This window comes from Bos indicus, chromosome 28 (genome assembly GCF_029378745.1).
Source record: "Bos indicus isolate NIAB-ARS_2022 breed Sahiwal x Tharparkar chromosome 28, NIAB-ARS_B.indTharparkar_mat_pri_1.0, whole genome shotgun sequence".
Taxonomy (NCBI): Eukaryota; Metazoa; Chordata; class Mammalia; order Artiodactyla; family Bovidae; genus Bos; species Bos indicus.
The window spans coordinates 29,125,104-29,261,292 of record NC_091787.1 but is presented as its reverse complement, the minus strand read 5'-3'; the positions used below and the strand labels follow the sequence as shown (position 1 = coordinate 29,261,292).

At 37.6% G+C, this 136,189-nt stretch overlaps 1 protein-coding gene and 2 pseudogenes across 5 annotated transcripts; 2 read left to right on the top strand and 1 right to left on the bottom strand.

The window, feature by feature from the left end:
- The first annotated feature begins 17,900 nt into the window (after positions 1-17,900).
- On the top strand, positions 17,901-118,224 carry P4HA1 (prolyl 4-hydroxylase subunit alpha 1). Of its 5 annotated transcripts, none has more exons than XM_070781817.1 (16): positions 17,901-18,091; positions 39,933-40,052; positions 43,485-43,592; positions 44,872-44,968; positions 46,832-46,983; positions 50,383-50,520; positions 74,037-74,276; positions 76,645-76,841; positions 79,078-79,254; positions 91,083-91,153; positions 101,366-101,469; positions 109,055-109,104; positions 111,525-111,590; positions 115,005-115,073; positions 115,566-115,662; positions 117,127-118,224. In XM_070781817.1, exons 3-16 carry the CDS (start codon positions 43,517-43,519, stop codon positions 117,195-117,197), a joined length of 1,605 nt encoding a protein of 534 aa, XP_070637918.1. In that variant the 5' UTR covers positions 17,901-18,091; positions 39,933-40,052; positions 43,485-43,516; the 3' UTR covers positions 117,198-118,224. The 5 variants fall into 5 exon arrangements, with proteins under 5 accessions (XP_070637918.1, XP_070637917.1, XP_070637919.1 ...); XM_070781816.1 differs by having other exon boundaries at positions 39,933-40,078; XM_070781818.1 differs by lacking the exon at positions 39,933-40,052 and adding an exon at positions 35,327-35,412.
- Positions 89,458-114,966, bottom strand: LOC109553860 (large ribosomal subunit protein eL21-like; annotated as a pseudogene).
- A 199-nt stretch (positions 118,225-118,423) lies between the features above and the next one.
- Positions 118,424-134,702, top strand: LOC139180342 (transcription factor BTF3 pseudogene; annotated as a pseudogene).
- Positions 134,703-136,189: the final 1,487 nt, after the last annotated feature.

Sequence of the window (136,189 nt, the reverse complement as noted above, 5' to 3'; positions counted from 1 at the left end):
AAGTTTCATATTAATTAAAAGGTCTGGGAAGTCTTCCAATAATTGGTTATAACTGTAGTTAACTTTCACTTCTGTATTGTCTTGTATAGTATTATCTTTACCCCGATATCCAAAGGGGTTCTAAGTATTAGACAAAGTGTATACTGTGTGTGGTTGTATTCCCAAGTAAGTATAATTTTTCTGTGATTATTTCATTTCTCAGTTATAGATATCCATAAATATCTAATATTTTATAGCATAAGGAATATCCAAATAGGTGGTCATTAAATGTTCAGTGTTGGATGAGAAGAATTTGGAGGTTTCTCCTGATTTACAGTATCTGTATGTCTGTATTCCTATATCACAGTGGAAGCTTAACAAGTAGTTGTTATCAGTCATCTATTGTCAAAATAATACTTTGTAGCAAGCAACCTTGAAATCACAATACTACTCACATACATGGAGTGACTGGCTAGGTGCTTCTGCAGATCCTGGTCAGGGTTGTTTATGTGTTTAGGGGTGTAGTGCTGTTGAGTAAGCTAAAACGTTCTTGGCTGGGACGATGAGGTGAGTTGGCTGTGCTCCATGTATCTCTCATTTTCTAGCAAGCCAACACGGGCACATTCTTTTGAGGATGAAAGAGGGTAAAAGTGCAGAGGGTAAAAGCACAAGTGGAAACGTGCAAGTCTCTGCCTGCACGACAGTCAAAGCATATTTCATGGTCAGGCCCACAGTTACAATAGGAGGGTTTTACAAGGTCTCATGTGGTGAGGGCTTTAGGTCAGCTACATAGTTATAGGGCACAGTCCCCAAGAGATCACATCCCCCAGCTGCTCCAGGAGATCATTCTTACTTCCAATACCAACGGCATCTTCAAGGGGTTTCCAAAACCATTCTCAGCTTTTTGTTTTAGTATTTACTTATTTGACTGTGCTGGGTCTTAGTTGCAGCATGCGAACACTACTGGTTTCAGCATGTAAGCTGTTAGTCGAGGCATATGGGATCTTGTTCCCTGACCAGGGATATAACCCAGGCCCCCTGCATTGGGAGCATGAAGTCTTAGCCACTGGAACACTAGCAAAGTCCCTACACTCAGTTTTGATAGAAGGACTCATAAAACTCACTGAGAAGTAATTATACTCATGGCTATAGCTTATTATCCATCAGAGAGCAGACAGAATGAAAACCACAAACACAGCATACTAACCAAACTGATCACATGGATCACAGCCTTGTCTAACTACAGAAAAGTATGAGCCATGCTGTGTAGGGTCGCCCAAGATGGATGGGTCATGGTGGAGAGTTCTGACAAAACGTGGTCTACTGGAGAAGGGAACGGCAAACCACCTCGGCATTCTTGCCTTGAGAACCCCATGAACAGTATGAAAAAGCAAAGATATGACACCGAAAGATGAACTCCCAGGTTGGTAGGTGCCCAATATGCTGCTGGAGAAGAATGGACAAATAGCTCCAGAAGGAATGAAGAGGCTGAGCCAAAGCAGAAATAAAGCCCAGTTTTGGTCGTGTCTGGTGTAAAGAACAATATTGCATAGAAACTTAGAATGTTAGGTCCACGAATCAAGGTAACTTGGAAGTGGTCAAACAGGAGTTGGCAAGAGTGAACATCAACTTAGGAATCAGTGAACTAAAATGGACCAGAATGGGCAAATTTAATTCAGATGACCCTTGTATCTACTACTGTGGGCAAGAATCCCTTAGAAGAAATGGAGTAGCCCTCATAGTCAACAAAAGAGTCTGAAATACAGTACTTGGGTGCAATCTCATAAATGACAGAATGATTTCCGTTCATTTCCAAGGCAAACCATTCACTATCACGGTAATCCAAGTCTATGCCCCAACAAGTAATGCTGAAGAAACTAAACTTCAACAGTTCTATGAAGACCTACAAGACCTTCTAGAACTAACACCAAAAGAGATGTCATTTTCATCATAGGGGACTGGAATGCAAAAGTAGGAAGTCAAGAGATATTTGAAGTAACAGGCAAGTTTAGCTCTGGAATACAAAATGAAGAAGGGCAAAGGCTAACAGAGTTTTGCCAAGAGAATGCACTGGTCATAGCAAACACCCTCTTCCAACAACACAAGAGATGACTCTATGCTGGGAGCCGGTGAGGCATTCCACTCGTGACAAAGGTCATGAGGAAGGAGGCTCGGCATACGCAAAGGCGGGATCGAGCCTCAGGAGTCCCCCTGGATATTCTCGAGCATCTACCCCCTCAAAAAAACCAGAGTCTGCCTACTTTATTGCTTTGTGCTCTCACCTCTGACTTTACTGGGGGCTGTCCCCCACCACCATCTCGCTCTCTCTGTCAAAGAGTTAACTTACAGCTCCAATTAATAAAGTTCCTGGGCAACTAGGAGTGTTTAAATCCAAACCCCTCAGATGGCTAACTCACCTGACAAGTTTACCCAGACTCCTACAGCTACGCATTCGATTGTTTACAGTCTCCCAGCCTCTAGAGGCACGGGAAGCTTAAGATATTCAAATAGCTTAGAGCCTCTCAGAGAGTTAGAAACTGTCAGAATAAAACTAGTAAAAGATTTTATTGATGAGCCAATGCTTGTTGCCAAGTTTCCACATCCCCTGAATTGTATCCTTGAATGTGTATTAATTAATATAGTTGGTATGTAGAAAAAATAAGTAGTGGCCTTGGTGTTAGTAACTTTAGACCCTTAAGGTAATAAATTCTTTCCTTTGTTGTAAATCCATTACACATCCGCCCTATAGGAATGCAATTTTATCTTCGGAAGATGGCGCCAAACCTTAAAATAATTACTCCTAGAGAAAATAAGTCTTTGTTGATAAGTCCTTGTCAAGAGTCATAAAATGTTAATAGGCCTTCTGGCCAGAAGATGATGTAAATCACCTAAACTATTTGTATATGATAAATTTGCAGGAAAGAAACCCTGGTTTTTGATAAGGATCAAAAACTGCTGACTTTGCATCCCCTATTATCCTCTATGTGTAACTTAGGGTATAAAAGCCCCTGTTAAAAATAAAGCTATGGGCCTTGCTCACCAACGCTTGGTCTCCCCATGTCATTCTTCCCTTCAACTTCCAGCTGAGTCTCCATCTGGAGCGTGGATATCCTCTGCGACCATTTATTTGCCTGGGCTTCTAAGACCCACTCGAGAAGGTGTCTAAGGTGGGGCACCTTCCGCTATTCGAGAGGGTGCCTGTGGCCTCCGTGGTCAGAGCTAACCTGGTATCACGGGTTATATTGATTTTCCATGTAAACCAAGTTACTCAGCTTCTTTTCTCCACTGAATTTTCCAATGAGCTATCCTCATTCTATTATTCTTTATATCTTTGATGAATAAATAAATAAATAGTCGCCTAGGCCGTCTCTCCTTCGAATACCCTGGATCAGCCAGGGCTGGACCCCAGCAACTCTACACATGGATGTCACCAGATGGTCAATCCCAAAATCAGATTGATTATATTCTTTGCAGTCAAAGATGGAGAAGCTCTACAGACAGCAAAAACAAGCTGACTGTGTCTCAGATCATGAACTCCTTATTACTAAAATGGTTGTCTGAGGAGGTCTTACAAATAGCTAAGAAAAGAAGAGAAGCAAAAGGCAAAGGATAAAGGGAAAGATATACCCATCTGAATGCAGAGTTCCAAAGAACAGCAAGGAGAGATAAGAAAGCCTTCCTAAGTGATCAGTGCAAAGAAATAGAGGAAGACAATAGAATGGGAAAGACTAGAGATCTCTTCAAGAAAATTAGAGATGCCAAGGGAATATTTCATGCAAAAATGGGCACAATAAAGGACAGAAATTGTATGGACATAACAGAAACAGAAGACATTAAGAAGAGGTGGCAAGAATACACAGAAGAACTGTACAAAAAAGATCTTCATGACCCAGATAACCACGATGGTATGATCATTCACCTAGAGCCAGACCTCCTGGAACGCAAAGTCAAGTGGGCCTTAGTAAGCGTCACTACGAACAAAGCTAGTGGAGGTGATGGAATTCCAGCTGAACTATTTCCAATCCTAAAAGATGATGCTGTGAAAGTGCTGCTGTCAGGATGTCAGCAAATCTGGAAAACTCAGCAGTGGCCTTAGGACTGGAAAAGGTCTGCTTTCACCCAATCCCCAAAAAAGGTAATACCAAAGAAGGTTCGAACTACCACAGAATTGCTCTTATCTCTGTTGCTAAGCTACTAAGTCACTTCAGTCGTGTCCAACTCTGTGTGACCCAATAGATGGCAGCCCACCAGGCTCCCCCATCCCTGGGATTCTCAAGGCAAGAACACTGGAGTGGGTTGCCATTTCCTTCTCCAATGCATGAAAGTGAAAAGTCAAAGTGGAGTCACTTAGTTGTGCCCTACTCTTAGTGACCCCACGGACTGCAGCCTACCAGGCTCCTCCGTCCATGGGATTTTTCAGGCAAGAGTACTGGAGTGGGGTGCCATTGCTCTCATCTCACACACTAGCAAAGAAATGCTCAGAATTCTCCAAGCTAGGCTTCAACAGTACATGAGCCAAGAACTTCCCGATGTTCAAGCTGGCTTTAGAAAAGGCAGAGGAGCCAGAGATCAAATAGCCAACAGCTGCTGGGTCATCGAAAAAGCAAGAGAGTTCCAGAAAAACATCTGCTGCTGCTGCTGCTTCTAAGTTGCTTCAGTCATGTCCGACTCTGTGTGACCCCAGAGACAGCGGCTACCAGGCTCCCCCAATCCCTGGGATTCTCCAGGCAAGAACACTGCAGTGGGTTGCCATTTCCTTCTCCAATGCATGAAAGTGAAAAGTGAAAGTGAAGTCACTCAGTCGTGTCCTACTCCTAGCGACCCCGTGGATTGCAGCCCACCAGGCTCCTCCGTCCATGGGGTTTTCCAGGCAAGAGTACTGGAGTGGGTTGCCATTGCCTTCTCCGAGAAAAACATCTACTTCTGCTTTATTGATTACGCCAAAGCCTTTGACTGTGTGGGTCACACAAACTGTGGAAAATACTTAAAGAGATGGGAATACCAGACTACCCTACCTGACTCGTGAGAAACCTGTATGCAGGTCAAGAAGCAACAGTTAGAACTGTACATGGAACAATAGACTGGTTCCAATTGGGAAAGGAGTACGTCAAGGCTGTATATTGTCACACTGCTTATTTAACTTCCATGCAGAATACATCATGCAAAATGCTGGGCTGGATGACCCTTAAGCTGGAATCAAGATTGCTGGGAGAAATATCAATAACCTCAGATATGCAGATGAGATCACTCTTATGGTAGAAAGCGAAGAAAAACTAAAGAACATCTTGATGAAGGTGAAAGAGGAGAGTGAAAAGCTGGCTTTAAAGTGAACATTCAAAAAATGAAGATCACGGCATCCAGTCCCATCACTTCATGGCAAATAGATGGGGAAACAATGGAAACAGTGACAGACTTTATCTTCTTGGCCTTCAAAATCACTGCAGGTGGTGACTGCAGCCTTGAGATGAAAAGACACTAGACAGCATATTAAAAAGCAGAGATGTTACTTTGCTAACAAAAATCCATATAGTCAAAGCTATGGTTTTTCCAGTAATCATGTATGGATGTGAGAGTTGGACCATGAAGAAGGCTGTGCACTGAAGAATTGATGCTTTTGAACTGCAGTGTTGGAGAAGACTCTTGAGAGTCCCTTGGACAGCAAGGAGGTCAAACCAGTCAGTCCTAAAGGGAATCAATCTTGAATATTCATTGGAAGGACTGATGCTGAAGCTCCAATACTTCGGCCAAATGATGAGAAGAACTGACTCATTGGAAAAGACACTGATGCTCTGAAAGACTGAATGCAGGAGAAGGGGATTACAGAGGATGAGATGGTTGGAAGGCTTCACTGACTCATGGACATGAGCCTGAGCAATGGGAGATGGTGAAGGACAAGGAAGCCTGGCGTGCTGCAGTCCACGGGGTCGCAAAATGTCAGACACGGCTGAGCAACTGAATGAACGACAACGATGGCTTATTACAGGATAAGAATACAGATTACAATCAGCTGAGGGGAGAAGCACATTAAGGTGAAGTCTGGGAAAATACTGACTATGGAACTGCCATTTTTCTCTTCTCATAGATTCAGTTCAATTCACTTCAGTTGCTTAGTCATGTCCAACTCTTTGCGACCCCATAAACAGCAGCACGCCAGGCCTCCGTGTCCATCACCAACTCCCGGAGCCCACCCAAACTCATGTCCATTGAGTCAGTGATGCCATCCAACCATCTCATCCTCTGTCGTCCCCTTCTCCTCCTGCCCTCAATCTTTCCCACCATCAGGGTCTTTTCAAATGAGTCAGCTCTTCATATCAGGTGGCCAAAGTTTTGGAATTTCAGTTTCAACATCAGTGCTTCCAATGAACACCCAGGACTGATCTCCTTTAGGATGGAATGGTTGGATCTCCTTGCAGTCCAGGGGACTCTCAAGAGTCTTCTCTTACAGCACAGTTCAAAAGCATCAATTCTTTGGTGCTCAGCTATTTTTATAGTCCAACTCTCACATCCATACATGACTACTGGAAAAACCATAGCCTTGACTAGATGGACCTTTGTTGACAAAGTAATGTCTCTGCTTTTTAATATTCTGTCTAGGTTGGTCATAACTTTCCTTTCAAGGAGTAAGTGTCTTTTAATTTCATGGCTGCAATCACCATCTGCAGTGATTTTGGAGCCCCCCAAAATAAAGTCAGCCACTGTTTCCACTATTTCCCCATCTATTTGCCATCAAGTGATGAAACCCAATGCCATGATCTTCGTTTTCTGAATGTTGAGCTTTAAGCCAACTTTTTCATTCTCCTCTTTCACGTTCATCAAGAGGCTCTTTAGTTCTTCTTCACTTTCTGCCGTAAGGATAGTGTCATCTACATATCTGAGGTTATTGATATTTCTCATAGACTCAGAATGCATTATTTTCCCAGCATCAGTGCATGACAACAAATATAGCATGTTGCCAACCAGGGAGACTCCCTGGAGTGTTGGTGTCCTGAATTTTCTGAGGGCTCCCTCACCTAAAGCCCCCACCCTAAATCACATTGTTGGTCTTTGTGGTGTGGCCATCCTGTACTCTAAGACTACTGGGTATGGCTAATCCCTACTCTAAATCACATTGGTAGGCTAGCCACTATGACCTAAGCATCCTTGTATTTACTGCTTGCATTTCTTAAAATTAATTGTTCATAATTATTTTCAAAGTCATCAAAACAGATATAAAATTCACCAAATTGGTTCTATGACTAAAAAAAACACACGAGAAAACAAAACCTCACACAATTTTATACAGCATGCAATGATGATTACTCATATTAATATAGTATTTCATACTTTCCCAAGAACTTTCAAAACAGCCATCTCAGTTGATTCTCATATGTCTTTGAGTAGTTGATAGGGGAAATATCATTATGTTCATTTGCTGGATGAAGAAATTCCAGCATAAAAGTTAAAGGGATTCACTCAGGGACACATTGCTGTACTGTTAATGAGGCACAAGAACTTGGGTTCATTGAATCTACTAGAGCTCCTTCCAGAACAAAAGTTTTTCTTCCTGACAAATACTATAATTCTGTGACTGAATGAATTTCAAGTCCTAAACTCTTGAATCTCACTTCACTAAATAAAGTTAGAATTTCTGGCATTCTTCTCTGGTTTGTTTGAGTTCCTGACAAGCTCAATCGGGTCAAAGAAATACTTGGACTGGTCAAAGCTCTACAAATCTTTCTGACAGCCAAGGCAGATGCTATTTGTTTATACATAGAAGCATTCTTCTGAAATGGAACTTATTGTTTTCAGTAAAATATTTTAAAATTTTGTATACATTTTCCATGCTTGACAGAATAGCTGTTGGATATTCTCCTGAAAACTATAGCACTTGAAAATATTTAATATTTAGGACTCAAGCTATTTATATTCAATGAGTTATATACATTGCTAAGGAAAGATAACAGAACATGGAAAAGGAAGTGCAAATGAAGGCTGAAACAGCTTTCATGCTATCCATAAATTGTTCACAGAGAAAATTGAGAAACAACCCTGTCTTATTTCTAATACCTGATAAAATTCCTGAAATAGTAGATCCTCAGTAAATATTTGTTGAATGAATGAATAAGTGTTAACTAACATAGGTTTTCAGTTTTACCAGTTACTTGGTAACAGGCAGTATTCTCTTGACATCATTGTTTTCCTCTTGGAAAATGAGTACATATCCCTTGGGAATTAGAAATTTGGTTCAAAACCAGAGAACAGTTAAGAGATGAGTTGGAGCCTTCTCTACAATGAATCATACTCATATAGGGTACTGCATGAGTTAAGATGTGCTTGGTTACTTGCAACTGAAATTTGATAAAATGCAAATTTAATTTGCTTAAACAGTAAAGGAACTCATTAGCTTGCATAGCTAAAACATCCAACTGAAATTCAGGGCTCAGATACCACTGGATTGAGGTTTTTATCTGTTTCTCTCACCTCTTACCTATTTCATGAGCTGTCTTTGTCCTCAAGTTGGCTTCCTTCATGGTCAAAGAATGGCTAACAGATCTTGGGGGCTATTTACTTTCTTGTTACTATCCAGGCAGTATGTCCACTCAACCTCGAAGCAGAAGTATTGGTCTTCACTCTATTTGGGTCAGTTTAGGTTATAATCCCCTAACCAAACAATTCCTGCAGTCAAAGGAATGTCATGAATTGACATGAATTGGCCTGAGTTAAGTGCCCGTCCCTAAACCAATCACTGTGGCAAGACAGATTGTGATATTACTGATATGAATCAGGTTTATCAGGATGAGGGGCCACCCCTGATTTTGGAGAACAGTTTCTTTGATCTGCATTTAATATATTTGATTGCTTTGGGAGTGTTTTCTGCCATCATCTCTGCAAATATTTCTAAAGCCCCATTTTGTCTCTCTTCTTCTGAGACTCCAGCTACATATATGTTGGATTATTTGATCCAACAGCTTTGGATGTTCTATTTGTTTTTCACTTTTTTCCCACTTGATTTATTGGTTTGGATGACTTGATCTTTTTTTCAGCTGTGTTGAATAACCAGTGACTTCATCAAGAGAATTTTCTCTAAATATCATGGGATTTTCCTCCCTAGCGTTTCATTTGACTATTTCTGTTTTTATTTATTTAAAAATTTGGGGAAGATTAAAATAATACTAGTTATTGAAGAAATGAATAAATGAGTAAGCAAAATTCAAGTTAGCCAATTTGCTTAATATTGAGAAACTCTTTGTTAATTGGCCTCAATTCATCTATTTGTTGTAATTTTCATCTCTCTACTGAAATTCCCCATTTGTTCATGCATGCTGTTAACTTTTTTTTTTTTAGCTAGTTAGTTGGAAGTCCTTATCTGATAGTTTGAACATCTGGCTTATCTCTGAATCCATGCCTGTTGAGAGCCTTATCTCCTGACAGTGGATTTTTTAACTGTTTTATGTATCTAATGGTTTTTAATGAATGCTGGACATTGTGTGTAGCACAGTATTATTTTTTGATAAATTGTGCCCACACCTTGCAATGAACATATCTCTTCTTCTGTCAAGTTGTCAGTCTGATTAGGAGTTGAGCTGAGCTGAGGCTTTGTTGTTGCTATAGTTACTTTTGTTATATAGCACAACCTTCAAATTCCTTCAGGAGGAAGAAGCTGTGTCCTTGTGCTTACATAATGTGGGGGCTGGGGTGCCAGAGAGTTTTTCTGCATTCCTGCTTCCCCCTTGACTTTCAGTTGTCCCTGCATTCTTATGCCACAGAGGAGCTCTCTCTCTACACCCTCAGCACAGTCTCTACCTCTCTCCTCTCTGAGTTTGTGTGGAGATTCTCTGTCCTCTGGTCCAGTCTCAGTCTTAGGCAGGCCCTGTGTGCCTGGGCCTCAGGAGATAGGACTTTTTCAGTCTCTTGAAAGGCAGCCACCTCAGCCTTTCATGGTTGGTCTTGGACAAGAGTTTCCTGCCTCTCCCTCAGCAATAGTAGACCTCAGCTTGTTATCAGTGAAGGATCCAGGGTCCAAGAGAGTTTCCTGCCTCTCCCCTAAGAATAGAGGGCTGTTCTACAGTTTTTCCATCCACAAGGAATCTTTACCTGTGCCCTGGGGAGCAAATGGTTTCCTGCCACTTATCCTGGGGAAAAAGGTTTGCGCCATTCAGTGCAGCTCTGTGCTCTTCTGCCCTACTCCCAGTCTTTCATTTGAGCACCACTAAGCTTGTGGGAAGAACAGGTAGTACAGTCTCCCCTTGTGCTTGAGGCTCCAAACTGATAACACTGGGACTTCAACAATTTGTTAAAATTTTTGCTGGGTTTTTTCTTAACTCTGCAAAGATCTAAACTTGTGTCCCGTCACTCTTTGGAACTCAGGTTACTTGATTGCCTTGCAACCTGCGCTCTTTAATATGCTGAAGAACATTTACGATTTTGTAGATTATCTGATTTTTTTTCCACTGTAAAGGTGGAAGCAGAATTCCTTGCAGTTTTTTACATCCTAAGCAGAAGTACAATCACACCTAAACTGAAAGGCTGGATAATTTGGAAAGTCTTAATACAGTTGGTGAAGGGAAGAATGAATACTAGGTAGGCAACCCACAGTGTCCATTCCAGGTAAAAATATAATTAATAAGTACAATTCTAGTCATAAGTTTTGTAAAGGAAAAATTTCGCTTGCCTTGTTTAAGCAGCAAGTAGGTTAAAAGAGTAATGCTATGATTATAAACAACTCTAACTTAACATTCTATAACGTTTATTTTTCAGACAAGTTATACATTCAGTGTAACTTTGGGGCTCTGTTCATTGTAGGAACTCAGAGACCCAGACTGATGAAGATTTCATCTTGATACAGCTTCCGTGGTAACTTCAACAGAGGGAAGGGAACATGGTGAAACACATTCTGACTTTCAAATATGTTGCCTTCATTGACCAAAGCAAATTAGTTGGCCACAACTAACTTCAGAGAATGTGAAGAGCAGATCTTTCTGTCTGGGAAGAGAAAAGCCCTAGAACCAGTTGGTGAACAACATGAATGAACTCCATGGTGAGGTAACCCTGCCTTCTCAGCCAACAGCAGAGAGATATGAACAGTTAAAATGTGCTTGATTCAAGTTGAGCAGAATTAAATCTAAAGAAACCAGATTACTTTTAAATTAGAACTGCAGCTAGATAAAAAGTCAGAATTTTAGCCCTTGTATCAGTTCCTGTTGTGTTGTGGAAATCTGCTTAATACTGACAAACTGGTTATTAATTAGCAGAGTAAGTGTGTAGCCTACGATGGTCCCTGTCATTTCAAATCCATTAAGATTCAGAATCAAATTCTTCGTTTTTTCTACAAATTCAGCTCACTTTCCCAACTTCCTTATTTTGTTTGTTGATAACGACTATTTGGCCAGTTTTCCAAACTAAAGACCATGGCACAGTTTTTACGTAATTCACATGTCTTGCTTCTTGAGAGAAAAATATGAGTAGGTCATATGCCTCTTCATATTAAAATTAGAGGTCTTAATACTCCTATTGTGCTTTTTGAGAGAAGATCGTTCTTATTTTCTGGAGTCCTCTTCCTCAGACGATTTCCGTGATTTCAAGAATGTTTGTCTGGTGTAAAGGGTCAGTCCTAATAACTGCATTCACCGCTAGGAGAAAACACTGGGAAATTTACTCTGACCCTTGAGAAATGTCATAATCTTCAGACATTGTTTCAGTTGTGATCATATATGTAGGTAAATCAGTTTCTTATTGCTGCTATGACAAATTACCACAAATTTGATGGCTTAAACAACACAAATTTATTATCCTATGGTTCTATAGGTTATAACTCTGACAGTGCTCTCATTGGGCTAAAATAAAAAAAAGTATTGTCAGGGCTGTGTCCCTTTTTGGAGGCTTTAGAGAAGAATCCAATTCTTTTCTACTTTCTAGAGGTAATTCTTTGCTACTTTCCTACATTCCTGACTCCTGGTACTCCTCTCTCTATCTTCAAATCAGCAACATATCAAATATCTCACTTTGCTTCCACCCTCATGTCCTTCTCTGATCAGGGCAAGGAAACATTCTCAGCCTTAAAGAATTTATTTAATCAGATTGGGCCCAACTGGATAATCTGGGCTAGTTTCTGCATATAAGGGTCCTTCATTTACTTACACCTGCAAAGTTCTTTTGCTGTGTAAAATAGCATATTCATAGGTTCTAAGGATTAAGATGTGGGCATCTTTGTGGGGCCACTATTCTGCCTGCCACAGTGAGTGTCCCTGTTGAGGCCACATGGTGGAGGTGGTCTGGCTGCCCTACTGTAGCCACTCTCCTCGGTGCCACAGCGACAGGATGTTGGTGACTGGAGTGGTTTCTAGTTTCAGCTGCATTCTAGAATAACTCATCTCTTGACTTTCATGTTCTTACTCAAGATTAAGGAGGAAATCCCTATCACTCCTTGTTCCAAGGCTCATCCCACCCCCAGTGACATAGAGAACTCATATGTTTTTACACTGTGTTTTTACTTTGTTCATGGTAAATAACATAATGTTACTGCACTGTTTGAATACTTCAATGCTTTCCCACTGTACTTGTTCCAGTACTAAGCAGGCCCCGCTGACTGAGCTTTGCATACCGATCATACCAGTTTCGCCCTTGCTTATTGCTCTACAATCACACTGAATTTCTTTTCTCTTCTCAAATGCACGGAGCTTTTTCCTGCCACAGGATTCTCACACAACCTGTCCTCTCTCTTACGTGAATAAGAACAAAAAGATTGTTCTTACATACTTTGGCTGGCTAACTCAGGTCTCCAGTTTATGTCACTTCTTCAGAGACACTTTCCCTGTGCTATGAATCTAAATTATGTCTTTCCTATTACTGTTTTCCATTATTCTTCTTCTTAGCATCTGGTCATTTTCCTTGTCACTTTTGTTTATTCCCTTATTTATTTAAGTGTACTGTTCATTTCCTTAAAAGGACCCCAAGTTCTATGAGAGCAGGAAACATATTCCCAGCACTTAGCATTATTTGGCTCATATAGGGAAACCTTGGAGAAGGCAATGGCACCCCACTCCAGTACTCTTGCCTGGAAAATCCCATGGATGGAGGAGCCTGGTAGGCTGCAGTCCGTGGGGTCGCTAAGAGTCAGACACGACTGAGTGTCTTCACTTTCATTTTTCACTTTAATGCATTGGAGAAGGAAATGGCAACCCACTCCAGTGTTCTTGCCTGGAGAATCCCAGGGACAGGGGAGCCTGGTGGGCTGCCGTCTATGGGGTCACACAGAGTCGGACACGACTGAAGCGACGCAGCAGCAGGGAAATCTTTATTGGATGAATGAATTCCCACTGCCACAAGTGCAGGTTTTAACTCTATCCAATAAGTTTATAAACTCTTTAAAAGCAGAGACTGTCTTAATTAAAGTTTGATCTTCCACAGTGCAGTAGACAGTGTCTTGGACACAATGGTAGGCCTTCCCCAAATATTTACTCAGTGAATCTTGGATTACTAAATCTAGATACCACTTTCTTCTAATTCACATAGCACAATATTGCTAAAATATTGCTTCCATCATCTTAACCCCTGCTAAAGAACCTACCCACCATTATCTATTTTATCAAATTTAACTTTATTCAGTCTCCTAACTCTCAAGGTTATTTTATTTTTTTTATTTTCCAGAGAAGGAAAGACTTATTACTTGCAGCAAGTGAGGAGAGCACATGCTTTTCAAAGCAGTGTCTCCAAGTATGTAGTATCTTATCCTCACAATACATTCAACATTTATTCACTCTATCAAATAATTTCTAATTGTTTCAAATGTATGAATGCCTTCAATAACAGGGTCGGTGTCTTCTGTTATGGCTGCCTTTTTTGTTGGGCACACTAGTGCTCAGTGTCAAGGGAAGAAACCATCATTCAAAATGTGAAGTAAAAACTTGACTTATTACTTTCTATGTTAGAAAAACACTATACTTGTTTGACACGTTCCCTCTGCTGATCTTATCTAGGTTTTGTGAAAGATGGAGTTCAGGGATTGGCTGACTTTCAGAGGTTAAAGTGGGTTGACGTCAGCCGTGGAAGCATGATTACTCTGCTGGAGAGACTGTTGACAATTCAGAGATGTGTTCATGAGAGTAAAGCTGTTCCTGTCTGGCTAACTTTAAAAGTGGGAGGCTGTCAATGACTGGGTGATTTTTCAGAAGCTTGTTCACAGGGTTGAGTGTCCATTTATCTATTAACTGAGTTTAAAATCACTTCTGCTCATTAGCTGTTACAGTGGCTACATAATAGGCTTTTCCTAAGAATATAGGACTTTAAGTATTTTTAAAATAAATATTTGATTGATGAAATTTTCAGAAGTAAAAGAAGAGATTTAATGGAGGCTTACGTACGTGTGTGCTCAGTTGTGTCTGACTCTTTTGACCTAGGTAGCCCACCAAACTCCTCAGTCCATGGGACTCTCCAGGCAAGAATACTGGCATGGGTTGCCATGCCCACTGCCAGGGCATCTTCCCCACCCAGGGATCGAACCTGCATCTCCTATGTGTCTGCATTGCAGCCAGATTCTTTACCGCTGAGCTACTGGGGAAGCCAATGGAGGTTTACCTCCATGTTTGACCATTCAGAGGGGATTCATGTCTTTTCTACCCCCTAAAGTATTTGCCTCTTCATTTTAACTAAGCAAGGATGATGATGTGGGTGGTCATATGTAGATTTGATATGAAGTGTCCTTTTTGGGCAATCAAATGATATTGATAGGGATAAGTAAGAAGTTTCAGCTTCATAGTTCTGATAATGTCATGTAAATTTTTAGGATTGTTGTCACATTTGGGAAAAACCCAATAAGGTTATTTGAATGACTTTAAAGAGTTCAGGGCACATCAGTTTTCTTTAAACTGATGACATTCTAACCAGTTTGTTATGGATATCCTAATTAAATTCTGCCAAAAAAAAAAAAAAACCCACTTACTTACTTTTATTGGTTAAGCATTGATAAGCACTAAATCTTTAATTAAAAATTTATACATCCAATAATTGGAAGAATTTCTCAGCATTTAGTGTCTGACCCTTTACCTTTGTTTTACAGTGCTGGGCGGGTCAGAACAATGGGTGGTAGGAGTATTCTTGGATGCCGCTCCTACACTGGGACAGCTGAAAATAGCTTAACTATACATGGGAGTGACTGTGAATTACAGAAATAAATCCCACTAAACTCAAACCAAATGTATTCTAAATGAAGTTCCCTTCAGTTATTATAAAAATGCCTTCTAGCCATTCCAACACTAGACAAGGGGACGTGTGACGGAGGGAAATCAGTGAGAAAAGAATTAGCAGTCTAAAGATTGCAGGTAAAATGTTTACTTTCACAAATTTTACAAAAGCATAAGACTGTGTGAGTGTATTGCTAAGTCCCTTCCAGGGTCTTGGACAGGGCTACTGCAAATGAAGTCCCCCTAAAGCTGAGACTTTCTTAGCTTCACTAAATCTGTCTCAAGGTCTGGAGCCATTTTATTTACAGGGTAAATTGCAGTTTTCAGGATTTTCGGCTCTATATAGGGCCAGTGGATACCACTGATTATAGTTTTACTTGAGACCAAGATTTAAGGAAAAGATCTTTGCCTTGCCCTTTAGGTCAAAGGCTCCCTGCTTTTTGTTTAGACTAGTGGTTCTCAAACTCTTTGATCTCATAACCACTTCATGCTCCTAAAAAGTATTGAGAACTCCAAAATGCTTTTACGTGGATATCTATCAAAATTGACTGTATCAGCAGTTAAAACAAACATGCAAAATATTTAATTCATTTAAAAACAACAATAATAAAGTAACCACTTTATTACATGTTACATGTTAATGGGAGACCTGGGTTGGATCCTTGGGTTGGGAAGATCCCCTGGAGAAGGGAAAGGCTACCCACTCCAGTATTCTGGTCTGGAGAATTCCATGGACTGTATAGTCCATGGGATCGCAAAGAGTTGGACACGACTGAGTGACTTTCACTTTGACTATACGTTAACAGGGTTTACAGGTGGCGCTATTGGTAAAGAACCCGCCTGCCAATGCAGGAGACAGGGGTTGGATCCCTGGGTCAGTAAGATCCCCTGGTGGAGGGCATGGCATCCCACTCCAGTATTCTTGCCTGGAGAATCCTATGGACAGAGAAGCCTGGCAGGCTACAGTCCATATAGGTTCAGAGTCAGACATGACTCAAGCAACTTAGCACGTACATGTTAAAATACTTTTTAACAAAAAATAACTTTTCCAGAGCAAAAAGAATTAGTGAGAAGAGTGGCATTATTTTACATTTCTGCAGATCTCTTTAAATATCTGACCTAATAGAAGATTCTCATTCTTCTGTGTGCACTCTGTTGCAATATCCCAGGACCTGTAGTCTCTGCAAAACCCCACTGTACTTTCATTAGCATGAAAAAGGCAAATAAACTTTTAGTATGAAGTAATTTTTTTTCCTGTGAATTCCCTGACCACACTCTGAGAACCGCTGATTAGTGGTTCACTATATTTTTCACTGTATTTCCTTTGAGTTGCCTAATGTTCCCTAAGTACCCTCTCTATGATTATTTCTTTATCTGTATAATCAACCCCACCTCCTAGATAAGAGTTAAATCTTAATTATTGCTGTGCCGTTTATCATTCATGGAAAACTTTAGAAACAATGTTTAATGACTAACAAGTCTTAGAGAAGTCTTTTTTCCTTCATTGTCTGCTTCCAGATAGTTAAGACTTCTTTTAGGAATATAACGGCAAGGGAAATGTTAAACGAAGACCAGACACAAGACTGGGTTTCTTATATGCTCAGTTCAGTCAGTCAGTTCAGTCGCTCATTCGTGTCCGACTCTTTGCGACCCCATGAACTGCAGCACGCAAGGCCTCCCTGTCCATCACCATCTCCCAGAGTTCATTGAGACTCACGTCCATCGAGTCAGTGATACCATCCAGCCATCTCATCCTCTGTCGTCCCCTTCTCCTCCTGCCCCCAATCCCTCCCAGCATCAGAGTCTTTTCCAATGAGTCAACTCTTCGCATGAGGTGGCCAAAGTACTGGAGTTTCAGCTTTAGCATCATTCCTTCCAAAGAAATCCCAGGGCTGATCTCCTTTAGAATGGACTGGTTGGATTTCCTTGCAGTCCAAGGGACTCTCAAGAGTCTTCTCCAACACCACAGTTTAAAAGCATCAATTCTTCGGCGCTGAGCTTTCTTCACAGTCCAACTCTCGCATCCATACATGACCACTACAGCACCATCTAATAATTACCAAATCCTTTCTGTGTGCTAAGCATGTTCTAAGTGCTTTACATACATCATCTCATTTAATCCTCACAACGAGGAAGGTACTATGAGGTACCTATTTGTCATTCTCATTTTGCAGGAAACTGAGATACAGAGAGATCAATCCCCATAGTTTTATGGGACTGAGCCAGAAATTGAACCCAGAAATCTCCGGAGCGCGTAGTCCGTTATCTACTGATTAAGTATAAAGATGTGAGATGGAACAAGATACACATAAAATGAGTGTAGGTGACAGAGGGAGGTAGGTAAAGCAAAAAGCCTCAGGGCCGAGACAGCAAGACAGAATATACTGTGTTGTTTTCCACCCAATACTTATTCTTTTCTGCTCTATTTTCTACGCTTCTATGTTCCTCTTCTCACATTTAAGACATTTCCTCGCTGGTGCTTTCGTCACTCAGGCCTGATTGAGGTGCTGATCCCAAAATTCAGGCTCTAAACAACCTGTTGAAAGAAGCAGCGCAAATCCCAAGTAACCATGGAGACGGTGGCGTGGTGAGAGCCCCGCGCAGGCGCGTTACATCCCAGGCCCGCCCGCCGGTCCCTCCTCTCGGCCTCAGACTCCACGGGCTGGTGAGGAGTCCGGGGCGTGGGCCGTGGGCCACGGGTAGGGGCGGAGAGGGCCGGGGTTGGGCGCCTGCGCAGACGCCGGGCCGCTGGTGTGATCGAGCTCACGTAGCGAGGGTTGCAGTCGCCTCCTCCTCAGCGCAGCCGTCGCAGTCTGGAGGTTATAAAAGGGCTAACTGGCTCCCTCTGCTGCCCAGTCGCGCCGCCAGCGGGCTGAGGGAAAGGAGTAGGTAGCCGGCCGGGTGCAGGCGACCGGGTACTGAAGAACGCGCAGCTCTCGCGTGCCACTTCCCAGGTGAGACATTCGCCCGACCTTGGGGACTGAGGCTGCAGTCCTTGGGCAGCCGTGGCCTTTCTCGATGGCTCTGCTGGTCTGGTCCCTGCCCCCTCTCGTGGTATGGCTCGGGGGCGGGGGGTGTGCTCCCCAGTTTACTACTGTTGCCTCAGTACTTTCTCCTTTGGAGACTCGCCCTGAGCCCCGTTTCCCCTGGGAGCCCCAGAGGCCCTTTAGCTGTCCTCCGTGCTCCCCTTTCCACCGCCTCGCAGGTTGGCGCCCCGGACCGCTAGGGCTGCGGCAGCCTCAGTCTCCGCCCCGGGGACCAGCACTTTCTTGAATATTCCTTCCTGGGGAGGAATCACCCTGTTGAGTTTTCCAAGCGCCTCGCCTACGTGGGTCCCTCCCTTCAAAGCTGAGGGGTATGCAAGGGTTTTCGGCCTCCACAGCCGCAGATGGTTAGCATGTGGCAATAGAGAGCGGTTTTTAAAGCTTAGACCAGAGGCTGAAGCGCTCGGGCATTTTTATTCTGCCGGAGTCGTGGGGTCTGGGAAGCAGACCTACCCGGGAAAGTTCAGGTTTAACTCATCTGTTGCGCGCCGCGGGCTGATTGAGCAGCTGGAGGTAGCCCCGGGCAGCGAGTTTCCGGCAGCTAGGTTGAGGAAGTCGGCTGTCAGAACTTCCAGTGATCAGGGAAGCTAGTCTTCTTCCTTCCTTCTTCTGCTACAAAAATTTTTTAAAGGCACATGAGCTTCTCCCCTCCCCCTCTCTTTCTCTCAGCCGAATTTGCAGCTTTTAAAAGTCCACATCAGTAAATCAAATTCCGTGGCTGTGTGAGAAGTCTGAGTTGAGTTACATGGATGGCCCGCAGCTGCATGTTTTTAAGGGGGCGAGGGGAATGGTTTCATAAGACCATTTCTCCTAAATAATCGAATGTATTAAATGCAGTCAGGTCGTAGACACTAACAACATAGACGTTCCGGATAGAATGGACAGGACTTGGAATTTTGCACTGTTTGCTTTAAGAAAGGGATGAAGTAGAAGCTGGATCTCCTTTTAGGAAATTGATCTAAAAGGCCAAAGAGGCTTGCCAGTTTCAACTTAACTGTTTCTGGTTTCTCTTGAGAGCTGTGGCTCTTGGACTTTCCCTTGGAATGCACTCTGAAGGAATGGAATAGCCACTACTGAGTGGGGGAAGGGAAAAGACGTGGCAGCAGTGTTCTTTCATCAACTTTTGCCTCTTCTTTTTTTTTTTAATAGGTTCTGGCAAGAAACGTATTTCCCCTTTTAGATTTATATGTAGCTTATGAATGAGGCTAGTCTTTTCCTAAAAATCTGATGAAATATTCATAGCGGGAATACTGGAATTTAATTTATGAAACACTTAAAAGGGATTTTTCTGATCAAATATCTGTGGGAAAAATGGATATAATAAGCAAGAAATATTTAAGAAGCTGAAAGTGAACAACCTTGAATAAGGGTTTTTCCCTTGATTTAAAATTTAAGTAGACATTCAGTGATTTTTTTTTTAAACTTTGACTTTTCGCCTGTGAATGTAATTCCTAATCTTAACGATGAACTTCATATTTACCTTCCTCCCCCCCAATCGTGGGAAGTGTAAGTTTTATTACTTACCTTAAAACTTTTTTATTTATTTATTTTTGGCTGTGCTGGCTCTCCCTTTCTGCCCATGGGCTTTCTTTAATTGTGGTGAGCAGGGACTACTCTCTAGTTGCCCTGCACAGGCTTTTTATAGCGGTGGCTTCTCTTTTAGAGCTCTGCAGGGGTTTGAGTAGTTGGGCACATGGGCTTAGTTACTCCTTCACATGTGAGATATTTCCAGACCAGGCAGGGATCAAATCCAGGTCCTCGGATTTTTAACTACTGGACCACCGGGGAAGTCCTGTTACTTAGTTTTGAAAGTCCTGTCAGTTTTGGTTTTAGTACATTATGCCTTAAGTCCTGTGATATTTTAGATGTCTGATGGCAAAGGATTCTTATAGATTTAACATAGTTACTACGAAAAGGATTACTTTGTGTCTTTAGGTGAAGAATGCTATTTCCTTTGATATCCTACAATGAGTTTTATTTTGAAGTACTGAAAATCAAGGATTTTTGTAAGCGGATAATTGTATTTGCCATTTTGGTAATTAAAATAGTGAAAAAAATGAAAATATACTTTTAATTATTGCAGAAAAAATTAGTGTAAAAGACTAATGAAAAAAAAAAAAAAGGCTGTGTATTACCAGAGTACTGCAGGTTGTTGCAGGTGAATCTTTGCTTTTTGGTAAGGAGATGTTAACCTTTTCTGTTACCTCAGAGTGGGTTGTATACTGACAAGCAGTATCTTTTATAGGGCAGATAGGTTTGAGCTCCTGCTTTTATTCCATGGATGCAGCCTAAAGCTTGTGAGCCTTCACTTCTGTGAATAGAATGCCTTATTTTACTTAGCAGTTATCAACTGGGAGAAATATAATTACATCACTTAGATTTGAAAAGTATCCCTGTGGGATTCATAGTAGTACTTCTCAACCTATTTTGTGGTCGTGAAGTCCATTGGAAATCTGATAGAAGGTGTGGACTCTGGGTCTGAAAATGCAAGTACACATATCAGTGTGGAATTTTAATCACCATTTACAGAAATTCTCTCCCTCCATAAGTGCATCTGTAAATTCTAAAAACCCTAACCCTGTTAAGAACTAAAAAGTAAAAAGAGATACAGAATAAAGGCATCTAGGTATCTTGAGGCAGGATTTCTTGAATATTTTGGAAAATAGATCTAGGCTTTATATCTGACTGGCCTTGACTGTATAGATTACCCTAGTAAACTTTGGCTAAAAGAGTTTTTAGGGCTTCCTGGATGGCTCAACGGTAAGGAATCCGACTGCAGTGCAGAAGATGGGTTCATTTCCTGGGTTGGGAATGATACCCTGGAGGAGGAAATGGCAACCCACTCCAGTATTCTTGCCTGAGAAATTCCCTGGACAGAGGAGCCTGGTGGGCTACAGTCCGAAGGGTCACGAAAAGTCTGACATGACTGAACAACTGTGCAGAGAATAGTTTTTAACAAAGTGAATAAGTTAGTTGGAGAATTGTTGAATTGCTTAATTGCCTAGGTAATTATACATCATGTTGGCCTCCCCTCACCCCCTTACATATTGTAACATATCTTTGGTTCTGCTCTAAAAGTGGAAAATGCTTGAAGGTAAATAAATTGCATAGACCCTTGGCATTACACTTTATTGCTCTTCTTACAGTGAGATCTTGAATCTTTTAAAAAATATTTGTTTATTTGGCTGCACCAGGCCATTGTGCCATGCAAACTCTTAGTTGTGATATGTGGGATCTAGTTCTCTGACCACGGATGGAACCCAGTGGGCCTCCTGCATTGGGAGCTTGGAGTCTTAGCCACTGGACCACCAGGGAAGTCCTAAGATCTTGAATCTTAGAATTACATTATAAGGTGCGAGTGTGTGGGTGTGTATAGTAAATGAATATATGAGACAAGCCAAATAAAGTGGGTATATGGTTTTGTGAAAGCTTCATTAATTAAAGCTTCGTTTATGTTTCTACCCTATGAAATTTATTTGTATAAATTAAAGCTATTCTCTCATTAGTTTTTTCTAGCCAAATAATTGTGCTTCAGTAAAAACTAATGAAACTCAAAGGATTTCATTATGTTTACTCCAACAGTTTTGAACTTGATATAATGAAAAACATTCCTTTTCCTGAGGTTGTTTGGATGATCAGTGTGACTATTAGTGCATTTGGTTGTGCATTGACAAAAACAATATAGTATAGAGATTTATGTTTCTTATATAGTTGTCATCAGTGGGTGAGTACTCTCTTGGACTTCTTAAACTTCCTGCTTAGTGTTTTATATAAATGTCCATGTTTAGTGTCCATGTTTTGGTTTGCATATTTTTCATGTAAATAGTGATATTATATCAAGTTAATATACTCTGTCTTTTTTTCTTGTTGGGCACTTGAACTATTTCTTCACTGTAAATATTGTGAAGAGAAGCCTGAAATTTAGTGGTTTATTTTATTTTATCTACCTGTTTAGCAAAACCTTAACTAGTTTTCTTTCTACCTTTACTTTTTTTTATTTTGGAAAAGAAACACATGACAGTAAAAATTCTTATACTAGTCATTTTTTCTTCCCACTAGGAATTTTCTAGGGGATTGAATTGGGCTTTTTTAATCAATCTGATAACAATTAAAGGACTTTCAGTTCAGTCACTCTGTCGTGTCCTACTGTTTGAGACCCCTCATATAGTATGTACTTCTTGTGGTGGGGGGGGATGTCTGGCTTCTTAAACTCAGTATTAGTGCTTTGAAATTCATCCATATTATTATGTGTTTGTGTCTTTTTATTGTTGGATAATATTATATTGTATGGATATACTGCAAAACTTTGTTTTAGTCCATGTTCTTATTGACGGCCATTTGGGTGGTTTTCAGCTTTTAACTATTATAAATAAAGCTACTATGAGCATTCACATATAAGTCTTTGGAGGAATATATACTTTCTTTTCTCTGACATAAATGTCTAAGAGTGGAATAGCTGCATATGTGATAGGGAAATATTTTTTCCCAGACTGTGGCTTGTTTTAATTCTTTTAACAGTGTGTTTCAAAGGGCAGCAATCGGCTCTAATCGTGGACAGAATGTCTGTGCAGAAAATCTTTTTCTGTGCAGAAAGATTTTTAAAAAAAAACTCTATAATTGAATTCTGCAAGGTTGAAGGATAGAAGGTCAGTATATAACAATCAGTTGTATTTCTATATAATAGCCAAGGACAATTGGAAATAAAAAATTTAAAGTACCATCTCAATAGCACCAAAACTTATAAAATATTTAGTATTCGCTTTACAAGACACGTGCAAGATTTATATAATGAAAATTACAAGACACTAATGGAAGAAACCAAAGAATACCTACATAAGTGGAGAGAGATACCATATTCATGTGTTGGAAGAGTTAATATTGTTAAGATAACCATTTGTCCTGAGCTCATCTATAGAGTCAATGCAATTCCAGCCAGATCTCAGGAGGAGAGGATTTCCTATAGAAAGTAACAAGCTGATTCTAAAATTGATATAGGAAAACAATGGAACTAGAAAAAGGTAAAACAATTTTGAAAAAGACAAAAAAGTTGAAAAACTTGTGATTTCAACTTATTATATTACTGCAATACTCAAGAGTAAAGATGGAGAATAGGCAAACTTACAGATCAATGGAAAAAAATAGAGAATTCAGACATGCAAAATGGTCAGTTTGTTTTGATGAGGGTACTAAGGCAATTCAGTAGAGAAAGGATAATCTGGAATAGTTGTATGTTCATATATAAAAAAACTCCATCTTATTTGGGCATCTCATATCCTCTGTTGGACACTGGGCAGCCCCTTGCTCAGGAATTTGTATAAATATTGTAACAGATGACAGAAAGGCACCAATGGATATGAAATAGGAAATAAGATTTACTCACCAAGTCAACGCAAAAGGATTCCTTAAGGAGAGGTCTTAGGTTTAGTCCAGAATGAAGCAAAAGTGAAGTAGGGTGGTTGAGTTTAATTTTCATCGTGACTTGGAGTGTGATAGTTCCCGTGTGTGGGATGTTCATGGTTTTAGCTTCCCATTGATAGTGGAGAGAATGGCCAGGCTTTCATACTGACTTATCCAGATGTGGGGCAAAGGGAGAGGGAAGTGGGCTTTAAGGCAGTTAGCCTTCAAACATCAAAATAGAAAATTTTTCTTTATTATAGCCTCAGTGCAACAATTCCCCATAGTCTATGCAAAAACTGGCTCAAAATGGTTCATAGATCTCAAAATAAGACCTAAAGCTAGAAAATAACTTGAAGAAAATATAAGACAATCTTTTGGACCTTAGATTGAGCAGAGTTTTTTTTTTTTTAATCAGCAAAAAGTTAGACACCAAAAGCATGATCCATAAATGAATAAATCAGTACTATGTTCACCTTCAAAATTAAGAACTTATGCATGGTGGAGAGATTTGACAGAATGTGGTCCACTGGAGAAGGGAACGGCAAACCACTTCAGTATTCTTGCCTTGAGAACCCCATGAACAGTATGAAAAGGCAAAATGATAGGATACTGAAAGAGAAACTCCCCAGGTCAGTAGGTGCCCAATATGCTTCTGGAGATCAGTGGAGAAATAACTCCAGAAAGAATGAAGGGATAGAGCCAAAGCAAAAACAATACCCAGCTGTGGATGTGACTGGTGATAGAAGCAAGGTCTGATGCTGTAAAGAGCAATATTGCATAGGAACCTGGAATGTCAGGTCCACGAATCAAGGCAAGTTGGAAGTGGTCAAACAAGAGATGGCAAGAGTGAATGTCGACATTCTAGGAATCAGCGAACTGAAATGGACTGGAATGGGTGAATTTAACTCAGATGACCATTATATCTACTACTGTGGGCAGGAATCCCTCAGAAGAAATGGAGTTGCCATCATGGTCAACAAAGAGTCCGAAGTGCAGTACTTGGATGCAATCTCTAGAACGACAGAATGATCTCTGTTCGTTTCCAAGGCAAACCATTCAATATCACAGTAATCCAAGTCTATGCCCCAACCAGTAACGCTGAAGAAGCTGAAGTTGAACGGTTCTATGAAGACCTACAAGACCTTTTAGAATTAACACCCAAAAAAGATGTCCTTTTCATTATAGGGGACTGGAATGCAAAAGTAGGAAGTCAGGAAACACCTGGAGTAACAGGCAAATTTGGCCTTGGAATACAGAATGAAGCAGGGCAAAGACTAATAGAGTTTTGCCAAGAAAATGCACTGGTCATAACAAACACCCTCTTCCAACAACACAAGAGAAGACTCTCTACATGGACATCACCAGATGGTCAACACCGAAATCAGATTGATTATATTCTTTGCAGCCGAAGATGGAGAAGCTCTATACAGTCAGCAAAAACAAGACCAGGAGCTGACTGTGGCTCAGACCATGAACTCCTTATTGCCAAATTCAGACTTAAATTGAAGAAAGTAGGAAAAACCACTAGGCCATTCAGGTATGACCTAAATCAAATCCCTTATGATTATACAGTGGAAGTGAGAAATAGATTTAAGGGCCTAGATCTGATAGATAGAGTGCCTGATGAACTATGGAATGAGGTTCGTGACACTGTACAGGAGACAGGGATCAAGACCATTCCCATAGAAAAGAAATGCAAAAAAGCAAAATGGCTGTCTGGGGAGGCCTTACAAATAGCTGTGAAAAGAAGAAGAGCGAAAACCAAAGGAGAAAAGGAAAGATATAAACATCGGAATGTAGAGTTCCAAAGAATAGCAAGAAGAGATAAGAAAGCCTTCTTCAGCGATCAGTGCAAAGAAATAGAGGAAACAACACAATGGGAAAGACTAGGGATCTCTTCAAGAAAATCAGAGATACTAAAGGAACATTTCATGCAAAGATGAGCTCGATAAAGGACAGAAATGGTATGGACCTAACAGAAGCAGAAGATATTAAGAAGAGATGGCAAGAATACACAGAAGAACCGTACAAAAAAGATCTTCACGACCCAGATGATCACGATGGTGTGATCACTGACCTAGAGCCAGACATCCTGGAATGTGAAGTCAAGTGGGCCTTAGAAAGCATCACTACGAACAAAGCTAGTGGAGGTGATGGAATTCCAGTTGAACTATTCCAAATCCTGAAAGGTGATGCTGTGAAAGTGCTGCACTCAATATGCCAGCAAATTTGGAAAACTCAGCCGTGGCCACAGGACTGGAAAAGGTCAGTTTTCATTCCAATCTCAAAGAAAGGCAATGCCAAAGAATGCTCAAACTACCGCACAATTGCACTCATCTCACACGCTAGTAAAGTAATGCTCAAAATTCTCCAAGCCAGGCTTCAGCAATATGTGAACCGTGAACTTCCTGATGTTCAAGCTGGTTTTAGAAAAGGCAGAGGAACCAGAGATCAAATTGCCAACATTCGCTGGATCATAGGAAAAGCAAGAGAGTTCCAGAAAAACATCTATTTCTGCTTTATTAACTATGCCAAAGCCTTTGACTGTGTGGATCACAATAAACTGTGGAAAATTCTGAAAGAGATGGGAATACCAGACCACCTGATCTGCCTCTTAAGAAATTTGTATGCAGGTCAGGAAGCAACAGTTAGAACTGGACATGGAACAACAGACTGGTTCCAAATAGGAAAAGGAGTTCGTCAAGGCTGTATATTGTCACCCTGTTTATTTAACTTATATGCAGAGTACATCATGAGAAACGCTGGACTGGAAGAAACACAAACTGGAATCAAGATTGCTGGGAGAAATATCAATCACCTCAGATATGCAGATGACACCACCCTTATGGCAGAAAGTGAAGAGGAACTCAAAAGCCTCTTAATGAAAGTGAAAGTGGAGAGTGAAAAAGTTGGCTTAAAGCTCAACATTCAGAAAACGAAGATCATGGCATCCGGTCCCACCACTTCATGGGAAATAGATGGGGAAACAGTGGAAACAGTGTCAGACTTTATTTTTCGGGGCTCCAAAATCACTACAAATGGTGATTGCAGCCATGAAATTAAAAGATGCTTACTCCTTGGAAGGAAAGTTATGACCAACCTAGATAGCATATTCAAAAGCAGAGACATTACTTTGCCAACAAAGGTTCGTCTAGTCAAAGGCTATGGGTTTTCCTGAGGTCATGTATGGACTGTGAAGAAGGCTGAGCGCCGAAGAATTGATGCTTTTGAACTGTGGTGTTGGAGAAGGCTCTTGAGAGTCCCTTGGACTGCAAGGAGATCCAACCAATCCATTCTGAAGGAGATCAGCCCTGGGATTTCTTTGGAAGGAATGATGCTAAAGCTGAAACTCCAGTACTTTGGCCACTTCATGAGAAGAGTTGACTCATTGGAAAAGACTCTGATGCTGGGAGGGATTGGGGGCAGCAGGAGAAGGGGACAACAGAGGATGAGATGGCTGGATGGCATCACTGACTGGATGGACGTGAGTCTGAGTGAACTCCGGGAGTTGGTGATGGACAGGGAGGCCTGGTGTGCTGCAATTCATAGGGTCGCAAAGAGTCGGACACAACTGAGCGGCTGATCTGATCTGATCTGATGCTGTTTGAAAGAGTGTTAAGAAAGTGAAAAGGCAAGCCACAGACCTGGGAGTTAATATTCTCCTATCACATATCTAACAGAAAACTTGTATCCAGAATATCTACAGAACTCACAACCTTCAATAGTAAGTGAATAGCCTAATTAAAAATTTGACAAAAGGATTTAAGTAGAAACTTTACCAAAAAAGGAATATGGATAGCAAGTAAATATACCTAAAGATACTAAACATCATTGATAATTGAAGAGTTGTAAGTTAAAACCACAATGAGAAACCAGTAGTGAGAAAATTAAGACATTAAGAAAAATGAAGGAAGAAAGGAAAAATAAAACAATACCAAATGCTGACGAGACCATGGGGCAGTTGGAGCTTTCATTTGTTGACACGGGCAATGAAAACAGTATAGCGACTTTAACATTTGGCAGTTTTTTATGAAAGTAAACATATATATGGGTGGGCTTTTCTGGTGGCTTAACCAGTAAAGAATCTGCCTGCAATGTGGGAGACTGGGTTTGATCTCTGGGCTAGGAAGATCCCCTGGAGAAGGGAATGGCAGCCCACTCCAGTATTCTTGCCTGCAAAATCCCATGGACAGAGGAGCCTGTCAGGCCACGGTCCGTGGGATCACAAGAGTTGGCCATGACTTAGCAAATAAACCACTAAACCACCACCACTATATATACTTACTGTGGAACCTAGCATTCCTACTCCCAGATTTACCTAGTGAAATGAGAGTTTATGTTGATTTTTTAAAATAATTTTATTCATTGATTTTATTTTTGGCTGTGCTGGGTCTTTGCTTTGGGCAGGCTTACTCTGGTTGCTGTGAGCAGGGGCTACCCTCTAGTTGCCATGTGTGGTTTTCTTATTGCCGTGGCTTCTCTTGTTGCTTAGTTGCTCTGCAGCAGGTTTGATCTTGGACTAGGGATCAGACCTGTGCCCCCTACATTGGCAGGCAGATTCTTATCCACTGTACCACCAAGAAAGTTCTTGATTTCCTTTTTTTTTCAAACAGCTTTATTGAGATATAATTCACATACCATATAATTTACCTCTTAAAGTGTACAATTCAGTGGATTTTAATACATCTACAGAGTTGTGTAACCATTATGACAATCAATTTTAATCCTTTTTCAAATAAATCACTCCAAAAAGACACCTCAGATCTATTAGCAGTCACTCTCCTCTCCCTCCCCCAGCTCTAGGCAATCACTAATATGCTTCTTTTTAATGTCTGTAGATTTTTTTTCATGTAACATAATGTTTTTGAGGTTTATTTGTATTGTAGCATTATTAGTACTTCATTTCCTTTTATGGGCAAATAAGATTCCATTGTATGGTTATATCAAATTTTGTTTATTCAGTCATCATTTGGGTTGTTTCCACCTATTTGCAATTAATGCTGCTGTGGACATTTCTGTACAAATATTTATGTGGATATGTGCTTTCATTTGGTTTGGGTATAGACCTAGTAGTGGAATTGTTGGGTCATATGGTGACTCCATGTTTAACTTTTTTAGGAACTGAAAAGTTCCTATAACTTTTAGGAAAACTGTTTTCCAAAGTAGCTACACCATTTTACATTCCTATCAGCAATGTATGAGTATTCCAGTTTCTTCACATCCTTGTCAATACTTACTCTTTTTATTACTATAGCTATCCTAGGGGCTGTGAAGTGGTATCTCATAGCGGTATTTCATTTACATTTCCATAATGACGTAACAGAACCTTGTGTGCACCAGGACCCGGGAGAAAGGAGCAGTGACCCCACAAGAGACTGACCCATGCTTGCCTGGGAGTGTCCAGGAGTCTCCAGCTGAGGCGTGGGTCAGTGGAGGCCTGCTGCAGGGTTGGGGGCACTGAGTGTAGCAGTACATGCATGGCATCTTTTGAGGGAGGTCACCATTATCTTCATTACCTCCACTGTAGTTTGGCCTCAGGTAAATAGCAGGGAGGGAATACAGCTCCACCCATCAACAGAAAATTGTTAAAGATTTACTGAGCATAACCCCGCCCATCAGAACAAGACCCAGTTTCCCCCTCATTCAGTCTCTCCCATCAGGAAACTTCCATAAGCCTCTATTTTTCTGCATCAGTGGGCAGACAGATTGAAAACCACAATCGTAGAAAACTAACCAATCTGATCACTTGGACCACAGCCTTGTCTAACTCAGTGAAACTATGAGCCATGCTGTGTAGAGCCACCCAAGACGGACAGGTCATGGTGGAGAGTTCTGATAAAATGTGGTCCACTGGAAAAGGGAATGGCAAACCACTTCAGTATTCTTGCCTTGAGAACCCCATGAACAGTATGAAAAGGTAAAAAGATAGGACACTGAAAGAGGAACTCCCCAGGTTGGTAGGTGTCCAATATGCTACTGGAGATCAGTGGAAAAATAATTCCAGAAAGAATGAAGAGATGGAGCCAAAGCAAAAACAATACCCATTTGTAGATGTGACTGGTGCTGGAAGCAAGTGAGTGAAGTCGCTCAGTTGTGTCCGACTCTTTGTGACCCCATGGACTGTAGCCTATCAGGCTTCTCAGTCCATGGGATTTTCCAGACAATAGTAATGGAATGGATTGCTGTTTCCTTCTCCAGGGGATCTTCCTGACCCAGGTATCGAACCCAGATCTCCCACATTGTAGACAGATGCTTAACCGTCTGAGTCACCAGGGAAGTCCCTGATAGAAGCAAAGTCCAATTCTATAAAGAGCAATATTGCATAGGAACCTGGAATGTTAGGTCCATGAATCAGGGCAAATTGGAAGTGGTCAAACAGATGACAAGAGTGAATGTCGGCATTTTAGGAATTAGCGAACTAAAAAGGACTGGAATGGGTGAATTTAACTCAGATGACCATCATATTGACTACTGTGGGCAAGAATCCCTTAGAAGAAATGAGTCAACAAAAGAGTCCGAATGCAGTACTTGGGTGCAATCTCAAAAATGACAAAATGATCTCTGTTCATTTCCAAGGCAAACCATTCAGTATCACAGTAATCCAAGTCTGTTCCCCGACCAGTAATGCTGAAGAAGCTGAAGTTGAATGGTTCTATGAAGACCTACAAGACCTTCTAGAACTAACACCCAAAAAAGATGTCCTTTTCATTATTGGAGACTGGAATGCAAAAGTAGTAAGGCAAGAGATACCTGGAGTAACAGGCAAATTAGGTTTTGGAGTACAGAATGAAGCAGGGCAAAGGCTAATAGAGTTTTGCCGAGAGAATGCACTGTTCATAGCAAACACCCTCTTCCAGCAACACAAGAGAAGACTCTACACATGGACATCACTAGATGGCCGACACTAAAATCATATTGATTATATTCTTTGCAGCCAAAGATGGAGAAGCTCTATACAGTCAGCAAAAACAAGACCAGGAGCTGACTGTGGCTCAGATCATGAACTCCTTATTGCCAAATTCAGACTTAAATTGAAGAAAGTAGGAAAAACCACTAGACCATTCAGGTATGACCAAAATCAAATCCTTTATGATTATACAGTGGAAGTGAGAAATAGATTCAAGGGATTAGGTCTGATAGACAAGAGTGCCTGAAGAACTATGAACGGAGGTTTGTGACATTGTACAGGAGACAGGGATCAAGACCATCCCCAAGAAAAAAAAATGCAAAAAGGCAAAATGGCTGTCTGAGGAGGCCTTACAAATAGCTGTGAAAAGAAGAAGAGCGAAAACCAAAGGAGAAAAGGAAAGATATACCTATTTGAATGCAGAGTTCCAAAGAATAGCAAGGAGAGATAAGAAAGCCTCCCTCAGTGATCAGTGCAAAGAAATAGAGAAAAACAACAGAATGGGAAAGACTAGCGATCTCTTCAAGAAAATTAGAGATACCAAGGGAACATTTCATGCAAAGATGGGCACAATAAAGGACAGAAATGGTATGCACCTAACAGAAGCAGAAGATATTAAGAGGTGACAAGAATACACGGAAGAACTGTACAAAAAAGATCTTCACGACCCAGATAATCACGATGATGTGATCTCTCACCTAGAGACAGAAATCCTGGAATGCAAAGTCAACTGGGCCTTAGGAAGCATCACTACAAACAAAGCTGGTGGAGGTGATGGAATTCCAGTTGGGCTATTTTCAGTCCTAAAAGATGATGCTGAAAGTGCTGCCCTCAATATGCCAGCAAATTTGGAAAAGTCAGCAGTGGCCACAGGACATGAAAAGATCAGTTTTCATTCCAATCCCAAAGAAAGGCAACGCCAAAGAATGCTCAAACTACCGCACAATTGCACTCACCTCACACGCTAGCAAAGTAATGCTCAAAATTCTCCAATCCAGGCTTCAGCAGTACGTGAACCGTGAACTTCCAGATGTTCAAGCTGGTTTTAGAAAAGGCAGAGGAACCAGAGATCAAATTGCCAACATCTATTGGATCATCAAAAAGGCAAGAAAGATCCAGAAAAACATCTATTTCTGCTTTATTGACTATGCCAAAGCCTTTGACTGTGTGGATCACAACATACTGTGCAAATATGAGAAGACCAGTCTACCTGACCTGCCTCCTGAGAAATCTGTATGCAGATTAGGAAGCAACAATTAGAACTGGACATTGAACGACAGACTGGTTCCAAATCAGGAAAGGAGTATGTAATGGCTGTATGTTGTCACCCTGCTTATTTAACTTATATGCAGAGTACATCATGAGAAACACTGGGCTGGATGAAGCACAAGCTGGAATCAAGATTGCTGGGAGAAATATCAATAACCTCAGATATGCAGATGACATCACCCTTATGACAGAAAGTGAAGAGGAACTAAAGAGCCTCTTGATGAAAGTGAAAGAGAGTGAAAAAGTTGGCTTAAAGCTCAGCATTCAGAAAACAAAGATCATGGCATCTGGTCCCATCACTTCATGACAAATAGATGGGGAAACAGTGACAGACTTGATTTTTGGGGGCTCCAAAATCACTGCGGATGGTGACTGCAGCCATGAAATTAAAAGACGCTTACTCCGTGGAAGGAAAGTTATGACCAACGTAGACAGCACATTAAAAAGCAGAGACATTGCTTTGCCAACAAAGGTCTGTCTAGTCAAGGCTGTGATTTTTCCAGTAGTTATGTATGGATGTGAAAGTTGGGCTATAAAGAAAGCTGAGCGCAGAAGAATTGATGCTTTTGAACTGTGGTGTTGGAGAAGACTCTTGAGAGTCCCTTGGACTGCAAGGAGATTCAGCCAGTCCATCCTAAAGGAGATCAGTCCTGGGTGTTCATTGGAAGGACTGATGCTGAAGCTGAAACTCCAGTACTTTGGCCACCTGAAAACTGAGTCATCTGAAAAGACCTGATGCTGGGAAAGATTGAAGGCAGGAGGAGAAGGGGACAACAGAGGATGAGATGTTTGGATGGCATCACCGACTCGATGGATGTGAGTTTGAGTAAACTCGGGGAGTTGGTGATCGACAGGGAGGCCTGGCGTGCTGCAGTCCATAGGGTCGCAAAGAGTCGAACACGACTAAGCAACTGAATGACTAGTGATGTTGAGTTTTTTCATGTACTTATTGGCCATTTGTGGCTTCTTTGAAGAAATGTCTCTTCAAACCCTTTTCTCATTTAAAAAGTGGATTATTTTTCTATTGTTCAGTTCTAAGAATACTGTATACTAGGTATTAAACTTTTGTTAGAGATATGATTTTTAATTTAATTTTTTTTTTTTTACCATTCTTTTGGTTGTCTTTTAAGTTTCCTGAAAGATGAAAGTTTTAAATTTTGATGAAGTCCAATTTAATTTTTTCCTTGGTTTCATGTGCTTTTTATGTGTCATATCTAAGAAATTATTGTCTAGATATCAATGTTTAAGTGCTTAATCAAGGTTATGAAGATTTACACCTCTTTTTTCCCCAAGAGGTTTATAGTTTTAGATTTCAAGATAATCTTGGATACATTTTGAGTTAATTTTAGGGTCAGTATAAAGTTTTCTTAAGTTTATTCCCAGGTAATTAACATATTGGTTGCTGTTGCTTCTGGTGATTGGTTCTTGTTTGTATGGACAGGTCCTTTTCTAAAGGGAATGTTGCTTTTTTGTAAATGATAATTTTTCAAGTAGTATTAGCTTGCTTTAAAAAAAAAAATTACTACAACCCAGAGGGATAGGGTGGGAGGGATTTGGGAGGGGGTTCAGGATGGGGGGACACATGTGCACCCATGACTGATTCATGTCGACGTATGGCAAAAATCACAATATTGTAAAGTAATTATCTTCCAGTTAAAATAATTTAAAAAATCAATCTTTAAGTTTCATTGAAAGCAGTTCTTTTGGAATAGTTTGTTTTACCACATGTTCCTTGTTGTTGTTTTACTGGCTATGTCGTGTCTGACTGTTTTGTAACTGCGTGGACTATAGCCCGCCAGTCTCCCCTGTCCATGGGATTTCCTAGGCAAGAATACTGGAGTGGATTGCCATTTCCTCCTCCAGTGGATCTTTCCGACCTGGGATCAAACCCAAGTCTCCAGCATTGGCAGGTGGATTCTTTACCACTGAGCTACCTGGAAAGCCCACATAATTCCTTAAGTTTAATAAATCTAAAATGTGTATTGTACAAGATTTTATTTTCCAATTGTATCCTAAGGGTGGCAAAGACACTGCAGTTGCCTTATCAGGATTTTTTCTGTAAATCAAATATACATACAAATTGTTTTTGAGCAGAAGGGATTGATGGTGGTATTATGCCCTAGTAGAAGTATGGAGTTGCTCATTTGAATTTTACTAACCCAGTGATTTGACTTGATCTTTTCACTTCAGTGCTACTTTGACTTCATTTGTTAGCTTGCATATTTGTTTATAGAAATACAAATTTTCTGTTAAAAATGTTTATTAAAATGCAGAAATTGAGTAAAGAGAATGGACTGTGATTCCCTCTCAGACAATTGTTAACATTTTTTGATTTCTAAAGAATTGCTGTGTTTTATATTATTGCTGTTCTTAATATCCTAATCAATATTTATTGATATTCATGTTATAAAGCACATAGTTTCATTAACAAAGAGAAGATACTGCAAATTCATCAGATGAGAAATATATAGACTATGTTAATTTTGGGAAATACCAGCATTTTTATAAGCCACAAGGAGAGCATGTATAATTTAATGTTTACTTCTTTTTACTTCTTCCCTTCCATTGCCTCTGTCCACTTTTTTCTCCCACTCACATTTCTAAATTATAAAGCCTGTGCATCTGTTTGCTAGTAGATTGGGCTTCTTGGTCCTCTTCACTGCCTTAGCCCAGGGTTGAGGTTGCCTGGGCTTCCTGCAGTTCTCAAAGTCACCTCTTTTTCCATGTCCTTTGAGACACTCTTGGCAACAAATCTATTTATTCTTGTGCTCTTGCCCCACATCCAAAAGTAACATTTCTTAAGTGTCTTCTAGGTGTCAGGCATAGTCCAAGGCACTTTCATCTGAAGTACTGCTGATTTTTTATTATTAGCTGGTGGTCAAATTTGGCCTCATATTAGATACCTTACCTTTTTGCTTATTCTGCTTCCCTTTAAAGGGACCACCAAATAAAAGTCAACATTACTGATGAAATTTTACTAAATTGCAGGCCTCCTAGTCTCACGTACGGTAATTTTTGTTTTTTTCCCTGTTCTGAGCAAAGAATCCTGATACTTTATCCTATATTGGGAAATGTATGCATTGCTAGCTTAAGTGTTTGAAATAATTGAGAGGTATATTTTACAGTTTAAAATACATAGTTTAAAAATCATTGAAGAATGGCACCATTTTAATTATAAATAAGATTTGTTTCATTCTCAAACTTTCCCCTCAGCCTACACTTATTATTAAAATGTTTCTGGTTTAGGGGAACTTGACTTTCTTAGAAATAGAAACTTTAAATGTTGAGCTTAACTTCAATTGTGAATCCAGTTTAAACATTTTTTTTAATGGATTAAGATCATATTTATTCTTAAACTTTGTATCTCACATATATTCATTGAATTTCTAAAATTAAGAAAAACATTTAAAAGATCATTGAAAAATATTGCTTTTTGGTGCTAGGGAATAGAGAGTAGTAAACACATGAGAATTATTTACCTTTTTTAGATTGCCTTAAAGAAACAGGGTTGATGAGTGAAAGTGTGTGTGTGTGTATGTATATATATATATTTTTTTTAATTTGTTTTTTAGATCTGATGTTAGATCTTATTTGTCACTCTTGGAACATCTCATTTTTGACTGGACTCAGAAGTTCTCAGGACAGCCTCCATCTCTTGGTAATCTGTTATTGCCATTTTTCTTTGGCTTCCTTCATTCTCTTGGCCAAAAGTTTAGCATATTCTGCAGCCTCTTCCTTATTTTTCTTAGTACACTGTTTCTTCAGAGCAATAGTGTTGCAATAGGCCAGCATTCGTGTTGCAGAATACGTGGAGTAATATGACGCTGAATCTTGGGTGCTTTGGTAGTGGGTTTCTTACCTTCTTTGTTTAAGGGCTTTCTCACAATATATTGGTGGACATCTTCTTCTTTAGAGAGGAGAGAAAGTGTATTCATTTGGACTCTGGGTTAAACAGAAATCTTAACTCATACTAGTCCATAATGGAATTTAAGAATTATGGCGATAGGAAGTTGTCTTAGCAACAGAGGTCAGGAGTGTGATTAAATTTCCAGAATAATTGGAACATCTGCATGTTTTCTTCTGTCTCTTGTCTGTCTTCCTCTCTGTGTATGTGCATCATCTTAAAATCTTTCTAAATAAGCTTCATTCACTTGGTCCCTAACTTTTCCCAAGCTTTATTTGTAAAATAGTTCAGACATTCAAAGAGTGCCTGCCACTACTTTTCTCAGTTTCATTTTCAAATTTTCTGACAAAGAACTTTGAATGGCCACTTGGTCAGGGAGAAGTATCATGCTATATAACATGACTGGTAAAACTGTGGGAATGAATTACGGGTGAACTGGGGCAGTTAAAAAGGTAGAAGGGGGCAATTTCCAGGAGAAAGAGTAGGGATGATTGAGGTGCCATGTAGGGAAAAACAAGCGTGTGTTTTTGAAATGATCTTATCTTCAGATTACTTCTGACAGGGAAGACTGAGCTTTGGAAGAACCTCTGAAAGACAGCCTACATAGCACTTTCAGTTAAGGGCAGTATCTTGGTTTAGAGGTTCTCTCCAATCATATCCTAAACTGCTGTTCCATTGGAATGATGCCAAACACTGAGTTCACTGCTCAAGTATAGAAAATTGTGGCAAAGAGGCTAGCATGACTTCTGGGTTTTTAATCGAAAAGTTGGTCATACCATTGAAGCACTCATCCCAGACTCTCTGTATGTACCAGAGATGCAGCTCACTCTCTTTGGGAGTAGAAGTATGACTGGGATTCTTAGAGTTAAGTTAAAACAAATGGTAATTGGCAGAGCAATTACAGGGCAGAACAGAAATATAACTGGTTCTGTTAGCAATCACTCTTAGTTGTCTTGGAAAATCCATCCTGCTTATATGAAAGAGACGTTCTGTCTAAATGTGTATACCACGTTGCAGTGGCCTGAATTAGCAGCTTGAATGTGTGTTGATATTTTGTGCTGACCATAAAACCTGTCAGAAAGATTAAAGTCTAACACAGATGTCAGGAAAACCAACAGTTGAGTATGGAATTTGTATGAGGAAAAATAATCTTAAAGTTGGAACCCTCTAAAGAGGATTTGGAACAAGTTGTGGAAGATGTGGAGAGACTGTTAGAGGGAGCCCTGTAAAAAGTTTTTCATGTCAGAGAAAGATTAGAATATCAAGCATTCTTTAGTCTGCCTAATTTTTGAGTGATTTGTTTGGGAAAGACAGACTTGTTAATGTTGCATTTTTTTTCTTGGAAGAAAAATGTTAGACCAAAAGGCTAATAGAATTATTTGCCAGATGCCCTGTTCTAGTAATCCATTGAATAACCTAAATATACAGTTCAGTGAATCCTGATAACTCAGAGTCATATTTAAAATAGTAGAACTGTTTAACTATAGTTCCCAGGTTTGGTTGATCTGTGAATATGTGGGACTGGACTTTTCTAGAAGGACAGTAGGAAAGTTTTAGATAAACACTACACTTTGCATTTTATTTTTGTCCAGGTCTACCAGAGAATATGTTTCCCAGGTTGTTGTTTTCTTTATAGTTTTAGAAATATTTAAAATTAAAAAATTTTTTTTAATTTAAAAATACTCATGCATTTCAAACATTATATGTAATATATATATAGATTATTTATAGATTAATAAACACTCATGAAACTGCCATCCAACCAAGAACCAAAATATTATGAGTAACTTATCCATACTGCTTCAGTAATAAATTTTATTCCTGTATAAATTTGTCTTTGTATCTGCCTCTTCTTTGTCTTTCTTTCCTTTCCTCCTTTCTCCCTTCTCTTCTTCTCCGTCTTTCTTTCATTGTGTCTTCTCTGGGATCTGAGATTTACCTTCTTTTGAAGAAGATTGCATCCTCTTTAACCCATTTAAATTCTATTTCAAGCTTGTTTGAGGATTTAGAACAGAAGGCATTTATGTCTTCCTGTTTTTGATAAAACCCTAATGTCTTTTGGGATGCTTTACTCTTAGTTGTACATAATGATTGCTTTGCATGCTGCTAACTGAACAAAGGTGGTAATAAATGGAAGTGAGACATCGTAAGTGATGAAACCATTATGTTTTAAAAACCTGTGATTGATAAGGATATGCTTGTCTATAAACATGCCACTTAAGGTTTCTAAAGAATGTGCATGAGGCATAGTATTCAGACAGATTAGAGAAACCATTCCCTAGAGTAATTAGAAATTCTGTGACATGTTCTAAAAAATAAATTGAAGTAAAATATATTTTAAAGACAGAGTGCATCTTTTGTATGATTTCAAGAGGTAGTCATATCCTGTGGTTCTCAAAGTGTGATCACCAGAACAGCAGCAGCAGCGTCACCTGAGAACTTGCATATGTGATCTAGGTACTTTGACCATTGGGTGATCTGGTACAGCTAAAGTTTAGAACCACTGTTATATACTCTATCTTCATTTATATTAACTAGTTTAGGTTGGCATGGTAATTTGGAGTAGTGCTGTGAGAGGGTCTGAATTTTCTATTGCAAGTGACAGAAATCCAACTTAAACTAGTTTAAGAAAAAGGGAATTTACAGGCTCCCTCAGCTGAGTTGGAAGATTATTGGGGAAGTTCACAGGTTCAGAGCAGAAACTATAAGAATCAGGGCCATGGAGCTTGTAAAACTGCTTGTTTCTGCATAACTTTGTCATTTTTATAGACTAAGTTCCTGTGTATGCTTGTCAGGTGGCACAGATGGTCACAGGCAGCTCCAAATTCATGTTCTCTGAGCGTAGCAATTCCAGAAAGAGCTGCTTTTTACCATTTCACAAGCCCACTCTTCAACAGTTAAATTCATAGGAATGAGGGTCAATGACTGGCTTAGCCTGGGTCATATGTCTATTTGTGGGAGAAAGGAGAATAGAAAAGTGTGCCACTACATTGTCAGGAGTGGCACACTTTCGGTTGCTTTCAAATAAGCTTAACAGTCTTTGAAGCACAGCAAGAAATCTAGAGGATTATCGAGTTAGAAAATGGGACATATGCAAACATGTTAGCTACTTTATTGTGTTAGAGTGTGGTTAACCATTTCGTTAAAGTCTTACGGTGCCAAAATATGGAAGTTGATGTTTTAGGTTTTTTATTTTGTATAGAGTTAATTTTTGTCATTATAAAAGCAAATATAATTAGAGCAATGCAAACCAAAACTACAGTGGAGTACCATCAGAATGGCCATCATTAAAAAGTCTACAAATGGAAAATGCTGCAGAGAGTGTCCGGAAAAGCGAGCCCTTCTACACTGGTGGCGGGTATGTTGGTTGGTACAGCCCCTGTGAAATACAGTGTGGCAGTTCCTCAGAAAACTAAAAACAGAGCCGCCATATGATCCAGCAGTCCCACTCCTGGGCACATACCCAGACAAACTATAGTTCCAAAAGATACATGCATCGTTCATAACAGCCAAAACGTAGAAACATCCAAATGTTCATTGACAAATGAATGGATAAAGATGATGTGGTACCTATATAAAATAGCATACCACTCGGTCATGAAAAAGAATGGAAGGCCATTTGCAGCAACATGGATGCAACTAGAGATTATCATACTGTGAAGTAACTCAGAAAGAGAAAGACAAATATCCTATGGTATCCCTTATATGTGGAATCTAAAATATGACACTAATAAACCTGTCTACAAAACAGAAAAAGACTCACAGAACAAACTTGTGGCTGCAGAGGGGAAAGCGTGTCGGGGGAGAGAAAGACGGGGAGTTTGGGATCAGCAGATGTAAACTGTTATATATGGGATCCATAAACAACATGGTCCCACTCTGGAGCAGGCTACTATATATACAGGGAACTATATTCAATATCCTGTGATAAACCATAATGGAAAAGAATATTTTAAAGAATGTATGTATATACCTGAGTCACTTTGCTGTACAGCAGAGACTTGCACATTGCAAAACAACTGTACTTCAATAAAATTAAATAATAAGAACCTATTACATGAGAAAAAAATAAGCATTGAGTATAAAAGTAAATATACCCTGTGTTGTTTAGTTGCTAAGTTGTGTCCGACTCTTATGTGAGTTCATGGACAGTGGACCACCAGGCTCCTCTGTCTGTGGGATTTCCCAGGCAAGAATACTGTAGTGGGTTGCCATTTCCTTCTCCAGGAATCTTCCTGACCCAGGGATCAAACTTGTGTCTCTTGTATTGGCAGGTGGGTTCTTTACCAGTGAACCACCAGGAATGCCCAAACCCTTGACATCTGGAAAATACTGAAAAATAGGAAAGAAAAAAATCACGTAATGTTCTGCTCTCCAGAGACAACTACATTTTGGTGAATTTCCTCTGCATATTTTTTTGGTAAAATTATGATATTATAATGTTAAGTTTTTTCTTTGTTTTGATTAGTATTTATTACTAACTTTCTATCAGAGTGTAGTAGAAACTTAATCTTCTTCAGTATAGATTCCACCAGAGTTGTATGGTGTTTATTTTTTTTAAGACTTAATTTTTTAGAGCAGTTTTAGCTTCATAACAAAATTAAGAGGATGGTATGGAAATGTCGCATGTACTCCCTGCTCCCAATATGTGTAGCCCCCCACCAGAATGGCGTATTTTTAAAAATTAATGAATCTACATTGACACATCATAATTGCCCAAAGGCCATAGTTTAACATTACCCCTTCACTCTTAGTGTTGTAAATTCTGTGAAAATGAACAAATGTATAGTGATATGTATTCATCATTATGATATTACACAGTATTTTCACTGCCCTAAAAATCCTCTGTGCTCCGTTTGTTCATCCCCCCTCTTCTTCTGCCAACTACTAATCTTTTTATTCTCTTAATAGTTTCACCTCTTCCAGAATATTATATAGTTGGAATTATACAGTATATAGCCTTTTCAGATTAACTTCTTTCACTTAGTAATATTTTTAATTCCTCCATGTTTTTTAATGGCTTGATAGCTCATTTCTTTTTTAGCATTGAATAATATTCCATTGCCTAGATGTATCACAGTTTATCTGTTCACCTTCTGAAGGACATCTTGGTTGCTTCCAAGTTTTGCCCATTATAAATAAAGTTGCTATAAATATCCATGTGCAGGCTTTTGTGAACATAAATTTTCAACTCCTTAGAGTAAATACTAAACATGATTGCTGGATCATATGGTAAGAGTGTATTTAATTTTTAAAGAAATTGCCAAACTGTTTTCCAAAGTGACTGTACCATTTTGCAATCCCACCAGCAATGAATGTTGTAGGATTGATGTTAATTTTCAAATCTCGTTTTCATTTGAATTTACAAGTAAGGAATATGTTCATTTTAAGTTTCTTGACATATAGCACTATCATCATTAAGTATTTTAAATTTAGTTGTTACATTTAATTGTTCATTTGATAGGCAAAAACTGGCTGTCTTATTTCAACTTCTTGAGTCCTTGATTACTGATGAGTCAGTTTTTATTTCAGTGGGTTTCGTTAACTGTAGTTCCTCTTTTGTGGCTTTCTGGGTTCTTAACCCACTCATTGGGCTTCCCTGGTGGCTCAGATGGTAAAGAATCCGCCTGCAATGCAGGAAAACTGAGTTCAATCCCTGGGTTGGGAAGATCCTCTCGGTAAGGGAACAGCTACCCACTCCAGTATTCTGGCCTGGAGAATTCCATGGACAGAGGAGCCTGGTGGGCTACAGTCTATGGGGTCACAAAGAGTTGGATAAGACTGAGTGGCTTTCATTTTCAGCCCACCTCTCTGCTGATGTCTTGGGTTTTTTATTGATTTGCAGGAGTTCCTTAAATGAGCTCTGTTTTCTTTAGTTTCCTAGTTTATAGTTTTTATAAAACAATATATAAACCTGTTATTTTGTGTATTTTAATTCCATTTGGCTTTAGATTATCTTATTTTTAAGTTTAAAAATTCTCTTTTCAGAGGTCCAGTTGTTGTTTTGTTTTTTGTTATTATGACTCTTTATTTCATCTAGAATAAAGAAATTTTCAAGCTTTTGTGGTAATTTCTGTAGGCCAGTGTTTCTTGATTCATTGTAAGGTTTAAGGACAATAAAAGAAGACAGAGAAACTTTAGTGACAAAATACATTTTAGCAATGAAAAAAATGATAACTTCTTATCTGACAGATCTAAACTTTCTCATCAGAGCTAATGTTTAGACAACATTTCTGGTTAGCCTTCTCTTGGTACAGCAAAAGCATTTGTATTTGCTGGAAATAACATTCATTTATGAAGAAATTATGGCAGAAATCTGTTTAAACAGTGAGAAAATTCTAGACTGTTCAGACAGCCCAGGATTTTGAAAAAACCTTGGGCTTTGGCAAGAGCCCAGGAGAGGAAGTGTCTGCATCTGCTACATTCTAGAAGCCTTCCCAAAGAGTCACTGTAAGGCAGCCAAGAGAACAGTGTATTTCACTACTGTGTGGTTCTGGAGGAAACTTAGGAGGACTTCCAGCATGTCAGTTTCTGTGGTGATCTATTTTTATTGATTCAAGTTAGGAGGAAAATGGCGTGTGTGTATGTGTATTGGGGTGTGTGTGTGTGTGTGAGAGAGAGAGAGATTGCGAGTTTTCTATTGTGGACAATGGTGTGTGTGTGTGTGTGTGTGTGTGAGAATGATAGGGAGTTTTCTAGTGTGGACTTGAACCTGTTGCTTTCGGTGAAGTCTCTTGGGGAGAGTCAGAGGTGCCTGCACAAAGAGGAATAGGGTGACAAGTGAGAATAAGCAATGGGTGTCTGTTATTGGTGTAAACAGTGTTACAGGGGTAACTTGTTTTCCTGTAAGGTAATAAAGAAGAACTTAAAAGTCCGTGTTTATGTGGTAAAGAAGGAGCAAGAGAAGAGTGCTAACAGGGCCTTTGGGAAAGCAGGATAAAACCTGCTGGTTAGTTGAAAATCTGCATCTGCCATGAAGAATCCATTCCAGAAAAGAAAGACAGAAGGGCTTTGCTGCCAGTTTTTTTTTTTTTTTTTTTTTCTGAATGCTAGAGCTATGTCCTGGGCTAAGGATTTTTTACGTAGAACACAGTAGAAAAAGCTCAACTTTGGGTCCTTTGAGAGAGATTACTAGCCTAAATCGACAGCTCGCTAGCTTAAATACCACACTATTCACCTATTTAATGTTCATGATTGGTTGATTTTGAGTAGTTTCACAGTGTTCTTCAGCCATCAGTCCCTGCAGTATATTTTGGAACATATTCATCACCTCCAAACCTACAACTTTTAATTGAACTTATTTTAAAATCTAAAGCCATTGTAGGGAAAAAATGGACCAAGTTAGGAATTAAGGGGATTAATCAGAAAGCTCTGAAACATTTTGTCCCTTTAAATATATTCTAACATTTTAGAATGTATTTTGGTAGTATTTAAATTAAGTTACTCTAATAAAGTAGTATATTTTAATGGGAAATTCATGACTTAGGTCTAGATCGCAGAGTAAACTTAATGAAAAAGTATACTACCATCCAGTTGATCTAACTGTAGTAGTAACTAAAGAGAAAACAAACAGCATTTTTAAGCATACATTATCATGGTGATAGCAAACATGTATATTTTTCTTTTAACATGAAATATCAAGTGAGTACTGTTCTATGAAAAATAAGATAGTAGCTCTTACTAAGTTATTAAATCAGTTTACTAGAATTAACAGTGTTCTATGGGCAATCTTAAAGTCTGACTTACATTTTATTCATAGGAAAAATAGGTTAGGAACTTTTCCTATCCTTCCTTTGTTTTAAATAATGGCCATATTTCTCTTGTAGGTGTGTGAGCCTGTAAAATTAAACCTTTGAAGATGATCTGGTATATTTTAGTTGTAGGGATTCTACTTCCCCAGTCTTTGGCCCATCCAGGCTTTTTTACTTCTATTGGTAAGTCTTAATTATTTTGTTGTGTTTGTTTTTGTATTTAAAAATTTCCTTTTTTTCATATTTTTAAATCGGTAAAAACAAATACATTATATTCTCAGGGACTGAAACATTACTTCAGTCCATACCCCTCTAAAAATCTTTCTTTTTTCCTTCATATTTAAATATTTAATTTTTTCTGATTGCCAAAACTTAATAAAGCATACAAAAGAAAATTCTCTGATAGAGTCTACCTGGCAAATCACTTAATAGATATACTTAGTCTTTATTTTCCTATATGAATACTTTATATGTTTTAAAAGAGGTGTTTTCCTACATCCTGTTGACCAGTTTTACCCTTATGTGATTGTGGAGCTAAATAAAACACAAGCAAGTATATTTATGACACTTAATTTTGGAATGTAAAATGATGAGTTTTCTCATCCTATTGAGGCTTGCCTAGTGGCTCAGACCAGAGAAGGCAACGGCAACTCACACCCTTGCCTGGAAAATCCCATGGATGGAGGAGCCTAGTAGGCTGCAGTCCATGGGGTCTCTAGGAGTCGGACACGACTGAAGCGACTTAGCAACAGCAGCAGCAGTGGCTCAGACAGTAAAGAATCTGCCTGAAATGCAGACCTGGGCTTGATCCCTGAGTCAGCAAGATCCCCTGGAGAAGGGAATGGGTACCCACTCCAGTGTTCTTGCCTGGAGAATCCCATGGACAGAGAAGCCTGGTGGGCTACAGTCCATGTGGTCGCAAAGAGACACAATTGTGCAACTTTTTTCTCTCATCCCATTAGGAATAACTAAATATGGATATTTGAATTTCAGTTGTGAAGTTTTTAAGTTTAAAAGTTAAACTTTAAAAGTTTTAACTTTTTGTTAGTGTGATCTTTGTCAAATTGAATAAAAATTTAATCCTCAGTAGTCTCAAAACCCAAAAAAGATGAGGGGGGAGGTAGGGAAGAAGAAATGTTGATCCTTGGAAAGTAATGTTTTGAAATTAAAAAATAAATTCTTAGATGAATAATTTGTTGATATCCAAGCTTGCAGAATTAAGTAGCTTGAAAATTAGAATTGGACCACATGCCTAGAAAAGTTTGGGGCTTAATTTTTATTTATTTGGTTTTAAAAGAAAAAAAATGATGCTCTCTCCAAGATATCTGGTTCATGCCAGTTAAGTCCTTTCATTAAATGAAGCATTTGCAATCATTCTTAAATTATTCTAGAAAACTTGTTTTGACGTATGGGTGGGTATGTATGGGTATTTGATAACTGTCTTCTCTTTTCTTCTTTCTAGGTCAGATGACTGATTTGATTCATACTGAAAAAGATCTGGTGACTTCCCTGAAAGACTATATAAAGGCAGAAGAGGACAAATTAGAACAAATAAAAAAGTAAGTCAAGTGTTTTACTTATTATGACTGACTCCACCTGGATGTTTTCTTCCTGGGTAAAACATTCTTTAAGTGAAAATGAAAGCCCTCTGTCAGTCTTAAAAGGCCGGATAAGGGCTAAAATAGGACCACAGAAAACAAAAGTTAGGCCCAATTAAAGACTTCATGTGGAAGACTATGGATTGAGATAAGAATGTAAATGGATACAGGTAATTGACAGTTGTTTTTTTTTTTTTAAATAGTTGCTAATATCTTCTATCCTCCCTAATCAGGCAATTTTCCACTGCCTTTAGTTTTATGGTTGCATTCTAGAGATTACAGTGGTAAGTATAGTATTATTTAATTGATAGGTTTTTCTTCAAATGCTAATTTATCTTCAATTGACTCAGGTTCATAGTTAATCCTGACCTGAGAGTTCCTAGCCTTTGTTTAATGAGTAGCTAAGTAGTCAGGTTATTTATTTATGTATTTATTTTATTATTTTTTTTTTCTAATTTTATTTTATTTTTAAACTTTACATAATTGTATTAGTTTTGCCAAATATCAAAATGAATCCGCCACAGGTATACATGTGTTCCCCATCCCGAACCCTCCTCCCTCCTCCCTCCCCATACCATCCCTCTGGGCCATCCCAGTGCACCAGCCCCAAGCATCCAGCATCGTGCATCGAACCTGGACTGGCAACTCGTTTCCTACAAGATATTTTACATGTTTCATTGCCATTCTCCCAAATCTTCCCACCCTCTCCCTCTCCCACAGAGTCCATAAGACTGTTCTATACATCAGTGTCTCTTTTGCTGTCTCGTACACCGGGTTATTGTTACCATCTTTCTAAATTCCATATATATATTTATTTATGTATTTATTTTTAAGGTTTCTTTCTTTCTTTCTGCTTGGGTGTGCAGGGTCTGCATTGCTCTGCTCAGGCTGTCTCTAGTTGCAGTGCCCGGGCTTCTTGTTGAGGTGGCTTCTCTTGTTGCGTACCTGGGCTCTAGGTGCATGGGCTTCAGCAGTTGTTCATGGGCCTAGTTACCACTACATGTAGGATCTTCCTGGTGTAGGGATGGAACCTGTATCCCCTGTGTTGGCAGGCAGATTCTCAACCACTGGACTATCAGGGAAGCCCCAGTTTTTCTGTTTTAAAATATAGTTTCTAAGTACTGAGTACAAAATTTTTCTGTAAGTGTGATTTAAATGAATATGTAACTGAATTTGGATTGGGCTGATGTGTACTTTATAATAATCAATTATTTGGACTTGTAGGGAAATAAATTTTTAGATTCTTACTGCTGCTGCTACTGCTGCTAAGTTGCTTCAGTCATGTGTCCAACTCTGCGACCCCATAGATGGCAGCCCACCAGACTCCCCCATCCCTGGGATTCTCCAGGCAAGAACACTGGAGTGGGTTGCCATTTCCTTCTCCAGTGTATGAAAGTGAAAAGTGAAAGTGAAGTTGCTCAGTTGTGTCCGACTCTTAGTGACCCCATGGACTGCAGCCTACCAGGCTCTTCCGCCCATGGGAATTTCCAGGCAAGAGTACTGGAGTGGGGTGCCATTGCCTTCTCCGAGATTCTTACTAGAGGGGTCCAATCAACTTTTACTAAGATATGTTACATTTACTGTAACCATTTGGGAGAAACATAAAACTAAAAAAAGTCTTATATTTTAATTTTTCCAAATTAGATTTTATCTGTAAGAGAATCTTGCTTTTTTTAAAATCTTTATAATTTTGCTTAAAATATTTTTAGGTATAGTTTTAACTCAAAAACCTCTAATCTTTTTTGAGTGCTTTACTAAATTATGTTCTTCCTCATTAAGTGTGTATTTACTTTATGTATATTCCATTTGTGTCTTACATTTTAGATGGGCAGAGAAATTAGATCGATTAACCAGCACAGCGACAAAAGATCCAGAAGGATTTGTTGGACACCCTGTAAATGCATTCAAATTAATGAAACGTCTGAACACTGAGTGGAGTGAGTTGGAGAATCTGGTCCTTAAGGATATGTCAGATGGTAAGTCAGATGGTAAAACTAATGAGCCAAAAAAAAAAAAGCATTTTGGGTACTACCTGTAGAAATGCCAAAAGAAGTGATAAATTCAGTTCACAGAACATCAAGTGTTCAGTCTTATAACTAAATTATTGCTGAAATGTGTTTGATTTGACTAGAGTTAGTTTAGCCTAGATCCTGAATTCTTGATTTAAAAAAAAATGAGTAAACACTGAAAACAAAGAAAAATAAAATTTTATTCTTAAAAAAGTAATTTCTACTCTTCATTTACTTAACACTGGTCCTTTTTACTTTGAAATACACTAAAGTGAATCAATTATTGGCATATAGCTTCATTTCTGAGGATAATCATTTGCATTTTAGGATTACCTTCAGATTTTAAAAATTTATGGCTAGTTCTTTATCTTCTAATCAATTATTAACATACTGGGAGTGGTACTGATAAGGGAAAACATTAGCTGTGTTTTTCCTAGTACTTTGAAGCTTAGGATTGTTTTGGTTAACATAAACTATAAATTTAAAAACTGAGACTCCAAACAGTAATAATGAATGTCCTTCTCAATGAAATAGTAAAATTATAGTTGGAGTAATGAGATGTTTGAGATATTTAAGTAACATATACAGAAAACTAAGTCTGAAGTTTAAGGAAGTAAAGGTATTATTATGCTTAGTACATAGTATTTATTTGTTGAATGATTGAAGATGGCAAAAAAAGAAAAGAACTGAGCCAGCTGTGTAGGTGAAGTACTCCAAGGGTGCTTTCAAGTGTTTGTGAGCAGTAAACTAAGCTATTATGCATAGGACAGGAAAACCGTGCTAAGAAAAATTAAGGCAAGCACTTATAAATATTTTGACATGAGAAGGAAATACCTATGATCATTTGCTCTCTTATATAACACCATGAGAATATTTTTAAGGTCATATATATTCATATATATATGCGTTTGTATACATATATACATATACACATGTTTGTTTATTATTAAAAAAAACCTCAAGTAACGACCTGTATGACCTAAGTGTTTTTAAAATAAGATAAGCCTCAAGACTTTGGTATTTTAATCTGTGGTAGTACCCCATAATGCCATAGTAGATAAGCATTTTCTCTTATTGGAGAGGATTTTAAGCAACTTCTAGGAGATTTTTTTTTTGAGGCATAAAAAACATTACAGTTCTCTGTAAAACTTGCTTGTAAAAATTGTGTGGATTTTGTGACTTAAAACTATAAAGAATATGCTTAATATGAACTTAGACCTCTTCAGCTAGTTGTTTGTTTATACATTTCAATTAACATAAAAATACCTGGCCTTTTGATGATCAGAGTATGTACATAGTTGATTATAAGTAAATGAGCGTGGAGGGAAGTCTCATACCTAACTTCGATCTGCAAATGATGACACATATATTATTCAAATTTTAAACCACTTTTTGTTTCTGTTGTATTGATTTATTAAGGGAGTATTTAGCATCCATTTTCCTTCGGAGTTATATGTATGTACTTGTGCTTAGTAGCCCAGTTGTGTCCAACTCTTTATAACCCTTTGGACTGTAGCCTGCCAGGCTCCTCTGTTCATGGGATTTTTTCCCTTAATATATATATTTTATTGAAGTATAGTTGACTTACAGTGTTTCAGGTACACAGCAAGGTGATTCATTTATATATATGCATATGTTATTTTTGAAATTATTTTCCATTATAGATTTTTACAAGATATTGACTATAGTTCCTTGTTTTGTACAGTAAACCTTTGTTGCTTGTTGTATGTCTGTATTTTTTAATTAAAAATTTAGCATTTTATTCATAGTAAGTAAAAAAAAGTGTAATCAAAATGTCATACATTTTTTAATTAGGCAAAATTTCATAAGTTTTCTAAAATATATATATTATACATATATATGTATACAAAAACTTGACTACTATGCTTGATAAAGCCTTGAGAACATCAAAAAAAAAAAAGAGATGGGGAAATTGGAAAACATAAACTAAGTGAAATGGGAGCACTGAATATAAAATAGAAAAAGTGAAACAAACTAAATAAAAGATCATCATGTAGGTCCATGGGATGTTTTTTAGGCAAAAATACTGGAGGAGTTGCCATTTTCCTCCTCCAGGGGATCTTGCTGATCAGGGATCAAATCTCCTGTGTCTCCTCCTCTGAAGGCAAATTCTTAACCTGCTGAGCCATCAGGGAGGCCCTAGGAGTTACATAGTTACCAGTAATTTCTGAATTTGATTTTTGCTATATTTTATGTAAAACATTTAAAAATTAATATTAGGATTTATGTAGAGCAAACCTTGATTGATGAACACTATATTTGATAATTAAATAGATCTAAATATATTTTAATAAATGAGCTTACCCAATACTCTGAAATAAGTAATTATTTCTTCCTTCTCCTTAAAGAATTCCACCAAACTTTATGTATTTACACACCTATGTGATATGTGGCACATGGAAAAAGAAAATAGAACTTTAAAAGCATACATTTTATCTGAAAATATAATTTGTTGCCAGTGAATTTGGTTTTCAAGTATTTAAATCTGTTTGCTTTTCAAGCTTCAAGCTTAGCAGAGGCTGTACTGTGTAACTAAAACCTATTCAGATAGATATAATTTATGCAGTGACCTCAGATTACATAAGCAACATTAAAAATGGTTTGGGAAGATATAACAAATTAGAGGTGTATCAAGTCTCATTCAGTGTATTTAATTTTTTCTTGTTACACATGATATAGTGGAAAATTATAATAATATAGATTAAAAAAATCTTTATAAGACTTGTGTTAGAAATTAAAAGTCTGTGAGGGTCTAGAGTCTTTTTTCTTCCAATTATATTGAGATATAATTGACATATGGTACTGTAGAAGTTTAAAGTGTACGGTACAATGATTTTACTTACACACATTGGGGAATGGTTATCATAGTTAGTGAACATTCATCATCCCATGTAGTTACAAAATTTAAAAAATAGAAAAAATGTTTTTCCTTGTAATGAGAACTCTTAGGATGTACTCTTTTTTATGTGGGTGTTAATTATATTTATCGTGTTGTACATTACATCCTCCGTACTTATTTATCTTATACCTGAATCTTTGTGCCTTTTGCCTGCCTTCCTCCAAATCCCTTATACCCCTACCACCTGCCTCTGATAACCACAAACCTGATCTCTTTTTGAGATCATGAGTTTGTTTTTGAAATATAACTGACCTACAATACTATGTTAGTTCCTGTTATACAACATATTGATCCTATATTTCTGTGTATTTCAAAATGATCACCATGAGAAGTCCAGGTATGAAATGTCATCACGGTACAAATATATTACATAGTTATCAACTATATTCCCTACATTGTACATTTCAAACTTGTGTCTAAATCTTTTTTTGCTCCTCTATTTTAAGGTTTTATCTCTAACCTAACCATTCAGAGACAGTACTTCCCTAATGATGAAGATCAGGTTGGGGCAGCCAAAGCTCTGTTGCGTCTACAGGACACCTACAATTTGGATACAGATACCATCTCAAAGGGTGATCTTCCAGGTAAGGATTCTTGTAGCCTATGAAAAAACCCATCTCCTGGCTTCTCTGTTCAGTCCATTAGGACAATATTGATATAAGAAGACTTCAGTTATTTAAAAATTTTTAACACTAATTTGTTTCATATCCTTTGGGTCAAAACAACCTTTTCTCTAGTTCTTAATAGTTGTGGATAAGCTGCTAGCTTGTTACTGTGAAAGCCTGTGATTTTAGGGACTAACTTAAGCAATTTTAACATGAAAGAGAAACTATTTTTCCAAATGTCTTTCTTTATAATACCAATGTTTGTATGTAAAGTTATAAGGGAATTGATAAAGTTTGTATGTTCACTATTTTAAAACCAAGATATGTGGAGTGTGTGCTGATTTTTAGTATTCTATAGTATGAAACATCCTGCTTTCTGACTTCTTTTTCGCAAAACACTTTTTAAAATACTTTTATTTATTTTTGGCTGTGCTGGGTGTTTGTTGCTTCATGTGGGATTTCTGTAGTTGCAGAGAGTGGGAGCTACTCCAGTTGCGGTATGCTAGCTTCTCATTGCAGTGGCTTCTCTTGTTGCAGAGCACAGGCTCTAGAGCACTCAGGCTTGAGTAGTTATGGAGAATGGAATCAGTAGTTGCGGCTTTCAGGCTCTAGAGTGTGGGCTCAGTATTTGGCACACACGCTTATTATAGTATCCCTCATGGCATGTGGGATCCTCCTGGACCAGGGATTAAACTGGTGTCCGTGCATTGCAAGGTGGCCTGTCAACCACTGGACCACCAGGGAAGCCCCCAAACCCTCTTTTTTTAAGTTACAGCTGATTTCATGGTAATCCATTTAAATTTTTTATTGTGAAAAGAACATAAAAACAAAATTTACCATGTTAACCAATTTTAAATGTGTAGTTTATGGCATTAGGTGCATTTGCATTTTTATGCAACCATTATTACCGTCCATCTGCATAGCTTTTTTCATCTTTTGAAACCAAAGCTCTGCAGTCATTAAACAATAACTCCCCAACCCCCACTTTCCCAGCCCCAAGCAACTGTCATTCTACTTTTTGTCTCTGATTTTGACTACTCTGAGTCCGTCATGTAAGTAGAATCATATAGTGTTTGCCTTTTTGTGACTGGCTTATTTCACTTAAGATGATGTCCTTCAAGGGTCATCCATGTTGTTGTATATGTTGAAACTTCCTTCATTTCTAAGGCTCAATAATATTCCATTGTATGTATCCATATTTTGTTATGCATTCATCTGTTCATGGACACTTGGGCTGCTTCCACATGTCAGCTGTTGTGAATAATGCTGCTGTGAACAAGGGTGTGCAAATAGCTCTTCAAGACACTGCCTTTCATTCTTGAGTATATACCCAGAAGTGGAATTGCTGGATCAGATGGTAATTCTATTTTTAATTTTTGAGAAGACACCATTTTACATTCCCACCAACAGTGCACAAGGGTTCCAGTTTCTCTAGACCATTGCCTACACTGGTTATTTTCTTTTTTTAAATTATTTATTTGTTTACACAAATTTCATATAAACAGAAAAGTATAGAGAATAGCATTCATGAACCTGCCACCTAGGATTCATATTAATATTGTACCTTATTTGCCACATAATTATGTATGTATTTATTTATGTTTAATTGGAGGATAATTACTTTACAGTTGGAGAAGGAAATGGCAACCCACTCCAATATTCTTGCCTGGAGAATCCCCATGAACAGAGGGGTCTGACGGGCTACAGTCCATGGGGTCTCAAAGAGTCGAACACGGCTGAGCGACTAAGCACAATTACTTTACAATACTGTGATGGTTTTTGCCATATATCAGTATGAATTGGCCATGGGTACACGTCCCCTCCCTTTTGATAGCCTCTCCCTCCTACCTTCCACCCCGTGCATCTAGGTTTTCACAGAGCACTGGCTTTGGGTTCCCTGCGTCAAATATCGGACTCCCACTGGCTATCTGTTTTACATATGGAAATGTATATGTTTCAAGGCTATTCTCTCAAATCATCCCACCCTCTCCTTCCCGTACTGTGTCCAAAAGTCTGTTCTTTATGTCTGTGTCTCCTCAGATGCCCTGCACATAGGATCATTGGTACTAACTTGTTAATATACAATATTTGTCTTTCTTATTTACTTCATTCTGTATAATAGGCTCTGTGTTTATTCATCTCATTAGAACTGACTCAAATGCATTCCTTTTTATAGCTGAGGAATATTCCATTGTGTATAGGTACCAGTTTCCTTATCCATTCATCTGTCTATGGACATATGGGTTGCTTCCACGTCCAGTTCAGTTTAGTTGCTCGGTCATGTCTGACTCTTTGCAACGCTATGGATTGCAGCACACCAAGCTTCCCTGTCCATCCCCAAATCCCGGAGCTTGCTCAAACTTATGTCCACTGAGTCGGTGATGCCATCCAACCATCTCATCCTTTGTTGTCCCCTTCTCCTCCCGCCTTCAATCTTACCCAGCATCAGGGTCTTTTCCAGTGAGTCAGCTCTTTGCATCAGGTGGCCAAAGTATTGGAGTTTCAGCTTCAGCATCAGTCCTTCCAATGAATATTCAGGATTGATTTCCTTTAGGATTGACTGGTTTGATCTTGCAATCCAAGGGACTCAACCAGAGTCTTCTCCAATACCACAGTACAAAAGCATCAATTCTTCAGCACTCAGCTTTCTTTATAGTCCAACTCTTACATCCATACATGACTACTGGAAAAATCATAGTTTAGACTAGATGGACCTTTGTCGGCAAAGTAATGTCTCTGCTTTTTAATATGTTGTCTAAGTTGGTCATAGCTTTTCTTCCAGGGAGCAAGTGTCTTTTAATTTCATGGCTGCAGTCACCATCTGCAGTGATTTTGGAGCCCCCCAAAATAGTCTCTCACTGTTCGGATTGTTTCCCCATCTATTTGCCATTAAGTGATGGAACCAGATGCCAGGATCTTAGTTTTTTGAATGTTGAGTTTTAAGCCAACATTTTCACTCTCCTTTTTCAGTTTCAAGAGGCTCTTTAGTTCTTCTTCACTTTCTGTCATAAGGGTGGTGTCATCTGCATATCTGAGGTTATTGATATTTCTCCCAGCAATCTTGATTCTAGCTGGTGCTTCATCCAGCCCAGCATTTCGCATGATATACTCTGCATGTAAGTTAAATAAGCAGGGTGGACGAGAAACAGCTTTGACGTACTCCTTGCCTGACTTGGAACCAGTCCGTTGTTTGATGTCCGGTTTTAACTGTTGTTTCTTGACCTGCATAAGATTTCTCAGGAGGCATGTCAGGTGGTCTGATATTCTCATATTTCCACAGTATGTTGTGATCCACACAGTCAAAGGTTTTGGCATAGTCAATAAAGTAGATGTTTTTCTGGATCTTTCTTGCCTTTTTGATGATCCAACAGATGTTGGCAATGTTCCTCTGCCTTTTCTAAAACCAGCTTGAACATCTGGAAGTTCACGGTTCACGTACTGTTGAAGCCTGGCTTGGAGAATTTTGAGCATTACTTTGCTAGCATGTGAGATGAGTGCAATTGTGCAGTAGTTTGAGCATTCTTTGACATTGCCTTTCTTTGGGATTGGGATGAAAACTGACCTTTTCCAGTCCTGTGGCCACTGCTGAGTTTTCCAAATTTGCTGGCATATTGAGGGCAGTACTTTTACAGCATCATCTTTTAGGATTTGAAATAACTCAACTGTGATTCCGTCACCTCCACTAGCTTTGATCATAATGATGCTTCCTAAGGCCCACTTGACTTCGCATTCCAGGATGTCTGGCTCTAGGTGGGTGATCACACCATCGTGGTTATCTGGGTCATTAAGATCTTTTTTGTATACTTCTTCTGTGTATTCTTGCCACCTCTTCTTAATATCTTCTGTTTCTGTTAGGTCCATACCATTTCAGTCGAGCCCATCTTTGCATGAAATGTTCCCTTGGTATCTCTAATTTTCTTAGAGTCTTTTCCATTCTATTGTTTTTCTCTATTTCTTTGCATTGATCACTGAGGAAGGCTTTCTTATCTCTCCTTGCTGTTCCTTGGAACTTTGCATTCAGATGGGTATATCTTTCCTTTTCTCCTTTGCCTTTCACTTCTCTTCTTTTCTCAGCTATTTGTAAGACCTCCTCAGACAACCATTTTGCCTTTTTGTATTTCTTTTTCTTGGGGATGGTCTTGATCAGTGCCTCCTGTACAATGTCACAAACCTCCATCCATAGTTCTTAAGGCACTCTGTCTATTAGATCTAATCCCTTGAATCTATTTGTCACTTCCACTGTATAATTGTAAGGGATTTGATTTAGGTCATACCTGAATGGCCTAGTGGTTTTCCCTACTTTCTTCAATTTAAGTCTGAACTTGGCAATAAGGGGTTCATGGTCTGAGCCACACTCAGCTCCTTGTCTTGTTTTTCTGACTGTATAGAGTTTCTCCACCTTTGGCTGCAAAGAATATAATCAGTCTGATGTCAGTATTGACCATCTGGTGATGTCCATGTGTAGAGTCGTCTCTTGTGTTGTTGGAAGAGGGTGTTTGCTATGACCAGTGTGTTCTCTTGGCAGAACTCTATTAGCCTTTGCCCTGCTTCTTTTTGGATTCCCAAGGCCAAATTTGCCTTGTTACTCCTGGTATCTCTTGACTTCCTACTTTTGCATTCCAGTCCCCTATGATGCAAAGGACATCTTTTTTTTGGTGTTAGTTCTAGAAATTAAAAGATGGTTACTCCTTGGAAGGAAAGTTATGACTAACCTAGATAGTATGTTCAAAAGCAGATACATTACTTTGCCAACAAAGGTTCATCTAGTCAAGGCTATGGTCCTGTGGTCATGTATGGATGTGAGGTCATGTATGGACTGTGAAGAAGGCTGAGCACCGAAGAATTGATGCTTTTGAACTGTGGTGTTGGAGAAGACTCTTGAGAGTCCTTTGGACTGCAAGGAGATCCAACCAGTCCATCCTGAAGGAGATCAGCCCTGGGATTTCTTTGGAAGGAATGATGTTAAAGCTGAAACTCCAGTACTTTGGCCACCTCATGCGAAGAGTTGACTCATTGGAAAAGACTCTGATGCTGGGAGGGATTGTGGGCAGGAGGAGAAGGGGACGACAGAGGATGAGATGGCTGGATGGCATCACTGACTCGGACGTGAGTCTGGGTGAACTCCGGGAGTTGGTGATGGACAGGGAGGCCTTGCGTGCTGCAGTTCATGGGGTTGCAAAGAGTCAGACACAACTGAGCAACTGAACTCAATTGAACTAGAAGTTCTTGTAGGTCTTCATAGAACCGTTCAGCTTCTTCAGCATTACTTTTCGGGGAATAGACTTGGATTATTGTGATATTGAATAGTTTGCCTTGGAAACAAACGGGGATCATTCTGTTGTTTTTGAAGTTGCACCCAAGTACTGCATTTTGGACTCTTTTTTGACTATGATGGCTACTCCATTTCTTCTAAGGGATTCTTGCCCACAGTAGTAGATATAATGGTCATCTGAGTTAAATTCACCCATTCCAGTCCATTTTAGTTCACTGATTCCTAAAATGCCAGTGTTGACTCTTGCCATCTCCTGTTTGACCACTTCCAATTTGCCTTGATTCATGCACCTAATATTCCAGGTTCCCATGCAGTATTGTTCTTTACAGCATCAGACTTAACTTCCATCACCAGTCCCATCCACAACTGGGTGTTGTTTTGCTTTGGCTCTGTGTCTTCGTTCTCTCTGGGGCTATTTCTCACTGATCTCCAATAGCATATTGGGCACCTACCAACCTGGGGAGTTCATCTTTCAATGTCCTATCTTTCTGTGTATATCCATGTCATCTTTCAGTGTCACGCCCATGTCCTAGCTATTGTAAATGGTGCTGCAGTGACACGGGGGTACATGTGTCCTTTTTAGTTATGGTTTCCTTCGGAGAAGGCAATGGCGCCCCACTCCAGTATTCTTGCCTGGAAAATCCCGTGGACGGAGGAGCCTGGTAGGCTGCAGTCCATGGGGTCGCTACAGTCGGACACGACTGAGCGACTTCACTTTCACTTTTCGCTTTCATGCACTGGAGAAGGAAATGGCAACCCACTCCAGTGTTCTTGCCTGGAGAATCCCAGGGACGGGGGAGCCTGGTGGGCTGCCATCTATGGGGTCACACAGAGTCGGACACGACTGAAGTGACGTCGTCGTCGTCGTCGTAGTAGTAGTGTAAATGCCCAGTAATGGGATTGCTGGGTCATATGTTAGTGTTTTCCTAGTTTTTAAAGGAATCTCCGTACTGTTCTCCAAGTGGTTATATCAATTTGTATTCCCACCAGGAGTATAAGAGGGTTCCATTTTCTCCACATCAAACAGCATTTATTGTTTGTAGATGTTTTGATGGCCATTCTGACCAGTGAGAGGTGATACCTCATTATAATTTTAATTTGCATTCCTCTAATGATGAGCAGTGTTGAGCATGTTTCATGTATTTATTAGTCATCTTTATGTCTTCTTTGGAGAAATGTCTGTTTAGGTCTTCTGCCTACTTTTTGATTGGGTGGTTTGTTTTTCTGGTATTGAGCTGCATGAGCTACTTGTATATTTTGGAGATTAAATCTTTGTCAGTCATTAAGTTTGCTGTTATTTTCTCCCATTCTGAGGGTGTGTTGTCTTTTCACCTTGCTTATAATTTCCTTTGTTGTGCAAAATTTTAAATTTTAATTCGGTCCCAATTGTTTATTTTTGTTTTTATTTCATTTCCTCTAGGAAGTGGGTCATAGAGGATCTTGCTGTGATTTATGTTAGAGTGTGCTCTGCCTATGTTTTCCTCTAAGATTTTTATAGTTTCTGGTCTTACATTTAGGTCTTTGATCTATTTTGAGTTTATTTTTGTGTATGGAGTTAGGAAGTGTTCTAATTTCATTTTATTAGTAACGTAGTTGACCAGTTTTCCCAGAACCACTTGTTGAAGAGACTGTTTTCTCCATTGTATATTTTTGTCTCCATTGTATATTTTTGCCTCCTTTGTCAAAGATAAGGCCCACTGGGGCATGGATTTATCTCCAGGCTTTATATCTTGTTCCATTGGTCTGTATTTCTGTTTTTGTGCCAGTACCATACTGTCTTGATGACTGTAGCTTTGTAGTATATATAAAGTCAGGAAGGTTGATTCCTGCAGTTCCATTCTTCTTTCTCAAGTTTACTTTGGCTGTTCAGGGTCGCTTGTGTTTCCACACAAATTGTGAAATTATTTGTTCTAGTTCTGTGAAAAATACCATTGGTAGTTTGATAGGGATTGCATTGAATCTATAGATTGCTTTGGGTCATGTAGTCACTTACACTATATCGATTCTTTCAATCTAAGAACATTGTATATCTCTCCATCTTTTTTGTCATCTTTGATTTCTTTCATCAGTGTCTTATAGTTTTATGCATACAGATCTTTTGTCTCTTTAGGTAAATTTATTCCTAAGTATTTTATTCTTTTTATTGCAATGGTGAGTAGGATTGTTTCCTTGATTTCTCTTTCTAATTTTTCATTATTAATATATTGGAATTCCAGGGATTTCTACATATTAATTTTATATCCTGTGACTTTACTATATTCATTGATTAGCTCGAATAGTTTTCTGATGGCATCTTTAGGGTTTTCTATGTAGAGAATCATGTCATCTGTAAACAGTGGGAGTTTTACTTCTTCTTTTCCAATCTGGATTCCTTTTATTTTTCTTCTCTGATTGCTGTGGCTAGGACTTCCAAAACTGTGTTGAATAATAGTAGTGAAAGTGGGTATCCTTGTCTTGTTCCTGATTTTAGAAGAAATGCTTTCAGTTTTTCACCATTGGGGATATTTGCTGTGGGTTTGTTGTATATGGGCTTTATTATGTTGAGTTATCTTCCTTCTGGTGTTGAATTTTGTCAGTCTGTCTCTGCATCTATTGAAATGATCATATGATTTTTGTCTTTCAATTTGTTAATATGGTATATCACATTTATTTGCATATTGAAGAATATTTGCATCCCTGGGATAAAGCTAACTTATTCATGATGTATGATCTTTTAAGAGTATTATTGTATTCTGTTCACTAGAATTTTGTTGAGGACTTCTGCATCCATGTTCATCAGTGATTTTGGCCTGTAATTTTCTTTTCTTGTGACATCTTTGTCTGGTTTTGGTGTCAGGGTGATGGTGGCCTTATAGAATGAATTTGGGAGTTTTCCTTCCTCTGCATTTTTCTGGAAGAGTTTGAGCAGGATAAGTGTTAGCTCTTCTCTAAACTTTTGGTAGAATTCACCTATGAAGCCATCTGGCCTTGGGCTTTTGTTTGTTGGAGATTTTTTATTTCAGTTTTGAGTTCCATGCTTGTGATTGATCTGTCCGTGTTTTATTTCTTCCTGGTTCAGGTTTGGAAGGTTCTACTTTTCTAAGAATTTGTCCATTACTTCCACGTTGTCCATTTATTGGCATATAGTTGCTCATAGTAGTCTCTTAGGATCCTTTGTATTTCTGTGTTGTCTGTTGTAACTTCTCCTTTTTCATTTCTGATTTTATTGATATGAGTTTTGATTTTTAATCCCTTTTTTTCTTGATGAGTCTGGTTAACGGTTTGTCAATTTTATCTGCTTAAAGGACCAGCTTTGCTATAGTCTTTCATTTCTTTTGCACTTATTTCTTCTCTGATCTTTATGATTTCTTTCCTTTACTAACTTTGGGTTGGTTTTTTGTTGTTGTTCTTTTTCTAGTTGCTTTAGGTGTAAGTTTAGGTTGTGTGTTTGATGTCTCTTGTTTCTTGAGGTAGACTTATATTGCTGTAAACTTCCCTCTTCACGCTGCTTTTACGGCATCCCATAGATTTTGAGTTGTCATGGTTTCATTGTCATTTGTTTTTAGGCATATTTTGATTTCCTTTTTGATTTCTTTAGTTATCTCATGGTTATTCAGAAGCGTATTGTTTAGCAACCATGTGTTTGTGTTTTGTAGCGTTTCCTATAGTTGATATCTGGATGGCATCACAGACTCGATGGACATGAGTCTGAGTGAACCCTGGGAGTTGGTGATGGACAGGGAGGCCTGGCATGCTGCGATTCATGGGGTCGCAAAGAGTTGGACACGGCTGAGCGACTTAACTGAACTGAACTGATAGTTGATATCTAATCTTACAGTGTTATGATCAGAAAAGATGCTTGAAATGATTTCAATTTTAAATAAATTTACCAAGGCTTGATTTGAGGCCCAGAATGTGGTCTGTCCTGGAGAATGTTCCACATGCACTTGGGAAAATAGTGAAATCTATTGTTTTTGGATGAAATGTGCTGTAGATATCATTTAGGTCCAATGGGTACAATGTATCATTTAAAACCTGTGTTTACTTATTAATTTTTTGTCTGGATGATCTTTTCATTGGTGTGAGTGGGATATTAAAATCCCCCACTATTATTGTGTTACTATTTGTTAGCATTTGCCTTATGTATTGAGGTGCTCCTGTGTTGAGTGCATATGTGTTTATAATCATTATGTCTTCTTGAATTAATCCCCTGATCATTATGTAGTGTCCTTCTTTGTCCCTTCTAACGTTCTTTATTTTAAAGTCTATTTTGTCTGATATGAGCATTGCTATTACCTCTTTCTTTTGGTCTCTGCATGGAATATCTTTTTCCAGTCCCTCACTTTCAGTTTGTTCATGTCCCTAGGTTTGAGGTGGATCTCTAGTAGACAGTGTATATAGGGGTCTTGTTTTGGTATACATTCAGCCAATCTGTGTCTTTTGGGTGGAGCATTTAGCTCATTTACATTCAGGGTGACTTGATGAGTATGATCCTGTTACCATTTACTTTATTGTTTTGGATTTGTTTTTATAGGCCTTTTCTGTGTTTCTTGTCTAGAGAAGTTCCTTTAGCATTTGTTGAAGGGCTGGTTTGGTGGTGCTGAATTCTCTTAGCTTTTGCTTGTCTGTAAAGCTTTTGATTTCTCCTTTGAATGAGATTCTTACTGGATAGACTAATCTCAGTTGTAGGTTTTTGCTTTTTATCACTTTAAGTATATCCTGCTATTCCATTCTGGCCTGTATGAAAGTGAAAGTCACTCAGTCATGTCCAGCTCTTTGTGACCCCATGGACTATATAGTCCATGGAATTCTTCAGGCCAGAATACTGGAGTAGGTAAACTTTCCTTTGTCCAGGGAATTGTCCCAATCCAGAGATTGAACCCAGGTCTCCTGCATTGAATGCAGATTTTTTACCAGCTGAGCCACAAGGGAAAGCCAGGAATACTGGAGTGGGTAGCCTATCCCTTCTCCAGGGGATCTTCCTGACCCAGGAATTGAACCAGGATCTCTTGCATTGCAGGTAGATTCTTTACCAATAGTTTGTTTAAAGATCAGCTGTCAGCCTTATGGGGATCTCCTGGTATGTTATTGTTGCTTTTCCCTTTCTGCTTTTAATATTTGTTCTTTGTGTTTAATTGTTGTTAGTTTGATTAACATGTGTCTTGTTGTGTTTCTCCTTGGGTTTGTCTTGTATTGGACTCTCTGGGCTTCCTGGTCTTGGGTGGCTATTTCATTCCCTATTTCTTTTTTTTTTTGATAGTAGCCAACCTAGTGCATGTGAGGTGGTATCTCACTGCAGTTTTGCATTTCCCTAATGACTGATGTTGAGCATCTTTTCATGTACTTATTAGCAGCCATCTGTATGTCTTTGAAGAAGTATCTGTTCAAGTCCTTTGCCTATTATTTAATTGGGTTACTCATTTTTTTGTTGTTGAGTTTTAGAGATTCTCTATATATAATGCCTTATGAGATACATGATTTGCAAATATTTTCTCCTGTTCTGTGGGTTGCCTTTTTACTCCACTGATAACTGTATTTTGTATCCAAATTTTTAAATTTTTACGAAGTTCAGTTTTTTTTTTTTCTTCTGTTGCCTGTGCCTTTAGGGTCGTATACAAGAAATCATTGCCCAATCCAGTGTTATGAAGCTTTTGTCCTATGGTTTCTTTTAAAAGTTTTACTGTTTTAGATCTTATATTTAGGTCCTTGATTTATTTAGAGTTAATTTTTACATGTGGTATTTGGGAAGGGTTCAGCTTCATTCTTTGCATGTAAATATTTGGTTTTCCTGGCACCGTTTGTTGAAAAGATCGTCATTTTCCCATTGAATGGTCTTGCCATGCTTGTCAGAAATCATTTGACAATATATACAAGGGTTTATTTCTGGCTCTCTATTGCATTGGTCTCTAAGTCTGTTTTTATGCTGGTCTATAAATTGTTTTTTTACACAGTACTTTATTATTGTAGCTTTGTATTAAGTTTTGAAATCAGGAAATATGAGTTTTCCAGTTTTGTTCTTTTATAGGATTGCTTTGACTATTCTGGGTTCCTTGAGATTCTGTATGAATTCTATGATGGAGTTTTCTATTTCTATTTCTGTCTTTTGCATTGAAACTGCAGGTCACTTTGGATAGTACTGACATTTTAATAATGTTGTCTTCCAATCCATGAACATGGCATGTGTTTTTCATTTATTTATGTTGTCTTTCAGTAGCTTTTTGTAGTTTTCACTGTATGTCTTTCACCTCCTTGGTTAAGTTAATTCCTAAGTACTTTATGCTTAGATTTGTTTTTGTAATTTTTTATATTGCTCATTATTGGTACATAGAAATGCAACTTCTTTTTGTGTGTTGTCTTTACATCCTGCAACTTGGCTGAATTAATTTACTAGTTCTAACAAGTGTTTTTGCGGGAGGATTCTTAGGATTTTCTAGTATAAGATAATGTTATCTGTGGGGAGTGTCCTGGTCGTCCAGGGGCTAGGACTCTGAGCTTTCACAGATAAGGGCGCAGGTTCAATCCCTGGTTGGGGAACTAAAATCCCACCAACTGTGTGGTGTGGCAAAAACAAAAAACTGTTATGTGCAAATGGAGATCAGTTTACTTCTTCCTTTCCAGTTTGGGTACCTTTAAGCTTGTTCTTGCCTATTTGCTCTGGCTGCAACTTCAAGTACTAAGTTGAATACAGTGGCAAAAGTGGGCATCCTTGTTCTCATTCTCAAAGGAGAAGCTTTCAGTCTTTTACCATTGAGTGGGTTTTTCAAATATATCTTTTATTATGTTAAAGTATTGATAAACTTCTATTCCTAGTTTGTTGAGTGGTTTTTTTTCCATTATGAAAGAATACTGAATTTTGTCAGTTGCTTTTTTTTTGCATCAGTTGAGATGATCATATGTATGTTTTTTCCCCTTTATTCCATTAATGTGGTGTGTTATATTGATCAATATTCATATGTTGAAATATCCTTGCATTACAGGAGTAAGTTCCACTTGGTCATGGTGTGTAACCATGTAATCATGGTGTATAATCATATGCTGCTGGATTCTGTTTGCTAGCATTTTAAAAAAAATATTTATTTATTTGGCTTTGCTAGATCTGAGTTGCAGCACATGGGCTCTTTAGTTGTGGCATGTGGGATCTAGTTCCCTGACCAGGGGTTGAATCTGGGACTCCTGCATTAGAGGGGCAGAGTCGTAACCAGTGTACCATCAGGGAAGTCCCTGTTTATTAGTATTTTGTTGAAAATTTTTGCATCAGTGTTCATAAGTGATGTTGGTCTGTAGTTTTCTTGTAGTGTCTTTTTCTGGCTTTGGTATGGGGATGATTCTGGCCTCATAGAATGAGATAAGTGTTCTTTCCTGTCTTTTTGAAAAGTTTGAGAAGGATTGGTATTAGGTTTTTTTTTTTAATGTTTGATAGAATTCTCCAGTGAAGCTAATAGTCTTCCAGTCCATGAACATGGCACATGTTTTCCATTTATTTGTGTTAATAACAGAGCTTTTCTTTTGTCAGAATACTGTTGATAACTGATTCAGTTTCCTTACTCAGTTCAGTTCAGTCACTCAGTCGTGTCTGACTTTGAGACCCCATGAACTGCAGCACGCCAGGCCTCCCTGTCCATCACCAACTGCCGGAGTCTACCCAAACCCATGTCCATTGAGTCGGTGATGCCATCCAACCATCTCATCCTCTCTCGTCCCCTTCTCCTCCTGCCCTCAGTCTTTCCCAGCATCAGGGTCTTTTCAAATGAGTCAGCTCTTCGCATCAGCAGTTTCGTTGCTAGTTAAAGGTCTATTCAGATTTTCTATTTTTTTCTTAGTCTTGGTAGGTTTTGTGTTTTTAGGAATTTGTCCATTTTATCTAGGTTATTCAGTTTGTTGGTGTACAATTTTTCGTAGAATTCTTATAATCCTTTGTTTTTCTATAAAATCAGTAGAAGTATCCCCACTTTGATTTCTAATTTTAGTTATTTGGCTTTTTTTCCTTGATCCATGTAGCTAAAAGATTGTCAGTTTTATTGACAAAATTCTTTTCAGAGAACCAACTTTTGGTTTCATTAATTTTATCTGTTATTTTCCATTCTGTGCTTCAATATTTCCTTTCTTCTGCTAGCTTTGGGTTGTTTGTTCTTATTTTTCTAGTTTCTTAAGTTGTAAAATTAGGTTGTTGATTTGAGATCTTGTTTTTTTAATGTAAGAGTCATAACTATAAATTTCACCCTTAGCACTGCTTTCATTGTGTCCTGTAAGTTTTGGTATGTTGTAATTTCATTTTCATTTCTCTTTTAAGTATTTTCTAATTTTCCCTGTGATTTCTTTTTCTTTTTTCTGTTAGCTGTTAAAGAGTGTGGAGTGTATTGTTTAATTTTTGCAAAATTTGAAATTTTCCAGTTTTACTTGTGTTACTGATAACTGCCTTCACGTGATAGTTTACTATTGCCATCTGTCATTTATTCTATGAATATACCATTACTATCTGCTTGTCCTTAATCAGTTGGAAAAATAAAATATGTTACCTCTGTCTTCATACTGAAATTGACTTTCTCAGTAAGAAAATACAGTGGGATGAATGACTTACGATGTTTTTCTTGCTTATCTTTCTAAATTTGGAATGAAGTAGCAAGTGGGAAAACTAATCATGGTGTTCCATTAAACTGTAATGTAATTCCATTAAGTTGGATTTCCAAAAAAGTATACACTTGCAAATTTTATTTTGTTTCTGCTGTTATAGCACTTGTGATAAGATCACAGCCTTGTTTTTTAATTTGCTTCTGGTTTAAAACATAATTTGTTTAATAGATATAAGCCATTTAGTATCTATTTAATATCTATTTAACATAATAACCATTGTGTATAAGTATTAGAGATGCAATAATGAATAAACACTGCTTTTGCCCTTAGGGTACTTAAATTCTTATGCTATGGTATGATGAATGCCTAGCTGGAGATAACTTAGGAGACCATGGAGCACATAGACAGAAATCTAATTCTGAACTTGATAAATGAGAGGTGTAAAGTGAGACTTCCTGGAAGACAGAATATGTTAAAAAATTGAGAAATAATGGACAAGGAATTAGCCAGGAAATAGGGAGTATGAAAAAAGTATTCCAAACAGAACATGTGTATAGGCCAGAGAGGAGAGAACGTTTAAATCAGATAGCTAACAAGTAGTTTGTTTAAGAGCCAAGTGCGTGAACTACGGGCACGGGATGGTGTGAGAATAGTGAGAGATGAGGCTATATAGGTAAAGCTGAAGCCGTCTCTTGAGGGACTTTGTAAGTTATATAGAGAAGTTTGAAGCATTCTGAGTATAATGTGTAGTTATTGAAAAGTTTTAAACAGGGAAATTATATGATTTTCAATTTAGAGATATCATTCTGGCTACAGAATGGTTTGAGACCCGAAGGTAGAGACAAAGAAATCAGAGAGGAGGCTGTTGTAAAAATTTAAAGGATAACAGTGGTAGCTTAGGTTATTTCCAATTTTTGCAGGGCCAAGGTTCCAACAAACATTTTCATTATGTTTTCTTGTGTCCATTGCACACATGCAGGAGTTTCTCTAGGATATAAGGTTCTCAGACTTTACTAGATGTAGCCAGATTGTTCTCCAGAGCAGATGTACCCAAGTACAGTAATATTCCCTCCAGCAATGTATGGGAGTTCTCATTTCTTAATGTCTTTGCTAACAGTTTTGTCAGACTTAAAACTGTAGCAGTTGAGATGTGAAGCCTTTAGGATGAGGACTGGAGGGAAGGATGATTTGCCTTTTTAAATTGCCTCACCCCCAAAAAATCAGAGAAATGCTTTTTTCAGTGGATTTATATTGATGTGATGTTACTTCTTGATTAATTTTGTCTGTTTCTCCTTTTTGAGCCCACCTTTTGAAATGCTTTCTTGATATTTTAATATAAAATCTGATCAGTTATATGTATTTTGGTATTGATGATGGCTTTACAGTTCATATGGACTGTTCCTTTAGTTTCAGGTTGTTCCTAACCCTAACTTGTTTAATAAATTCATAGCTTCCAGAGATATTACACTTTTGGGGGGGAGGTGGTAAAGTAGAAAAGAATGGTGGTATTGCTTTGATAGGCAAAGGGGACAACAGGGAACTAATGCCCTCAAAACTGTGTGTCCTCTACACTTTTTTGTATAGAATATGTCATATATAAAATCTGAGTTACTTCAGGTAGAAGTTGAATGTTCTTATTGGTCATTTGCATCATTATCTTGGTGAACTGATAAGCTTACTTCACCAAGCAGTAGATTCTCTGTACATCTCTGGAGTGCACTCAGCTGTGAGTGTACCATATTGCCTCTGACGCAAGACATCAGCTTCCCAGGTATGTGCGTTTTAAATGTATTTGTTCTTTACAAATCAAGTTTTTATCCAGTGAGTCTTTCTATAAAGTCTAAGAATTTTAAAATTAAATCTTGCAGTTTAAGGGTGAGCCAAACATTTCTAAGTAAATTTTCCTATACTGTCTACTGTCACATATTATTATAGTTTATACTGTGATCATAAATTTAAAGGACTTTTGTGTTTTAACTGTAAACTTGGGTTACTACATTCAGGTTTTTTTTTAAATTGGAAGATAATTGCTTTACAATGTTGTGATAGTTTCTGCTGCACAACATTGTGAATCAGCTATGAGTATCCATATAGTGCCTCCCTCTTTAGTCTCCACACCCTGCCACTCCTCTAGGTCATCACAGAGCACTGAACCCAGCTCCCCTGTATTATAGGGCAGCTTCCCACTAGTTATCTATTTTACACGTGGTAGAGAAGGCAATGGCACCCCACTCCAGTACTCCTGCCTGGAAAATCCCATGGACGGAGGAGCCTGGAAGGCTGCAGTCCATGGGGTCGCTGAGCAACTTCACTTTCACTTTCATGCATTGGAGAAGGAAATGGCAACCCACTCCAGTGTTCTTGCCTGGGGAATCCCAGGGATAGGGGAGCCTGGTGGGCTGCCCCGTCTATGGGGTCACACAGAGTCGGACACAACTGAAGTGACTTAGCAGCAGCAGCAGCAACAGTGTATATATATGTCAGTGCTACTCTCTCAGTTCATCCTGTCCTCTCCTTCACTGCATTCAGTATGAGATGCTAATGTCAATCGTCTGTGCCATTTGCTTTGAACCGAAAGAATTTGCCTTTTTTGGTCATCAAATTCTAACTATTCATGCTTTGTATGAACGCTTTTTATGGTTTTTTTCTGCCAACATCACTTCCCTTATGTCATTTTATTTGTCTTCTTGTCTATTACTTTTTCTTCTCATGTTCTGTACTTCGAAAGCAGCCTTTCCTTTCAAATGCTACATCACTTCTCTTTCATTTTCATTTTCTTTAATACAGTTCCCAGACATTTGGCCTTTGATAATTGTGAATAGATCAATAGGTAAGATAACCAGAGATACTTTACCAAGGCAGAAGAGCTCAAGATCCTTTACTGTCTCCATTATGCTTTCAAATAATATTGCCAGGATATAAGGTCACGTGAAAAATTTTACTGGTGCTGTCTGCATTTATTAATAGCATACTGTCCTCTTGTGTCTTTTGTGTGTCCTGAGAAAAGACATTCTTAATTTCTGCATTGTAAAGCTCGTCTTAGAACTGTATTCCAGTTCTCGTAACTGAAAAATTACAGTCAAAATTCAGTATGTTTCTTTTGTTTCTGAGATTGCATCGTGTTAGACTATTAATAAGTTAGTTTGTTGGTATCCTTTTCTAGACTAGAGTGTGAAGTAGAGAGTAACTGTCACAATATGGATCTTTATCCTCGTTTTAGTAGTACACTGATAATCAGTTACAGACTTCCCAGGTGGCACAGTGGTAAAGAATCCACCTGCCAGCGCAGGAGATGGAAGAGACTCGAGTTTGATTCCTAGGCTGGGACGATGTCCTGGAGGAGGAAATGGCAACCCACTCTAGTATTCCTGCCTGGAAAACTCCATGGACAGAGAAGCCTGGTGGGCTATAGTCCATTGGGTTGCAGAGTCAGACATGACTGAGGGACTGAGCATGCAAGCATGATAATCAGTTACTGTCCATAAATGACGAATAGGAGGCAAAAATATATACATATATAGTAAATGGAGGTAGTTGTATGATTTGAATGTTTGATTGTATTGGTCCATGTGATCCTCCTGTACATATACCTCCGTATTAGGACTCTGCTTTGTACTGAAATCTAACATCCTCAGACCAGAGCATGTTATCCCCTAGACAGAATCACTAGCAAAATGTGTCCTAGATTTTATTTCTTCTTAATTTTTCATGAACCTTTTCTGCTAGCACTGAAAAAAAAAATGTTGACATCATTGGGTAGGTTAGAGCTAAGTCTGATTCTAGCCAATATACTGATTCGTTGAAGTATATTGAATCAGAAGTTCTTAAGGAAAACCCCATTGTGTTCCTTTTTCTATTTCCTTTGTGCTGTCATCAGACATATAGGCATGTGTTTCTTTTGGTTAAATACCTAGAAGTGAATTGGTTGGGTTGCATGGTAGGTATATATCTGATTTTTAAAGTAAAATAATTGGTAGGTATATATTTGATTTTTAAGAAACTACAAGATGGTTGTACCATTTTATATTCTTGTCATTAGTATATGAGCATTTCAGTACCTCCATGTACTTGCAAACGCTTGTGAATAAGTCCTTTAAATATGTTCTTTGTTAAAATTGCTTTGGCTATTCTAGATTCTTTGAATTTCCAAATAAATCTTAGAATTTCCTTGGTGGCTTCTACAAAAATGCCTGTAGGAGTTTTAATTAGGCTTATTTTGAATCTTGGGGAGAATTTGGGCAATATTGTCATTTTAACAAGACAATTTTCTAATCCATGGACGTGCTATATCTTTTTGTTTTGATATACGAAGTAAGATATTTTGACATTAACTTAAACCACTGAGAGCTTCACATTTATTGTTTGAACATTGGTATCAAAAGTTGGAAAATATACCCCTCCTTTTCTTTCTCCCCTTCGTTTTTCTTCTTCTTCTATATCTTCGTCACTAAAAGCACATTTATCACAGGATTTTTTTTTTTTTAAGATTTATTTACTTGGCTGTGGTGGGTCTTTGTTGCTGCACATGGGCTTTAGCTGTGGCGAGCAGGGTCTAGTCTTTGTTTGGTACACAGGCTTCTCACTGCAGTGGCTTCTCGTTGCGGAGCACAGGCTCTAGGGCCGTGGCCTCAGAAGTTGCAGCTCACAGGCTCTAGAGCATAGGCTCGGTAGTTGTGGTGCATGGGCTTAGTTGCTCTGCGTCTTGTGGGGTCTTCCTGGACCAGGGATCAAACCAGTGTCCCTTGCATTGCACCAGTGTCCCTTGCATTGCAAGGCAGATTCTTAACAACTGGACCACCAGGAAAGCCCCACAGGCTAGTTTTTAATTTATATCCTATCTTTGTCCTCTTCTATTATTAAAAAATTTTATGTTTTTATTTAAAAGAGGCACCCAGATTTTTTAAAGATTGAGATGTGATTGACATATAACTTTGTGTTAGTTTTGGGTGTGCAGTATGACTTGGGTATGTATGTGTTGTGAGATGATCACCACAATATGTTTAGTTAACATGCACCATCACATCACATGGTTACAAAAATTTTTTTCTTTTAAAATATATGTACTCTTCCAGCAACTTTAAATATACAATACAGTATTATTAACTACAGTTAACATGCTGTACATTACATCCCCAGGACTTATCATATAATTGGGAGTTTGTACCTTTTGACCACCATCACCATGTCTCTCGTATCTCTCGTATTAGTTTTAGTTATGCAGAACTTTTTTTATTCATTCAAAGTCCAAACTGTCTTAATAAGGTCCACTTACAGAAGTTCTACTATCATTCTGTACTTCCCAACCTGTTGCTTTCTTCTTCCTATATGAACTACCACTTGATTAGGCTTTTCATTTCCACTGTTTCTTCTTTAAAATATAAGGAAATGTGTATATATATTCCTATTTCCTCTCAGCTTCAGCAGAGAAGGCAGCATAGTACACTTTCTGTATTTTGATATTTTAATTTATTGATATGCTCTAGATATTACCTCATATGCTATGTAGAAATCCTCATTTCTTTTTATAGCTACCTGTTACTCTCTTTTGTGAATTTACTATAGTTTATTTAACTGGGGCCCCATTGATTCAGACATTTGTTTTGTTTGTACTCTTTTACTATTATAAAAATAATATTGCCAATAACCTGGTGCTTTTTTTTTTTTTTTTGCCAAGTGATCTTTGGGATATTTTTTCTAGAAATGATGCCACTGATTCAGAGTAGATGTATAGGACATTTTGCTAATATTGCTAATTTCCCTCCATAGTGGTTCTGTCATTTTTTTCTACCAGTGATACATGAGAGTGCCTGTTCACCACAGCATCACAAAGAAAATTTCAGACTTTGAAATTTTTGCCAATCTGATAGCTCATTTTTCTTTAAGTGTATACCAAATTCTTTATCTTTTTCTTTTTTTGGTACCTCAGACTTTTCTTTTGGAATTATTTTCCTCCTCCTCGTTGAAACAAATCCTTGAGAATCCCTTGCCTGTACTTTGGCTTAGGAGTCTCTGTGCTTCCTGAATCTTTGGTTTCATGCATTCTAATTCTAGAAAATTGTTGACTGTTATTTCTATAAATAGTGCCTTTTCCACACTCTGTTGTCTTCCTAGTTTTTCTTCCTTATCTTTTAACTAGCACTTTATATGTATTCCTCCTCTGTGCTGCATTCTGAGTAGTTTATCCTATGGTAATTTATTCAGTTCTCTCTTCTAGGTATGTTATTCTCTTTTTTTGTTGTATCTCACTTGCTGTTTGACCTGAGCAATACATGTTTGTCTCTTTGATAATATTTATAATTTCTGAAAGTTCTATTTTTTCTCCTACTCACATCTGCCTGGTCTTTTTAGGGTATCTTACATGTTCATATTTTCTTTGTTTTCTTTTTTTTTTTTTTTAGAAATTCTCTAAACATTTTAATCATAGTTATTTTGTATTCTTAATCTGATAACATCTGAATATATTGGGTGATATCTGATACTGTTTTTGAATAGTTTCTGCTGATTTTGCTCATAGTGGCTTATTTCATTGTATGCTTTGTGATTTTGAATTGTGTGCATTTCTTCAGATTGTGTGTGCAAATATTGCAAAACCTGAGGTGAGGGTGTGTTTTGCAGAGTATGAATGTTGCTTCTGCCACGTGTCCTTTGACCTTACCAGCCTCCAATCACTTTAAGTTAAATTCTTGGCTTTGGTTTCCCAAGACCATGGAGATAGCGTATATTTGAAATCGAAACCTCCCAGAAGGCATGCCTGTGGAATTCTTAAGAGATTGTTTTCTTACCTACAGTGCAGGATGAGAAAAATAAGTTTTTTTGTTGTTTCTCTTTGCCAGCTGACAAGAGTTTTTTCTAGCTCGTTTTTTAAGTAAAGATGTAGTTTTTCAAGGGTCTTTTCTGTCATTTTGCATGGGCCTGAGGCTTTATCTCCTATCCCTTTCTTTTAAAAAAAAATTATTTATTTGACTGTGCTGGGTCTTCATTTCTGTGCAGGCTTTTCTTTAGTTACGGCAAGCGGGACTACTCTCCAGTTGTGGTACTCGGGCTTCTCATTGAGGTGGCTTCCCCTATTGTGGAGCACAGGCTCTAGAACATTGGGGCTTCAGTAGTTGGAGCACGTGGGCGCAATAGTTGTGGCTCGCAGACTCTAGAGCACGGACTCAGTTGTGGCATACAGGCTTAGTTGTCCCTCGGCATGTGGGATCTCCCCGGACCAGGGATCAAACCCATGTCTCCCACATTGGCAGGCAGAGTCTTTACCACTGAGCCATTAGGGAAGCCCTCTTTATCCCTTTCTTGATGGTTAAAAATCATGCTTCTAGTTTTCTCATCTGATGACTGCCTCCAGAGGAGATGCAGCTTCATCCTCTACTTACCTCTCTAGGTTTCAAGTTCCTTTTTGGTTTTGACCTCAAAAAATTTGCTTAATTCCTGTGAATCTGGCCATGGTACAAATGGATAAATGGTAACTGTTAGATTTTATCCAGCATTTCTAGGTAGAGTAGTTAATCCTTCAAAAATGCTGGTGTTACAGCTGCTGAGCTCCTGAGCAGTCGAAAATCTGCATGTAAATTTTGATTCTTCCTAGACTTAAGTACTAATAGTCTACTATTGATCAGAAGCCTTAGTGATATTTTAAATTGCTTATTAACACAATTCATATGTTGTATGTATTGTGTGATACATTTTTACAATACAGTAAGCTAAAGAAGGCAATGGCACCCCACTCCAGTACTCTTGCCTGGAAAATCCCAGGGGCGGAGGAGCCTGGTGGGCTGCAGTCCATGGGGTCGCTAAGAGTCCGACACGACTAAGCGACTTCACTTTCACTTTTCACTTTCATGCATTGGAGAAGGAAATGGCAACCCACTCCAGTGTTCTTGCCTGGAGAATCCCAGGGACGGGGGAGCCTGGTGGGCTGCCGTCTCTGGGGTCGCACAGAGTTGGACACGACCGAAGCAACTTAGCAGCAGCAGCAGCAGCAAGCTAGAGAAAAGAAAATGTTATTTAGAGAAGCATAAGGAAGAGAAAATACATTTGTAATACATATATGTATTTATTAAAAAAAATGCCCATATAAATGGACCCATGCAATGTAAACTTTGTTGTTCAAGGATCACCTGTGTTTTATATCAGAAGCAGTTCCCTTCCCCACCCCACCCCCAGAATATGTGGTCCAGATGTAATTTTCTCACTGTTGTTTACTTAACATGCTATAAACAAAGAACAGCATAAAATACTCAGGCTCTTAAAGTCTGTACTTAACTCATCGGATTTACTGTTCATAAAATGGAATGTTACATGGTTGCTATCATTCAGAGAATATTTTTTACATTTATATCTTTCTGTAGTTCTTTATCTTTTCCCTATTCTTATAAAAGTAATGGTGATTGTACAACATTTGAAACATAATTAGTCAATAGTAAAAAGACAACCAAGTTTTTAAATGGACAAAGGATTTGAACAGACATTTTTCCAAAGATGATATATAGATGGATAATAGGCATGTAGAAACATGTTCAACATCATCATTAGAGAAATAAAATTTAAAAACCACAATGAAATGCTACTTCGTACCCTCAGTGGCTATAATAAAAAAGATGAGCAGTAGCAAGTATTGGTGAGAATGTAGAGAAATTGGAACCCTCATACATTGATTTATGTATGAGCATACACACAGGATTGTAAAATCGTAAAATGGTGCAGCCACTTTGGAAAACAGTTTGGCTGTTTCTGAACATGGTAAACATAGTGTTGCCATAAGACCCAGCATATGTATATACTCAAGAGTAATGAAAAAATATTTCCACACTAAAACTTGTACATGAGTGTTTATAGTAACATTATTCATAGAAGTCAGAAAAGTAGAAACAATTCAAATGTCTATCAACTGATGAGCAAAATGTAGTCTGTCCTATAGTGGGCTGGTATTTGGCAATAAAAAGAACCTTGAAAACATTATGCTGAGTAAAACAGTCCAGTCACAAAAGACTACCTGTTGTCCAATTCCATTTATATGCGATAGCCAGAATAGACAAGTAGGTACAGAAAGTAGACTAGTGGTATCTAGGGATAGGGCAGGAAAGGGGAGATATAATGGGTAGTGACTGCTTATGGTTACAGCGTTTCTTTTTGGGGTAATGAAAATGTTCTAAAATCCTATTATGGTAATGGTTGTACAGCTCTGTGAATATAGTGAAAACTGTTGAATTTTTTAACTGGGTGAACTTCATAGTATGTAAATTACATATCATTAATAATTTTGAAAAGGGGAATGGTAGGGGAAAGAGTCAATAGGTTTGTCTCTCTTCCATGTATCCCTTGATCCTAAGTTGTTGGTTAAGAGTTAGATATATCTCATGGTGATTCCCACTGTGTTGGAAAATTGCATACTTCAGCTTAATTGGTGCGTCTTTTTGATATGAGGACTGATAATTGAAATCGTGGATTCTCTAGGTCCCACGTCACCTATTAGCTGTGTGATCCTTGCCATGTTTCATTACCTTGTACTTTGTGCCTTTGTTTATAAACCTAGGGTAATTCCTGCTTTTCCTACCTCAGAAGGTTGTTGTGAGGTTCAAATGAGAGTGAGATAGTACTTTGAAAGCCGTATAGTCCTAAATAAACCTATAATAGTATTAAGATTCCTAAAGTTCTCTGTATTTTCTTTCCATAGGAGTAAAACACAAATCTTTTCTAACAGTTGAGGACTGTTTTGAGTTGGGCAAAGTGGCCTACACAGAAGCAGATTATTACCATACAGAGCTGTGGATGGAACAAGCACTGAGGCAGCTGGATGAAGGCGAGGTTTCTACCGTTGATAAAGTCTCTGTTCTGGATTATTTGAGCTATGCAGTATACCAGCAGGGAGACCTGGATAAGGCGCTTTTGCTCACAAAGAAGCTTCTTGAACTAGGTATGTTAATTTGGCCTAATTCAAGGTTAAGGATATATTGGGGGATATATAGATATACTAATAATAATTATGTGTGAGTATGTATATTTGTCATACAGTTTTGGTACTTTTTGTCACAAGTCAAGAGCTCATCTGTCAGACATACTTTATCTTTCTGTTTATCCTCTAAATAAATGGCAACTGATCTTTCTCACCTAATAGTACTATAAAAGTAGCTGTGTTTCTCTGCTCTGTACTTCTTAGGAACTTCAAAATTGAATCCAACATAGCTAACTCAGTCAAAACTGTTTATTTGCCATGTTGCCATATTAAATATTAACCAGTATCCTTTGAAGGAAATTTTTGGTTTACTGAATTTCCTATTTGGAAATAGTGATTTGAAATGTCAGCCTAAATAAAAAGGTAAAATGAAGCAAACTCATAATTGTCAAAAAGATGAGTTTATTCAGGAATAGCAGAGGAACTGCATTTGGGACATGCAAGCTGTAGGAAGCTACAGATACGTCCGTTGAGGGAGTAGGGCAGGGAATGTAAAGAGGTGAGAGTTCAGTTAGAGTTTGTTGAAATCAGAAACAAATGGGGACCAGCATTGAACATTCCCTAGGCAGACAAAACCCTCCAGTCATACAAACAAAGCTCAATTTAGCTTACTTTGTAAGACCATCTCAAACTGAGTCATTTCTTGTTCATGCCCCTGGAAACTGTAAGCAAAATTTCCCAAGATTGATAAGAGGCAACCCCTGACCAATTCCCTGAAATTTAAGAACATTCCAATATTATCAGTTTTCTGAAAATCGGGCATTTATGGGAAATCAGTCTCTCAGTCTTTAAGTTTTGTGTTCCTGAGGGCACATGCATGAGGTTTTCCATTTAATATCTTCCAGTTCCATCGGAGATTGAAATTATTTCACAGAAATAAATAGAATGAAAATATATTTGATTGCCGTATTTAAATATTAGGAATATATGATACGAAGATTTTACCACTAGTATTTTTAACAGGGATGTAGTGTTTTTCTAAGTATGATCAAGAGGCCAATGATCAGAATTACTTGGATGCTTATTAGAAATGAAAATTCCTGATCTCACCCCAAACCTACTGACTTAGAATCTGTGGTGGTGAAATTGTATGCTAAAAAAAGTCATGTGACCTTTGGTATATAATGAAGCTTTAAAACTTAAATTCTTTTTATGAATAGGTAAATATGTGTATATTAGGAGAGTTAAACAATTCAAAAGGATTGGTCATCTGAAAATAAGCTTTTGAAATTAGGTTATTTCTTAGTTGAATGAATTGATAAATTGAGATATTCAGTTAGCCCTTTTCCCCTAGTATTTTAAGTGATTTTTTTCCTCCTGACTTAAAAATACTTCATTCATTTAAGAAAAAAATTTAAAAGTAGAAGAAAATACAGAAGAGTCACCATAAACCAATCACCCAGAGACACCTGCCAATTTTTTTGTTTCCTTATAGCATACCCTCTTCTCCCCCCATTTTTCCATTTCTTTTGCAAAATTAGCCTCATATTCTGTACATCACAACATAAGCAATTTCTCAAAGACAAAAAGTATTTTACAAATCTAGGGCTGGATTTTTTTAAAACACTTCAGTTAACGTCACAAGTGAACTTTCTGTGCCCTAGTCTGTCTTTTTCATTTGTGTGTGTGTGTTTGTGGGCGGGGGGGTGGGGGGGGTGGTGGTTTATATTTTTTTTCTCCCACATGGGTGGAGTAGTCCTCCTTCCCCCTACTAAAAGATAGCTAAAAATTATGACTAGCAATTCTGAGGCAGTTAGTGGATTCTGGCTTATTTGAAAATTATATTTTTAGTTTCTCTTTTCTGTTTCACTTAGAATTTTGGGACTGAAATGCACTCAGCCCTCAGAAGTAGACTGTGTTCGGCATTTATAATATTATCTGTGGTAAAGGTTACCTTTGAACTGTATACCCTGTCTTCCCCATGGTCATTACATTTCAGTCTCAGAAAAATCTTTTCTGTTGCTTAAAATAAGTTTAATCAGTAGTACTTTAAAATTCATTTGACATCAAATTGATCATACTTCCTTTGGCTGCTTAGTAACTTGTCACATGGAACATTCTCAAAGTAAAAGCAATAATTACTACTTTGAAATAGATGGCTGATTCCATCTCCAGAACAAGAGTTAGAACTGTACTCTTGATTTGCTTGGGGCAGTACTGATTTACACCTGTTGTTTTGGTATAATAATGTTCATTAATGCCTCCTTTCACTCTCATAAAGCAACCTGGTTTGGAAGGTAAATTACATGTTCCTCCACTGGGTATCTTATGCTCATGCTTGAACAACTGTAAACTTACTCACGAACATGCTTTCTTTCTTTCGTAATAGATCCTGAACATCAGAGAGCTAACGGTAACTTAAAATACTTTGAGTATATAATGGCTAAAGAAAAAGATGCCAATAAGTCTTCTTCAGATGACCAATCTGATCAGAAAACCACACTGAAGAAGAAAGGTGCTGCTGTGGATTACCTGCCAGAGAGACAGAAGTACGAAATGCTGTGCCGTGGGGAGGGTATCAAAATGGTAAAGTGGAAAAGCCAATTGTGTGTGTGTGAGTGTGCATGTGTGCTTGTACGTAGTTCTGGAGAGACGCAGAATCTTTTAAACTTTTGTGGTAAAAATTAGAATTATTCCTAAAGTATTACGTTATGTCACATCACTTTATTGTTGGCGTTGCACTTAATGTGTTCCAACTTCTAGTAAAATAGCTTTAAAATAAAGCTTGTGATTCATGTACCATTACATGCATTTTTGGTAATTATTACCCTTTTCCTAGATTAGAAGAGGCTTTTTAAGGTGAAGGATCAGATTATTTAAGAGAAGTGATACAGTGTTTTCTTATATCTTAATGCAAAAGAGATTTCATCAGTCTTACATAGAAATAATATATCATTCTAACATCCTATGAAACGATGGATTTATCTATACAGTGATATCTTGTGGTTTTGCTCCTAGTCAGCCTTGATAAGACTGCCTAATGTAAAATTTTAGTCTATTTAAGAAATATTAAAAATGCATAAAGACTTTAAATAGATTTTGGCTTTATAACATTTATTTTTTAAAATACTAAAATGTGTCTGTAAATATCCCTTTGTTTATTGTATATCTATATTATATGTTTATACTCAGTTTACCAGAATACTAAAAAGGTAATAGGCCAAAAATAATACAGTTCAAGCCTTGGGAACATAGGTTTCTTTGTTCAGCTTTAGGACTTTTCAGATCCTTTTTATGATGATTATGAGTATGATATACTTTGTTTCTCAACCTTAATTGATCATAGAACCCTTTTTAAAGGAGTATCATGTGGTACTAGTGTTCAGTTGAATGCTGGTATATGAGGCAGGATTTAGCGAATTTTTGGAGTAATTTTAAGTGAAAGCATTTGAATAGTGTTTAACTTTTCTCTACTACTGATAAACTTAGGCTGGGTTTTATGTTTTGATATTGATGACTTCTTGATATTTGGTGATTTACTGTTGACAGCCTAACCTCTACCAGCAAATAAGTAGATCTTATCTATGTTGACACTTTGATAAGTTCATGGATTCCCAGAGAATATGAACATTGATAAGTTCATGGATTCCCAGAGAACTTTTGCTTTGATCTAATGAGTAAATACAAATTAGACTCATGAAACATTTTTTTTTAATTTCACATCTAAATATTTTAGTGTATATCATTTAAAGATAAGGACTTTTAAATGACCACAATACCATTATCATGATAGTTCCAGTATCATAAGTAGTTAGTAGTTCCATAATATCATTAAGTACCTAGTCAGTGTTCAGATTTCCAGTAGTGAGCAGATATTTTTTACTGCCCTTAGAAACTCTTAAATAAGAGAGCAAAATAGAACAATAGATTTATAACAGAAGTCTGTTAATTTGCCCGTTTGTTGATGTGACACACACGTAAACTCAGCCCAAAATCAAAAGAGCATCCTTTTTCTCAGAATAGTTAAATTGGTCTTATCATTATATAAAAGATATATTTAAAACCTTGGATTTGATTCTTGGTAAATAACAAGAATAAACATAAATCACTATTAGTTCTACTTTATAATATGAAATGCTTGTTTAATCAAGAGAAGAATCAGCAATGGCATAACATTGGATTGGCCAAAACATCCATGCGGGGTTGTTTTTATCTTTTTGGCCAACCCCATATTTAGTTAATGTGATACATAGGTGATTGAAAAGTACATTTATTGATTTTTGCTGACTTTAATACCTGCTACTAAAAGCACCTGGCTTCTTTGTTTAATAACTAATTTTCTCTTTCAGAGCTCTCTTTTCATCGTAAAAAAAAATCACTTAAACTTTTTAAAATTAGGAGGTACTTGGGAAAACCTGGTTAGGTTTTTTTCTTTAAGAAACTTTTCTGGGTTTTTCCCAGTTACTTTGTGAAGTTTGGCGCAGGGCTGGTCATTCATTTCATATTTCTATAATCATTTTATTATTTTTTTCATATTTACAAGGCCTGAACTTTATTTTGATGAGAGAAGGGTTAAAGAGAAACCTCACCATCTCTTCCAGAAAAGAATCATTAATAAAACTTTTAAAATTCTGAAGGTCCTGTTTGAATTCTGAAGGTCCTGTTTGATGCAGAATATTTGCAGAGCACTATTTGTTTTGTATGTTCTTCCTCAAGTACTGTGTCTATACACCAGCATGATTACTGCTTCTTATCTTCATAGGAACAGCATTAAAATATTATTACTCTAATATATTTATAATTTTTTAAACTTTTTGTTCAGACTCCTCGGAGACAGAAAAAACTCTTCTGTCGCTACCATGATGGAAATCGGAATCCTAAATTTATCCTGGCTCCAGCCAAACAGGAGGATGAGTGGGACAAGCCTCGTATTATCCGCTTCCATGATATTATTTCTGATGCAGAAATTGAAGTCGTTAAAGATCTAGCAAAACCAAGGGTAAATAATTTTTTTTCTCTCCTCAGTTTACTTGTGTTTCAGCTTTTCCTTTGCAAGATTATAAAAATGATAATTGACGTGACAATAACCCCATAGATAGTTTTAGATGTTATTGTTGAAAACTAATGGAATTAACTAAGCTCTATTTATACCAATTTTTCTCTTTTTATTATCAACACATATTCCATACCTTGTATGTAACCTTGCAACTAGGGTTTAAGCATTAAATTATGAAAATCATAGGTTATATTTTTATTCACACTTAACAGATTTGTGTTTCAGCATCTTCCTGAAAAAATTTCTGTGTACTTTGGAGCCCTTTAATCTCTGAGATTGATCAGAGGCCAACTTTTTATATTCAACTTCTGTAGTTTTATCTGAAATAATACTTGAAGTATTTTTATTCCTGTCTAGGTACATTATTACTTGGAGGATATCATTGGGCATGAACATCTTGCTAATCTGAAATAATGACATCATCATTTTCTGGCTTCAACCTACATCATTTATCTTAAGAAAGAATTTATTATAAACACAATCCTATAAGCTTTAGTGTTTAGCATAGAAATTAATCTTTGGGGAGCAAGAATGACCTTTATGCTCTTGGCTTTTCCCCCATCAGCTTGTTCTTAAAATCTGTTTGGTCTTATTGACAGCAAAATACAAACTATGATCATTTTCATAAAGAGACTGTTAAGTAAACACTAGAAATATTTTTGCTCACTTACTATACAGGAACTGGAAATTTTTTCTGTAAAGGTCCAGATAGTAAATCTTTTTAGGTTTTGCAGGCTGTACGGTCTGTTATAACTACTCACCTCTGCTCTTGTAATGCAAAAGCAGTCATAGAAAATACATAAATGAGTATGGCTATATTCCAGTAAAACTTTTATTTCTAGAAGCAAGTAGCTGGATGAATTCAGCCCATGGACCATAGTTTGCTGTTCCTTGTCTGGATTTCTATACTGCAGAATAAACTTGAAATCAGAATGTTTATTGCTGTTAAGTTTTACTACTTTTGAAAATGGGTACTTTTTGGTTTTTTACTAAAGATTATGAGCTTCTCTGGTGGCTCAGAGGGTAAAGAATTTGGCTGCTCTGCAGGAGACTCAGATTCAATCCCTGGGCTGAGAAGGTCTCCTGGAGAAGCGCATGGCAACCCACTCCAGTATTTTAAATGAAAAGACTTGTCTAATTTGTATGGGTGTTGTCCAAGGGAGCTCTTACAAATCTTTTAAACAGATAAAAGATAGTGATGTCATATTCTGTCTTTTTTTTTTTGGATTTTAGTCTGTTATATTTGTGTCAGTAAAGCAAAATTATTGTGGTAGAATATTAGAAGTTTATTTCTGCTTGGAGACTGTCTTATATCTCTGAGTTTGGAGACCTCAGTCTTAAAAGGGATGCCTCAATTAGATTATTTGATCAAAAAATACAATGACAAGGAAAATTTTATATTCTTGTTAACCTCCAAACAATCTTTCATTTTTAGAAAAAAGTTTAAAATCATTATCTTGGCTGCCATCTCTTTCTGTGTTTTTTAAAAAAAATAACATTTATGAGTTCTTTTCATCAATCTTTGTGCTCAGTCTAACATTATTTCACTGTTTGTTTGAAATATATGAGCAAATATCTTGAAGGAAGAAAAGATTGACCTTGAAACTGATTTTTTCTTTTTAATTTATTTTTTTATTGAAAGATAATTGCTTTACAGAATTTTGTTGTTTTTTGTCAAACCTCAACATGAATCAGCCATAGGTATACATATGTGCCCTCCCTTTTGAACCTCCCTCCCATCTCCCACACCATCTCACCCCTCTAGACTGATACAGAGCCCCTGTTTGAGTTTTCTGAGCCATACAACAAATTCCCTTTGGCTATCTATTTTACATATGGTCATGTAAGTTTCTTCCATACGTCTCATCCTCTCCTCCCATCTCCCCATGTTCGTAAGTCTATTCTCTATTGAGAATAGAGTCTGTTCATAAGTCTGTTTCTCCATTGCTGCCCTGTAAATAAATTCTTCAGAACCATTTTTCTAGATTCCATATATGTGCGTTAGAATATGATATTTATCTTTCTCTTTCTGACTCACTTCACACTGTATGATAGGTTCTAGGTTCATCCACCTCATTAGATCTGACTCAAATGAGTTCCTTTTTATGGCTGAGTAATATTCCATTGTATATATGTATCACAACTTCTTTATCCATTCATCTGTCAATGGTTGCTTCCATGTTCTAGCTATTGTAAATAGTGCTGCAGTGAACAATGGGATACATGTGTCTTTTTCAATTTTGGTTTCCTCAGGGTATATGCCTAGGATTGGGATTGCTGGGTCATATGGGTGGTTTTATTCCTAGTTTTTTAAGGAATCTCCATACCATCTTCCATAGTGGCTGTATCAATTTATATTCCCACCAACAGTGCAAGAACATTCCCTTTTCTCCACACCCTCTCCAGCATTTATTGTTTGTAGACTTTTTGATGATGGCCATTCTGACCTTTGTGAGGTGATATCTCATCATACGACTGAGCGACTGAACTGAACTGAACTGAATAATGAGTGATGTTGAACATTTTTTCATGTGTTTGTTAGCCATCTGTATGTCATCTTTGGAGAAATGTCTGTTTAGGTCTTTTCCCCACTTTTTGATTGGGTTGTTTGTTTTTCTGGCATTGAGTTGTACGAGCTGCTTGTATATTTTGGAAATTAATCCTTCATCAGGATTAATTTGCTATTATATTCTCCTATTCTGAGGGTTGTCGTTTTACCTTGCTTATAGTTTCCTTTGCTGTGCAAAAGCTTTTAAGTTTAATCAGGTCCCACTTGTTTACTTTTGTTTTTATTTCCTTTCCTCTAGGAGGTTGGTCATAGAGGATCTTGCTTTTTTATGTCATTGAGTGTTCTGCCTATGTTTTCCTCTTAGAGTTTTATAGTTTCTGGTCTTACATAAAGGTCTTTAATCCATTTTCACTTTATCTTTGTGTATGGTGTTAGGAAGTGTTCTAATTTCATTCTTTTACATGTAGCTGTCCCGTTTTCCCAGAACCATTTATTGAAGAGGCCGTCTTTGCCCCATTGTATATTCGTGCCTCCTTTGTCAAAAATAAGGTACCCATAGGTGCATGGGTTTATTTCTGGGCTTTCTGTCTTGTTCCATTGGTCTGTATTTCTGTTTTTGTGCCAGTACTTTACTGTCTTGGTGACTGTAGCTTTGTAGTATAATCTGAAGTCAGGAAGTTTGATTCCTCCAGCTCCATTCTTCTTTCTCAAGACGGTGTTGGCTATCCAGGGTCTTCTGTGTTTCCATATGGATTGTGAAATTTTTTGTTCTAGTTTTGTTGGAAATGCCATTGATAATTTGATAGGGATCACTTTGAATTTGTAGATTGCATTTGGTAGTATAGTCATTTTCACAATATTGATTCTTCTTGCCCAGGAACATGGAATGTCTCTCCATCTGTTTATGTTGTCTTTCTTTCATCAGTGTCTTACGGTTTTCTGTGTACAGTTCTTTTGTCTTCTTCAGTTCAGTCACTCAGTTGTGTCCGACTCTTTGCGACCCCATGAATCGCAGCACGCCAGGCCTCCCTGTCCATCCCCAACTCCTGGAGTTCATTCAGTCTCGTGTCCATCGAGTCAGTGATGCCATCCAGCCATCTCATCTTCTGTCGTCCCCTTCTCCTCCTGCCCCCAATCCCTCCCAGCATCAGAGTCCCTTCCATTGAGTCAACTCTTTGCATGAGGTGGCCAAAGTACTGGAGTTTCAGCTTCAGCATCATTCCCTCCAAAGAAATCCCAGGGCTGATCTCCTTCAGAATGGACTGGTTGGATCTCCGTACAGTCCAAGGGACTCTCAAGAGTCTTCTCCAACACCACAGTTCAAAAGCATCAGTTCTTCGGTGCTCAGCCTTCTTCACAGTCCAACTCTCACATCCATACATGACCACAGGAAAAACCATAGCCTTGACTAGACGGACCTTTGTTGGCAAAGTAATGTCTCTGCTTTTTAATATGCTATCTAGGTTGGTCATAACTTTCCTTCCAAGGAGTAAGCGTCTTTTAATTTCATGGCTGCAGTCACCATCTGCAGTGATTTTGGAGCCCAAAAAAATAAGGTCTGACACTGTTTCCACTGTTTCCCCATCTATTTCCCATGAACTGATGGGACCAGATGCCATGATCTTCGTTTTCTGAATGTTGAGCTTTAAGCCAATTTTTTTTACTCTTCCACTTTCACTTTCATCAAGAGGCTTTTTAGTTCCTCTTCACTTTCTGCCATAAGGGTGGTGTCATCTGCATATCTGAGGTTATTGATATTTCTCCTAACAATCTTGATTCCAGCTTGTGCTTCTTCCAGTCCAGCATTTCTCATGATGTACTCGGAGAAGGCAATGGCACCCCACTCCAGTACTCCTGCCTGGAAAATCCCATGGATGGAGGAGCCTACTGGGCTGCAGTCCATGGGGTCGCTAAGAGTCGGACATGACTGAGTGACTTCACTTTCACTTTTCACTTGCATGCATTGGAGAAGGAAATGGCAACTCACTCCAGTGTTCTTGCCTGGAGAATTCCAGGGACGGGGGAGCCTGGTAGGCTGCCATCTATGGGGTCGCGCAGAGTCGGACACGACTGAAGCGACTTAGCAGCAGCACTCTGCATATAAGTTAAGTAAGCAGGGTGATAATATACAGCCTTGACGTACTCCTTTTCCTATATGGAACCAGTCTGTTGTTCCATGTCCTGTTCTAACAGTTGCTTCCTGACCTGCATACAGATTTCTCAAGAGGCAGGTCAGGTGATCTGGTATTCCCATCTGTTTCAGAATTTTCCACAGTTTATTGTGATCCACACAGTCAAAGGCTTTGGCATAGTCAATAAAGCAGAAATAGGTGTTTTTCTGGAATTCTCTTGCTTTTTTCATGATCCAGCGGATGTTGGCAATTTGATCTCTGGTTCCTCTGCATTTTCTAAAACCAGCTTGAACATCTGGAAGTTCACAGTTCACGTATTGCTGAAGCCAGGCTTGGAGAATCTTGAGCATTACTTTACTAGTGTGTGAGATGAGTGCAATTGTGCGGTAGTTTGAGCATTCTTTGGCATTGCCTTTCTTTGGGATTGGAATGAAAACTGACCTTTTCCAGTCCTGTGGCCACTGCTGAGTTTTCAGAATTTGCTGGCATGTTGAGTGCAGCACTTTCACAGCATCATCTTTCAGGATTTGAAATAGCTCAACTGGAATTCCATCACCTCTACTAGCTTTGTTCGTAGTGATGCTTTCTAAGGCCCACTTGACTTCACATTCCAGGATGTCTGGCTCTAGGTCAGTGATCACATCATCGTGATTATCTGGGTCATGAAGATCTTTTTTGTACAGTTCTTCTGTGTATTCCTGCCACCTCTTAATATCTTCTGCTTCTGTTAGGTCCATACCATTTCTGTCCTTTATTGAGCCCATCTTTGCATGAAATGTTCCCTTGGTATCTCTAATTTTCTTGAAGAGATCTCTAGTCTTTCCCATTCTGTTGCTTTCCTCAATTTCTTTGCATTGATCGCTGAGGAAGGCTTTCTTATATATTCTTTGGAACTCTGCTATTCTTTGGAACTCTGCATTCAGATGCTTATATCTTTCCTTTTCTCCTTTGCTTTTCCCTTCTCTTCTTTTCACAGCTATTTGTAAGGCCTCCCCAGACAGCCGTTTTGCTTTTTTGCATTTCTTTTCCATGGGGATGGTCTTGATCCCTGTCTCCTGTACAGTGTCACGAACCTCATTCCATAGTTCCTCAGGCACTCTATCAGATCTGTACCCTTAAATCTATTTCTCACTTCCACTGTATAATCATAAGGGATTTGATTAAGGTCATACCTGAATGGTCTAGTGGTTTTCCCTACTTTCTTCAATTTTACTCTGAATTTGGCAATAAGGAGTTCATGATCTGAGCCACAATCAGCTCCTGGTCTTGTTTTTGTTGACTGTATAGAGCTTCTCCATCTTTGGCTGCAAAGAATATAATCGGTCTGATTTCGGTGTTGACCATCTGGTGATGTCCATGTGTAGAGTCTTCTCTTGTGTTGTTGGAAGAGGGTGTTTGATATGACCAGTGCATTTTCTTGGCAAAACTCTATTAGTCTTTGCCCTGCTTCATTCCATATTCCAAGGCCAAATTTGCCTGTTACTCCAGGTGTTTCTTGACTTCCTACTTTTGCATTCCAGTCCCCTATAATGAAAAGAACATCTTTTTTGGGTGTTAATTCTAAAAGGTCTTGTAGGTCTTCATAGAACCGTTCAACTTCAGCTTCTTCAGTGTTATTGGTTGGGGCATAGACTTGGATTACTGTGATATTGAATGGTTTACCTTGGAAACAAAGAGAGATCATTCTGTCGTTTTTGAGATTGCATCCAAGTACTGCATTTTGGACTCTTTTGTTGACCATGATGGCTACTCCATTTATTCTGAGGGATTCCTGCCCGCAGTAGTAGATATAATGGTCATGAGTTAAATTCACTATTCCTAGATATTTAATTCTTTTTGTTGCAATGGTGAATGGGATTGATTCCTTAATTTCTCTTTCTAATTTTTCATTATTAGGATATATAAATGCAAGTGATTTCTGTGTATTGATTTTGTGTCCTGCAACTTTGCTAAATTCACTGATTAGGTCTAGTAATTTTCTGATACTATCTTTAGTGTTTTCTATGTACAGTATCATGTCATCTGCAAACATTGATCTGGATGCCTTTTATTTCTTTTTCTTCTCTGATTGCTGTAGCTAGGACTTCCAGAACTGTGTTGAATAATAGTGGTGAAAGTGGACACCCTTGTCTTGTTCCTTATCTTAGGGGGAGTGATTTCAGTTTTTCACCACTGAGAATAGTGTTTGCTATAGACATCATATATGGCCTTTACTTTGTTGAGATGGGTTCCTTCTGTGCCCATTATTTGAAGGGTTTTAATCATAAATGGGTGCTGAATTTTGTCAAAGGCTTTTTCTGCATCTATTGAGATTATCATACGGTTTTTATCTTTCAATTTGTTAATATGGTGTATCACATTGATTGATTTGCATATATTGAAGAGTCCTTGCATTACTGAAATAAACCCAACTTAATCATGGTGTATGAACTTTTGGATGTATTGCTGAATTCTGTTTGCTAAAATTTTGTTGAGGATTTTTGCATCTATGTTCATCTATGTGATATTGGCCTGTGGTTTTCTTTTTTGTGTGTTGTCCTTGTCTGGTTTTGGTATCAGAGTGATGGTGGCCTAGTAGAATGAGTCTGGAGGTGTTCCTTCCTCTGCAATTTTTTGAAAGTTTTAGAAGGATAGGCATTAGCTCTTCTCTAAATGTGTGATAGAATTCTCCTGTGAAGCCATCTGATCCTGGGGTTTTTTTGGGGGGAGATTTTTGATCACAGCTTCAATTTCAGTGCTTGTAATTGGATTGTTGATAATTTCTATTTCTTCTTGGTTCAGTCTTGGAAGATTGAACTTTTCTAAGAATCCGTCCATTTCTTCCAGGTTATCCATTTTATTGCCATATAGTTGTTCATAATGGTCTCTTATAATCCTTTGTATTTATATATTGTCTGTTGTAACCTCTCCTTTTTCATTTCTAATTATGTTGATTTGATTCTTCTCTTTTTCTTGATGAGTCTGGCGAAAGTTTTGTCAATTTTATTTATCTTCTGAAAGAACCAGCTTTTGGTTTTATTAACCTTTACTATTATTTCTTTCATTTCTTTTTCATATATTTCTGCTCCGATCTTTATGATTTCTTTCCTTCTACTAATTTTGGGGTTTTTTGGTTCTTTTTCCAGCCGTTTTAGGTGTAAAGTTATGTTGTCTATTCGATGTTTTTCTTGTTTCTTGAGGTAGGATTGTATTGCTATAAACTTCCCTCTTAGAACTACTTTTGCTGCATCTCATAGGTTTTGAGTTGTCATGTTTTCATTGTCATTTGTTTCTAGAAATTTTTTTATTTCCCTTTAGATTTCTTCAGTAACCTGTTGGTTATTTAGAAGTGTGTTGTTTAATCTCCATGTGTTTGTGTTTCTTACAGTTTTTTTCTTGTAATTGATACCTCGTCTCATAGCGTTGTGGTCGGAGAAGATGCTTGATACTATTTCAGTTTTCTTAAATTTACTGAGGTTTGATTTGTGACCGAAGATGTGGTCTGTCCTGGAGAATGTTCCATGTGCACTTGAGAAGAAGGTGTATTCTTCTGCGTTTGGATGGAATGTCCCAAAAGTATCAATGAGATTCATCTCATCTAATATATCATTTAAGACTTGACTTTCCGTATTAATTTTCTGTTTTGATGACCTGTTCATTGGTGTGAGTGGGTTGTTAAAGTCTCCTGCTGTTATTGTGTTACTGTAGGTTTCTCCTTTTGTGTCTGTTATTGTTTGTCTTATGTATTGAGGTGCTCCTATGTTGGGTTCGTAGGTATTTACAATTGTTATGTCTTCCTCTTGATTGATCCCTTGATCATTATGTAGTGTCCTTCCTTATCTCTTGTAATATTCTTTAAGGTCTATTTTTTCTGATATGAGGATTGCTACTTCAGCTTCCTTTTGCTTCCTGTCTGCATGGAATATATTTTCCCATCCTCTTACTTTCAATATATATGTGCCTTTAGCTCTGAAGTGGGTTTCTTGTAGACAGCATATATATGGGTCTTGCTTTTGTATCCATTCAGCTAGTCTTTGTCTTTTGGTTGGAGCATTTAATCCATTTACATTTAAAGTAATTATTGATATGTATGTTCCTATTGCCATTTTCTTAATTGTTTGGAGTTGATTTTGTAGATCTTTTTCCTTCTCTTGTTTTTTTGACTATTAAGTCTGTTTTAACATTTGTTGTGGAGCTGGTTTGGTGGTACTGAATTCTCTTAACTTTTGCTTGTCTGGAAATCTTTTTATTTCTCCATCAGTTTTGAATGAGATCCTTGCCAGGTACAGTAATCTTGGTTGTAGATTTTTCCCTTTCAGTACTTAATATATATCCTGCCATTCCCTTCTGGCCTGCAGAGTTCCTGCTGAAAGATCAGCTGTTAAGCATATGGGGTTTCCTTTGTATGATACTTGTTGCTTATTCCTTGCTGCTTTTAATGTTCTTTCTTTGTATTTAGTCTTTGTTACCTTGATTAGTATGTGTCTTGGCATGTTTCTCCTTGGGTTTATCCTGTATGGGACTCTTTGAGCATCTTGGACTTGATTGACTATTTCCTTTTCCATGTTGGGGAAATTTTCAACTATAATCTCTTCAAAAATTTTCTCATACACTTTCATTTTCTCTTCTTCTTCTGGGACCCCTTTAATTCAAATGTTGGTGCTTTTGATATTGTCCCAGAGGCCTCTGAGACTATCCTCAGTTCTTTTTGTTCTTCTTACTTTATTCTGCTCTTCAGAAGTTATTTCCACCATTTTATCTTCCAGCTCACTGATTCATTCTTCTGCTTCAGATATTCTGCTGTTGATTCCTTCTAGAGTATTTTTAATTTCAGTAATTGTGGTGTTTGTCTCTGAGTGTTTATTCTTTAATTCTTCTAGGTCTTTGTTAATTGATTCTTGCAGTTTCTCCATTTTGTTTTCAAGGTTTTTGATCATCTTTACTATCATTATTCTGAATTTTCAGGGAGTTTGCCTGTTTCCTCTTCATTTATTTGGACTTCTGTGTTTCTAATTTATTCCTTCATTTATGTAGTATTTCTCTGCCTTTTTTCTTTTTAAACATTGTGTTTGAGGTCTCCTTTTCCCAACTTCAGGGTTGAATTCTTTCTTCCTTTTGGTTTCTGCCCTCCTAAGGTTGGTCCAGTGGTTTGTGTAAGCTTCATATAGGGTGAGATTTATGCTGAGTTTTTGTTTGTTTGTTTGTTTTTCCTATGATGGGCAAGGCTGAGTGAGGTGGTAATCCTGTCTGCTGCTGATTAGGTTTGTATTGTTGTTTTATTTGTTGTTTAGATGAGGCGTCCTGCACAGGGCGCTCCTGGTGGTTGGGTGATGCCAGGTCTTGTATTCAAGTGGTTTCCACTGTGTGAGTTCTCACTATTTGATACTCTCTAGGATTAGTTCTTTGGTAGTCTAGGGTCTTGGAGTCAGTGTTCCCACTCCATAGGCTCAGGGCTTGCTCTTGAGCTTTGTGTGGTTCTGTATATTCTTTTCATCTGGTCAGGTTCTCCTGTCCGCCCTCAGCTGGTGTTCTGCGTGCACTTCTGTGTCTGAAGGTGTATTCCTGATTCATCCATGGAGAGAGATGTACTCACCGCCCACCTACTCTGCCGTCCTGTCTTCAAACTGATTTTGAACATTCTCTTTGCAAGCATTTCCATCACTGAAAAAAATTAAAACAAAAAGTTCGTAATGAGTTATTGAATGCATATAGCCATTCTTGTAACTATAAATTAACTTCAAATTTTAGAAATTTCTTTTCCTTATTTCACATCCTGTAACCTTTCAAAGAAATTTAATTTCCAGTCTGTTTTGTGTATGCTCCATTCATGGAAAAAATTTTTTTTAAAACTATAAAAAATTTAAAAGTCAACTGGCTTTCAAGGTTCAACACAGGTGACTGGAAGTCTATGGAGTTATTTTCTCTTTTTAGCTTCCTTTGTAAAAATCCCAGATTTCTGACTGATTGGATAAATGTGATTCATTTTTTTTTTTTGTTTTGTAATGCAACTATTTTGATGGTTGGCTTCACAGCTGAGGCGAGCCACCATTTCAAACCCAATAACAGGAGACTTGGAGACGGTACATTACAGAATTAGCAAAAGGTAAGAGATGTGTATGCTGCATATTTTGCTCTCTAATGAGTGTTTTGTACATCCTACAGGAATTATTCATTTAAGGGAAGTAGGTCATTTTCAGTCTCCAGTCAAGTCACCGCCTATTTTCAAGCATGGAAAAACTGCTTTGTGTTTCACAGGTCTTTCTCTTTAACTAGAAGTTCTGTTTTTAGTATGTAATTGGTCTATTAATTTTAGGGAGTTAATATGCTTTTCCATCTCTCTTCAGGTTAGGAATCAAATCAGGTTAGGCCAGTCCAGGAACTGGCTTAATACTTGTTTTCTTATTCCTTTTTCTTTTTTCTTGCCAAAGACGGGGGGGAAAAAAAAAAAAGGCAGCAGCCTGGATTAATCTGGGAGTAGTCCTTGTTTATGTCGTTCTCTCATATTCATAAATATGCTGCAGTGAATTCACATCATTCTTCATGATGATTGTGTTGGCATTTGTTCATGCATCTTATAAAATAACATTGTCATTATGGAGTCATCTGTATTTCTCCTGTTGGAGTTTTTATTTTAAAAAACTTGCTGACTTAAACATTGGCAATGGAAAGAACAGAGTTATGCTTGAGATCTCAGTCTTCCAAATGCTATTACTTACAAGTTTAGTTGCCTTTTACTTCACCAGAGAGATTTAACAACAGTTATAGCTTGGTGAGAGTTTTAAAAAAATGAATTTAAAGAGACTACTAATTACTCTTTTGTCAAATAATTTGAAGAACATTAAACTTCTAGATCTGAGAAAGAACCTGTGAAACCCAGTGCTATAAATCATTTACATACAGCTTCAAATGATTTAAAAAAAAAAAAGTGAAAGGACAATCTGCAACAAAAATCCGTCAACACATTTTTTTCTTGATTTGGAAGTGGCTTTTGTTATCGCCACTTTTCTAAATGTTTCTGCTGATTTGAAACCATTGCCTACCATCCAGACCAATCTGAACCCTTCCAATCACCTGTGGCTTGGCAAAACAAAACAAAAGCCCCAAATTGCCTGCTACGTGAGTAAGCCCTTGTCCTTTCTCTTTTTTTGTAGCTGAGCCGAGCTACAGTACATGACCCTGAGACTGGAAAATTGACCACAGCCCAGTACAGAGTATCTAAGAGGTAAGGGAGTGATGGGAAGAATTTTAGTCATATTTGGACTATTTTCTTTCTTGTGAGTCTAGTTTTCATAAAACCCATCTTATGGTTTCTAAGACCTCGGCTATTAGGCATAGGTATTTGATAACAGTGCATGACTTTTCATGATGGACATGGTTATGGGGAAGTTGATAGAGGTTTTTCAAAGTGACTTGCTAGGTTTTAAAATGCCTCCTGAGATAGCCCACACCCTACCTGGTAAGTGAAGTTGTGTTCTCATGTCTAAAGTAACAGAAGTTCCCAAAGACTCTTCATAGAACAAGGCCTAATTTAATTTGTAGTAAAGCAGGGGCTTAAAAATCTCAGGGTGACTCAGTAGCTATAGGTAGTGAGAATGACACCTTGAAAGATTACCTAAAAAGTCCTCTGTAAGTCAGTTGGTTTCAAATTCTTTGTTTTTAACAATATTTAAGAGAATCTCCTAAGTTATTGGCTGATAGGTCACTGAAATAATTTTTAATAAAAGGTCACTATGTAACTTGTAAGTATATATAACTTAATAGAAGCTCACAAAATAAATGACGTTATTTCAACAGAACTCTTTTTCCATTTACTTATTTGTATAAATAAAGTTTCTCAGCTCTCATGAAAATAGAAGTGTCATTGAGCTGAATTCTGTCTCATTGTAGCAACAAGTAATATTTATTCACATATAATACTTAATTGAAAATAAATAAGCTTCCTCTCCTTAGGAATATTTTAATATATTTTCATTTTTTATATTTGATGATTGTTTAATTATGTTCTTTAGATTGCTATTGTTTAGTTGCTAAATCATGTCCAACTCTCTGGAACCCCATGGACTGCAGCATGTCAGGCTCCCCTGTTCTTCACAATCTCCCAGAGTTTGCTCGAATTCATATCCATTGAGTCAGTGATGCTATCTCACGGTCTCATCCTCTGCCGCCCCCTTTTCTTCTTGGCCTCAAATCTTTCCCAGCATCAGGGTCTTTTCCAATGAGTTGTCTGTTCACATTAGGTGGCCAGAGTGTTGGAGCTTCAGCTTCCAGTGAATGTTCAGGGTTGATTTCCTTTAGGATTGACTGATTTGACTTCCTTGCTGTCCAAGGGACTCTCAAGAATCTTCTCCAGCACCACAATTCGAAAGCATTGTAATAACCCATTCTAGGAGACATGTTTTTTTTGTTTTTGAACAGTTAGGCCTTTATGTTATAAGAAATTTATATTTTTATCAGTTTACGTAAATATTTTGTTGTGGCGAAGTATAATGTGATGAATAAAAGACTTTAAATCATAAAAATATATCCCTCTTGGAGAGGGCTTCTCAGGCTCAGCACTATTGACATTTTGGATCAGATGATTGTTGTTTGTTGACTGACCTGAGGCTTGTAGGATATTTAGTAGTATCTCTAGTGCCCGCTGAGTGCCAGCACCTGTGACAATAAAAAATATCTTCAGACATTGTCACATGTCCCCTGGTAGGCAAAATTTCCACCACCATCCCTGGGAATTCTACCTCTCTACCCCTGTTAGAACCACTGTTTTAAGGTAGGAATGGAATGAAAATGCATGTTCAAGGAAAAAAAGGGAAGACTGATGTAAAATTTTCAGGCATTTAAAAAGTGCTTCATTCATGTATTTTCTTAAGTGGATGGTGATGGGCATAAAATCATCATGGTATTTAGAGTCCACTGGATAAATTAAAAAATAATCATTTTTCAGAAATTACCACTGTTTTCAGTATGACAGAATTAAATTTTTTCAAACTCTTGGGATGAAAATTTTCATTTGTCAGCTAAAAACTGCAAAGGAGTATATAGATTTTTAACAACTAATTTAGGAGGCAGTCAAACAAAAAATAGCATTTCTCTGTAAGTCATAGCAGAAGTGCTATAAAGACTATACAGAATGCATTGATTTGTTTTCTTAATTACTTTTTTAAGGCAAAGCTTTGTGTTATGTATTAGCCTTCAGCATCCCCACACACGTATTCTGGTATACTAACTGTCTGTCCTATACTGCTAGCTATCCCCTTACCCCTAATCACATTCCTGCAGTGTGATTTTGATGTTTGTTAACACTAATACAAGGTAAGGATTTACAGTAAATAATTTGGATAGACATGTTAAACCATGATTGTAATGCTTCTGTGCATTGTATAATAATTAACCCTGATTTGTAGTTAAGTAAGCTAAATTTCCATTTATAGAACCTTTTCATGTCTAAAAAATGAACTCATCTATTTTTAAAAAGATAACTAAATCCATTATATGTTTTATCAGAGACTATTACATGGTTTTAGGCTTTTTTTTTTAACTGTCATAAAACTAGTAAGTATCTAAATTCTCCAGATTTTGATGTTTTTAGGAAGCATTTAAAACAAAATTTTATGAACTTAGTGTTTTTAAAGTCATTTTTGGAAATTTTCTATATATACAGTGGACTTTTGAACAAAATATTCAGCCCACAGAGCCACTGGACTCTTACAAAAGTCAAATTACTTTTGGAAAGGTGATCCAAACCTTTTTTTCCCCTCTTTGGAGCTAAATATTTCTAAACATTTTGAGCTTATTTTTGAAAATACTATAATTTCATAGCTCTGGATGTTTGAGAAAGGCACAGCCATACTTTATATTATATTAACAGTAGAAGATACTTGGCCAGTAACATTAGACACATTGAAAGACTGAATAACACCACAGTAAATTCATGCAGACTTGGCAAAGAATGCAGTGTGAGTGTGTGTTTGTGTTCAAAACAACCTAGTAAAAAAAGAATTCCATAGCACAGTGGTTCTCATTTTTACTCTAAAGGAAAAATTTTCATCAGTCCTTTAAAAAATAAAATCTTTATGTGAGAGGTCTAAACAGTTAAGGAAGGAATTTGCTCCTTGAAATGTCCAATACATTTCATATTTTAACAAATAAAAAGTTTTTGCTATTTTGAAAATTTAATATCTATTGAGACATTTTCTACCCATCACTGTGAATCTGAAATTTGGAGATTTCACAAGTGAAATAAATGAGTGTTTTATGTTTCCTTCATATTTTATTGCTGGAGAAGGAAATGGCAACCCACTCCGATATTCATGTCTGGAAAATCCCATGGACCGAGGAGCCTGGTAGGCTACAGTCCATGGGGTCGCAAAGAGTCAGACACGACTGAGTGACTTCACTTTCATATTTTATACCTCTGAAGAAGGCATCTCCAATGCAAAAATAGCAGAAAAAGTTTGTTTGTACTGATGTCAGTTAAAGAGGTCCCCTTTTCTCTGGGAACATCTGTATTTTGAAAGAGTCAGAAGGGAATTTGAAATACCTGTATTCTGAGACATTTCTAAGTGATTGCATCATCATCTGTGGAAGTAAGAATATGTTCATCTTCTAGCAAATAGAATTTTCTTTGGGCAGAGTATGTGTAGAAATCCATTACTGTTTAAAAAACAAAATGTTTACTCTATTGACTACCTGTGAACTTTTGGCAAATCATTTTTTGTCTTTCCAGTATTACAAAAAAAAAACAAACTAAAATTTTACTGTGTGTGTGTGTGCACTCAACTGTGTCTGACTCTTTGCAACCTCGTGGACTGTAGCCATCAGGCTCCTCTCTCCATGAAATTTTCCAGGCAAGAATACTGGAATGGGTTGCCATTTCCTTCTCCAGGGGATCTTCCCAACTCAGGGATTGAACCTGTGTCTCCTGCATTGGCAGGCAGATTCTTTACCACCACTCCACCTCAGCTTGTTACTGGAGAAGCTAATAGTTTGGCTAAATCAAAGTAATGGAATTTTAGTTTTTGAGAGGTAATCATTCAGTTATAGGTGGTGCAGTGATAAAAGAATCCATTTGTCAATGCAGGAGATACAAGAGACACAGGTTTGATCCCTGGGTCGGGAAGATCCCCTGGAGAAGGAAATGGCAACCCGCTCCAGTATTCTCGCCTAGAAAATTTCATGCACAGAGGAGCCTGGTGAGCTACAGTCCGTGGGGTCACCAAGAATTGGATACAATTGAGTGACTGAGCACACATATGCACACACACATTCAGACGTATACTCTGAGAAGACAGTTACGTGAGTTCGTAAGTCCAGTTAAAGTAATATATGCAAATAAACAGTTTATTGAGTGTGGTAGAGAAAGCTTCTTTAATTCTGGTGGAATCAATATCACTTCTTGGAAGTGATTTCATTTTTTACTTTGAAGTACAGATATCCTATAATATGATATTTTATTATGCTTAAGATTTAATTTACCCCATGTTAAAAAGGAGCAAATGGAGTGTAAAAATGTATTAATATTTTTAGTTTAGAGGCCAATGTAAATAGCTTTGAGTGATACCAAATTTTTTTTTTAATTTGCATAGCTTGTAACAACAACATCCCCTTCTATTGGCTAGAACAGTCCTTCTCAGATTGAGATAAATGGATAGATCCAGATGGATCTATAGTGTTATTGTATAATTGTCCCACAGAGAACCAAAGGGACTGGATAAATTCCACCTCTAGATGATTAGTCTTTCTTTGTTAATTGTGAAGCACTTATGGAAGAGTTATTGAAAGTTTTGCCCTCTGTAACTGGCACTTTGTGCCCTGAATTATATTTTGCCTTTGCAAAAAAATCACGTAGTGGTATGCAGATTACATAATCATGTTTTCTTTTGGCAGTTTTGTAACAATCTTAACCTTCCCTTGTGGTTCAGCGGGTAAAGAATCTGCCTGCAGTGCAGGACACCTGGGTTTGATCCCTGGGTCGGGAAGATCCCCTGGAGAAGGGAAAGGCTACCCACCCCAGTATTGTGGACTGGAGAATTCCACGAACTGTATGGTCCTTGGGGTTTCAAAGAGTTGGACATGACTGAGCACTTTCACTTAAAAACCTCCAAAGTGATGGTGTTTGTTTACTTGAGCATGCATTCCTTAGTATTAGAAATATAGTCATGCAACGTGAGACTGTTTCTTCTTACTTAAATAAAGCATTCCAGTGATATTTTTTAAAGTATATAGTAAAAGGATAATGAACTTTTTTTTATAGCAGAAACTCATTAGAAATGAAAAAAATGTTAATGTTACTCTGCATGTACAACTTAACTCTCAGGTTCCTGTCATTAAGACCAAAAGAAATATATTTTGGGTTATCTAATGGAAAAAGAGGACACATAAAAAGACTTCTGTTTTTCTCCTAGCGCTAAACTATGTTTTGTGGAAAAAACACTGTATAACTTAGTTGACGTTTTCAATTATAATTGTACAAAAGATAGAGAATGTTCTTCAAATGATTTTTTTTCCAGGTTACAGTAAATGCTATAATTTAACATTCTAACTCAGTTAAAGCACTGAGTACTAGAAGAATATTGATATCTGATTATTTAATTTAATGTAGGAGTAAGACTTCGAGATCCTAAAGAACAGACAGTTAACATATTACAGTATCATTGTCTTGTCATTTTTAGTAGTGTTAAAACAACTCAGCTAATTTCAACTATCCAATAAGTCTACAATAATGTTCCTGAAGACAGATTAGCAGTAATACTTTAAAGGATGGGATGAGTAAAATGTTTTAAATGTGTTCTCCAGCTTTGGAGAATCTTACTATATTTTAGAGAGGTTTCATATAAAAGTCATATTAAGTGAAATAACCTCCTATGTAGAACTCATTTTCCTCTCCAGTGACTATAGCAGTTTCTTTTAAAGCTGTGGTTATCAGTGACTGTGTCTCATCTAAGGCTTAATTTCTAAGCCTTCTATTAAGATAGTTTATGATATAGCAAGAAGTACAAATTAAAACTTTTAAAAAATTTAAACAATTAAAATATTTTTGCCTCTAAGATTGGCAAAGATTAAAAAGATTTATACTGTCAAGGATTTTATGAAATGGGTACTCATAAACAGTTGATAGAAGTATAAGTCACAAATATTTTTGGAGGGCAATTTGATATCATTTATCAAAATGTAAAACTCATGTAGTATTTCCACATCTAGGAAATTATCCTACAGAGATATTTGCAGAAGTATGCAAAAGGTATGCATAAGTTTGTTACAATATTGTTTGTAACAGAGAAAAATTAGAAACAACCTTTTTTAACCAGTGCTTTATTGATAGACCTTTGTGGTCATCTTGGAATTAAAGATATTTTAATATTAAAAATAAAAAGCAGTAATTTAAAAAAGGTAACAAATTGAAATGTAAAGTGGTATAGTTGCTGTGGAAAACAGGCTGGCAGTTCCTCACAAAGTCGAACATGGGATTATGATATGATCTAGAAATTCCACTTCTAGGTATATATCCCCCCAAATTGAAAAGGGGTCTCAAACCGATTACTTGTACATCCATGTTCATAACAGCCTTATTCATGATAGTCAACAGGTAGAGGCAATCCAAGCATCCATTTGTGGATGAATGGATAAATAAAATGTGGTATAAACAAATTATGGACTGTATTCAACCTTTAGAAGGATTGAAATTCTGATACATGCTATAACATGGATGAACTTTGAGGATATTATACTAAGTGAAATAAGCCAGGCATAAAAGGACAAATATGATATGACTCCACTTACAGAAGGTATCTAGAATAGGCAAATTCATACAGAGAAAAAGTGGACTAGAGGTTACCCAGGCCTGGGAGGAGAAGGAAATGGCAAATTGTTGTTTCAGAGTATACAGAATTTCAGTGTGGGATGGAGAAAAAGGTTTGGAAATAGAGAGTGGTGATGCTTGTGCAACTTTGTGAATGTATTTAACACCCCTGAATTGCACTCTTAAAAGTGATTAAAATGGTTAATTTTATGTTGTATATTTTTTACCACAATAATTTTTTTAAAAATGAGGTAGCATTATGTGTATTAACTAGGAAATATGTCAGAAGTATTTTTAGGGAGAAAAAAGTATATGTGTATATTAAGGTGTAAGGTTGAAGGGTGGATTTTTTTTTTTTTAATTCTCTCAGTAAGTTTGTTTACACACAGGGAAAAGCTATTGAGAGGATATATATCTATTGGTTAATAGTGTTTTGAGACTAGGAAAGGGATGTACTTTTATACTCTTTGAAATTTTTATAATAAGTATTTCTTTTAAAAATACCTTTATTGAGGGACTTGCCTTGCAGTCCAGTGGTTAAGACTTCTAGCTTCCAATGCAGGAGGCATGGGTTCAGCCCTTGGTTGGAGAACTAAGATCCTGCAAGCTGCTTGGTGTGCCCCCAAAACAGCTTTATTGAACTATAAACCATACGGTTCACCCATTTGAAGGGTATAAGTCAGTGGTTTTTAGTATAGTTAGAGAATTGTGCCTCCATCACCGCAATTAATTTTAGAACATTTTCATTACCCCAAAGGGAAGTTTTACACTCCTCAGCCATAACTATCCAATCCTTACCCCCTACCTGTCCAACCCTTGGCGACCACTAATCTACTCTCTGTTTTTAATAGATTTGCCTATCCTGAATGTTTTGTGTAAATGGAATCATAAACGTGACCTTTTAGTGTCCGGCCTCTTTTGCTTAGCATGTTTTCAGGGTATGGTTGAGCAATATCCTTTTGTATAGATATGCCACATTTTATCTATCTTTTGATAGATATTTGGGTTATTTCTGCTTTTTGGCTATTATGAATAATGCTGTTCTGAAGTTCATGTCTTTTGAAATACTGCTTATTTTGATGATGTCCTGTTTGTTGTTGTTCTTTGTACTTTTGAGGTCATAGCTAAAACAATGACTAAGGTCACAGAGATATACATCGTGTTTTTTTTCCAAAAAGCTTTGTAGTTTTAGCTCTTATATTTAGATCTCTAATCCCTTCTGAGTTAGTTTTTTTTTTTATTATAATGTGAATGAGGTAGGGGGTTCATCTTTTCTTTTGCACATGGTTATCCTGTGTCCCAGAACCATTTGTTGACTATAACAAGCATTTGTTATAGTCTTGTTAAATAAACAGGCATATTATAATGTTGACTATAACAAGCTTTTATAATTTTAAAACTATAAAGTGAAAGTGATAATTTGCTAAAATGGTAAAAGTGAAGGTGTTCTTGAGAACAGGAGACTTCAGGCTAAAGAGTTAAGTAAGCAAGGAATACCTGGAGATTGCTTGAGTGAGGAGAAGAGTTTCAAGAGGGATGAACATTGTGAAATGTTACTAAAAGAGCAAATAACTGTGAGAAAAATCAGAAAATCTTGTTTGATTTAATAACAGCAGGATTATGAGTGATGTTAGCAAGAGCAGTTTCGATGGAGTGATAGAGATTAAATCTAGATTGGAATGGATTGAGAAGTGAGGAGTCTGTGAAAAGGTTGACTTGAAGAGGGAGGAGAAAGAAGTTGGTAGCTGGAGAGAGAAAGAATTGAGGGAAAGAATTTGAAAATTTTGCTTATTTAATGGGAAAGTCTTAAGTGCTATTAAAAGCTGTGGGAGGAATTAATTGAGAATGGATGTTGATTATGTAAGAGAGAGAAGGGCTAATCAATGATTCATGATTCCTGAAATGGCAGGAGATAATAGAATCTAAGGCAGAGGATTGGCCTTAGATAATGGAGAGAAATCTCCTCTTGGAACTGGAATGAACTAGAATGAACTGTGTATCAGGAATAGATTGAATGGTTTCTGTTTTGTCTTCTAAGTAGGAGATATGTTGTCCACTGTGTGAAGGGGGAGTCATGGGTGGGCTGGCATATAGAATAAAGGAGAGGGTAAGGCCCACTTAGAGTTAGTGTTCATGAATTTTTAGTGGAATGTATTTGCCTTATTTCATTATTTTCTCCAGTAGAATTTGGTAATACAGGTATAAGCTTGGAGAAAAGAAATTCATTCAGAATTTTTGCCAGAGAGTTGAATTTAGGCTTTTATCAAGAATGCTGTTGAAGGACTTCCCTGGTGGTCCAATGGATGCCACGCTTCCATTGCAGGTGGCATGGGTTCAATCCCTGTTTGGGAAACTAAGGTCTTGCAGCCATGGCACTACTAAAAAAAATTGCTGATGCTGTAGAAATGATGGACCGTAGCTTGGTGAGAGGAGCGAAGAAAGAAAAAGTCTATTAGACTGGGAAAAAGCATACATAAAGGAGAGAGTTGAATTTGAACTATAGTTTCCATACCATAAAATTCATCCTTTAAAGTATGCAGTTCAGTGGTTTTCAGTCTTTTTAGCTGTGCAGTCATCACCATTATCTAATTCCAGAACATTTTCACCACCCAAAAGGAAATCCTGTATCCATTAGCAACCGTTCCTTAATTCCCCCTTCAATGGCAACCACTAATCTACTGTCTATCGATTTACCTGGACATTTCATGTAAATAGAATCATAATGTGTGACCTTTTGTATCTGATTTATCTTTAACATAATGATTTCAAGGTTCATCCGTGTTGTGGCATGTATCAGTACTTCCTTTTCATGACACAATAATCCATCTTATGGATATATCACATTTTATGTATCTGTCCATCAGTTGATGGACATTTGGATTATTTGCACTTTTTGGCTATTAACAATGCTACTGTGAACATTTATGCACAAGTTTTGGTATGAACACACATTTTAATTTCTCTTGGATACACATACCTAGGCATGGAATTACTAGGTCACTCTATGTTTAACAATTTGAGGAATTGCCAAAGTGTTTTCCAGAGTGACTGCACTAGTTTCCCTTCCTACCAGCAATATATGAGGCTTCTGGTGACTTCACGTCATCACCAACACTTGTTATTGTCCATCTTTTTGATTACAGCCATCCTACTGTGTGTGTTGGGTATCTTTTAAAAACTTTTTTATTTATACAATCAGTACATGAATTCTTTTCCTTATGAAATATTAGCATTATATAAATCAAGCTAAAATCCCTAATCTCCACCCTGGCCAGTTCCTATACCTTACCTAGAAGGAACAGTTGTTTTCAGTTTGATGTATATATTTGTTTCATATATATATTTTTTTCAAAATTAACAAGAAATTCTCCGTGTAGATAGCCCTTTATAGCCTTCTTACATTAACCCACCTGTTTTCATGAAAACTCTGTAATAAATGATATTAATTTTTTCCCTTTCCAACCTCGAACTGTTGAATGTAACATCCTTTAACATCAGTAAAAATCGTATCAAAGAAGCAAATCAACTAAATGATTATAGATAAAGCCATAATATTATGGCTGTATATTATGGCTTTTAAAATGGCCTTCATGTATTGAAACTTAATCAATAAAACTAGTATTTTCTTCATGTTTTTAGTGCCTGGCTGTCTGGCTATGAAAACCCTGTGGTGTCACGAATTAATATGAGAATCCAAGATCTGACAGGACTAGATGTCTCCACAGCAGAGGAATTACAGGTAGGTAATCACATTATTCTTAAACTTCTTCAAAAGATGCTTCACATAGAGAACTCTCCTCAATGTTATGTGGCAGCCTGGATGGGAGGGGAGTTTGGGGGAGAATGGATACATGTATATGCATGGCTGAGTCCCTTTGCTATCCATCTCAAATTATCACAACACTATTAATTGGCTATACTCCAATACAAAATAAAAAGTTAAAAAAATTTTTTTAAAAAGATGCTTCAGATGAGATTTTTCTGTCACTGTACAGACAGTATTCAATTTGCATACTTTGTGACTGTAAAAGTGCATATATAGGCTGAAACCATGTACACTGATCTTAATAATCAGTGGGAAAACTTGAAATTGTTCTGGGACCTTTAAGATTTTTTCTCAAAACATTAAAAACTCTTACTGTTGAGTATAAATTTCTAAGGAAATGAAAAATATGTAATACTAATATTTATTAATACACTGTTTTTCATAAATAATTTTTTCTTTCTGTTTTCAATTCATATACCATAAAATTTACCCTGATTTTAGTATTCACATGGTTGTACATCATCACCACTATTTTCATCACACCGAAAGAAACCCCATTTAAGTAATCACTGTCCATTCCCCTGCTCTAGTGCCCCTGGCGACTGCTTCTCTACTTTCTATGAATTTGCCTATTCTAGATATTTCATATAAATGGAGTAATACAATATGTGGCTTGATATATTTGGGTTATTTTACTTAACAATGTTTTTAAGCTGTATATGTGTTGTAGCATGAATCAGCACTTCATGCTTTTTCATGTCTGAATAGTACTCTCTTATTGGCGACTTAGCATAGCATAGCATAGCATTGGATATACCACATTTTATTTATTAGTTGAAGAACATTTGTTTCCACTCTTTGGATATTATGACTAATGCTATGAACATTGGTCTACAAATTTTTGAACAGATAACATTTAAATTCCTCTTGGGTATATATCTATTAAAGGAAGTGTGCTGGTTCATGTGTTATCTTTAATATTTAAGGAGCTGACAAACTGTTTTCCCAAATGGCCAAGTGATTTTACGATCCCACTGGCAATGTACAGGGTTCCATTTTTGTCTCATCTTTGCCAACACCTGTTCTTGCCCATTTTTTTAAATTAAGCTTATTCTAATATGTATGAAATGCTATTTCATATGGTTTTTATTTGCATTTCCCTGGAAAACCACTAGACCATTCAGGTATGACCTAAATCAAATCCCTTATGATTATACAGTGGAAGTGAGAAATAGATTTAAGGGACTAGATCTGATAGAGTGCCTGATGAACTATGGATGGAGGTTCGTGACATTGTACAGGAGACAGGGATCAAGACCATCCCCAAGAAAAAGAAATGCAAAAAGCAAAATGGCTGTCTGAGGAGGCCTTACAAATAGCTCTGAAAAGAAGAGAAGCAAAAACCAAAGGAGAAAAGGAAAGATATAAGCATCTGAATGCAGAGTTCCAAAGACTAGCAAGGAGAGATAAGAAAGCCTTCCTCAATGATCAATGCAAAGAAATAGAGGAAAACAATAGAATGGGAAAGACTAGAGATCACTTCAAGAAAATTAGAGATACCAAGGGAACATTTCATGCAAAGATGGGCTCGATAAAGGACAGGAAAGGTATGGACCTAACAGAAGCAGAAGATATTAAGAAGAGGTGGCAAGAATACACAGAAGAACTGTGCAAAAAAGATCTTCATGAACCAGATGATCATGATGGTGTGATCACTCACCTAGAGCCAGACATCCTGGAATGCGAAGTCAAGGAAGCATCACTACAAACAAAGCTATTGGAGGTGATGGAATTCCAGTTGAGCTATTTGAAATCTTAAAAGATGATGCTGTAAAAGTGCCGTCCTCAATATGCTAGCAAATTTGGAAAACTCAGCAGTGGCCACAGGACTGGAAAAGGGCAGTTTTCATTCCAATCCCAAAGGCAATGCCAAAGAATGTTCAAACTACCGCACAATTGCACTCATCTTACATGCTAGTAAAGTAATGCTCAAAATTCTCCAAGCCAGGCTTCAGCAATATGTGAACCATGAACTTCCAGATGTTCAAGCTGGTTTTAGAAAAGGCAGAAATAAAATTGCCAACATCCACTGGATCATCAAAAAAGCAAGAGAGTTCCAGAAAAACATCTATTTCTGCTTTATTGACTATGGCAAAGCCTTTGACTATGTGGATCACAATAAATTGTGGAAAATTCTGAAAGAGATGGGAATACCAGACAACTTGACCTGCCTCTTGAGAAACCTGTATGCAGGTCAGGAAGCAACAGTTAGAACTGGACATGAAACAACAGACTGGTTCCAAATAGGAAAAGGAGTACGTCTATGCTGTATATTGTCACCTTGCTTATTTAACTTATATGCAGAGTACATCATGAGAAATGCTGGGCTGGAAGAATCACAAGCTGGAATCAAGATTGCCAGGAGAAATATCAGTAACCTCAGATATGCAGATGACACCACCCTTATGGCAGAAAGTGAAGAGGAACTAAAGAGTGAAAACGTTGGCTTAAAGCTCAACATTCAGAAAATGAAGATCATGGCATCCGGTCCCATCACTTCTTGGCAAATAGATGAGGAAACAGTGGCTTACTTTATTTTTTTGGGCTCCAAAATCACTGCAGATGGTGATTGCAGCCATGAAATTAAAAGATGCTTACTCCTTGGAAGGAAAGTCATGACCAACCTAGACCTCATATTAAAAAGCAGAGACATTACTTTGCCAAAAAGATCTGTCTAGTCAAGGCTATGGTTTTTCCAGTGGTCATGTATGGATGTGAGAGTTGGACTGTGAAGAAGGCTGAGTGCCGAAGAATTGATGCTTTTGAACTGTGGTGTTGGAGAAGACTCTTGAGAGTCCCTTGGACTGCAAAGAGATCCAACCAGTCCATCCTAAAGGAGATCAGTCCTGGGTGTTCATTGGAAGGACTGATGTTGAAGCTGAAACTCCAATACTTTGGCCACCTGCTGCGAAGAACTGACTCATTGGAAAAGATCCTGATGCTGGGAAAGATTGAGGGCAGGAGGAGAAGGGGACGACAGAGGATGAGATGATTGGACGGCATCACCGACTCAGTGGACATGAGTTTGGGTAAACGCTGGGAGTTGGTGCTGAACAGGGAGGCCTGGCGTGCTGGGGTTCATGGGTCTCAAAGAGTTGGACACAATTGAGTAACTGAACGGAACTGATTGCTAATGATGTTGAGTATCTTTTCATGAACTTATTAGTTATTTTTATATCTATGAAAGTAATTTCTATTCAAATCCTTTGCCTGTTTTTTTTAATGGGGTTGTCTTTTATTGAGTTATAAGTGTTGTTCTTATGTTCTGAATACTGGACCCATATTAAGTATATGATTTGCAAATATTTTCTCCCGTTCTCTGGGATGTCTTTCACTTTCTTGATGGTGTCCTTTAGCAAAAATCTTTAATTTCTATGAAGTCTGATAGTCTTTTTTTTTTTTTTTTGGTTGCTTTTACTTAAGGTGTCTTAAGAAACCATTGCCTAATCCAAGGACATAAAGGTTTACACCTGTGGTTTTTTCCTATAATTTTCATGGTTTTATTTCTTACATTCAGGTCTTTGATCCATCTTGAGTCATTTTTATATATGATATAAGATAGAGCCCAACTTCATTCTTTTCATGTGGTTATATAGGCAATTGTCCCAGCATCATTTGTTGAAAACTAGTCTTCACTATTGAATTGTCTCAGTAATTTAAAATATTAGAGATATTGAGGATTACAGTGTTTTAAATCTTTGTAAGTACTTCTCTAGGGGCTTTCCTGGTGGCTCAGGGGTTAAAGCATCTGCCTGTAATGCGGGAGACCTGGGTTTGATCCCTGGGTTGGGAAGATCCCCTGGAGAAGGAAATGGCAACCCACTCCAGTGTTCTTGCCTGGATAATCCCATGGACAGGGGAGCCTAGTGGGCTACAGTCCACAGGGTTACAAAGAGTCGGACACGACTGAGCAACTTCACTTCACTTCTTTAAGCACTTATCAACAGTGATTTCCTTTCTTCTCATTGTGAAACTTATGATACAGAGTGAGCATCTTTTCTCTTTCTTGGTAAATTGTCCTGCTTCTAAGTTTGGTTCAGCTTTTAGTGTTTTATCCTTTCTGCTTTTAATGTTGTTAAATATCTCTGAGAGATCTTTTATTGATGATTTTTTTCCAGAGTCACTTCCTCTAAGATATCTTCATTCTTTTCATCATGATCACTTTCTTTATGTTAATAAGTTCATCGCCAACAAAATTCCTCTGACCTTCACCAGATTCCTCTGACTGCATATCTAGAGTTTCTCAAACAGCAAAAGTTGGAAACATTTTCCTTGTCAGTCTTTTATTCTTCATCTCCATTTTAGTTTGATTTGTGGGGGGATCAGCATGAGTTTTCTTTTTAATACTGAAGTATAGTTGATTTACAATGTTGTGTTAGTTTCAGGCATACCACAAAGTGATTTAGTTATACATATCTGTATATATGTATTTTTTTTTTCAGATTCTTTTCCCCTATAGATTATTACAGAGTATTGAGTAGAGTTCCTTGTGTTATCGCTGAGGGTCGGACACGACTGAGCGACTTCCCTTTCACTTTTCACTTTCATGCATTGGAGAAGGAAATGGCAACCCACTCCAGTGTTCTTGCCTGGAGAATCCCAGGGTTGGGGGAGCCTGGTGGGCTGCCGTCTATGGGGTCGCACAGAGTCGGACATGACTGAAGTGACTCAGCAGCAGCTACCTTTCTGCTTTCGTAACCATAAGTCTGTTTTTTTGTGTTTTTTTTTTTTTTTTTAATTTTGTAGTTTGTATTGGAGTATAGCTGATTAACAATGTTGTGATAGTTTTAGGTGAACAGTGAAGGGACTCAGCCATACATATACATGTATCCCTTCTCCCCAGGATGGCACAGTGGTAAAGAATCTGCCTGCCTGTGCAGGAGATGTGGGTTCAGTTCCTGGGTTGGGAGGATCCCCTAGAGTAGGAAATGACAACCCATTCCAGTATTCTTTCTTGGAAAATTCCATGGACAAAAGAGCCTGGTGGGCTACAGTCCATGGGGTCACAAAGAGTCAGACACAGCTAAGCACGTGCACACACACACTCTCCCCCAAGCTCCCCTCCCATCTTGGTCCTTGTTGGTTATCCATTTTGAATATAGCGGTGTGTTTATGTCCATCCCAAACTCCCTATCTGTCCCTTTCCGTTAGTCTTTCCCCCACCCCCAACCATAAGCTTGTTCTCTGAGTCTGGTTTTTGTTTTGTAAGTTCATTTGTATCATTTTTTTAGATTCCACATATAAGTGATCAAATGATATTTGTCTTTCTCTGACTTACTTCACTTAGTATAACAATCTCTATGTTGTTGCAAATGGAATTATTTCGTTCCTTTTTATGGCTAAGCAACAGTCTGTTGATAAGTATATTCCACATCCTTGTCTATTCCTCTGTCAGTGGACATTTAGGTTGCTTCCTAAAGGTCTTAGCTGTTGCAAATAGTGCTGCAGAGAACATCTGGGTGCATGTGTCTTTTAGAATTACGGTTTTCTCTGGATATATGCCCAGGAGTGGGATTGCTGAATTACATGAAGCTCTGTTTTCCATTTTTTTAAGGAACCTCCATACTCTTCTCTGTAGTGGCTCTGTCAGTCTACATCCCCGCCAGCAGTGTAGGAAGGGTCTCCTTTCTGCACACCCTCTCCAGCATTTTTTGTTTCTAGACTTTTTGATGATGGTCATTCTGACCCTTGTGAGGTGATACGTCATAGTTTTGATTTGCATTTCTCTAATAATTAGTGATGTTGAGCTTTTTTTTTTTCATGTGCTTTTTGGTCATCTGTATGTCTTCTTTGGAGAAACATCTGTTTAGATCATCTGCCCATTTTTTGTTAGGGTTTGTTTTTTGATACTGAGCTGTGTGAGCTGTTTGTGTATTTTGGAGATTAATCCCTTATCAGTCACATCATGAGAGAGGTGAGCTCAGGTCCTACTCATCTTTTCTCATCTTGTCCCAGAACCGAGTCCATTTCAGTTTGATTTCAATTTCAGTTACAGCATTATTGCTTTCCATTTCTCTGCTGCAGTTACCTTTGTTGGACAATTTCTTCTAATTGTCTATTATTGCAAAACATCACATAGATTTTTACTGGAGAATAAGGCGTATGCTTTTCTGTCTGTACAAGAACTGAATAACAGATATGCAGTGGCCAATCATTGATACTTTAAAGAAGTGGTTGGTCATTGGTCATGTTGTGTAGCTGTTATTTATGTAGTAATTTGTGGACTGAAGAGCTAGTAGCAATATTTGCTACTATATATAGTAATTACTGTGGTATTGTATATAATTACTCACAGTTAATGTAACATGGTAACTGAAATGTCCACTGTGCTGTTGGGGGTCTGGTGTTAATGGTTAGTTAAACCATGATATCTGTGATGTATGCATTTTAGAACTGTGCAAAACAGGACTGCCTATATTTAAGTTTGCCTAAGTAAGTTATCATTTACTCCATGGTCATCTACAACTTCCTTGGTACTCATTTGATTATTAAAAAAATGAAAGCTATGATGTGTCTTTTCTTTCCTAATTTGTATTTATTCTTACCTGCCTAACCATCACAGGCTCTTTCAGGCTACTTGATATTTCTGACTGAATAGTCTGATCCAAACCAAGATATCTACAACATAAGAAGTAAATTATCCACAGTAATAATAATTTACATAAGACTTGGACTTTGCTGTGAGCAAAGTTGTAACTATGTACTCATTTTATCAACAATGCTCTTTAGCATTATGAAGCATTATGTAGCATTATGTACTCATTTTATCAACAGTGCTCTTTAGCTCACATTTTCCTTTAATTTTGTTAGCATTTTGTCATATTGGGGTGAAAAGAGGTAGTTAACATTATCTTTATTTTACAAACAAGAAAACTGATTGTATCCAAAGTTACATATGCTGTATTTTAACTAAGAAATCTGGACCATGAACTCAGACCAAATATTTTTCTTACTTTCTTTTGTTGCTTCTCACTGGGACATTTGTCACATCCAGATGAAGTTGTCAGGGCCTTCCAACAGGAATAATTAAATTGGTGTTAACTTCTTCTCTTTTTTTACTTAAGTAGGGAAAAAATACATATCCAAAGGGGATTTCATTAAAGTAGATTGGGAATTTTCCAGTATTTTGGGCTTTGGTAAACATGAATCTTGATTTAAATTCTCAAGGAAAGTGTTTACTGACAATAATAAAAATTGTGAAATTCTAATTTTATAAAACTAATTCTAAAAATCAAAGTTTGTTATGTATTAGGAAAATCATGTGCTCCAAACATTTGCTAAAGAAAAGCATATTAATTAAGATTCTAAAATAGCATTTAACAGCTCTTAGTTTTTCATCCTTGATTTCTTAGAAACTCTAATTAAAAAAAAAAAATGCTTTGCTTCTCATTTATTTAGAAGTACCTAACTGTGATATATGAGAGATCAAAATGGGACTCAGATTTTTTTGAATAGTAATCTTGATAGTTCTTTTATTCATGCCTTGTTTCTCATGCAGGTAGCAAATTATGGAGTTGGAGGACAGTATGAACCCCATTTTGATTTTGCACGGGTAAGTAAACAAAAAAAATGGAGAATGTAGGAGTTCCACTGAAGCTTAGGCATGACATGTTAATTCTGTCATTTTAGTATTATAAATTCATAGCTTATTTTGGAAGAGGTTTGTAGCTCATTTGTGGAAGCATGGTGGGATAGATGCTCTATACATTTTAGCAGTAAGAAACAACTAGAGACATGGAAAAGAATTTAGGATACTTTTAAATGCATCACTGAGCTTTGGGGAAAGTAAAGGAAGTTCTCAAAGGCAAACTGAACAAAGAAAATCTAGAGACTAAAATTAGAGAGTTAAAAGGAAGCAAAAAGGCTGAGGCTGAAGGCGTATACCTCCAGGAATGTAGAGCTTTGGAGATTAACGGCTGTATGAGAGGGCCTGTATAAATGTATGCTACTGACCTGAGATCCCTGCATAAAACCTAAATCTCTAAAGGCATACACCTTCAGAGAAAGAAAGGATGGCCTAGAAAATCATCTGCTTTGAGTCAGGACACTTCAGGAGTTTCCTTTTGCATCCTGGCTTGCGTAAGATGTATTATGGGGAGCTTCTTTGGGCAGTTTGAAAGCATAGGCCTGCCAACAGCTATAGATGCCCCAGGGTGTTGATACCTCAGTGATCAGATATAGAATATAAAATAACTATACAATACTTTATTCATTTTTGTCTTATCTTTTATTTTTAAATTCTCAATGATTTAACTGAAATAGAATCTTCAGGTTGAAAAATTTTTTGAAATCTTAAATTTAGTGGATTAAACATTAGAGACAGCTGTAGTGAATTGGCCAGTAAATCTGCAGGAGTTACAGGAATACATTTTGGAAAAAAAAATAGATGTGGAGACTGGAGGAAAAATAATATTAAAGCAGTTTGTTAAAAACCCATCCTTGCCCAAGTACTCTTGGTTAAGTATTTAACCTTTTAAATAAAAGTAATTTTAACATATTGAGCTATAAATTATGTCATTACCAAATCTTAATTTAAGCTTTATTATAATTACATGAATTCTAAGACATGTGCCAAGTATTCTAATAAACTTCTTGATCTATTACCATTTTTAAATAAGAGTATATTCTTTGGAAAAAAAACATAGTCTGTTAATATATTATGTTATATTCCTTGACTGACTTAATCCTAAAATCCTAGATATTTTCTGTATAGGCTAGCAAAGAATATATTTTTAGTCTATTTTCCTTCTATTTTCAATTACTGAAAAATGTCTTAGGATCTTGGATGATGTGAAAGACTACAGTTTAAGTTCTGACATTAATGTAACTAAACTTTTTTTCTTAGATTTGTATTTTGAAATAATTAGACTCCTAGGAAGTTTCCCCCCAAAAATGTACAGGAAGATCCCATGCACCCTTCAGTGTTAACATCTTGCATAACTATAGTTCATTATTAAAACCAGAAAATTGGCACAAGCAACAGAGCTTATTCATGTTTCACCAGTTATACTGGCTCTTGTGTATATATGTGTATAGTTCTATTACACGTGTAGCTTTGTGTAACTACCAGCACAGGTCAGGGTACATAACTGCACCATCACGTCAGACTCCCTGTATACTACTCTGTCGCTCCACATACCCTTCTGCTATCCCTAACTGCTGGTAATCATTAATCTGTTCTTTATGATAATTGTTATTTCATAAATGTTATATACAGCATGCATCCTTTTAAGATGGTTTCTTTTCACTCAGCATAATTCCCTTGAGATTCATCCATGTTTTTGCAGAGCATATTGATAGCGTGTTTCTCTTTATTGCTGAGTAGTTTCTTGTGGTATGGAAATACCAGTTTAGTCGTTCATCCTTTGAAGGATATTAAGGGACATATTGAGGATATGACAAAGGAATGTGTATAAATTTCTGTATGAAAAATAAAATACTTTTTTTTTTTTTTAGAAAATGCCAAGAGACTATTCTGTATTTTAATTAGCTTTAAATAGCCAGATGTAAATTCTCTAGCCAGATTAAAGTGCTGACAGTCAAAAGACAGGAATAGTAGCAGTGTGAATATTTGAATAGATCATGAGTTCAAAGTAAATCTCAAAGTTATTTTTTTTACCCACAGAGAATTGATTTAATGAATGGGGCTGAAGGTCTCTCATGTCTTGCTTGTTTGGAAGCTAAAACTATAGTTGTTAATTTTTAAAACAATCTGTGGATAGTAGATATTGGTTTTCATTGTATAGACTTAATTTCCGCCCCCCAGTGGTCTTATCAAAAGTATTCAGTGTACTGCTTGAATCAACAGTCAACAAATACTTGAGAGCCTTTTGTATGTAGTGCACTGGATATTACAAAGGAACCTTTAGGGGCTATTTTTAGCTTACTGTTCAGCATGTTACTGATGTTTAGTTGCCTGTGGAGAACTTGAATTACTGAATTTTACATCACGGAATTGTATTTTATTCACAGAAAGATGAGCCAGATGCTTTCAAAGAGCTGGGGACAGGAAATAGAATTGCTACATGGCTGTTTTATGTAAGTTATAGCTAAAATTTTCATTTTGAGTTGGGATTTGATCACATGACTTGTTTTAATGTGTTTAGATGTTTGCTTTGGTTAGCTCTTAACATCTTAGTTGAATGTTTCTTACAACTGAGTAAAGAGGGTTAAGATTTGTTTTTCATTTATCACTTTTTCAGATTGTACTTACTACAGTCTGAGGAAGAAAGTTAAAATGATCGTATCAGAAAAGTGTACAAATCATAGGTATTAACTTGATAAATTTTCACAAAGTGAACATATCTAGTGTATTCGGCACTCAGACCAAGAAATAGTACATTACAGCACCCTAGAAGCCCTTTCCTCAAGGGTAACCGTTCTCACATTGTTCATTAGTTTCAAAACAGTATGATCTTTTTAAAAATTGTTTATCTATTTATACAGATAGAAAGAACCAAGCTTTGATCATATAATATTTGCCCCAGTTATCTGTTGCTGCATAACAGATCATGCCAAAACTGAAAGGTTTAAATTAATAATTTGATTTTTACCTTTCATGGTGGTGAGAGTGGGCTTTATTCATGGTTCTTGCTCTGAATGTCTCATGATGGCTGGCACTTGGGGTCACCTTGAAGATTGAGATTAAAGCTGACCAAAATACTGACTTTTGGCCTGGGCTTCCTCACAGCATGGTGACTGGATTCTAAGAGCAAGTATCCTCCCACAAAAGGCAGTACATGACATTTTTTTAGCCATGCTCCAAAGTCAAATAATATCACTTCTGCTCTATTTTATTAATTGAGGCCATTATAGATGTCTGCCATGCTTCAAGAGGGAAGGAACATAGACACGGATTCTGCCACTCAAGCAGCATGTCCCTGTCATGTAAAAAGAACACATGGGACAGTCCATATTGGGGTATATTAGATTTAGCAAGTACAGTCTCCTACAGTGTTGTAACCTTCATTAACTTTAAAAGATGTATTTTATATTGACTTAGTTTTGCTTATTTCATTGTTGTTTCCATCCCCTATCCTCCTTTGATTTATATGAAATTGAATCTTTTTGTTACCTATTTTATTTCACTCCCTACCAGATCTGTGTATCCCTACTCCATCTGGTTTCTTTCTTCCTTGCTCCCTGCTCCCTTCTGTTTGTCTTTCGCCCAGTTTTTTTTTGGATCATTCTTCTTTCCCTACCCCCCCTTTTTTTTTTAACAGACCTCTTTCCCTGTATCCAGCCTACCTTGTCACTCTCCTGATTGCTCTCCTCATCCCTCTCACAACTCCATCTGGTTTGTAGAAGGATCTAAGACACCATAAAAAAAAAAGGATTTAAGATGTATAAGATAAATTAAGAATGAGAGAGGGAAAACCAGGGGAGAAGCTGATAACATTATGCAAAAATTCGTGTTGTGAAGTCTTTGTATATTTTCTAGAGGTGAGATCTGTAGACTTGTACTGATTTATATACCATCTTTAAGTGTGATGCTTGTCAGACTTTTGATCTGTACATTTACTTCATCAGATTAGCAGTTATTGTGGTTTTAATTTGCATTTCTCTTATTAGAGAGGTTGAGCATCTTTTCAGCTATTTAAGAGCCATTAAGCATTTGCTTTTGGCTATATTTGTTTCATAAACGCAGGCATACATGATGCTGTATTACTTGGTCCAGTATTCATAAATGTTAGATTATTTGTAATTATTAGACTATATATTAATTAGGTCCCCCTTTAGTTAAATATAGCATTTTTATTAATTAGTTTTCATTTTTTTCCCCACTATTTGAATGCTCTTCCCAGATGGCCCCATAGCACAAAGTTTAAATTTCTCCAAAGTTAACTTTTCATTGCTTAAGAGCGATCAGGTCTTTGATACTGATTATACATGTATCACAGTAAAATACACTTCTTTATATCACTCACTTTAAGCTGTTTAATATTAAGGTCAGACTCTGTTTTCTTTGGTACAGCTTCCCTGGTGGCTTGGTACAGCATTTGCCTATATATCACTGATTATAGCATATAGATGGATTTTTGCTTGATGTTACACTATATTATACTTCATTTTTTTGAAAAAAAATCTTCACTCTATGATCTGTGTTTCCTTTGCCTCATTTTGTGCATGTACTTCTTCAATTTATTTGGAAGATTTGTGTTTTTATTCTGGTTTACCTTTAAGACTATAACTTTATCAATCTCTTAATTTTCTAATTTTTAGTTGCCATGTGTTGATACCCTACATGAGAAATGACAAAACTGGTTGTAGTTTGTTACTTTTCTCTTATTTTGTTTGAATTCATTTATTTAAATATTTATTGAATACCTACTATTTTGAGGTACCATTTTAGACACTGAAGCTCAGCAATAAAACAGGTGAAAATTCCTACCCCTATGGAGGTGATATTCTAGTGCTATATAATACATATTTATACCCTTATGTTCCCTAACATGTCAGTTTTAAATCCTCTCTTTTTACCTCTGGCTATAAAAGAAATAGCTATCTCCCAAATTCTTTTCCAATCTCCCTTGCTGACTTTATCTTTCCTTTGCTTTTATATATGTATGTAAACCCAAATGGCATCTTGTTTTTTAAAAACTGACCAGCATGCACCAACCCATCTATGTAATTAGAAGTCCAGGTATTCTCATTCTAGTATTCAGTATCATAGCTATCTCACAGTAGCATGTTTAATTTTTTTCTTTTTTTAATATCTGGCAGTTCATTAACCAATGGAGCATACTGAACAACAAACTGTTACATCTTTCAGGAAGAAAAAACAGTAAATTTGAAAACACATCACCACTGAATTTGGACACAACACCTCTACTCAATTAAGAGAAACATTTGTACAGTCTAGATCTTTATTTTTATACCCATCAGGCCATGAATTCATAGGGAATGGGCTCCAACAATTTGGGTTCCTTTCCATTGGTCCTCATGAAGTGTGCTTCTCTGGGTGGAACAGGCTGGTACTTGAGCTGAACTCAAGTCCCTTTATCTTTAGTTTCCTTCTTTTTCTGATCATTTTCCTTCACACATTTCAGGAATCTAGCTTGGCACATTAATTCTTTTGGCAAGAATCTTGTTTGTTTACAGTGATGCCAACAGCATGCTGGGTAACATTGTAGACTCTCCCAGTTTTGCCATGGTAACATTTGTGGGGCATTCCTTTTTGAACAGTACCCATTCCCTTGATATCTATAATATCACCCTTCTTGTAGATTCGCATGTATGTGGCCAAAGGAACAACTCCATGTTTTCTGAAAGGCCTAGAGAACACGCAGTGGGCGCCCTCCTCTTGCCCTTTGAGTTGGTCGTTTTGGTGAATTAGCCTGAGGGGCCAGGGGTGAGATGGGAAGCCGCGGGAGACACGCATGGGCCTCGAAAGGGGCATGTTTAATTTTACTCCACCAGCACTTTTGACAATACTCTGTCATCTCTTATTAGATGAGTGATGTGTTAGCAGGAGGAGCCACTGTTTTTCCTGAAGTAGGAGCTAGTGTTTGGCCCAAAAAGGTAAGCTGGATTTGTCATTTTAGCTGGGGGTATTTCTCTGTATTTTTTTCCTCTCAGGAAGAGAGATACCTATAGTTATTTATCTATAAAAATAAATAACATTTTAAAAGATAATATACTTAAGGAATACATTATCTATAGGAAAATCTTTCCTTTTTTTTTTTGTACAATTTACCATGGGTACCCAGAAGTATGAACAACCAGGGATTAGTATTTAGAAGTTTTCACTTTTAAAATGGGTTCCATATGATGCTTGCTATTTATAAGATGTGTTAGCTTTGGCAAATGCACTTCTTTGTTAAGCAACTCTGATGTTAATGTTTTCGTGTCATTGCCAAAATTTTGTAAGTTATGTCATACTTTCAGAATTCTATTAGAGGAAGATATAGTGCTGCCATGGGGAATTATTTCCATAAAACAGGAAAATTTAATTACTGTAAAAGTGATAACCTGATACTTTATTTGGGGATAATTTTGTTTTGTTCTCCTCAGGGAACTGCTGTTTTCTGGTATAATCTGTTTGCCAGTGGAGAAGGAGATTATAGTACACGGCATGCAGCCTGTCCAGTGCTGGTTGGAAACAAATGGGGTAAATATTTCCTGTACTCTCTGAATAGAATTTATGATTTTGGTCTCTTATTTTGGAATTATTTTTTATGACATTTTAAACACTATTTCCACTTGTTACTCTGAGAAACACTATATGAGTCAAAGTTGAGTTAGACAATATCTTCCTCTCTCGGGATTCATAGTTGTCTCAGACACATTAGTGGGTAAAATATAATGTAGTATATAATAATACAAAGATGTAAACAGAAGACCGTAACTACTTACATTTAGGGAGGCTTCTTTGAAGTTTTAATTTTTCTGTTTGGTCTTGAAGATAAGCAGTTGTTTTCCAAGCATGTTAGGGACCAGGGCCAGGACTCGTATGAGGCTGGAGAGGTACTCTCAAGGGTCATGCAAGTATAGAACTGGCCAAGTTAAAAAAAGGGAATAGAAATGGGTAAGATTATTTTAATAAAGATTCATTTAACCCCATAACTATTTTAGTATGTGTCACTTGGCCACACTTCTAAGATTTAAGAGAAATGATGTTTATATTTGTGAACCACTGGACTAGAATAAAGAGAGGCTAGCACAGGAGAGATGAGTTTAGAAGGCTGTTTCCTGTTGTCTGCGTGGGTGATGATAAAAGGCTGGACTAAGACAGCTGCAGAAGATTTGGAGAGCAGTGAACAGATTGAAGAGATCAAAGAAGGAAAAATGACAGGGTTTAATGAATGAAAGATTGGCTACACAGGTTAAGAAAGGTAACAGACTAGTTAAGAGTTAGTAAGGAATTAGTAAGTGTTAGTTTAGATATTTTATACATGTCGATGCCATGTTCTATAATATAGGGGAAGAAGGAAATTAATTCCTTTTGGGGTGTATTAAACAGTATCTTGAAACACAGGAAACTTAATGAGCACATAATAGAGATTAATCATAGAGTTGCTCCTTTAACGTGGAGACTTTATATTCATCTTTTAAATGTCTTTGTATTAGAAGTTGTATTTTGTGAGCAGGTAAAACAGTGTTTTGTTCTGTATATACCTACCTACATCGCTTCCCTGGTAGCTCAGATGGTAAAGAATCTGCCTGCAATGCAGGAGACCCAGGGTTTGATCCCTGGGTCAGGAAGATCCCCTGGAGAAGGAAATGGCAATCCACTCCAGTATTCTTGTCTGAAGAATTCCATGGACAGCGGGACCTGGTGGGCTACAGTTTATGGTGTCGCAAAGAGTCAGACATGACTGGGCGACTAACACATACCTACATTAGAAACTTTAAGAAATGTACATTTACAGATTCTCAAATGTACATACATAAAAAATCTGTGTCTCCATCATTTAGTGAAGTTCTTGAAAGCCTCAGTAGCATGCATCTTTGTCTGGTTTTGGTCTTGAATTTTTTAACCCATGTTGAAACTTCATTATAGAGCTTTATCTCAGAAGTTAATTCAGTACTAGTTAGATAGCAGGATACATTAATATATTTTGTTCTTTCACAGTATCCAATAAATGGCTCCATGAACGTGGACAGGAATTTCGAAGACCATGCACCTTGTCAGAATTGGAATGACAAATGAACTTTCTCTCCTGTTGTACTCTAATGTGTCTGATACACACAATTCCCAGTCTTAACTTTCAAGAGTTTACAATTGACTAACACTCCGTGATTGATTCAGTCATGAACCTCATCCCATGTTTCATCTGTGGACAATCACTAACTTTGTGGGGTTTGTTTTTTTTTTCTTTTAAAAGTAACACTAAATCACCACATTGTACATATAAAAAACCTTAAAGTTCAGTTGGCATCACAGAGGACAAAAAGACAGGGTTAAAAATGAGGAACTTTTACCTTTATATTAAAAAAATTTTTTTTTAGTTGGGGAAAAAAAAGTCAAGCATCTGATTATAATATTTCAGTATATCTCTGTTGGTGGGTGGTGGACTAAAATGGTCCATCTGATTAAGGAACAGATGCCTTATAGTGTATACCTAGGTACTGTGTTTACCTAGTCTTAACTTTCTTCTGGATCTGCCTGACGACTAGGAATAAATTAGCCCTCTAAACTCGGTTCAGTTTAACGTTTGCCCCTATGTTTACTAAGTAGATTTTTTCTTCTCCCAAGTCCTTTCTAAAGTATTCTTTATTTTTACCAATCTGTTCCTTTCATAGCTCCTCTGTGGTGAATTAAATTTGAGTTAAAATACTTTGATTTTAAAAAAAATTTAACAGAAGGTCCTACATTAAAAAGTTTTGGCCTTCTTAACAGAAATGATCATGACTTAGTCTGTTTCTGCTTTTTCTTAAATGACTCATGATTTTGTCCAGGAATTTTTGTTGTTTTCCTTAGTGCTAATTCCTTGCCTCTTGTTCCAGCTATAGACAGCGGGGGATGATGATGTTGGCATTCAGATTAAATAAATACTGTGCCTTAGGAGACTGGAAATTTTTAAATGTACAAGTTCTTTCAATGATGAGGGAATTGATAAAAAAAAAAAAAAAAAAGTTTTTCCTAAACAGTCAAAATGTTTGTTTCTTCAATTCTGAAATGTGTTGTGACAATAACCTATTTATGATCTTAAACCTTTTTTTAAAAATGTTTCTGTTTTCTGTGTGGTATTTTTCATATTTGAATGTGAATGTATGCTATTGCAATAACAGGTTATTTCTTTATATTTAGGACCTAGATTTATTCTCGATGTTCGTTCATTCTAAAGTCTCATTGTTGTGGTAGAAAATGTAGGATCTCTAAGCCTTCAGATATTTAATCAAATACGTTACCTTCAAAGGGAGCTCTGATCTTTAATACTATGGTTATGGAATTTTTACAATAATGTTATATAAGACTTGATTTTATTCAGCTATATGGTGTGGTAGTAGAAAGCTCTGAACCTAAGGAAGTATGTTATTTGACCCTTTAAGTTAACCTTTACGTTTCTTATGGTGAATCCTAGTTCATAAAAGGGTTCTTTATCCTTCACACAGTATTCAAATAGGAATTTGGTTAATTCTCTGAGAAACAGGGTATTCAAAAACCATTGGTAAAAAGTTAACTGAAGTTTCTTTCTTCCACCTGTCCTTTGTTCCACTACAAGTATTTTAGTAAGAAGTTGAGGATTAAATTCATTAACCTACCCAGATTTTCTGACCACGGATCATTTTTAAAAAATCTTTTTTTTTAGATGGAAGCAATGTAAATTCAAAATTGTAGAAATAAAATAGGGGTTCAAAGAATGGATATAACCTTTATTGCCACATGTGTTTTAGCTAGAATAAAAAATACCTATTTTGAAAGAAAGTGATATATTCCATAATCTTAACAGTTTCATTATATTTAACCCCCAAACCCCACACAGGAATTGGTAAACTCTTTTCAGTGTTAGTTAGGTCTTACAGAAACCTCCCAAGTTTTATAATTACCAACTATTTTTCTTTATAAATGCAAAAAAGAAAAAAAAAATTCCAGTGTAAAACTTTGCAGTTTTTTTAATGGTGAACTTTAAAATAAATGATAGCTAGAGCTATGATGGAAAATGTAGTTTCCTTACCAACCCTAAGTGTCCATCCTTTAAGATTGGAAGTTTCATCGTTCATTAACTTTAACCATAGAATTATCACCAGTATCATCAAGTTGACAGGAGTGAAGGGGAGAGTTCACCAGAACACTCAATCGGGGTAAGTCATAACTAGTAGGATTGTTTTAAAAGACAATGAAGTGACTTTAGGATTCCTCAGAAAGCTAGATGGTAAATGCAGTAGTGAAAGAAGCAACCAACCATGTACTTTGGTAAATTTATAATAAAATGGTTACTACAGCATAAAAAGGGTTCCGTTGTAAGCAGTAAACACACACACATATATAAAAATAATAGCTTATAGGTGTATGTGTGTTTATGTCATTGTAGCTGAGGAGAATCTGAATATCCTTATGTAGTCATATGATTGGTTATATGTAAATTCTATGCCAGGTTTCCACTTAAGGCCATACAAGGTAAAAAATGAACAAATGTGTAGGGCCCCATGAGCTAAACAACTGAATGACTAAATGCTTGCCATTAAGAATCTTAGTTTAATACCAAAATAGCACAACCACCACCACAGTCATTAAATACTTAAGTCACTTGAGAAGGAATAAAGAGAATTATGAAATGGAGATTTGCAGAGAAAACAGAGAAAAATAGTATCTTAACCAGTCCCTTCTCTTGGCGCACTTATTTCACTCTGGTTCAGTTCAGCTCAGTCATGTCTGACTCTCTGCGACCCCATGAATTGCAGCACTCCAGGCTGCCCTGTCCATCACCAACTCCCGGAGTTTACTCAAACTCATGTGCATCGAGTCGGTGATGCCATCCAACCATCTCATCCTCTGTCATCCCTTTCTCCTCCCGCCTTCAATCCTTCCCAGCATCAGGGTCTTTTCTCATGAGTCAGTTCTTCACATCAGGCGGCCAAAGTATTGGAGTTTCAGCTTCAGCATCAGTCCTTCCAATGACCACTCAGGACTGATCTCCTTTAGGATGGACTGGTTGGATCTCCTTGTGGTCCAAGGGCCTCTCAAGAGGCTGCTCCAACACCACAGTTCAAAAGCATCAATTCTTTGAAGCTCAGCTTTCCTTATAGTCCAGCTCTCACATCCATACATGACTACTGGAAAAACCATAGCCTGGATTAGATGGACCTTTGTTGGCAAAGTAAAATGTCTTTGCTTTTTAATATGCTGTCTAGGTTGGTCATAAATTTTCTTCCAAGGAGCAAGTGGCTTTTAATTTCATGGCTGCAGTCACCATCTGCAGTGATTTTGGAGCCCAGAACAAGAGTCTGACACTGTTTCCCCGTGTATTTGCTGTGAAGTAATGGGACCAGATGCCATGATCTTAGTTTTCTGAATGTTGAGCTTTAAGCCAACTTTTTCACTCTCCTCTTTCACTTTCATCAAGAGGCTTTTGAGTTCCTCTTCACTTTCTGCCATAAGGGTGGTGTCATCTGCATATCTGAGGTTATTGATATTTCTCCCGGCAATCTTGATTCCAGCTTGTGCTTCCTCCAGCCCAGCGTTTCTCATGATGTACTCTGCATATAAGTTAAATAAGCAGGGTGATAATATACAGCCTTGACATACTCCTTTTCCTGTTTGGAACCAGTCTGTTGTTCATGTCCAGTCCTGACTGTTGTTTTCTGACCTGCATACAGGTCTCTCAAGAGGCAGGTTAGGTGGTCTCTTTCATAATTTTCCACAGTTTATTGTGATCCACACAGTCAAAGGCTTTGCCATAGTCAATAAAGCAGAAATGGATGTTTTTCTGGAGCTCTCTTGCTTTTTCGATGATCCTGCGGATGTTGGCAATTGATCTCTGGTTCATCTGCCTTTTCTAAAACCAGCTTGAACATCAGGAAGTTCACGGTTCACGTATTGCTGAAGCCTGGCTTGCAGAATTTTGAGCATTACTTCACTAGCGTGTGAGATGAGTGCAATTGTGCAGTAGTTTGAGCATTCTTTGGCATTGCCTTTCTTTGAGATTGGAATGAAAACTGACCTTTTCCAGTCCTGTGGCCACTGCTGAGTTTTCCAAATTTGCTGGCCTATTGAGGGCAGCACTTTCACAGCATCATCTCTCAGGATTTGAAATAGCTCGACTGGAATTCCATAACCACTACTGGCTTTGTTCGTAGCGATGCTTCCTTGACTTTGTATTCCAGGATATGTGGCTCTAGGTCAGTGATCACACCATTGTGATCATCTGGGTCATGAAGATCTTTTTTGTACAGTTCTTTTTATTCTTGGCACCCCTTCTTAATATCTTCTGCTTCTGTTAGGTCCATACCATTTTTGTCCTTTATTGAGCCCATCTTTGCATGAAATGTTCCTTTGGTATCTCTACTTTTCTTGAAGAGATCTCTAGTCCTTCCCATTCTATTGTTTTCCTCTATTTCTTTGCACTGATCATTGAGGAAGGCTTTCTTATCTCTCCTTGCAATTTTTTGGAACTCTGCATTCAAATGGGTGTATCTTTCCTTTTCTCCTTTGCTTTTCACTTCTTTTACAGCTATTTGTAAGGCCTCCTCAGACAGCCATTTTGCTTTTTCGCATTTCTTTTTCTTGGGGATGGTCTTGATGCCTGTCTCCTGTACAATGTCACAAACCTCCATCCATCGTTCATTAGGCACTCTATCAGATCTAGTCCCTTAAATCTGTTTCCCGCTTCCACTGTATAATTGTAAGGGATTTGGTTTAAGTTATACCTGAATGGTTTAGTGGTTTTCCCTACTTTCTTCAATTTAAGTCTGAATTTGGCAATAAGGAGTTCATGATCTGAGCCACAGTCAGCTCCTGGTCTTTTTTTTGCTGACTGTATAGAGCTGCTCCATCTTTAGCTGCAAACAATATAATCAATCTGATTTTGGTGTTGGCCATCTGGTGATGTCCATGTGTAGAGTCTTCTCTTGTGTTGTTGGAAGATGGTGTTTTCTATGATCAGTTTGTTCTCTTGCCACAACTCTATTAGCCTTTGCCCTGCTTCATTCCATACTCCAAGGCCAAATTTGCCTGTTACTCCAGGTGTTTCTTGACTTCCTACTTTTGCATTCCAGTCCCCTATAATGAAAAGGACATCTTTTGGGGGTGTTAGTTCTAAAAGGACTTGTAGGTCTTCATCAGTTCAGTCGCTCAGTCATGTCCGACTCTTTGCGACCCCATGAATCGCAGCACACCAGGCCTCCCTGTTCATCACCAACTCCCAGAGTTCAGTCAGACTCACGTCCATCGCGTCGGTGATGCCATCCATCCATCTCATCCTCTGTTGTCCCCTTCTCCTCCTGCCCACAATCCCTCCCAGCATCAGAGTCCCTTCCAATGAGTCAACTCTTCGCATGAGGTGGCCATAGTACTGGAGTTTCAGCTTCAGCATCATTCCTTCCAAGGAAATCCCAGGGCTGATCCTCTTCAGAATGGACTGGTTGGATCTCCCTGCAGTCCAAGGGACTCTCAAGAGTCTTCTCCAACACCACAGTTCAAAAGCATCAATTCTTCGGTGCTCAGCCTTCTTCACAGTCCAACTCTCACATCCATACATGACCACAGGAAAAACCATAGCCTTGACTAGACGGACCTTTGTTGGCAAAGTAATGTCTCTGCTTTTGAATATGCTATCTAGGTTGGTCATAACTTTCCTTCCAAGGAGTAAGCGTCTTTTAATTTCATGGCTGCAGTCACCATCTGCACTGATAAAAGTCTGACACTGTTTCCCCATCTATTTCCCATGAAGTGATGGGACCAGATGCCATGATCTTCGTTTTCTGAATGTTGAGCTTTAAGCCAACTTTTTCACTCTCCTCTTTCACTTTCATCAAGAGGCTTTTGAGTTCCTCTTCACTTTCTGCCATAAGGGTGGTGTCATCTGCATATCTGAGGTTATTGATATTTCTCCCGGCAATCTTGATTCCAGCTTGTGTTTCTTCCAGTCCAGCGTTTCTCATGATGTACTCTGCATATAGAACCGTTCAATTTCAGCTTCTTCAGCATTACTGGTCAGGATATAGACTTGAATTACCATGATATTGAATGACTTGCCTTGGAAACGAAGAGAGATGCTTCTGTTGTTTTTGAGATTGCATCCAAGTACTGCATTTTGGACTCTCTTGTTGACTATGGTGGCTACTCCATTTCTTCTAAGGGATTCTTGCCCACAGTAGTTGATACGATGGTCATCTGAGTCAAATGCACCCATTCCAGTCCATTTTAGTTCTGTGATTCATAAAATGTCGATGTTCACTCTTGCCATCTCCTGTTTGACCACTTCCAATTTGCCTTGATTCGTGGACCTAACATTCCAGGTTCCTATTCAGTGTTGCTCTTTACAGCATCAGACCTTGCTTCTGTCACCAGTCACATCCACAAATGTGGGGTGTTGTTTTTGCTTTGGCTCCGCCTCTTCTTTCTTTCTGGAGTTACTTCTCCACTGATCTCCAGTAGCATATTGGGCACCTAGCAACCTGGGGAGTTCATCTTTCAGTGTCCTATCTTTTTGCCTTTTCATACTGTTTTGGGGGTTCTCAAGGCAAGAATACTGAAGTGGTTTGCCATTCCTTTCTCCAGTGGACCACATTTCACTCTGGTAGAAGTGTATTATTTATCAGGAATGGTACTGGATAACTTAGAGAAATAAGAATGAATTATCAGTACTAGAGAGTACCATTTGTTTAGTTACAAGATTTATCAGAATGAAATGGATTTCATAGTCCAATTTTCTGATGTCCTTGGATATTATTCTACCACACTCATGAGTTTTGCAAAAGTAACTGTAGTGGAACAGTAAAGTTCTTGGGTGCCTGTTTTATTAAATTGTTTTTGAGGACTTTGAAGTTTCCTTTGTGTGTGAATGTAGCCTTCAGTTAAATATATATTTTGATGCAGGAAGACTAAGTTATAAAAAATTAATAGTCTTATCAAATGTAAAAGTTTATATTCTGCTTTTTGAAGCCTTGTTGAGTTCCTATTGCAGCACTATTCAGCTGAGATTAGTTGTATAAAAAAAGATAATCACAGGTAAAATGAGCTCTAAAATCTGAAAAGAAAACCCTTACATTTTTGTCATTTGGTTGTTCCAATTCCTACCAGATTTATTTGTAATACAGATCTGTTTTAGGCTAAGCACTTTAAAAGATTCAGAACAGAACATCTTAAAGAGAATATGTAGAGTGATGTGCACATTTCATGACTTTATTTAGAGAGATGAATTTTATCCTTAGTCAAGTCTACAAAGAGCCAAAATTATTATTTTAATACCTTCCTTAAAACCATAAATGCAATTAAGCTCCATTGCAATTTAGGTTTTATATGAGTTTGGATATATAAGGGGTTAAATCATACTATGTATAATAACCCTGTAGTTGGTAACTCATAGATGAAGAAATACTTAAATTTACCTATGTATTCTATTTTTTACTTTACATTTAAAAGGCAGAAAAGTTTAAGGCTCTGTAACATGAAACACTTTCAGATTTTTATCATGAAATGGAAAAAATTCCTTATTAAAAATAATGTGTTATCTTTCCACATTCCCTTACAACAACATGAATCAGCCATAAGTATACATATATCTCTTCCCTTTCAAGCCTCCTTCCTGCCCGAAAACACCTGTTCCCGATACGCTCAAAGAGCTGAAGGAGAGCAGGGACAAAGAACGAAGTCAGCAGGTAATATATGAACAAAATGAAAATCAGTTTAAAAGAACCAATTCTGGAACTGAAAAATACACTAGAGGGATTCAACAGCAGGTTCAAGTAGGCAGAGGAATAAATCAGGCAACTTGAGGACAAGTCATTACAAATTATCAAGTCTGAGGAGCAGAAGGAGTACAGAAAAGTGAACAGAGCCAAAGGGACTTTACGTGACACCATCAAACAGCCTAGTGTACAACATTATATGAATTCTTGAGGAAGAAGATTTCTGGGAGATAATTTGAAAAAATAATGGTCAGTAACTTCGCAAATTTGTAGTCATGTCAGTCAGTGAAAGTGAAAGTGAAGTCTCTCAGTCGTGTCCGACTCTTTGCGACCCCATGGACTAGCCTATCAGGCTCCTCCGTCCATGGGATTTTCCAGGCAAGAGTGCAGGAGTGGATTGCCATTTCCTTCTCCAGGGGATCTTCCCGACCCAGGAATCGAACTGGGGTCTCCCGCATTGCGGGCAGATGCTTTACCGTCTGAGCCATGTCAGTCAGTAGTCTGACAAATTCCAGAAGCTTAAAGAATCCCAAGTAGGATAAACTCAAGAGAATGACCCTGAGATACACTAATCAAACTCTTGAAAGATGAGCAGCAAGAGAGGACTGAATTCCTGTCCAAGGAATCCTGAATAAGATTATCAGTGGGTTTATTAGCAGAAACCTAGGACGTCAGAAGGCAGTGCTTTACATTTAAAGCACTGACAGTCAAGAACTATGTACATAGTAAATCTGTTCTACAAAAATAAGGGAGAAATTTAGACATTTGCAGATAGACGGAAGCTGAAGGAGTTCATTACCACTAGACCTGCCCTATAAGAAATGCTTCTAGTTGAAAGGGCTCTAGACATTGACTTGAAGCCATAAGAAGACATAAAAATCTATAATAAAGGTAAATGTATGGACAACAGAAAAAGCAACATTGTGATTTTGGTTTATATCTCTTTTCCTAGAGAATTTAGAAGACAAAATGGATAAAAATAAATCTGTTAATGGGTACAATATATAAAGTTATAATTTGTGACTTCACTAACAAATGGGAGTACCTCTATACAGGGGTAGAGTTTTCATTTGTAGTTACAGAAACTGTTATTAATTCAGATTATTATAACTTTAGGATGTTATATGTAGTCCACATGGTAACCACCAAGAAAATGTCTAAAGAACATATGCAAATAGAAATGAAAAGTAATCAAAATGTGTCATTACCAAGAAAAGGCAGTAATAGAGGAAAGGAGAGGGGAAAGCTCTTAAGATACAAAGAAAAGAATAGCAAAAGTAGTTTTGCCATCCCTAGCAAGGAAGGTTCACACATTGCTGGTGGGAATGTAAAATCGTTCAATCACTGTACATTCCTCTTTTGAGTATGTTTCCAAAAGTAATGAAAGTAGATGCTCAAAGAGATATTTATTTGTACAGTCACTTTAATAGCAGCTATATTTACAATAGCCAAAACACAAGCAATCCAAGGGTCCATCAATAGACAGATGGATACGTAAAAGATAAAGAGGACAGTTTTTAAAATAAAAATAAGTAAAAAGAAAATGACACTGAAAATAAGCAAAGAAGATCTAACAGAGATAATGAGAATCCCTAAATAACAAAACCAAGTAAAGAGAATCAAGAAACTTTATGTAGTGTGAGTGCCTGACAAGAAGCTGTTAACTGCTGACACATCCACTTCAAAGGCATCCATCTTAAACATACCGTCAGCTGTATGACACAGCTACCAGCAAAACAAATAGATAAGCAATCAGGCTGTTCCACCCCTGGAATTCCCCTTTTATTAATAGAAAGTCTTGTGTCCTAGACCAGCTGTCCCCAACCTTTTTGGCACCAGAGACTGGTTTTGTGGAAGATTATATTTTCCCATAGACCTGGGGCAGGGGGATGGTTTGAGGATAATTCAAGAACATTACATTTATTGTATACTTTATTTCTATTATCATTACACTGTGATATATAATGAAATAATTCTACAACTCAGCATAATGCAGAATCAGCGGGAACCCTGAGTTTGTTTTGCTGCAACTAGGTGACCCTATCTAAGGGTGATGCATGATGGGAGTGGCAGATGAAGCTTCACTCTCATTCACCTCTCACCTCCTATAGTGCAGCCTAGTTCCTAACAGGTGGCTGGGGACCTCTTTCCTAGATAAATGACAGTTCTACCATATCTGTTTTCCCCTTCCCATGCCCTGGTCCCACTTATACTTGAAATTTGCCAATACTGAGGCAGGCACAAAATCTCAGGCACCCTATCCTGGGAACTTAATAAAGGCAGAATCCTCCAGATTTGTGCTCCCCCCTACTCTGCCCATGACCAACTCTGTGGCCCTGGATAGTGCTGTACCCTGTAGGATCTTTGAGTAATGTTGTTCTTTAAAGTTCCCTGATGGTTTTTGCTGAGGTGCTCCCTGCAGTCATAGTTAAGAACCACAGGGCTGTTCCGGCCACGACATTGGCTCTGGTCCAGGAAATGTCTGGGGGCTCTCCACAAGTAACAGGGACCCAGGCAAGTGTCTCAGGCATTCCTCTCCAGCATTATCACTATGAGTAGGCTGAGATGGACACAACACTTTCCTAAAAATGTTTAAAACTATATATTGAAAGAGCAGGGACTTGTGCGCCAGAGAATAACAACTCAGAATAACCAACATCAATATGTACTTGTAAAATTACCAGATTTTAAAGAGGGAAAAAATTCCTTTGAGCATTTTGGCAAAAAGACCACATTACTTATAAAGGAGAGAGAATTAGATCATTATTAGGTGTTGACAGCAACACCTTATCCTAGAAGAAAACGGATATAAAATATATTTAAGATAGTCAAGGAAAGAAAATGTGAACAAAAGGTTTTATATACAGCATAACTAACCTTTAAGTATAAAGGCACAGACAAATCTATCAACATGCAGGAACTCAGAAAATATTGTTCCTATGACACCTTCCCAAGAAATCTAGAGAATGAACTGATACCAGAATGGAAAGCATGAAATAGATATGAAAGATGATGAAAATACTAACTATCAAACCCATAGGATAGAGCAGCAGCTACAGAAAAAATTAACTTTTATAGTATAAAATAAAGATTTAAAATTAGTGTACTTATGGTGTAGCTACTCTGGAAAACAGTGTAAAGTTTCTTCAAAATGTTAAAAACAGAACTATGATCCAGCAGTTCCACTTCTGGCTTTTTATCAGCAGGAGTGAAAGCACTAACTTGAAAATATACATGCACCCCATGTTCTTTGCAACACTGAACATGGAAGCAACCTAAGTGTCCATCAGTGAATGAATGGAAAGAAAATGTGATACATACACACAATAGAATATTAATCATCCATAAAAAAGAAGTTTTGTCATTTGTGACACCATGAATGGACCTTGAAGATTATCATGCCAAGTGAAATAAGTTGGACAGAGAAAGATAACTATTGAGTACGATATGATCTTACTTGTACATGGGATCTAAAAAGACAAAATGGTAACAAAAACCTAAACATGCAGATACAGAGAAAAGATTTAGTGGTTTCCAAAGGTAAGGGGTTAGGGTAAAGGGTAAAAAGGTGAAGGTGATCAAGAAGTACAACTTCCAGTTATAAATGTCAGGTCTAGCTGCCATCTTGCATCCCCACATGCATGCGCCTAATCTCAGCTGGTCTGCCCAAGACCACCTGAGCACCAAACCTAGTCCCCAGCGCAGCCCCATTTCCGCTCCAGCAAGATGAAAGAAACCATCACGAACCAGGAGAAAGTTGCCCACACAAGTGTGCACTGGTGGGAAAGGAACTGCTTGCAGAAAGAAGAAGGTGGTTCATAGAACAACCACGGCTGATGACAAAAAACTTCAGTTCTCTTTAAAGAAGTTCGGGTTAGACATTATCCCTGGTATTGAAGAGGCGAGTAGGTTCACAAATCAAGGAACACTGATCCACTTCAACAACGCTAACGTTCAGGCATCTCTGGCAGCAAACACTTCCACCGTTACAGGCAATGCTGAGACACAGCAGCTGACAGAAATGCTACCCAGCATCTTAAACCAGCTTGGTGCGGATAGTATGACTGGTTTGAGGAGACTCGTCAAGCTCTGCCCAAACAATCTGTGTACGGAGGAGCACCACTTGCCAGAGAAGAAAATGATGAAGGTACAGATCTAGTGGATAATTTTGACGAGGCTTCCAAGAATGCAGCAAACTGAATTGAGTCAACTTCTGAAGAAGATAAAGAAGTTACTGGGAGCTGCTATTTTATATTATGACTGCTTTTAAAATTTTGTTTATGGATCTGATAAAATCTAGATCTCTAGTGTCTTTAAGCCAGCCACTGGACACTGCAGCTCTTTTCAGTTTTTGTTTATATACAATTCATTCTTTGCAGCTAATTAAGATGAAAAGCCTAAGAATAAAGTTTGAAATAAAGATTAATAAAGTGCTCTGCTTAATAAAAAAAAGTCACAAGGAAAAAATGTAACTATGTGTGGTGATGGATGTTCGTGATTATTGTGATGATCATTCTGTAATATAAATACTGAGGCATTCTATTATACACCTGAAACTAACACAATATTATGTGAAGTATAATTCAAAAAAAAAAAATGAACACTCCCAAATGTCAGTGGTGCAAAGGTTGAGAAACCCTGATTTCAGTCATTTGATTAAAAATAGCTGAAAGAAATAAACTAATTGTGGTGAAGTGCTTGTTTGAAGAAGCACTGCCTTTAAAGTTTTCAGGTTGTATTCTAGTTGAGCCTGATAGATATATTGATCAGATATGTTCTTCATCCTATTCATTTTTTCTTGGAACATTAAAGGGCATTATAAAAACCATAATAATCTGGTTTCCACCTTAAGAAGCTGGAAAACTATAGAGAATATTAGCAATAAAAATAAATGAAGGAGTGATACAGGCTACAAGGTAGATGAACCTTAAAATATACTAAGCAAAAGAAATTAATCACAAGGGGCCTTATATTGGTAATATGATGCCATGTATTTGAAATGCCTAGAATCAGTCAGTCAGTTCAGTCACTCAGTTCAGCTCAGTTCAGTTGCTCAGTCGTGTCTGACTCTTCGAGACCCCATGAATCACAGCACGCCAGGCGTCCCTGTCCATCACCAACTCCCGGAGTTCACTCAGACTCACGTCCATCGAGTCAGTGATGCCATCCAGCCATCTCATCCTCTGTTGTCCCCTTCTCCTCCTGCCCACAATCCCTCCCAGCATCAGAGTCTTTTCCAATGAGTCAACTCTTCACATGAGGTGGCCAAAGTACTGGAGTTTCAGCTTCAACATCATTCCCTCCAAAGAAATCCCAGGGCTGATTTTCAGAATGGACTGGTTGGATCTCCTTGCAGTCCAAGGGACTCTCAAGAGTCTTCTCCAACACCACAGTTCAAAAGCATCAATTCTTTGGTGCTCAGCCTTCTTCACAGTCCAACTCTCATATTCATACATGACCACTGGAAAAACCATAGCCTTGACTAGATGGACCTTTGTTGGCAAAGTAATGTCTACTTTTGAATATACTCTGTAGGTTGGTCATAACTTTCCTTCCAAGGAGTAAGGGTCTTATAATTTCATGGCTGCAGTCACCATCTGCAGTGATTTTGGAGCCCCAAAAAATAAAGTCTGACACTGTTTCCGCTGTTTCCCCATTTATTTCCCATGAAGTGATAGGACCAGATGCCATGATCTTTGTTTTCTGAATGTTGAGCTTTAAGCCAACTTTTTCACTCTCCTCTTTCACCTTCATCAAGAGGCTTTTCAGTTGCTCAGTTGCGTCCAACTCTTTGCAACCCCATGGACTGCAGCACTCCAGGCTTCCCTGTCCATCACCAACCTCTGGAGTTTACTCAAACTCATGTTCATTGAGTTGGTGATGCCATCCAACCATCTCATCCTCTGTCATCCCCTTCTCCTCCCGCCTTCAATTGTTCCCAGCATCAGGGTCTTTTCCAATGAGTCAGTTCTTTGCATCAGGTGGCCAAAGTATTGGAGTTTCAGCTTCAGCATCAGTCCTTCCAGTAAATATTCAGGACTGATTTCATTTAGGATTTGACTGGTTGGATCTCCTTGCAGTTCAAGGGACTCTCAAGAGTTTTCTCTAACACCACAGTTCAAAAGCTTCAGAATAGACAAATCTAAACAGAAAGAGGATTAATGGTTTCCTGGGGATTGGGGTATTAGAGAGTGATGGTATTAGATTTCTTTTTGGATTAATGAAAGTATTCCCAAGTTGATTGTGATGATGAATACACAATTCTTTGAATATATTAAGTCATCAAGTAGTACATTTTAAGCTATAGAATTGTATGATATATGAATTTTGTTTTAGTAGAAGTGGTGTTTTTTTGTTTTTTGTTTTTTTTTCTGTTTAAGGCAAGAAAGGAAGAACAAACCAAAAGGAAGCAGAAGAAAACTAAGAGCAGAAATAAATGATATAAAAACAGGCAAATCATAGAGAAATTCAGTAAAGTCAAAAAATATTTTCTTGAATTGATAAATCCTTAGCTAGACTGATAGAGTCAAGAGAAAAGAAACAAATTACCAATATCAAGCATCAAAAAAGGGATATTACAACAGTTTTTACAAGTATGATAAGGATAATGGAATATTATGAACATTTTTATGTCAATACATTAGACAATTCATGTGAAATTGACAAATTTCTTAGAGACAAATTATCAAAATTTCCTCAAGAAGAAACAGCCTGGACAACCCCATATCAAGTTAAGAAACTGAATTAATAATTAAAACCATTACCACACTATCCCAAGAAATAAAAATGGTTCAATATTTTAAAAATCTGATGGCCAAAAAGCAGATGGAAAGATGTTCAACATCACTAATTATCAGAGAAATGCAAATCAAAACTACAATGAGGTATCGCCTCACACTGGTCAGAATGGCCATCGTCAAAAGATCTACAAACAGTAAACGCTGGCGAGGGCATGGAGGAAAGAGAACCCTCCTACACCGTAGAGGGAATGTAAACTGGTATAACCATTACTGAGAACAGTATGGGTGTTCCTTAAAAAGTTAAAACCATAACTACCATATGATCCAGCTAGCCCACTCCAGGACATAGATCCAGAGAAACCGTAGCTAAAAGATACACACACCCCAATAATCACTGCAGCATGTTTACAGTAGTCAAGACAAGGAAGCAACCTAAATGTCCATTGACAGAGGAATGAATAAAGATGCGGAACATATATACAACGGAATATTACTGACCTATTAAAAAGAATGAAGTAAGGCCATTTGCAACAATATGGATAAACAGAGATTATCATATTAAGTGAAGTCAGGCAGAGAAAGATGATTTCACTCAAATGTGGAATCTAGTTCTTTAAAAATGGTATAAATGAACTTATTTACAAAATAGAAGCAGGCTCACAGATTAAAAAAAACTTAGGAACTCCTTATTGCAAAATTCAGACTTAAACTGAAGAAAGCAGGGAAACCATTCGGCCATTCAGGTATGACCTAAATCAAATCCCTTATGATTATACAGTGTAAGGGACTAATAGATGCAAGGGATTAGATCTAATAGAATCCCTGAAGAACAATGGACAGTTTCATAACATTGTACAGGAGGCAGTGACCAAAACCATACCCAAGAAAAAGAAATGCAAGAAGACAAAATGGTTGTCTGAGAAGGCCTTACAAATAGCTGAGAAAAGAAGGGAAGTGAAAGGCAAAGGAGGAAAGGAAAGGTATACCCATCTGCAGAGTTCCAAAGAACAGCAAGGAGAGATAAGAAAGCCTTCTTAAGTGAGCAATGAAAAGAAATAGAGGAAAACAACAGAATGGGAAAGACTAGACATCTCTTCAAAAAAATTAGAGATACCAAGGGAACATTTATGCAAAGATGGGCACAATAAAGGACAGAAATGGTATGGACCTCACAGAAGCATACAATATTAAGAAGAGGCAGCAGAATATACAGACGAACAGTACAAAAAAAGGTCTTAATAACCCGAATAACCATGATGGTGTGGTCACTATAGATATCCTGGGGTGCAAAGTCAAGTGGGCCTGAGGAAGCATCACTACAAACAAAGCTAGTGGAGGTGATGGAATTCCAGCTGAGCTATTTCAAATCCTAAAAGACGATGCTGTGAAAGTGCTGCACTCAGTATGCCAGCAAATTTGGAAAACTCAGCAGTGGCCACGGGACTGGAAAAGGTCAGTTTTCATTCCAATCCCAAAGAAAGGAAATGTCAAAGAATGTTCAAACTATAGCACAATTGCGCTCATTTCACATGCTAGCAAGGTAATCCTCAAAATCCTTCAAGCTAGGCCTCAACAGTACATGAACCAAGAACTTCCAGATGTACAAGCTGAATTTAAAAAAGGCAGAGGCACCAGAGATCAAATTGCCAACATCCACCGAATCATAGAAAAAGCAAGAGATTCCAGAAAAACATCTGCTTCATTGACTATGTTAAAGTCTTTGACTATGTGGATCACAACAAACTGGGGGAACATTTTCAAGAGATGGGAATACCAGACCACCTTACCTGCCTCCTAAGAAACCTGTATGCAGGTCAAGAAGCAACAGTTAAGTGGACATAGAACAACAGAATGGTTCATAATTGGGACAGGAGTACCTCAAGGCTATATATAGTCACCCTGTTTATTTAACTTATATGCAGAGTACATCATACAAAATGCTGGGCTGGATGAATCCCAAGTTGGAATCAAGATTGCTGGGAGAAATATCAACAACTTCAGATATGCAGATGATACCACTTTAATGGCAGAAAGTGAAGAGGAACTAAAGAACATCTTGATGAAGGTGAAAGAGGACAGTGAAAAAGTTGGCTTAAAACTCAACATTCAAAAAACTAAGATCACGGCATCCACTCCCATCACTTCATGGCAAATAGATGGGGGAAAAATGGAAACAGTGACAGACTTTTATTTTCTTGGGCTCCAAAGTCACTGCAGACAGTGACTGCAGCCATGAAATTAAAAACTTTCCTTCCAAGGAGCAAGCATCTGTGACAAACCTAGACAGTGTATCAAAAAGCAGAAACATCACTTTCCCACCAAAGGTCCATATAGTCAAAGCTATGGTTTTTACAGTAGTCATGTATGGATGTGAGAGTTGGACCACAAAGAAGGCTGAGCACCAAAGAATTGATGCCTTCCAATGGTAGTGCTGGAGAACTCTTGTGAGTCCCTTGGACAGCAAGGAGATCAAGCCAGTCAATCCTAAAAGAAATCAATCCTGAATCTTCACTGGAAGGACTGATGCTGAAGCTGAAGCTCCAATAATTGTGCCACCTGGTGCGAAGAGCCAACTCATTGGAAAAGACCATGATGCTGGAGAAGGTTGAGGGCAGGAGGAGGAGGAGAAAACAGAGGATGAGATGGTTGGATGGCATCACCAACTCGATGGACATGAGTTTGAGCAAAATTGGGGAGATAGTGAAGGGCAGGGAAGCCTGGCATGCTGCAGTCCAGGGGATCATAAAGAGTTGGATATGACTTAGCAACTGAACAACAACAACAAAAAATTTAACAAAGGGCAAATGGGGTGGGGGAGGATAAATTAGGAGCTTGGGATATATACACACTGCTGCTAAGTCGCTTCAGTAGTGTCCAACCCTGTGCAACCCCATAGATGGCACACTACTATACGTAAAATAGATAACCTACCAGGACTTGCTATACAGCAGAGGAAACTCTACTGAATATTCCTTTCCTTGTATGGAAAAAGAATCTAAAAAAGTATGAATATATGTATATGCATAACTCAGTCACTTTGTTGTACGTCTGAAACTAACATAAATCAACTATACTCGAGTAAAATTAAAAAATATAGAATAAAACCGACTAATCAAATCCACAGCTTTAATAAATATTATATTAATTGCTTGAGAAGATGTTTGACATCCACATGATTAAAAACAAATTGGAAACTAAAAGTAGTAGGGAACCTCCTTAATCTGTAACAGGTAGCTACTATAAACTTCTAGTAAATATCACACTTGATTGTGAAATTTGTTTTTAAGAATTTCAGTTAACACCAGAAGAAAGGTCAAATGCTTGCTAGTACTTCTTCCATTCAAAACAGTGTCAAGCATAAATCACAGCAAGATCTTTTTTTTATCCACCTCCTTCAGTAATGAAAATAAAAACAAATGAGACCTAAGGAAACTTAAAAACATTTGCACAACGAAGGAAACTACAAACAATGAAAAGGCAACACTCACAATGGGAGAAAATGTTTGAAGCAAAGTAACTGACAAAGGATTCATCTCAAAACTCTCTAAGCAGCTAATGCAGCTCAACATCAAACAAATAATTCAATCAGATAATGGACAGAATTCCTAGACAGAAATTTCTCCAAAGACGACCTGCAGGTGGGCAACAAGCAATGAAAAGATGCTCAATGTCTTAATTATCAGAGAAATGCAAATCAAAACTACAATGAAGTGTCACCTCACACCCGTCAGAATGAATGACCATCAAAAAGTCTACAAACAGCCTGTGTGCCACAACTATTGAGCCTGTGCCCTAGAGCCCAGGAACCACAGCTGAGCCCTCCTGTTGCAGCTACTGAAGCCGCACGCCCTGGAGCCTGTGCTTAGCAACAAGAGAAGCCACAGCAATGAGAAGCCTGCACACCATAGTAGAGAGTGGCCCCTGCTTGCCACAACTAGAGAAAAGTCCACTCAGAAAGGAAGATTCAGCACAGTCAAAAATAAATGAATAATGTTTAAAACTCTGCAAACAATAAACGCTAGGGAGGGCATGGAGAAAAGAGAACCCTCCTACACTGTTGATGGGAATGTGAATTGGTACAGCCACTATGGAGTTTTCATAAAAAACTAAAAACAGAACCATCTGACCCAGCAATTCCACTCCTGGGCATATACCTAGAGAAAACCATAATTCAAAAAGATATATGCACCCCAAATGTTCATTGCAGCACTATTTACAATAGTCAAGACATAAAAACAACCTAAATGTCAATCAACAGAGGAATGGATAAAGAAGATGTACATATATACAATAGAATATTACTCACCCATAAAAGGAACAAAATTGTGCCATTTGTAAAGAGATGGATGAACTGTCATACAGAGTGAATAAGTCAGAAAGAGACAGATACCATATATTAATGTACATATGTGGAATCTAAGAAAATGGTACAGATGAACTTATCTGCAAGGCAGAAATAGACACATAGAGAACAAATGTATGGATACCAAGTGGGGGAGAGGGCAGAATGGGTTGGAAGATTGGGATTGGCATATATACACTATTCTGTATAAAACACACAACTAATGAGAACAGACTATATAGCTCAGGAGACTCTACTCA

Coding starts and splice junctions, on each gene's coding strand:
- P4HA1 (XM_070781815.1), top strand. CDS start 43,517: ATGATCTGGTATATTTTAGTTGTAGGGATTCTACTTCCCCAGTCTTTG. Junction 74,277..76,644: donor AAAGAAGCTTCTTGAACTAG/GTATGTTAATTT, acceptor CTTTCGTAATAG/ATCCTGAACATCAGAGAGCT. Junction 90,035..101,365: donor CATTACAGAATTAGCAAAAG/GTAAGAGATGTG, acceptor TCATGTTTTTAG/TGCCTGGCTGTCTGGCTATG.